This window comes from Magnolia sinica, chromosome 5, assembly GCF_029962835.1.
Source record: "Magnolia sinica isolate HGM2019 chromosome 5, MsV1, whole genome shotgun sequence".
In the NCBI taxonomy this organism is placed as follows: Eukaryota; Viridiplantae; Streptophyta; class Magnoliopsida; order Magnoliales; family Magnoliaceae; genus Magnolia; species Magnolia sinica.
This window is the reverse complement of record NC_080577.1, coordinates 42,515,593-42,659,771: the sequence shown is the minus strand read 5'-3', so window position 1 is coordinate 42,659,771 and position 144,179 is coordinate 42,515,593. Positions and strand designations below refer to the sequence as shown.

Below are 144,179 nucleotides of genomic sequence, written 5' to 3'. Positions count from 1 at the left end.
TCATTCTTTTTATCATACATGACTTTTTTGTCAATCTCACTATTTTTTAATTGACTCTTTTCATCTTTTAAGGTGGATAAAATTCTCATGACTCAATCCTCAATGTCTATCAATGATTTACATACTAACCATCAGAAATTCTAGCATTATTCACAGAAAGTAGCTTGAATGTGTCTTGTGATTTAGATCATCATGATATTCAAACTTCCTCTTAATCAATTAAATGCAAGCACTATAAGTGATAAACTACTTAGTTGATCAAACTCCAACAATTTAAAATTCAATCTCTACCTTATTATCATACTCAAAGCATTCTTAAGTGCATAAACTATCATCTTCCAAATAAGTATTTACTTGAAAAATTAAAAAATTTCAATAATTTTTGCTCAGAAACTAAGAAAATACTGATTAGTTTACCTAATCCACACCTCCAACCTAAAATCTACATTGCCTCAATGTAAAAGATATAAGCACGTATTGCAAATGAGATAACGAAAATAAAGGAGAAGTGATGGAAAGGTAGTACCTGAAGAAGGCGAATTGCAGTTCTTTCAAAGTTCTCAATGCAAAGATGGGATAGCACAACGACTAAGCAATTAAAAAAAAAACTATCCTAGTCCTAAATCGTATCCAAGTAATAAACCTAACTATACCTCCATCAGACTAGGAGGTCAATCCTGGTAGGCAGGATCCATCAGAGGTATAGACATGTCATCTGAGTCAAATTTCTCAACAAATGGCTTTAAACGATGTCCATTCACTTTGAAAACATTGTCATTCATTGGATTCTGAATCTCGATGGCCCCATGAGGATAAACATTTATAACAGTGAAAGGGTCAGTCCAACAAGATTGGAATTTACCCAAAAAAAGATGTAAACAAGAATTATACAAAATGACTTTTTACCAGTCAGGAATGATTTCTGAAGAATGTTCCTATAATGGAACACCTTCATCATGTCCTTGTAAATTCTCGAGTTCTCATATGCGTCATTCCGAATTTCCTTGAGTTCATTCAGCTGAAGTTTGCGCAGTGATCTAGCGTTGTCTAAGTTAAAGTTTAGGTTTTTGATGACCCAGTAGGCTCTATGTTCCAACTCTATAGGTAAGTGGCAAGCCTTCCCATAAATGAGTCTAAAGGGAGACAATACAATGGCAGTCTTGAAAGCTGTATAGTATGCCCATAAAGTATCAGTCAAACGGATTGACCAATCCTTGTGATCCAATTTAACTATTTTCTCCAGAATATGTTTAATCTCCCTGTCAAAAAAATCAGCTTTCCCACTTGTCTGCGAGTGGTATGGAGTGCTCACTTTATAAGAGATGTCATATTTCTTCATTAAGTTCTCAAATGGCCTATTATTCATCACTAATGATGGTCAGAGGCGTTCCGAACTGGGAAAGGATGTTTTCTTTTAAGAATCTAATGACCGTTCGATGGTCATTGTTCCGGCATGGAATCGCTTCGACCCATTTAGTGACATAATCTACTGCTAGCAAAATGTATAAATTTTCAAAGGATTGGGGGAATGGTCCCATGAAATCGATGCCCCAACAGTCAAATGCTTCGATGATCAGAATGGGATTTAGAGACATCATATTTCGATGGGACAATGCTCCCAATTTTTGACAATGCTCACAAGCTTTTCAGAACTCATGAGTGTCCTTGAACATAGTGGGCTAGTAAAAGCCACATTATAAAATTTTGGCCATAGTCTTTTTAGCAAAAAAGTAACCACCACAGGCCTGAGAGTGACAAAAAGAAATGACACTTTGGTGTTCATTGTCTGGCACACATCACCTTAGAATTTGGTCTAGGCAATACTTGAATAATTCAGGTCATCCCAGAAGAATTTGCATACCTTGGCGAAGAATTTTTTTTCTTATCTTACACAATCCAATGTGTCGGTGTGAAACCTGTAGAATAATTTGCAATATCAACAAACCAAGGTAGGTGGGAGAGTTTAAACAGTTTTTCATCAGGGAACATATCATTTATAGGTATCATCTCAAGGGAATCAGGGAGGTTAAGTCTCAAGAGATGGTTAACCACTACGTTCTCTACTCCCTTTTTGTCTCGTATTTCTAGGTCGAATTCCTAGAGTAGGAGGATCCATCTCATCAAGTGGGGCTTAACATTATTCTTAAAAAGAATGTACTTGTGCACCACATCATCAATGTAAATATTGATTTTAGATCCGATTAAGTAGGACCTAAATTTGTCTAAAGCGAATACTACAGCCAAGAGTTCCTTCTCGGTAGTAGAGTAATTCACTTGGGCAGGATTTAAAGTTCTACTTTCATAGTGAATAACATAGGGCTTCTTTTCTTTTCTCTGGCATAACACCGCCCCAATAAGATAGTCGGATGTGTCACACATGATCTTAAAAGGTATGTTCCAATCAGGTGGTTGCATGATAGGTGTGGTAGTTAACATGCCCTTGAGCTTAGTAAAAGCTTCCTGGCATAGCTTAGTCCACTCGTATAGTACATCCTTTTGAAGTAGATTGCATAAAGGATGAGAGAGGTGACTAAATTCCTTTATGAATTGTCTGTAAAATTTGGCGTGTCCTAAGAAGGATCGGACGTCTCGTATGCTCTTGGGTGGAGGTAGGTTAGAGATAAGATCAATTTTAGCCTTATCTACCTTAATTCCCTTGGACGAGATGATATGTCATTCCCTTATGAACCATGAAGTGGCACTTTTCCTAATTTAGTACCAAATTCTTTTCCTCACATCACTTTAACACATTTTTCAGATTTTTCAAACATTTGTTGAAGGATGGACCAAAGACAGAGAAGTCGTTCATGAAAACCTCTAAATATTGCCTTACTATATCAGAAAAAATACTTAACATGCATTACAGAAAAGTGGCAGGGGTATTATACAGTCCGAATGGCATCCTTCTGCAAGCAAAGGTACCATAGGGACATGTGAACGTTGTCTTTTCCTAATCTTTAAGGGCTATCTCTATCTGATTGTAGCCCGAATACCCATCAAGGAAGCAATAATAAGAGTGACCAGCTAGCCTTTCCAATATTTGATCAATGAAGGGCAAAGAAAAGTGGTCCTTCCTCGTGATGGTATTTAACTTCCTATAGTTAATGCAAACTCTCCAACTAGCTGTAACTCTAGTTGGAACGAGTTCAATGTTGGCATTGGCTATGATGGTGATTCCGGACTTCTTAGGAATAACTTGAGTTGGACTCACCCATTGGCTATCGAATGTGGGGTATATGATACCCACATCTAATAATTTAAGTACCTCAGCCTTAACTATTTTCTTCATGTTTGAATTTAATCTACGTTATGGTTGCCGGGAGGTTTTCGCATTATCCTCAAGATGAATGCGGTAAGTACCAATCAAATGGTTGATTCCCTTGAGGTCCACAATCAACCATCCAAGAGCTCCTTTTGCTCAATGAAAGTAGAGATAAGCATACTCTCTTGTTCTTACTCAAGTTGGGAAGAAATCACCACCGGGTAGTCTCATCTTGACCTAAATAGACATATTTAAGATCAGAGGGCAAAGGTTTTTAAGTCAAGCTTTGGTGCTTTGAGGCTAGACGGTAGAGGCACTACATTAGTTTGGGGCAATTTTTCAAATTGTGGCCTCCATCAGTTAACTTCAAGTACTAGTGCAGTATCAAGCATGGCATCCATCTCCCTAATCGTGTCATGACCCAAATTGGAGGAGTGTGCCAAGCATGTCTCTAAAGGGTCAAAGGATAAGGTCATTAGAACTCTATCTTCCACGAAAGAGTCTATCATATTAATGTAGTGGGCCTCATCATCATCCTCTACCTGTCTGCTCATGTTGAAAAAAATATTGAGCTCCAATGTCATATTTTCAAAAGATAAATTCATGACCCCATTCCTACAATTGATGATAACATTAGATGTAGCAAGGAACAAGCGACCAAGTATGACAAGAATTTGAGTGCTCATATCTGTGATGGGTTGAGTATCTAAGATGATAAAATCTACTGGACAGTAGAATTTATCAACTTGGATCAACACATCCTCAATCATCCCCCTTGATACATGAACTGAGCGATCAACAAGTTGTAATGTGGTCCGGCTGGGTTTTAATTCACTTAGACCTAGTTGTTCATAGACCAAGTAAGGGATTAGATTTTCACTCGTCCCCAAGTCAAGAAGTGCATTCTCAATTTGGTGATTCCCAATTATACAAGTGATAGTTGGTCTACCAAGATCTTTATATTTTTGTGGAACACTTTGCTTGAGGATGGCACTCACTTTCTCTCTCAGGAAAATTTTCTTTTTGATACTTTGCCACCTCTTGGTTGTGCATAAGTCTTTCAGAAATTTAGCATATGAAGGAATTTATTTTACTGCATCTAGGAGAGGGATGTTAACATTTACTTGTTTCAACACCTCTAGAATATCATGTGAGTTGGCTAGAGGTTTTGATGCAATCAACTGCTGGGGAAACGGAGCAATCGGCTTGCTCAAAGGTTCTGGTTCTAATCCATATGGAGTAATGTTAGGTCTATCATCTGTTTCTTCTTTTGGGTCCTTAGACCTTTCAGCCCTTATCGAAATAGATTTATTAATTATTTTTCTACTCCTAAGAGTGGTAATAGACTTAGCTTGCTCCATTGAATTTGAAGAGCTTGGTTCACTACCTCTGTATTATGGTTTAGGATTGAGGATAGGTTGAGCTGGAAGGATCCCTTTCTCCATAACTGTAATACGAGAGTCTATTTTTTGTATAGCCTTAGTAAGTTCTTGTAAGGCTTGGAGAGTACTTTGTTGGATAAGCTCTTGCGTTTATGTGAGATTTTGAACCAATTTTTCTTGAGGTTTCCCTTTATTCAAAAATTGGTTAGGGATTCCTGGAGGAGTAGCAGTTTGTCCATTCCTCCAACTAAAGTTTAAATGATTTCTCCAACTTGAATTGTATGTGTTTGAGGTGAGTCTTTTGAAAGGCCTTTGGTAGTTATTCACGGCATTCGATTGCTCATTCAGTATTTTTTGAAAAGCATGTATTGTTGGATAATTTTCAGTTGTGTGAACGAGCACAAATACCACAAACAACTTCCTTAGCCTTATCCTTCTTATGTTCTATGTCCTCAAGTTTCCTTGTGAGACTGGCCACTTTAGCATTTAAATCATCTTCCTCTTTCAAAAGATATATCCCACCCTTCTCCTTTGATTGAGTAGGTTTATAAGTGGTGTTAGGTCTTGGGGAGATGTCCCATGATTGTGCGGTTTCAGCGAGTTTATCATAGTAATCCCACACATCATTGACATCTTTATTCATGAATTCCCCATTGCACATTGTCTCGACGAATTGGTGCATGGAAGATGTCAGTCCTTCATGGAAGAAACTTGTTATACATCACATTTCAAAACAGTGTTGTGGGCATGAACTAACAAGATCCTTGAACCGCTTCCAACATTGAAAGAATGTTTCATCTTCTTTTTGGGCAAAGTTCATGATCGACTTTTTGATGGTGTTTGTTTTATGGAATGGGAAGAATTTCTTTACAAACTCCCTTGTCATGTTGTTCCATCTGCCAATAGATCGTGGACATAGTGAATGCAACCATGTCTTAGCCTTTTCTTTTAAGGAGAAAGGAAAGAGTTTCAGCATGATCGTGTCCTCAGACACATTTGGAAAATACAAAGTGGCTATAATCTCGTCAAACTCTTTCATGTGTAGATATGGACTTTCAGATTCAAGTCCATAGAACTTTGAAAGAAGTTGGATCACTCCTAGCTTGATATCTATATTTCCTATATTTTATGGAAAAATCATACATGAAGGTATACTCACCCCTGCCGGTTGTAAGTAGTCTCGTAAAGTACAAGGCGGTGTGCATGATGCACCTCATTCTCATTCTGGGCTTCTTCAATTGGAGGTTGAGGTTGATTAGCAGTCATCACTTCTATTGACTCTAAGTATCTCTGGTGGTGTCTAATCCTATGATGGATAGGCAACCCTTCAACCAATCCTCCTTCGCTTAAGAGACGTTGAGTGTTGTCACGGATCCACTTGGGCATGAAACACTCTAGGCCTTCAAGTTCAGAATCTAACCTAAAATCTAATAATTGAAAAGTACATCAATTAAGAAGTAAGAGAGAGAGAGAGAGAGTTAGAACAAAGTTACCAGATAGGAGATGTTAGGTTAGGTTCCTACAAAACAGAGAATAAAGTTAGTTTCAAAAAATAAATTCAGAAAAAATTCTAACATAGAAACACAATAGAAAGTTAATCCTAATCTTAACCTAATTCTAAAACTAATTAAATTAAAAAAAAAAAACACAACCATAGTCCCTGCAACGGTGCCAAAAACTTATTCACAACTCCAAGTGTAGGGTCGCGATGTAGTAATAATCTCGGTGAGACCGAGGTCCAATCCACAGAGACTAATCTTATCTGTTTCTGAAAGTAACTGGAACTAGAATTAAAGAAAGATATAAATTATCTGAAATAAGGAAGGAATTATGAATATTGTGATTAAACTATCAATTTAAAGGTGGGAACTGGGGTGCCAAGGATCCACTTGTACAAATTTAGATGCCACCTTGCTTGATTCAAGAGATCCAACTGGAGTCAGAGTCCTATCATATCCAGTTTGAGAAAGACATGATCAAATCTTTGAACTTCTCATTGATCCAGTCTCAAAAGAAGAGAATTGTGAGGATTTGGAAGGGATTCCATCACCCAATCCCATAATCTCAATTAAGAAAAGAAGATATCTAAAGCTATCGTAGATCTATTATAATTTGAGTCATAACAAACCATTGAAAACTGAAAATATTCGTTAAAATTAATTAGAAATCAATAAAGTTCAACATAAACATGAATCAAAACAAAGTAAACATCCCAATCACACTGCAAGCTTCACCTCTTAGCCCTAGCTAAGAGGTTTAGCCTATCATAGACATGACTGAACTAAGAACTCTTAAGAAAAGTATAAAAAACAACTAAGGAAGAAAAGAAAGACTCTTGGCGGCAGCTCTCCACCCTTTTTCTCCACTCCTTAAGCCCTAGAAGATGCCTAGGAATGTCATTTGTGAAGCTCCACCTTACGCACCGTCTTGGAATTTTCACGATCCGTTGTGAAACCGCCTCAATTTACGTAGTCCGCAGCTTTTCCACGTTACGCTTCAGTCAAACCGAAATCACTTTCAATCGAACCGAAGTTGAATCTAAAGTCGAGTCTGGATTTAAAAAGGATTCTGTTTCAGCAGTTGCCCGATTTCGATTCGACTGAGCTATGTTCGGTCGAATCGAGCTTAAGCCGTCGGTCAGACCGAATTAATTCCTTTTAACACTGGAGCTTTTTGTGCACTTTTGGTCACACCGAATCCTCCCTTCGGTCAAACCGAATTAACTATCGGCCATACCGAATTAGCTCTGAATTTCATCTAGACTGTTTTGTGCAAGTTCGGTTAGACCGAACCTATCTATTTTCTGCTTGAGGCTTTACATTCTTTCAAGTCCTTTCTTCAGCTTTTGTACTTGGTTTCCTTGGATCTTTGGCACATGAACTCTTCATTCTTGGTCTCCTAAGATCTCTTCTTTGCCTTGGTGACTCTTGAGCATTAAATCCATACTTTTAACATTCTTTTCAATTCAAGCTCTTAGATTCACCTTGCAACAAAAATATGTATAAAATATACCATTAAGTATTATCATGTTCATAAAACCAAGATATAAATAGGGGAGAATATGCAATATTTGACTCTCAACATACCGCCATAGGGAAGATCCCTACAAATGAGGTAACTCTTCTAAGTGAGATGCATTTGAGATGCTTCCTAATTATCTTCATTCTCGTATCGGCCGGTAAACCAAGCGGGACCGAACTCTTTATCATGAAAAGGGGTGAACGACTGACTCCATCTACTTTTATTTAGGGAAAAGAATAAGGAGTCCACATACACATAAAATGTATGGATCTCCTAGGGAGAATGGATGACTCGCTAACCATATGAAAAATAAATAATATCGAAATGAATGGGGGTATGTACAAGGGAAGGACGAAAATATTCATAGATCCCCATCTGAAGAAGCCACCACGGTCCTCCTCTAAGATACAGACCTTTAGTGGTGATTTCAAAAATACCACTGTACAGGTGGCCAAGTACAAAAGGTATCGATCGGGCCTTCACATTTGCAGTACACTTGCATGAAGTGTGAATAGGCCTTGCTGGCCTTATTTGCAAAATGTCTTTTTTTGCTTCTAAGTGAAGCTTAGGAAGACTGCCTCGTTGAAAGGAAGAAGTTGGATCAGAGTTACAATGTCCAAAATTATTGGACTCATAGGGGTGCATCCGAAGAAGAAGGTGTTGGTAGATGGGTTCCAAAATATCGACACCGTTGTAAGAAGGGCAGGGTCCGATGGATAATTGTATATAGAGAGTTTGATGCACTCGTAAATGCTAGAGTTTCTCTATATTGTTTCATGTTGAGAACAGTTTTACCCAGGATCAAGGATTCTTTAGAGTGTTGGTTAGTTCTGGGATGGATTCAGATTGAATCAGTAAAGTTTCGCCTAGGTAGATAGGAAACAGAGGGTCCATCACACTAACTTCATCAACATCAATCCTAAGGAAGAATGCATATTCCATACAATAATAGTTCCAATCGATGATTTGAAGACTATTTCATTCGGGTATTTCTCAGAAAGAGATTCCATTATAGTGATTAAATCATCCTAATGAAAAGATGGGGAAGAGGATGATGAGGCAGCCATTATTAATGTTTATAAGAGAAGTAAGGAATTAGAATTTTAGAGAAGAATGATGAAGAAAGAATCATGGAGTGAAAATAATATTGAAACGATGCTTATATCGGCCGAGGAGATGGAGCATTTATTAAGGCATCATTAAAATTTTACTTGGCACGATACAAGTACATGCGTCACAATAGGGTTAGCTCTTATTTCAAAAAAGGATTGTTAGAGCTGACGTGTAAGGCTATATCAATTAGACATGGTTACTATGATGTTGCCACATGTACTGAAGGATTGTTGCATTAATGATGGGTCACACGTCGTTTTCACATTTTTTCCAACGGTGAAGTGATGTGGGGCCGAGGCAATGTTCATCCCCATTGTCGCCAATTCCTGTGAAAGCCAATCAGAGTGAGTTACGTGTGATCTGGATGGATTTCTGCGGTGTATTTGGAGATATGTGGGGATATATGAAGAGGATTATACAATAGTATAGGTGGAGTGCATCGAATAATGACACATCATCCACTAAGTGGTCGATTGAAGAATGATCATGTAAAAGTGGTTATTAAGACATGTGTCAAGTTTGAAAGGAAGTCTTCAGAAGGCCATGTAGTGCTAAATAGTTACAGCAACCATTAGAACGTGGGAAGCATCTAAATGGCTGAATTGAGGGTATAAATAGCAAAGGAATTTAGCAAGAAGATTTGTCTCATAACAAGCCAATCAAACCCAAACATATCTTTCAATTACCCGTCACTTACATTCCTTAGTGTAATCACTCTACATTTTTGCAAGTCAATTACATTTCTTAGTGTAATCCTTTACTTTTTCCTACTATTCACATTCCATATTATAACTTGTAGAATTAATCAAGTAGTTGGTAATCTTAGTTGTAATTTGAGTCCACGCTCATACGTTGGATTCAGTTGTCTATACAGGAAGGTGTTTTCCAGCTTCTCTCTACGACTGACTATAAGAATTCCTTTCTCGACCTTTTATCTGTATTGAAAGTCCTTTTGTACAGAAGATAATGGTATAACTCATCATTAGAGGATGAACCCTGCCTTCTGAATATCACCTAATCCTATTTACAGACTAAGTGAGTGGCTAAATAGGCAGTTGATTACATTCAATCTCGGTCATATACTACATATTTGCCTATCTCGACGCTTGGAGTCATAGTTGTTCAATTTTAATTGAGCCACAAATTCAATTCTAGCATGCCTGCACTTATTACATGAACAAATTTGAATTTAAACCACAACAGTCATTGTCACTTTATCTTATAAAGAAAAATGACAATTCTATTATGATATGTACATGAACCAGAGGCCAATGGAATACAAACAATTCTACATTATACTTGTGGTATAAATTGATATGTAGAGTCCACTGTGATATTTTAAATGATATCCAAATGTGCTCCACACATTGAACTCTTCAACGCATGTATCGGAAAGAAACTTTAGCCTTAACCTATTTAGAAATGCTATCATCAATATAGGTGATAACCAACAACTCACCAGTGTAAGGCATAACATTCAAGTGATAATTAGATGAAAGCCAAGATACAAAATCTCCCTACACTCCTTTGATACTTATCAACTGAAATAGGGCATACCTCACCTATTATATGTGTCACTCTGATCCGTACTAAGGAAAAGAGTCAAGATTGGGCCCACATGTCGACTATTTAAAGCCCTAGATTGGGTCCACATGCTAGATTTTTTTTGTTTAGGTTTGGGGTCCACGTGTTTACACATTTTAGGTTTGATTAAGGTCCACACGCTACCTTGTTCAAAGAAAAGATGAGGTCCACACTTGGCAAATTTTGAAGCAGATGTGGGGTCCAAACGCTAGCCTCTTTCATGAGAAAAGGTACACACATTAATATTAGAGACAAGAAATGGTCTTGGCATGGTCAGAAAAATAAGAAAAAAAAAATCAATAATGAGTGGACCAATCAATGACCTAAAATGGTCAAATTTGAACCTCAAACAATTGTGTGAAATTTGGTGGATTTAAACACCTACTTTATTGGTCAATTAAATAACATTAACCATAAAATAAAGAGTTAGATTTTAGTGAGTTCGGATGTCTAAAACAGCTAGTGAAAATTTGAACCTTAATTGGTAATTGATTTTGATCGTCCATCCTTTTAAAATCTCTTGACAATAAAAAATTTAAAATCATAATCATTAACTAAGAATGAAATAAGATAAATAATAATAATAATAATAATAACTTAGAAGAAAAACTTGCATGCAATGTGTATCCTTATCCTCTCTCTCTCTCTCTCTCTCTCTCTCTCTCTCTCTCTCTCTCTCTCTCTCTCTCTCTCTCTCTCTCTCTCTCTCTCTCTCTCTCTCTCTCTCTCCCTCCCTCCCTCTCCCTCTCTCACTCTCTTCCTCTCTTTCTAAACATGAGAAAGGGTGCCATGGGAGGGGCCTTAGGCCCATTTATATAGAGTTAAAGAGAGAAGGGGTTATTGTTAACATTAAGAGAGAGAGAGAGAGGAGGTTATGGGTAGTGGAGTTATGGAGAAAGCTTCCTTTAAGCTAAGTGCACATGCGTGGGTTGAGCACACATGTAGTGGGTGCGTGTGTTCGAGGTGTATATAACTTTATATATGTATGTGAAACAAAAATGAATATAATGTGCACATAATGTAGGTATATCATGTGTAGCACAAATGTGTGGCGATACACACATCTCTTGTTGAGAAGGTATATGTGGTCACAATTAAAAATGAACAGTTAGTCATGATTGAAACCACTTATTCATGTTCATATACGGTCAAATTTTGCAATTACCAATCAGATTGGGAGACAAATGGTAAATATGTAATCTAATGATTGAATGGTCCTTTTTAACCGATGAAAGAAAGTATAAGAAGATAATTGAATAGATAGATTCTTAAATGTATGGTTGGATAAGCTGCTGAATGATTAGATTGGTAAAGGAACGATTGGATCATCTGATACTTTAGTAATTAATTAAATGAAATCTAGATGTATGACACAATTAGTCAATCTAACGGTCAAATTTCAGGTTTAATGGTCGGATCAATGTAAAAATGTATGTTTTCCTAATTTAACGAATGGATGCTTGGATAAAAAGAGGAATGGTTCATATTTTTAGGAAAACAAAAATCTACCCTCAAAATTCACTAGGGTCATCACAGATTTCTTCCTCCCTTGACTCGCATCTCCGTCAAGCTTTGAGTTGAGCCTAGTGAATTAGGATTGTTCGTCTTTTATGGCTATGATGATTAATTTTGTGTGTTGTGAACATGTGAATTGGAACTTTGGCTGAGCAAGTTTTAAAAAAAATGAGTTTTAGGCCACGAATAAGACTTATGTAAATGGTTAATAAGCTATATGTCATGGGATACGTACAACAAGTTCCTTCGTAGAACATTCTCTAGCAAAGCACGAGTCTTACACTATAGTAACTCTCTAGTAAAGTAAGAGTCCAACAACGACAACTCTCCAGTAAGGTTTCCTCTACACACTGTCACATAAGGCCACCGCCTCACCCAAGCATATAAAAACAGTAAAAAATAAAAGAGTTCCTGACCGTCTAATCCAAATCAAATAACTCTATTAAGCTCAATGTTGCTTATCAATCTTTCATCCCTCATAGTCATTTATCATAGCTTCGCCTACCTTAGCCTCTCCACTTTTGTCCAGCACAATGTTGTAGCAAGTCTGGATTGACTAACATAACTTAGTTTAGTTTTCACATCTATCAAGCATATCATTGCAGCAAGTTAGTTTAATTCAGTAAAATATCCACGACCTCGTTGTCAAATCTCCTCCAAATCCCTAAGTCATTAGTGTTTTCTCAATCACATCTTGCTTACCAAAACCACTGTCTCATGACTATCTAGGTTTTTCACGACCATATCACAACCATCCAAGTCTAGAAGATCGTCCAGTCCACTACCATCTCGCCTACTCAAATCACTATCAATAGCTTTTCTACTTTTCTTTTTTTCTTTTTCTTTTTTTTGCTTTTATATACCAACTGTACTATATCTACATTAAAATTGGAAAAATTAGCATTCAACCTTTGAATTCCTATTTTACTTTCTTATGTTATTTTTATGGACAAATGCGATTAAGTTACCACCATTGTGATAAAAAGTCCTTATCTTCAAGGTAAAAATAATCTTGATTTTTAAGACCTATATGATAACCAAACTAACCAAATAAATTAATTAATTTTGTGATCATTAATAAAAACCAAGCACTTAGACTAGTTGGTAGTGGTAACCTTAGTGGAGGGATAGGTCAGAGGATTGACTCTTAACATTGCAGGATTTTTTTTACCAAAACCTATAAAACTCTAGTGGAATCTTCTAAACCTAGGGATCTCTCCCTATTTAAAGTGAAGAACTGTAGGAAATTCCTACATAAAGCCCTAAACTCATAAGAGCAACTGTAAGAGGGAGAGAAGGTCTATGAAGGAGAAATTCACCGGTAAGTTCATCACAATCCTTAATTTTTCATGTTTTCCTAGCTAAAACAATCCCTGATCAAAACAATGAGCGAACAAGATTAATCCTATGATAATTTTTTTGATATGTAGGAAAGTTTTGACAAAAGAAAGTAGTTTTTACAAAAGTTCCTACATCACAAAGGATTGGCTATGACATATCTTGTCATTTCAGTATGGGAAATCAAATTAATGGATCTTAAGGCCTTAAATCCTAGAGTAATCCGACTGATGGATTTCCCACAGCGATCCACGAGTTTTATGGATAATAATAGATTTTTGCTTAATGATAGTTTTTATTGATAATGGTAGATTACGGGTATTACAAATCCAAGTGAACCGCTGGTTAATCTACATTTGATGACGAGAGAAACCATTGGATTGGTTGGGCCTAAATCCAAGGATCTATGAGAATCATAAAACTAAGAAAAATGTGAGAAACCTAAAGTTGTTTTCAAAAAATTAGATCGTGTAACAGGCAGAACCCATTCAACTTTAATTGATCGATCGAAGGGTTCAATTGATTAGAGAGGTTGATTTTTGTTTAAAGACCAAAAACCATAATTCGTATTTCATTTTGATTGATTGAAATTGAGGTTCGATCAATCAAAGAGAACCCGAGCAGTCTCGATCAATTAAACATGTTGATAGAAGTTGCCTGTTTTTGTCCAGCGAGCAAATTGATTTAATTCAACCAAGCTCGATCGATCGACGAGCATGGTTCGATTGATCAAGGTGTCCAAAAGTTTTTAGAGACCTAAAGAACTAAATTCAAATTTTATTTATCCATAGTCAATCGATCAAAGGCTCTCGAGCTAACTCGATCAATCGACTACATTGATTGACAGTCATTGTTGTTTTTCAAGTTTAAATGAAAGAGTTAATATTGGTGTTAGAGCACAAAAATAAAGCAATTGCGAGAAGATATCACTATTACGCGGTCATGCAACATAGGTGAGTTGTGAGGTTGCACAATGAATGAAGATTAATGTTGAGGATGGTTGGCATTGGGTAGTTTGCCCACACTACATAGAAGCTTGTTGCGCGTTCGCACAACAAGGGTACATTGTGCAACTGCGTAATGAAGACTTGTTGTGAATATTTGATGGTTCACACATGGGGAAGCCTATAAATACCCCATCTCTCTCTCATTTGGATCATCAGAGATGTTAAAGAAGTGTTCAAGAACCTTTAAGAGTCAAGAGTCACAGAATTCAAGTATTTTATAAGAGGCAACAAAGGAGAAAAGAATGAAGGAGGTACAAGCATTGCATGATGCTGGCCTGTTGCGCAACCGCGCAATATGGCCAGTTTGCACAACTGGGCAAAAGGGCCCCCGATGGCCCATACGTTATGCAATTTTACAGATTTGTCAGGGATTCATTCTCCTATGCACATATTATATGCATATCGGCATAAAGCAAGGGTTTTAGACCCGCACAACTCCTCTGTCATTACGGTGGACGTCACACAAGTTGAGATGTTGCCGAAATTATCATTAAACTATTATTGATTACACCGATTAAATATATTTTATTTTAGAATCAAGGGCAATGTGAGGGATATAATAAGAATTCATATTAATGGAATAATATAATGGTATTTATTCTTTGATTTTTTTTCATTTTGTTATTATTGAATGTGGATATTCCAATCTTTGACCATTGTTTCTGGTCAAAACAAAATGGTGACTTTGTTGGGGATTAAACCCAAAATCTCTTATTGGAATATCTATGTTTAATACTAGTAGAAGGACAATTAAAGGACACCCATCATCAAATGGTGCCATAACGGCACCAAAATGGCGACTCTTAATGGGAACGTCCCCTCCTTCATTCTAAAATAAAGTACAATTTGACTTAACTGGAGTAACTAATAATCTATTTTGGCATTCGGGTACTTCATCCTTACGTAATCTCAATGCCCTCCCTTCCGATCAACGTGATTGTCTATTTCATGCCTAATGGATTTTCCATGGATTATATTGGTAATGTGCAATCACCATCTAAAAAGGTACCAGGGAAAGTTGAGTCAGCTGTGACCATAAATAGATGACAACAGGTGATGTCTCGGGTGATATATGCCTCACCGACAGTGCAAAAGGATAATGAAGAATGGATAGTGGTAACGTCCGAAAGGTGGAAGGCTTGATCCCCTTTGTGAAAATCATAGTCTCACCAAGTGTGATAAGAGGACCAATAGCCCGAAATACCGCAAGGTGCAATCCCACCTTAGCTCCACATTTATTATATTCGAGAAGGACTGAAAAGCCCTTCACCTCACAAGGTTTCCCAACACTGCCGATTATGACAGTGAAGACACCCATTGTAGATTCATTAAGAGTCTACAAAAATAAAAGGAAGGCTATTGTGACAAGAGAACCTTCGCCCGTAATACTCCTTATAATGGATTCAGTGCAAGCTCCTTCATCGGGAACATCAGTTTTTTAGTCAACTAGTTCCTCGAGATGGCAATGCGTTGGTTTCGGGTCGAGCAATGATTCGTTTTCTTCAATGTCATCAATGGCAATGTATTTATCTCCCCCTCCAGTATCAGACCAACTGATGAGTAAAGAAACAAATGTCTTTATGGTGGGCACTAGTTAGGCTGATCCACTTCCGCCAAATGAGCACTTAGCAAAGATGTCACACACGCGAACCCTCTTGATAGAAGAATGTAGGAACCTTCGAGAGACATTAACGGCATTAACTCACAACATGACTCAGGTCCCTGCTTCTCCAATAATAGCTACCATGAACAATAATGAACAACGAGTAGAAGGGTCATAACCGTGAAGGGTCGGATCTCACTGGTTAGCACATGTTATTGCTCAAATTGTAACATGAGAAGAAATCCTACAAGTGGTCATCGAAGTCGTACACCTGGAAAGGGAACGTGATCAAAGGAGAAGGTCCCAATATCAGACATTGTATACTTACAAAATAGAGGAGATGTCATTTCCCGCTAATTTTAAATACCCATATTTTCAAAAAATTTAATGCAGACAGCTCACCAGAAGAGCATCTGATGCACTTCATGACAATTTAGGTCATCCTTAACAGAAAACGCCTTTAGGTGGTATTCGGCTGGCCGGAGTTTCAAGATTATGTTTAAACAGGTAGTAGATTTCTTAGAATCTAATTTAAATCAATCTTATGCTGGCCTGAGACAGAATTCGGTGACCCTGAGATACCTTCGGCTAACTGGAGACAGGGTTTGGTTGGCCTAAGATTCATGAAAGGTAAAATCACGCATTGTTGGAAACTTGACCTAGGTCACTGTTGGGCTAACCTCACATGGTTTGGCTGGCCGAAGATAGGGTTAGGCTAGCCGAACCGAAAGTACCCAAGTTTATCAAATTACGTGAGTATTGTGAGACCCGTATCCAAGCCCATACTATTTTGCAGGCTCCACGATCCTCCCGGTCGAATTCTGGCGACCCATAATGCGTAGACTTCATTTGTGCGCAACCTTGAGTCGTGTTTCGTATTCCAGAGTTGACTCGACCCGAGACTTGTACCTTAGTGACTGCACCATCTCTGTGGTTCCGATGCCACGTCTCGCGTGCCAAGGTGATACCTAGGCCAGGAGATGTGGGCCCACGTTCAATTAGAGGAAAATGTCATGCATTTACAATTTTAAGAGAATCTCTACCCAATGTCACATCAATCAATCAATCAATCCCATCAAGGGTCAAGTACATGTCAAGTATACATCACCTCACACCCCATCCATAAGCAACCTCAAAAGTCAACAATCCCTTACACAACCCATCCCCTATCAAGTACACCCATCGCTCACTTCACACATCACTCCATCACCCATCCCTCTCTCTCCTTACAATCCTCTCTCTCTCATTTCTCAAACTCATTTTCCAAGCAACCAAAAATCCCACGTCCAAGCTCTTCAAACCTCTATGAGAGAAGCTTTGTGTGGCCCACCTTCCTACCTCCTGAAAAGGTCAAGCTAAGAGTCCTAGAGGGGGGGTGAATAGGACTATGCCAAATTAAAAAATTAAATGTGAAATTTAAACAAATATATATAAAAATAGCGATTAAACAATCCCACAATGCAGAAATGTAAAACAACCTCAAGTGTACAAGTATTGAGAGGTTGATACAGATGTTGTTCTAAGGATGACCTTACACCAAAAACCAATGGCTTATGGTGGGACAACCTGATTCCTAGAACGGTCTATGCATCAAAATCTCAAACTGATACAGAGGAATAAAGAAATAAATAGTAAAGAAAGAAACTAAGGTATTACAACATTCCTACACTTACATAAAAAGACTACAAACTTTTTCACAAATGCATGAAGGGAAATTACAACATCCACAAAATGAAATAATCAATCAATCACCACAAGACCAGAAATTATAGTGGTTAACTTGTGTGTACACCAACTGTTTAGAAAAATAGCCACACAACTACTCCACTTCTAATATCCTCACACAGTGGATATTAGCGTTCACTATGAAATAGATTTTTCAAGGTTCACCTAAAATCCTCACAATTGTGTCTTTCAAGTGGGCTTACACAATTCAAAAAAAAAAAAAAAAACCCACACTCTAAGTTTTCTGGATCACCTCAGACAAACCAAAACAAAGAGATTTTTCTGACACAATCTCGATGAAACCAAAAGAATGAATTTAAAAAAACTGTAAAATACTTATCTGGATATTCTCCTTTTGATGCAGCCCGGAAGAACCAATTCGGAGTAGAAGTTCAACGTAGATGTTCAATGTTCACACTCACTTATGAAAAGGTTCTAAATTCTAAATTGATTTTAGATTTAAATCACCTTGGGGTATCTTGATTTGATTTTAATTCCAAGAAATGTAAAAACTTTAATCCCTCTTTCAAATAAAATTGGAATGTAGAATACAAAATCAAATACAAAAATCTAATTAAAGAGAATATAAAATGAGCACTAAATAGCTTTAAAATATCACTAACTTATCTCTCAGACTATTGTCTTGAATTTACTTGAATTGGATATTAAACTCTGAAAATTGTGCTCTATTTATAAGTGCAAAAATTACACCTTCAACTGGTCCAGAGGTTGGCTCGATTGGTCGAAGGACCAACAAACATTTGAAATTTTGGGCGCGATAAGATAAGGTCGTTCCATGACTGGTCGAAGGACCTGCTCGACCGGTCGAGTCCAGTACACGACTGGTCGTGTGGGACTCATTTTAGTTGTTGGACTTTGAGTCGAGCCTGCAGGACTGGTCGAGCACTGTTCACTCGGCCGGTCGAGCAGTCTCCAGGACTGGTCGAGGCAATAATAAAAAATTCTGAAAATAAGTAACAAACTTAGGACTAGTTGAGGATTTCTTGGACTGGTCGAGCCCGTGCTAGGAGTAGTCGAACTTAGTCTAAGACTAGTCGAGAAACAGACTATGCATTTATAAAGTGACCCAATTAAATTATGTATTCAAAATAACCTAACCTATGGTCAATCTAGGGTCATTCAAACCTTATAAACGATATATAAATATTGAATCTTCTTTTTTGCTTCAGTTGATAGTTGTTCTTTGAAGTTCACGAAGCTTGAGATCTTGACATGTGATGAAGCTTGAACTTGAGACATTTTGAAGCTTGAGTTTAAAATTCATTGAAGCTTGAGCTTGAGGTAATTGAGATGTACTTCACCTTAAGCTTTAAGTACCAAAGTAAAGACTATTGTCTTGCCTTAAATAAAGCTTTAAACTTTGAAGCTTGAAGGAGTGAACTATCACATGGTGTTATACTTGAACTTATATATCTCTTGATCTGGCATTTGAAGTTCTTGAGGTAAAGACCTTTGATCTTGTACATAAGATGCACAGTCTTGAAAATATAGATGAGCTACACAAGATACAAATTTCAAGAGGTTCTGGCACTACAAAATTTGGCAATCATAGGAGCTAGAAAACATAGCACTTACAATCTCCCCCTTTGTCAAATTAGTGATAAAACACACATCGATAAAAATAAGCATAATATGCACAATAAAGAATCATGCACCAGTTATCAATATAAACCAGATACAACCTGGTTAAAGAATCATGCACTAGTTATAAACAGGTCCAAACAATTCGCGTCTACTCCCCCTTACTTACTCCCCCTTAAACAATCCACATATCACAATCCACAATCCACATATACCTATCCACAATCCACATATCACAAGCATGAGAAAATTCTTCCCCTTTTTGTCACAATATGACAAAGGAAAGAACAGTTTGTATGATAAAGGAAGTAGATAAATAAGGAAGAATAAGAAGAGTAATGAGGAAGAAGAAAATATATGAACTAGATAACCAAGTTAACCAAATACATAAGCAAGCATGTTCAAGTATGTTCAACCCCATAAAACAAAAGAAATTCAAGTAGTTTAAAAGTTATTATAAACCAAATGATCAAAAACTAATCTGAACCCGATGAAGGAGCAGGTATGGTAAGATCAATCTGATAAAGTCCCTTGTTAATACGCTTCAGATACTTTCGCATATATTTAAATTACAAGTCCTGGTATACATTCATGTTTTCAACCTCTCCTCAAGTGAGCGAAAGCGCGCATCAAAGTCAGAAGGCTGATAATTAGGATCATCTGCTGAATCGGATTCGATTTCATCAAAAATGTCATCCATATTGATGTCATCAGGAGGTAAATCACCTTCCTCATCATTTACGGCATTAACTCCACCAACACCCACATTGACTTGGCCTGGGGCTAGCTTCAAATTCATCTTATTAATATTGGAGTTGTGAAATGGTAGGTGGTGAATAGGAGCTTCTCCAACAAGCATAGCCACTAAACTATGGGTGGCCAACATAGTCATAAGATAAGTGAAAGGAATGTCACTGTGTCCTGGATGGAAATGGAACTGAATGATGCAATGACAAATCAAGGAAGGAAGACATACAAAGGTACCAGAGACGATGGAATGAAGAATGCGAACCATGAACGTAACGAGTTCAGTTTTGTTACCAGAACGAGGATAGACATTCGAAATGAATATCTTATGAAGGACTTTGTATCTGGGTAACAAAAACTTTGAGGCAAGCACATTTCCAGCAGTATTCCATTTCACATCTATATTGCACAAATCTCTAGTGAGCATTCGCTTCTCAGTTTCAGATGATTTTGCCACTAGAGTGCTAATGGGAATACCTTTATCATTGACAGGTAAATCCATTAATCCAGAGATAAGATGATGGTCCACATCAATTGGACCTTCTTTGGTTGAGATAGTGAATGTCAGATTTTTAGTAGAAAAATCAGTAATGAAAGCACACATAGCTTGCGTAATGGAGTGGTATGCTGGCCCACCCCAATGTAGTATGTTATCCCATCCTACAGACTGAAGGAGAGGCAGGATATCAAATGGAGCCAAATGATCAACATTAACGGGCCATTCTACTATAACATTACGTAACCAAATATCCCGCACATAAGTAGGATTATCTTCGGGCGACCGAAGGTGGCGCACTGTTTTAGGAGTCGACCTAGAAGTAAAGGGACCACGAGCTCCTTTCTTTTTAGTTCTACCTTCCATTTGCAATAAAGAAAGTAAGGAACAAAGATATTGCAAAAGAGGTAGAGTGGGTTTCCAATAGATTAGATTTTTGAGAAGAAAACCCCAAAAAACTATTATAAATCAAGAAATAAACCACACTAATGATGAAAAGGGAGTGCAAAGTACTTGAACCTACAAGAAAAATGAAAACAATGCACTAACCTTAAAGAAATAGAAGATGGGTTTGACCAGTCGATGTTGGAGTTGTTGGAGAAGACAACACAAATGAGAAAAAAATGATTTTTCCCTCAAATAAATCACTAAACCCATGGTTCATGGCTGGTCGAGTACATGCTCGACCGGTCGTGCCACGACTGGTCGAGTATGTGCTCGATTGGTCATGCACTGCCCAAAATGTGCAATTTTTCATAAAAAAATGAATTTTGTTAAATTTAAAAATAATAAAAATATACATTATGATACAGAAAGACATGAATTATCAATTCACATTACACATACCAAGATCAAATTTTAATTTTGTAAACCTACTTTTGTAGAGCGGTTTTGTGAATATGTCAACTAGTTGATTCTCGGTCGGAATATAATCCAAGGAAATTGTCTTGTCTTCCACTAATTCATGAATGTAGTGATATCTAATGTTAATATGCTTGGTTCGTGAATGCTGGATTAGATTTTTGGAGATATTAATTGTGTTAGAATTATCACAATATAAAACCATAGTATCTTACGCAATTCCATAATCGCTTATCATTCTTTTCATCCATACAAGCTGAGTGCATGCATTACCTACAGCAATGTATTCAGCCTCAGCTATTGAGAGCGATACAGAACTTTGTTTCTTACTTAACCAAGAAACTAAATAGTTCCTTACATAGAAACAACCACCACTGGTTGATTTTCGATCATCAATGTTACCAACCCAATCAACATCTGTGTAACTAGCTAATTGCACATTAGTATCATACGGATACTAGAGACCAAGTTTGCTGAACTAGCGACATATCGCAAAATGTGCTTAACAGCAATTAGATGTGACTCTCTAGGGTCAGATTGATATCTAGCGCAAATTTCAACATTAAATGCAATATCAGGTCTACTTACAGTTAAATAAAGAAAACTACCTATCATACTGCGATACAATTTAGGATCTACATTCTTACCTGTAGAGTCCTTTGAGAGTCTTAAAGTAGTACTCATAGGAGTATTAAAAAATTTTCCACTGTCAAATCTGAACTTTTTAACTAAGCTTAGAGCATATTTGGTTTGAAAGATAAAGAAACCATCAGGTAGCTATTTTACTTGCAACCCTAGGAAAAAATTCAATTCTCCAACCATGCTCATTTCGAACTTAGACTTCATAAGATCTGCAAACTCAATAGTCATGTTAGCACAGGTAGATCCATAAATAATATCATCAACATAAATTTACACTATTAAAATGTGATCATTATGTTTCTTTACAAACAATGTCTCATCAACACTTCCTATTATAAAGTTATGACTTAGTAGAAACTTAGTCAACTTTTCGTACCATGCCTTAGGAGCTTGTTTCAAACCATAGAGTGCCTTTTTCAGGCGGTAGACATGATTAGCAGTCTTAGGGTCTTCAAAATCCATTAGTTGTTTAACATACACTTCTTCATACAAATCGCCATTTAAAAATGCACTCTTACATCCATTTGGTATATTTTAAACTTTTTAAAGCACGCAATGGATATAAATAGTCTAATTGATTCAAGACGAGCTACTAGGGTAAAGGTCTTATCATAATCGATGCCTTCAATTTGAGTATACCCTTGTACAACGATCCTAGCCTTGTTTCTAATAATATTACCAAGTTCATCAGACTTATTTTTAAAAATCCATTTTGTTCCGATAATGTGTTTATCTTTCGGTCTTGGAACTAAGTACCAAACATCATTTCTAACAAATTGATTGAGCTCTTCTTGCATTGCTATAATCCAGTGTTCGACAATAAGAGTTTCTTTTACGTTAGCCGATTCTATCTGAGATATAAAGCACACATAATTACACATATCTTCTAGTTGTTTACGAGTGCGCACACCAGTGAGAGGGTTTCCAAGAATCTGATTAGTTGGATAGTCTTTAATAGTCATTAGTTTAGAGTTATTTTGATTTGATGAAGTATCTGGTTTATCAATTAGAAGAACTTTATCATTTTCTAAACTTGAGACAGGTGTATTCAAGTGATCGTCAATAACCACATTAATGGACTCTTGAATTACACCGGTCCTCTTATTAAGAACTCGATACGCTTGACTATTCAAAGCATACCCTAAAAATATCCCTTCATCACTTTTGGTATCAAACTTACCCAGATTTTCTCGGTCACATAAAATGTAGCACTTGCTGTTAAAAAACATAAAAATATTTGACAGTAGGCTTCTTATCAAACCACATTTCATAAACCGTTTTACCATTTGTTTTTCTAGTGTAAACACGGTTAATTATGTAACAAGCAGTATTTATGGCTTCGGCCCAAAGATTTTTAGGGAGCTTCATACTATTTAGCATTACATTTGCCATTTCTTGATGTACTCTATTTTTTCTTTCTATTATACCATTTTGTTGTGGTGTTTTGGGCGCAGAGAATTCATGTGATATTCTCTGATCACTGCAAAACTTCTCAAAACTACCATTTTCAAATTCTGAAACATGATCACTGCGGATCTTAGAGACTTGTGATTCTTTTTCTATTTGGATACGTTTCAGTACCCTTTTTACTTCATCAAGAGTTTTTTATTTGTCTCTTAAGAAGGCTACTCATGTAAATCTAGTAAAGTCATCAATAATTACTAGAATGTACTTCTTGCCACCTCGACTCTCTGTTCTGGTTGGTCCAATAAGATCCATGTGGAGAAGTTCGAGCAGTTTAGATGTGGCATTGGAGTTCACCTTTTTGTGAGTACTCCGGGTTTGTTTGCCAATTTGGCATTCGCCACATATTTTGTCTACTTTCTATATTTTGGGTAAACCTCTTACTAACTTTCTTTTGCTTAATCTATATAAGTTGCGGTAATGTACATGTCCGAGGCGCTTATGCCATAATTCAATCACATTAGTATGGACCATGTAGCACGATAGATTAGATGAGCTTGAATCACATACAATATAGCAGTTTTCAGAAGTTCTACGACTAGTTAATATTATAGAACTATTTTTATTTAGAATTTCACATCCTTGGTTAGTAAATTTTACACTGTGATTATTATCGTATATTTGAGAGATGCTTAATAAGTTGTGTTTTAACCCTTCTACATATAAAATATTCTCAAATAAAGGGAGGTTAAAGAGTTGAACCGTACCTTGACCAACAATTCTGCAGTTGCTACCATCACCGAAAGTGACTGAACCATCAGTTATGTCTTTACGATTGGTGAACAGACCCTTGTCGCCTGTCATATGTCTGGAGCAACCACTTTGAATGGCTCAAAGCTTTGAAAGCAGTATGGGCAACCAAGCAAGTAACCTTAAGAACCCATTTCATTATAGTCTTGGGTTTAGGAGTATAGTTGGTCTTCATATGTTTGTAGTTGTTATAAGACCGACCCACTGACTTAGATTTTAAGAGCTCCTTAAGTAAGTCAACAATTTTCTCAGCTAAAGGATTACAATTCTGATTTTTATGATTGATATGGTTGCTTTTAGGTCTTAAGGTTTGAAAATTTTTAGAATAGTTTTGATTCAGACTTTTCCCTTTTGAGTTTGAAAACTCCCTTTTACAAATTTAAGTAGAGTATTCTTATGTTTGGGAGGAATACTTTTATCGTAGCCCAATCCAGATGGATCGCCACATTTTCTAGATTCGGATAAGAGTTTTTCTAACATAGGATCACCTTGAGCATACCTCCAAGTGTCTTTTAAACTCAAAAGTGAAGAGACTTCTAGTTTTAGCTTTTCATTTTTAGATTTTAAGTTTTCAACTTTGGAGGTTTTGAAATCTAAGTCGCACTTAGTTTTTTCAAAACAATCTGAAATATGAGATTTTTCTAAAATAAGATTTTCAAATTTTTCTTTAAGTTTTAAAAGCTTTTCTTTCTGAAGTTTTAGTTTTATAACAATTTTACAACTTTCCTTATACAGGGCATTATAAGCATCTTGAAGATCTACTTCATTTTCATGATCACTATTCAGATTTTCTTCACTAGTTGAATTATCATTATCTGAAAAAGTGAACTTGACTAGAGTCATAAGGGCTTTAACTTCATTACCCGACTCGGTTTCAGAATCTTCTGACTCAGAAGAAGCTTTAGAGCAGGAAGATTGATCCCATGTAGTCAACATACATTTCTTTTAGGTTTTTCCTTTTTAGGACATTTGTTTGCTAAATGCCCATATTCATGGCAATTGTAACATTGACTGTCTTTTAAAGATTTTCAAGTTTTAGATCTAAATCTTTTCTTTTCATTAGGTTTTTACAAATCAACCCTCTTTTTACTTTTGAAAATCTTCTAAAACTTTTTAGCTAAAAGGGCCATATCATCTTCAGAATTTTCTAAATCAGAATTGTTATTTTCTTAAGAAATAAGTTTAGAAGATTTAAGGGCAATGGATTTACCTTTAGGATCTTTAAAGTTTAACTCATAGGTCCTTAATGAGCCAACTAATTCTTCTACCCTCATATTATTCGAATCACAAAGTTCCTGGATCGCAATCACATTTGAATTAAACCATTCAGGCTGTAAGCGTAGTATCTTCGCACAGACTTCACTTTCTGGGATTCTATCACCGAAACTCCACATAGAGTTGACAATCTCATTTAATCTTATATAGAAGTCCATGAAAGTTTCACTTTCTTCCATAAGTATTTCCTCAAATTTAGTTGTGAGGATTTGGACTTTAGATTTCTTGATAATTGTTGTTCCCTCGTGCATCATTTCTAAAATATCCCAGGCTTACTTTGCAGTATCACAGGATATAATTCTCTTGAATTCATCTGGTGATCGTGCGTAAGTAATTGCATTTAGAGCCTTTACATTGGCACTACTCTCACTTTTCTAAAGAGTGGTCCAAGAAAAATAAGGTATGACTTTCATAGTTTTGGATCCATCGGTACGAGTTACTTCAGTAGTAGGAGGGATCTAATTAGTCACTGTGGCTTGCCACATGCTCTCATCCATGGATTTTAAGAAAATTCTTATCCTAGCTTTCCAATAGGCATAATTGGAGCCATCAAATGGTGAATGCCTAGTGACTGAAAGGCTATCAAAATTTGACATCTTATAAAGTTCAGATCGATTAGCTGAGGAAATTAATCCAAAAATAATAATAATAAAGTGAGCTATTAGACTTTGATACCACTTGAAGGCCGAGCTAAGAGTTCTAGAGGGGGGTGAATAGGACTATGCTAAATTAAAAAAATTAAATGCAGAATTTAAACAAATATAAATAAAGATAGCAATTAAACAATCCCACAATGCAGAAATGTAAAACAACCTCAAGTGTACAAGTATTGAGAGGTTGATACAGATGTTATTCTAAGGACAACCTTACACCAAAAACCAATGGCATATGGTAAGATAACCTGATTCCTAGAACGGTTTGTGTATCAAAATCTCAAACCGATACAGAGGACTAAAGAAAGAAATAGCAAAGAAAGAAACTAATCTATTACAACATTCCCACACTTGCATAAAAAGATTACAATATTCTCCACAAATGCATAAAGGAAAATTACAACATCTACAAAATAAAATAATCAATTAATCACCACAAGACCAGAAATTATAGTGGTTCGCTTGTGTGTACACCAACTGTTTAGAAAAGCAGCCACACAACTACTCCACTCATAATATCCTCACACAGTGGATATTAGCGTTCACTATGAAATAGGTTTTTCAAGGTTCACCTAAAACACTCACAATTGTGTCTTTCAAGTGGGCTTACACAATTCAAAAAAAAAACCCCACACTCGAAGTTTTCTGGATCACCTCTGACAAACCAAAACAAAGAGATTTTTCTGACACAATCTCAATAAAACCAAAAGAATGAATTTAAAAAAACTGTAAAATACTTATCTGGATATTCTCCTTTTGATGCAGCCCGGAAGAACCAATTCGGAGTAGAAATTCAATGTAGATGTTCAATGTTCACACTCACTTATGAAAATGTTCTAAGTTCTAAATTGATTTTAGATTTAAATCACCTTGGGATAGCTTGATTTGATTTTGATTCCAAGAAATGAAAAAACTTCAATCCCTCTTTCAAATAAAATTGGAAGATAGAATACAAAATCAAATACAAAAAGCTAATTAAAGAGAATATAAAATGAGCACTTAATAGCTTAAAAATATGACTAACTTATCTCTCAAAGTGTTGTCTTGAATTTACTTAAATTGGATATCAAACTCTAAAAATCGTGCTCTATTTATAACTGCAGAAATCACACCTTCGACTGGTCCAAAGGTTGGCTCAACTAGTCGAAGGACTAACAAACATTTGAAATTTTGGACGCGATAAGATAAGGCCATTCCACGACTGGTTGAAGGACCTGCTTGACCGGTCAAGTGGCCTCCACGACCGGTCGAGTCCTGTCCACGACTGGTCGTGTGGGACTCATTTTAGTTGTTGGACTTTGAGTCGAGCCTGCAGGACTGGTCGAGCACTGTTCACTCGACCAATCGAGCAGTCTCCAGGACCGGTCGAGGCAATAACAACAAATCCCAAAAATAAGTAATAAACTTAGGACTGGTCGAGGATTTCTTGGACTGGTTGAGCCAGTGCTAGGACTAGTCGAACTTAGTCTAAGACTAGTCAAGAAACAGACTATGCACTTATAAAGTGACCCAATTAAATTATGTATTCAAAATGACCTAACCTATGGTCAATCTAGGGTCCTTCATACCTTATAAGCGATATATGAACATTGAATCTTCTTTTTGCTTCAGTTGATAGTTGTTCTTTGAAGTTCACGAAGCTTGAGATCTTGACATATGATGAAGCTTGAACTTGAGTCATTTTGAAGCTTAAATTTGAAATTCATTGAAGCTTGAGCTTGAGGTACTTGAGATGTACTTCACCTTGAGCTTTGAGTACCAAAGTAAAGACTATTGTCTTGCCTTAGATAAATCTTTGAACTTCGAAGCTTGAATGAGTGAACTATCACATGGTGTTATACTTGAACTTGTATATCTCTTGATCTTGCATATGAAGTTCTTGAGGTAAAGACCTTTGATCTTGTACATGAGATGCACAATCTTGAAAATGTAGATGAGCTACACAAGATACAGATTCCAAGAGGTTTTGGCACTACAAAATTTGACAATCATAAGAGCTAGAAAACATAGCACTTACACCTCCCATCTCCACCATCCTAAGATCATCTCAATCATTGAAAATGCACCCGTGGAGCTCTAGATCGCATCGGTGGAAGGAAGAGTCCAAGATCTAATGGTGGGTGTTCATTTCATTTAATTTTAATGTATGCATCATATAGGGAGGGCCCATAGTGGCAGGGTCCCTCCCTCTATCTCACCTCTCTCTCTCTCTCTCTCTCTCTCTCTCTCTCTCTCTCTCTCTCTCTCTCTCTCCCTCTCTTTTTCCTTGTGTCATGGTCCACCCGATGAGTGTGTTGCATCGACACCGTCCAGGCAGTTTGATGGTGCTGGACCCACCTTGACTTTATGTGTTTCATCCAGACTGTCTAGACGACCCACCTGACTGTCCGTTTGGACAGGTCTGGCACGTGCTGGATGCACCATGGGACCCACATGCTGTAAGCCATCCGTTTTGCTGTCCGTATGGGAAACCACCTTGATGTATTTATTTTAGATCCACACCGTCCAGCAGGCCTAGACGGTGGGAAAACCCCCAATAGTAGGTTGATCCAAATCGTTGTGGCCCATCCACGTGGCACACGATGTATGGGTTTTATCCCACGCTGTCCATCGGCCCATGTGGAACCCACTCCACACGTGCTACACGTGTGGAGGTGGGGCCATTAGATGTATGCATTGTATGCCGTCCATCCAAATGTCCAGCATCTGAATGCTGGACTGGATCCAATATATTAATAATAAATATATATAAAATAATATTATATTATATATACGTGGTGGGTCCCATGTGGGACCCACGTTGATGTAATTATTATATAATATATATATATATTATATATACATGGTGGGCCCCATGTGGGACCCACGCTGATGCATTTATAATAAGTATATATATTATATTGGTGGGCCCCATGTGAGACCCACGTTGATGTATTTACATCTGCACCATCCCTCTGGACGGTGCTTGTGAAATCCACCTGATGTATGGGCATATCCCAACCATCCAAACCATGGATCGTGGGTGCAGACTGGTTAGAGTACCTCACGCAGTCCCGCATGATATATGTGCTTTATCTATATCGTCCATCCTGTACAGGGACGAGGGTCCCACATGATGTATGTGTGTCTCATCTGCACCGTCCAAGCAGGGACGGTGGGACACACCAATGATGTATGTGTTTTATCTACACTGTCTATAGGACGGTGGGCCCTACCGAGGTGTATGTATTTTATCGGCACGATTCAGTTGGGACAAGACCGACCTGAGGTATGTTTTGTATGCACGTCGTTCATGGGCTGTGGTCCACCATGATATATATGTTTTATCCTTACCATCCATCAGTTTTCGAGCCCACGGGATGTCGCCCAATGCGACATATATGAGGCCCATTGGTGCGGCCCATGTGATGTAGCCCACTTGATGTGTATGAGGCCCAATGTGATATATATGTGGCCCATGAGTGAGGCCCAATGTGATGCATATGTGGCCCACCGTGATGCGGCCCATTGTGACATGATGAGGCCCAATGTGTTGTATAAGGCCCATTTGGTGCGGCCCACTTAATGTATGAGATTCATGTATTGCAGCCCATTGTGATGTACATGAGGCCCTTGTATGAGGCCCTATATGATGCATTTGCAGCCTATGAGTGAGGCCCATAGTGATATATATTACGTCCTTGTGTGAGGCCATGGGCCCACGATACGTTTGGCTCTATGAAGACCAATCCTTGAGAGCAATGTTGGTTAAATGTCCACATTGATGAGCGATGGTGGTTAAATGTCCACATTATGACCTTCCCTTGGGCCCTTTGTTAGGCCAATTTGATTATCGAGGCCGATTTTGATTATCAAGGCCAATTGTCAAAACTGATTCCGATTGTCGAGGCCAATTTCGATTGACGAGGCCCATTGTCGAGGCCGATTCCGATTTCGATTGTCGAGGCCAATTCCGATTGTTGAAACCGATTGTATAGGTCAATTATCGAGGCCAATTATCGATACCGATTATGAGTATGTGACAGCATAGCATCATGATACATGCCTATACGCATCATTTGTATGTTTGTTATGAGGTGTGGTTGACCGTTACATATGTCATACCGCAAGTTATTTATGGGACTCCCTGATAGGTGGAGTTATCCCACATGAGTGCAAGGTACGAACAAGTTTGATGCATGACTGGATGGTATGACTCATGCATCTTGCATTTTGTGATATGACCACCGTATGCCCTAGCGACATCAGGGTCGTAGCCTACATAGGCATATCGTGGATGGCCAGATGGGACACCGAAAATCTATTCTACATGGGGTGCTATAAATATCCCTGTGTGAAAGTCTCAAAACTCTCTTGGTCCCAGAGGTTGATCCAACGTCAAGACCGAGTGGATGCAAGAGCGCATGAGGGCCGTATACTGTTAGGTCGCATCTCCCACTGTGTTGTGGTCGGTTGGAAGGGGGTGCAGCCTTACCTGCCTGAGAGGAAGGGGCAAAGCTAGGCTGAGTTTTACCAGCTCGAGGAATGGGTCCGCTATCGATGAGCTGAACCCGATATTGGCAGGCGGATAGTGAGGTCTCTTCCACTCACCTTATTGCGCGCGATGGGGCTACAATCTAGTTTGGAGTGTAATAGACCCCGGTGATCTCTCTAAAGAGGAACCGTACTGATATGTGGACTTATTGAGCAGGAGTTGCATACTCATTCATTCATCCATTCACTATCCACTCGGGCTAATGGTGCACAACTATTTATTACATGTACCTTTGCAATGACCAGGATTTCGGTTGGGGCGCGCGACTAACTTGGGATCAGGAGTTTACCACATTGAGTCTGACTATTTAAATTTAGGTATGGGACTGGTTTGGATAGAAGTCCTTTGTGGTGGACCCCGTAGCCTGCGATACTACGTACTATCATAAAGACCTCATACTCCAGCTTTGTCATTTCATTCGCATCACATATTGTATTACATCCGCGGCATATGGCATTTTCAGTTGCTATGTTTCTACACTTATATGGCCTAGACGGACTTAACAAGATTTGTATATTGCATTGCATCCATCGGTATATGATACTCGGTTTACTGTCTCCGCATTGCATAGTCGATCCGCATTGCATATTTTGAAATTGAATGATTTATAGACTTGCAGTATTTCCACTTACTCTGATATCGTGTGATTCATGATCTTGATAGTATTTTCGACATTGTATAATTATAGCATGATATTGAATACTTGGCACTTATCTTGTGCACACACTTTCACCACCCTCTAAGCTTTCTATAAGCTTATGTACGATAGATGCGTGTAGGTGGTGTTAGGTTGCAGCAGTGTTGAGTTGGAGCATGCAGAGGACTCCTGAAGCTTTGATTTTAACATATGTATTTCCCTTTTAGCATTGTATTCAAATGTTTATATTAGTGGATATGCGATGATGATGTTGCCTTTGTGATTTGGGTAAACTTGTGGCTATGCTTATCACGAGTTAAATGTACATCGAAAAATCCTCCTTGTATGATCCCAGGATTGGAATTTGGTGTATGGACATTGGGAGCCGAGAATAGGGTACTTCAGAGTCTGTCGGCATCGGATTCGGCGATCAAAAATTTTGTGAGCCCAATTTCTGAGTTTAGGGCGTGACAAGTGTTGAGTCAGTCCTCAAGTGAGCCCCAAGATGAAGATTACAATATCAAGACCTCAACCAGAAAGAAGCTCGAGTGCTCCAAACAAGTAAATGAAGCCTCACTTCCCTAACCAAACCCTTAAGGTAGTCTTACCCCCAATACATTTTAAATCATCTTTAGTAAGCTTAAGTTTTGAACACTTAGAATATTAGAGGAGTAAAAACATGAACTATATAAGAAAAATCGATTGCATCGATTTGTAATCAAAGATATTTTCAATTCTATCGAACATGGTTCGATTGCATCGAGAAATAGGCCCATTCCGTCTAGCAACAAAATAACCATCTGCTGAGAAATGTCGATTATATAGAATAGAGTTTGATGATATCAAAATTCAAATTTTGATAACATCGAACCCGCTTCAATAGCATCGACTTAGGGCATTCCCTCTACACAGAAAATATTCTCTAAGTGTTCATCGATATAATTGAGTCACCTTCGATCACATCGAGAGTAAGTTCTCAAAAGAATCGAAGGTTGTTCGATTACATCGAAAATCAAGGACATTTTATCCAGCAAGCCATAAAGGTTTATTCATCTTTTCGATTACATCAAAGAAGATTCGATGTCATCGAACTTCAAAATTCAATAGCATCAAATGATGATCAATAGTATTGAAAATTCGAACAAAATCTTCTAGCAACCAAAGGTAATTCTCTAAAGAGAATCTAATAGGATTGAACCACCTCTTGATTACATCGAAGTGTGCATCGATAGAATCGAAGGATGCTCGATAAAATCAAGTAGAATCTGTTCTACACAAAAATGAATATATATATATATGTGTGTGTGTGTGTGTGTGTGTGTGTGTAGAAAGTCAATACAATCGAATAAGGCTCGATAACATTAAAGTTCAAATTTTGATGGAATTGAAGACTATTCAATAGCATCGACAATGACAGATTTATACCCATTTTTTTACCGTTGGGATTCTTCTTTATATATACTAAGGGTTGCTTCTTAGCAATATGGGCAAGAATTGAAGGAATCTTGAGATAGTTATTATAACCGATCATACCCTCATCCTCGAGCCTTCTTTTCCCAAAAGAGTTCATCATTCAATCCATAGCATGGGTATTTACTGTCATCTTCTTTACTTGGATTGAATTATGAACTCTGTGTAATGCCCCGGATTTCAAGGGTCGAGCAAAGCTTAACTCTCGAGATCGAACGCATCACTTATGCAACATAGATAATGATGTTTAAATGTTGTCCATATTAGTGCATTAAACATTAGAGGGATTACAATAAATCAGCATATCATACTCCAGAGTTAATGTAATTAAGCAAGTGGAAGACTGAGATAGATATATAAGGTATATGTACGTGTTTCACAACCTCCAGAGTATGAGTATATTACCGGGCCGAATATATACATGTTTTAACTCAAAATATACAAAATGACAAAATGTAAGTATCCGACTAATCCATGTATCCCTGAAATCCCATCAAAGCAGCACAAGGTCTACATAGACTTGTCAGAGAGCTGAACATAGGAGAACTCTTCCTCCTCATCTACAAAGTCCAACTCCACTACATATACATCCTCATCACCTGCATCTATAACAGAGTCTGGTTGGTATTGTAAAACACCGTCCTAGAATGGGAGTGAGTGATTAACTCAGTGGTACTATAAGGAAAAGGTTAATATGTTATCAATTCAATCAAGCAGTAATGATAAAGAAATACAACGATCATTCCCTAACTACTCTTATTAATGCAGGGATGGTATATAGTAATGATGCATACCCTCGTACGACACTCCCTCAAGCGACTACATCAACCATTCGCGCATGGTAAACTCCCTAAAGTGCACTTCCTCACCAAAGCACAAGTAATGCGGTGCATGATCATGTTAGCCGAGTACTTAATTAGGCTTATTCATACAGCAGATTCGGGAAGCTAAGATACCTCCCTTTATATCATTTACCCAACCGAAAGATCCATCTAGGGTCATCAATCCTAGTTAATCACATACGATAAGCAAGTTATAGGGCATCACTCCTAATGAAAAGCAGTGGATAGGTAAGTTCAAGAGTTTATACTTAAAGTCACTACGGGGAGGCTCGTCACCTCAGCGCAGGCCGACAGCTCGAATATAGTGTCCCATACCACCGTATTCAGCTCACGAGTTTGGGTTGCTCACTGGTCACTACGGGGAGGCTCATCACCCCAGCGTAAACCGACAGCTCAACCATAGTGTCCCATACTACCATGCACAGCTCATGAGTCTTAGCAAATCGTAGTACTATAGTTGAAACGGGTCTTTACATTGGTAAGTGGTACTTTAGATTCAAGCAGTGAAATCCATACATGGTAAACACACAATAGGCCAGTCAGTTTATTAAACAAGTTTGATTGGTATGAGCGCATGCCGAATTAATCGACATAGACTACGTAAGCACTCCCTGTGGCCTAACCACTGTCAACAATCATCGTACGACTCGGATTCACCCAACGTATCAATGTGGCGAGACTAGTTCAGCCACTCAAATGAGAATTGTTACCGACTGCCTGGACATCGTGTAGTCCCAATCTTACTCAGATATAGCATATGGATACATGTGATAATCATATAAGCATTTAACGAACAATCCAAATACAATGCTTATTTGAGCATTTTCTCAAACACATGGAACATGTCGCCAAACACTTGCATTAAATCCATAAGTCGTGTAGCGACGATATGATTTCATGAAAGAAGCCATACATATGGTTAAGGAAATTAAGAATCCTATCTTATTACACTTAATAAATACCAACCTTTAACATTTTTTTCATTCAGACATTCTATCAAACACGTAAACTACACCTTACTAAATACATAGACTAAATTAGCTACGACGTTCACTATAACAATTCATTTCACAACATCAATTATAAAGCATATAACACACATGGATCTTAGATTAGTAATCATGACAAGCACAAATCAGGATTTCACATTCATTCAAACATTTCAACAAACACATGGTATGCATTTTCATACAACATAGTCCATACATGTGCAATATATCGTAGTCGATGTCTCTAAGACGATATGGCAACAGTCAGGTCAAACATAAATCATTAGCTGATATTAAAAGCCTTGAAAATCATAACTTAAATATTTCTAGTCTGCACCTTTCATCGAAAAGCTTGATTCAAACCTGGTTCAGACTGTACATTTCTGAAAACGAGATGACAAACACCTACATGACATAGTAGGTTAGCTAGGTCGACAAACTACCAACCTGGATTTCTACAATGATATTAGGGTTAGAATTTCTTACCCAAATCGTAGTTAAAATGATGCTGTAGTAAAACGGGAGAGGTGATTCAGCCCGTGGAGTAGTGGGAGTGAATCCCAGCAATGATCTCCCTATCTCTCCCTCTTCTCCTCACTCTTTTCTCCTCTTTTCTCCTCTTTTCTCTCCTAGGGTTAGAAAAATTCGTATGAAATGGGAATGGGGTGGTTTAAGGGCATTATATAGGCCCAGAACTGGTGTAAATGGCTCCAGGGCTATGGTATACTTAGGTTATAGCCAAAGGGTGCCTGTTTCGGGCAAACGGGACTCATTTGGAGGTCCATTACTCACCTACGACATGGAGCAAGTTCTCTGACCATAGATCTAAGCCAGGTTATGATTTTAGTATCATCGGATTAACAGATCGACTGTGGAGGACTCGTGTCAGATCAACGGTCGTTGTTGCTCGATCAAGGCCACAAGTATACAGATATGTGCAGGGAAATTTTCCTGATCCATGGGTGAAGTTCAGTCAGCAACTGATGGTCTGAAATCTTTAATTTTGCCCGCAAGCGAATGGCCCAATTCACTTAAGTTTCAATACCTTTTCTAAGGATATTCGTGTTTCTCACACACTTCGCTCAGGGCTCAAGTTGTGCGTTTCTGGATACTAGTTAGGCTCGATTCCCGCGTTGGTTGTCAAGCCCAGTAAGGCGGACATAACCCTATAGTTTCGTGGTCATCAAACTTTCAACGTGCAGTCCAAGTCTGATTCCGAGTTTCAATGTGCTCCCGAGAGCAACTGGCTTTTGGGATTTCTCTTAGGTTATTAAGTAGTGTTGAGTCATTGCTTTTGATAGTTTTAGGTATTGCCATTTGTATAGATAGTGGTTCAAGCTAAACCCACCACCTATTTAGTTTAGTATTTAACTAAATTTCTACAGGATACGATCCTTAGGGATTTCTGCCTGAGGTGGTACTTGGGCCTTTGTACGAATTTTTCCAAGACGTTACACTTTGGCATTCATTGAGTTTCCAATAGCACTTTTTGTAGGAAAATCATTGTGATGGAACTCTTGAATGCTTGCTCATGGGAATCTTTTCTAAGTATTCAACTCATATCATTTAATAGAGAAGATAGCTGAAATACCCTAACCCTCACAACCTCAGAGCATATATCCAAGCATTAGAAGTAGTTGCGGTTCAAGGGAGCAGAAGACTTTTTATCAACATAGAAGATCTTCAGATTGTGCGAGAAAGGGGCTCACTCACTTATTTGTAAGTATAAATAGTTTGTTGAGTCTAAAGTCATTTCCTTATGTAGGATCGAGATACAAAGTTTGAGTGACAAACTGAGCAAGACCTTTTCATAAGGCCTCCGACGGGAGAATACGTTGCCCTTGTATAGGATGTGTTGAACTTGTGTAGGACGTGTTTACCTTGTGTAGGCATTGCCTTGTGAAGGCATAGGCTGCCTTGTGTAGGCTCCTAAGTGTGTCCTTATGTAGGACTCGTCACCTTGTGTAGGCACCTAAGGTAACCCTATGTAGGTCCCTTAGTAAACCTTGTGTAGGTTGTGAATGTTCACGATTAACTTGATTTAAAACCATTGGATAGTGAAATGCGGTATACTCTAGGAGAGAGCGCGTCCGCCGAGAGTGGAGTAAGCAAGTGACCGAACCACTATATATGATTGTGTTTGGGATTATTTTTATTATTATTTTGCATTGATCTAATTATGCTTATATCTATCAAATGATTATTATGATGCATGATTTAGTAAATGTATAAGTATTGATAAGAATCACATCCCACACACTATCGCATACACTATCTTTATAGGCTTTGTTCTTTATATGTAAATCTTATGTAAGCCTATGCGTTTTGGACTCTCTATTGTCCTGGATACCATAGAGTTAGTTTGCCTTACTCATCTTGATTAAAGTTAGGCATTGTTTGTTGTTATAGGAAAATAATATTTAAAAAATCCTATTCACTCCCCTTTAGGACACTTAGATATACTTATATACTTCAGTAATAGCAGTTCTACCACAATTTCATGAACAACCGTGAATTTTAATGTAAAAATGTAATAAGTTACAGCTTAAAAAATTACTAAGATGTACTTTAATCTAGGGTCTTTCCTAAGGTCTTCTTTACCTGTAGGTTGGCATACAATTGATTCTTCTCTTGAAATTCTTTCGAGCCTTCTAATCTTGAGATGTTGAGCTGCGCTCTAGTCTTTAAATGTTGAAGTGAGCTAAAGTTCCATATACTATGTATTTTGTCTATGAAATTTGATAATCTACTTGTGTGCTTAAAACATTAGCACTTATAGTATGATTACCCATGCATACCTAGGTGGATGTCTGACAAGTATATATTACCTATGCCTACCTACGGTGGATGTTTGTTAGGTATAACTTTTGGGTTGACAACTATCCAACCTAAGCAAGTGGGCGATCATCCCACTTGACATGCATCTTATGACATCTCTGCATCTATGCTCATACTGCATATACACTATTTCAATTTGATTGTGCCATCTTATATTGTGATATGTATGAACCATGCCAGGTTTACTCGCTAGCCTGACCAGCTAACATTGTGGATTGACAACCGTACAAAGGTAAATGAGATAAGCAATTCAAGTCAAGTACCAGTAAATAAGGCTAGACTAGTAAATGATGGTCAAGAACAATGGCCGTATATGGTGGAGGGCGAGCTCGTTGCATTAAACAACCAATTCGTTAATGCTACAAATTTATTATGATATTTAGTTTTTTATTTTCTTTATTTATTGTTATTTGGACTAAATTTGAGATTTATTTATAATATGACTTTGTCGAGCCAAGATTGATTATTTTAGTTAATAAAGTCGCAAATGGGTGAACATAGACTGATTTTGACAATTTATTATATGATTGTAAATGTTATGGATTGAAATTCAACAAAAGATGCAAAACCAAATGAGTGTATAGATGTTAATGTGGTGACAACATTGAATGTATTTAATTGTGTCTTGAAGCAACTATTTGATGATGGGAATGACGTACACTTAGTGTATGAGTCATGGACCGTAACACGGGTTTGAGGGTGCACACTCTATATTCAAAGTGTTAGGCGTGACAAACCCTCCCCTTCATAAATTGCCTGATCTCTTTATCAATCGTGGCTGAGTAGTCGGGTTAATCTTTACAAATCTAGTCATAATTTGATTATTTCAATGCTTAAGGTCATAAGGTGTTCAGTTTGATTTAAATCGAATACGACTCTGGCATATGTCTGGGACATACATACTCGTACAAGCACAAATGAAATTGGGTCATTCATTACACGTGTGATTGTGTGTTCAAATTGAATAACAATAACTTCATCTGTTTTTCTAGATGAGCATGGTAAAAAATGAGGTAGATCCAAACCTCAGTTGGACCACATAATAAGGAACTCAAGATTGAATTCCTACCATTAAAAACTTCTCAGGGCCTATAAAATTTTCAGATCAAGTTGTTATTTGTGTTTCCCCCACTACAAGAATATGGGCTTTTACCGATGGTCAAAACTGCCGGTAAAAGCCCAAAAAGGGCCGAAAATACTTTTCCCGGCACTAGACAAGTGCCGGTAAAAGGGGCGTGTCGGTAAATATTTTACCGACGGTAACCAACTTTTACTAGCGCTTGTCTAAGCGCCGGTAATTGTATACACTTTTCCGATGCCCATTCTGACTTCACCAATGCTTTTAGTGGCTGCTGGTATTACAAAAGCGCCGACAAAAGTTAAAAAGTGTCGGCAAAAGTCTCCAAGCGCCGGTAAAGTGTTCCAAAGCACAGTTTCTTAACACTTTTCACCGCGGAAAAGCAGTGGTAAAAATCTATACGCCGATAAAAGTCTTCCATAGGGTTGTATAGATTTGAGAGGCTCGATTGCAATGCAGGCCAATAAATCTTTTATTTATTTATTTATATATATATATTTTAAATTGAAACCTGTATTATTTTTTTCATATTTGAAACATAAAAAATGTTGCAATATAATTAAAAATGAATATTAAACAAAAATTATATTACTTCACAATATAAAAAAAAAATTTATAATATTTACAAAAATAAGCTGAAAATGGTCTTCAATAAATTTAAAAAATAATAATATAACAAAAAAAAAAATCCTCCATATGGTCCACTCCTAAGCACGAGTGACATCAAAAGGCTGAAGAAGTGCTTGTAGGCCTAAATTTAGGTGCGATTGATCAAAATCCTGCACACAGAAGGGAAAAAAAAAAAAAGAAGTAAAAACATAGCATTCCACGAAGATAGAATAAATGAATTAAAAAATAAACCATTAATTGCAACGTTGAAACAATATAACATAGCTATCCATGGCTAGATGGGTTATTCAATTTGATTAAGCAACCATCACAAATAAGTGAATGATAGTCAAAGTTTTTAGACAAAAGGATATGTTGCTTATATGCCAACATAAGGAGTGCTAATTTTAGACGTCACATCTTCGAGAAAAAGGCACAAACAAACCACATATAGCAGCATGGAACATGTGGGCTATTGCCCATACATGTGGCAGGCCACCAGATGAAAAGGCCTAATCAATCACCATGCATTTCAGAAATGTATATCATATGTTCATAACAGAATTTCTCAATGAAACTTAATGCAAATAGATGCAAAGAGGAGTAAAAAAAGGATACGGTCTTTAAATTAGCTAGTTTTGTCCTGTAGACAATTGCCACATGTAGACCAGCCCGCCGCACGTGCAAATAATCCCATGACCAGCTGATGCAATTGTAGCTGAAGCCCTTCACAACATATAGGTACTTACATAAGTGGATGTGTGCTGATGGGGGAAAAACAAAAAACAAATAAAAAAATTAGTCAATCAATAAGAAATGTGACACCACATGATTTAATTGGTCATGTCCAACCAAAACCTCAGTTTTGTATTTAATGCTAACTTTCCAAGCTTGTAAGTGGACAAGTGACAATCATGCGATAAGAAGAGAGAGAGAGGGAGAGAGAGAAAGAGGATAAGATGTGTGGGTTGTTGGAGGGATAGGTATAGAAAGAGAGCGTGGGAGGCAAGGAAGAGAGTTGCGAGATGTTGGGAGAGGGAAAGAGCATATATAAAGGGAGAGAGAATCCAAATGCCCTAATTGGTTTTTATTTACATCTAAAACGGTGTAAAATCGTTTCAAATTTGAAACAGTCTAACCCTGTTCCTGAACCAAAAAGATGTATCCGTTCTATATTTACAATTTTGGTGTAGTGAATATTTGTTTTTTTCTCTTTCATCTAGGTCCATGTGACCTTATCAACAAGTTGGATAGTTAATAAATATTATGGTAGACTACTATTTCCTATGGTGATCCACTTGAAATTTGTACCTGCTTCATTTTTTAAACCGTGTCTTAAAATAAACTGAAAAGAATAAATGGACAACATAAATACATAGTGCATACATCAAAGGTGAGCCTTATTAAAGTCTCACTCACATTGTTGGTTCCAAGTTACAACCAAGTCATGCTTTTAATAGGCTGGGCTAAGCCCTACTTAGACCAGGCTATTGAAAAGTCATACATGGTCCAAACCTAGGTTGATTGAGAAACAATCCTGAATTTAAAGTCCAAGTCCAACCTGAGGCCGGCTAGGCTCCAACCCCAAAGACCTTTTCCTCAGAACATATACCTCATCTAATATTTTGAACTCAAAATCTCAGAAGGCAATAACCAGTAAATAGTTCCATATTGATGAATGCTAAAAAAAAAATGTATATATACATTGTTTGTGTTTTGAATTTATTTGACACCAGATAATTTGATAATATATACTAACAATCACTTTTTCCAGGACTCTAAATAAGAGCATAATAAGTTTCACGTGCTACAATTTCAAACAAAGTAGCAAGTTTGAATCTATAAAAGGATTACAGATGCATGCACTTTTTCAAATGCAAAAAGGTACTTTTTAAAAGCTTGCTGATGGATAAACAATGGGCCGAAGTCACTCAGTTGGTCAAGCTTGGACTACCAACTACAAATTCAATTTGTTGTACAAGCAGTGAGATTTCTATAACTTGTTGTGATGCAACTAAGAAATTCAAAGTCTCAATTTTTATTTTAACATTGAAGATAACCATAAAGTTTACTACAAGTTAACCACAAGGGAGACATTTACATTTATCTTTCTAAGGTATTTTGCCATTGCGAAAGAGAAATTTGGTTCTTCCATAAAAATGGTATGAATAGCCTTTTCCAAATGTACGCTAGATTCAAAGATTTGGTGTCAGTTTCTAAATATTTACAAGCTTATTCTAGTTCTGCGTTCATCTTCAAGATCATCAAATCTCCAGGCTAGGGTGTTACTCACAGTAGCATCCCACCAACAAATAGATATAAAGCTCCGAAGCCTGGAAGATTAAAGCTTGCTACCATGAGTTGGAAGCCCATTGTTACTGCCCGAATCAGTTAAAAAACATAATAGCAAAGGTCAAATTTCAGAAGTATATGATGTTGTTCCAGATGGCGACAGCTAATTACCAAAAATTTGAGAATTTTTTCTCCAACAAACAATTTTTGGAAACATTTTACCTTTGAAAACCTTAAATTTGTTGTGCCAAACTGCTCCAACCGAGAACCTGTCTCCTATATAATCTTTTCCTGGAGGCCAGCTAAGCCCCCCTAGTAAACAGCGTCAGCTTCAGGTGGAAATCCTTATTGAGGCATAATGTATCTGCGATGAAATACCACTTTGTGATTAGTTCAACCTGTAACCTGTACCAGACTGAATACCAATCTAAGAATCCAAAATTTTGTATCTGATTACTCTTTATGGAAAAGATCTGTTTCATCTAGAAATTTTGTTTCATGCTAATTGCAGACACCTCGACATTCACTAATTACACAAGCACGTGAGAATCTTACCTGAATTTCAATTGTAATGCTAAAACCTTCACAAAAATCTGTTTCTAAGATTCCCAACCCATTTATCACAAAGGAACAACATGATCTTTGGCCTGAGTATATGTGCAGTGTGTTAAGGAGCATGCCAACAACGCAGTGAACCGAAATCCAATCTCCGGTCTCACCCACAAATGAAAAACATAAAGAAATATAATCTAGAAGTAGAATCAAAGCATACCAAACAAACCACAAGACAAGATATATGTGAAAAAACCCCAAACGAGGGTAAAAAACCACAGGTGCAAACTTCCACTATGAAGAAAACGAGATTACAAGCAATATACTAACCTTTTCCCTTGAATGTATAGAGAAAACCCTCTGCCCACACTTTAGAATAACTTCCATGACCCTAAAAAAGCCCTAGGGACCCCTATTTATAGTTTAGGCAACTTCCCTTTTACACCCTTGTGAAAACCCACTCAAAAATTCAGTCTGTGCAAAATCCAGAAACGAATCTGCGTAACCTCAACTAGTCGAGCAGGCTGCTCGACTGGTCGAGCGGACCCTCGACTAGCCGAGCATGGGCCTCGACCGGTCGAGCACCTTTGAACAAAAAAACTGATGCTCACTAGACTTTGAGTCAAGCTAGTCATCAACCGGTCGAGTAGGGCACTCGACTGGTCAACCGGCCTTGTCCAGATGTGGCAACACATCTCAACAATCTCCCACTTGGAGACACATCATCATAAACCTTCATCTTCTACATTCGAAGTGCACCACCTCCCCGTCTTCAAGCCTAAAGACTAATCAAAGATGAACAAAGCTTCAGCTTCTCCCTTGTAACCTCCTTGGTCAGCATATCCGCAGGATTCTCACTTGTATGAATCTTCTCCAGAGCAATCGATTCATCTTCCAGTAACGAACGTATGAAGTGATATTTGATGTCAATATGCTTGGTCCTTGAATGAAATGTTGAATTCTTAGCCAAGTGTATTGCACTCTGACTGTCACTATACAATTTGCAATCTGCTTGCTCTTACCCAACTCTTCCATGAAACCTTGCATCCACACCATCTCCTTGCACGCTTCTGTAGCTGTAACATATTCTGTTTCCATCGTACTGATAAATACTATCTTTTGTAACTGAGAGACCCAACTGACTGCAGTACTATCTAGAGTAAAGACATAACCTGTAGTGCTTCTTCTGCCATCGATATCTCCTGCCAAATCTGAATCTATGTAACCTTATAGCTTGATTTCTGATTTACCATAACATAGCCCTATATCCATAGTACCTACTAGGTACCTGAGGATCCACTTCACAACTTCCCAATGTTCCTTCCCGGGTTTGTTCATGAACCTGCTAACAACTTCCATTACTTGAGCAATGTCTGACATCATGCTCACCATAGCATACATAAGACTCCCAATAGCTGACGCGTATGAGACTTTAGCCATGTAGTCTCGTTCCTCCTGTATCTTTACACCTTGCTCCGTAGAAAGCTTGAAGTGGTTAGGTAATGGAGTACTAACCGGCTTAGCACCTCCCATATTGAATCGATCAAGTACCTTAGTTACGTACTCTGCTTGTGACAAAACCAGTTTCTTGTTTTCCCTGTCACGCTTTATCCTCATGCCTAGGATTTGTTTTGCAGCTCTTAAATCCTTCATGGTAAATTCTCTAGACAATTGTCTTTTGAGATCTAAGATGTCCTTCATGCTTGATCCGGCCACAAGCATATCATCAACGTACAAAAGAAGGATAATGTATGATGTATCAAACTTCTTCAAATAGCAACAGTGGTCTGCATGACATCTCCTGTAACCGTTTCCTGACATGAAACTGCCGAACTTCTTGTACCACTACCTCGGGGCTTGCTTCAGGCCATATAGACTCTTCTTCAATCTACACACCTTGTTCTCCTTTCCTGATGTCACGTATCCTGTCGACTGATGCATATATATCTTCTTCAAGGTCCCCATGAAGAAAGGTTGTCTTAACATCTAGCTGCTCTAGATGTAAGTCCTCTATAGCCACTATACTCAAGACCATACGAATCATAGACATTTTCACTACTGGTGAAAATATTTTGATGAAGTCGATACCTGCCTTTTGTTGGAACCCTTTCATAACCAATCTAGCCTTGTACCGTTTCGAACCATCATGCTCCTCCTTCAGTCTGTAAACCCACTTATTATGAAGAGTTTTCTTACCCTTAGGTAGAGTGACTAACTCCCATGTACGATTAGACTCAAGAGAGTCCATCTCATCATACATGGCCTGCTCCCACTTAACCCGTGTATCTGACTGTAATGTCTCTTCAAAACACTCTGGTTCACTATTATCTGTCAGCAGTAGATAATGTAAGGAGGGTGAGTATCGGATCGTGAGTCTCCTCTCCCAAGTAGACATCCTCACAACTGGTGTCTGTGGCTCTGCTTCATAATACTCCTGTGCATGATCATCCTATGGTGCTGTAACACGCATATTCAGTAACTCTTCTAACTCTACAAATTCTTTCTCCTGAGCCTTATTTTCCTGCACACTGTCCTTATGTATCACTTTTTCATTGAAGACTACATCTTTGCTTCTGATGATTTTTCTGTTTTCTGTATCCCAAAACCTGCAGCTAAAATCATGTTGCCTGTAGCCTATAAACATGCACCTCCTGGACTTCGCGTCCAGCTTGTTTCTGTGCTCTGTATCAATGTGAACATATGAAGTACAACAAACACTCTAAGATGTGCAAGGTTCACTTCTTTTCCAGTCCACATTTCTTCTAGTAGCCCACCATCCAATGGTGCTAAGGGACTTCTATTGATGAGATATGTGGCAGTATTCATAGCATCTGCCCAAAACATCTTGGGCAACCCTGCATGAAACCTCATACTTCTGGCGAGTTCAAGGATGGTCCTGTTAATACACTCAGCCACACCGTTCTACTGCGGTGTCCCTGGAATCATTTTTTGATGTTTGATTCCATTTGTTGCACAACACTCCTCAAATTTCTTATCACAGTACTCTCCCCCATTATCATATCTGAGACATTTTACTGTTTTACATGTCTCGTTTTCTACCATTACTTTTCACTTCTTAAACACATCAAATACATCAAATTTGTGCTTTAAGAAATAAACCCACTGTTTTTTACTAGCATCATCAATAAAAGAAACAAAATAACGTGAGCCACCATGAGATGATACCTGTATCAGTCCCCACACATCGGTGTGTATAAGCTCCAATAGATGTGTCTTTGGAGCGTGTCCTGTTTTCTTGAAACTTACCCTCTTCTGCTTACCATACATACGGTCTTCACAGAATTCCAAGTCAATAGACTTTAGCCCTGGTAGCTTCCCTTTTGACAATAACACTTTCATCCCTTTCTCACTCACATGTCTCAACCTCTGATGCCATAACTACCCATTCACTCCAGTTGATGCGACTATGAGTGAACTATACGATCTGAAGTCACGTACAAAGTACCTTACTTCTTGCCTCGAGATATCACCAAAGCACCTTTTGTAATCTTCCAGGAATCACTAGTGAATGTCGTTACATATATGGTATCAGCGAACTGCCCCACTAAGATCAAATTTCATTTCAAACTCAGTACATGTCTGACATCCTTCAATTTCAAAGTCGTTCTGTCTTTCTGATTTATATAAACGTCTCCCTTTACAATAATAATGCATGGCTCATCATCACCCAGGTAGACTCTCCCGAAGTCACCTGATACATAATTACGCAGAACTTCCTTACACGAAGTGGCATGAAACGAAGCACCCGAGTCTATGACCTAAGACTCATTCCTCGCATCAAGAGACAAGATCAACGCATCTATGTCACTCTCCTCAGATAGATTCACTAAATCCTTTCCGCCTTAAGAGCTTCCTTCTTGTTTCTTAAGCGCCCTACAATCATATTTTATGTGCCCCTTCTTGCCTCAATACCAACACCTGTCTTTATCTTTCGGTCCCTTGGACTTCTTCCTCGACTTAGAACGTTCGTGTTTATTGCATCCTTTGTTCAACGATCTTCCTCTTCCTTCAACGTTTAGAGCATTCCATAAATCCCCTGAAACTCCTGATGCCTTCTTTCTAGATTCTTCGCTAAGAATTAGACTGGCCATATCATCAAATTTCAGCTTTATCAACTCTGAAGAATTGCTCAAAGCAATCACCAAACCATCCCAACTGTCTGGCAAACTGGACAAGATCAATAATGCCCCTGACCTCGTCCTCAAAAACAATGCCAACGGATTCAACTGGCTCGTGACTGTATTGAACTCGTTTAGATGTTCAGCCATGTTCCCACCATCTGACATCTTCATGTTGATAGCTATTTCATAAGATGAACCTTGTTGAACGTGAGGGTTTTTCATACATCGTAGCTAGGGCTTCCATTAATTCTTTTGTGGTTTTCACCTTGGATATATTGAAGGCGACGCTCTTAGACAAAGCGAGTTGGATCGTTCCTAAAACCTTCCGATCCAATAAAAACCATTCATCATCTGTCATCTTTTCTGGTTTCTTCTTTTTTCCTCCTAAAGGAATATAGAGGTCCTTCTGATACAGATAATCCTCCATCTGCATCTTCTAGAAGGCAAAGTTTGAACCATCAAACTTCTCAATTCTAATCTTCCCTTCTTCCATCATCACTCCCAATAGAACTAAACCAATAGCTCTGATACCAATTGTTGTGCAGCACGCCAACAACGCAGTGAACCGAGATCCAATCTCCGGTCTCACCCACAAACGATAAACAGAAAGAAATACAATCTAGAAGTAGAATCAAAGCATACCAAACAAACTATAAGATAAGATATAGTTTAAGCAAACCCCAAACAAAGGTAAAAAACCATAGGTGCAAACTTCCACTATGAAGAAAACGAGATTACAAGCAATATACTAACCTTTTCTCTTGAATGTATAGAGAAAACCCTTTGCCCACACTTTAGAATAACTCCCATAACCCTAGAAAAGCCCTAAGGACCCCTATTTATAGTTTAGGCAACTTCCCTTTCACACCCTTGCAAAAATCGACTCAAAAATCCGTAGTCCGTACAAAATTCGAAAACGAATCTGTGTAACCTCAACTGGTCGAGCAGGCTGCTCGACTGGTCGAGCGGACCCTCGACTGGTCGAACAGGGGCCTCGACTGGTCAAGCACCTCGAAACCCAAAACCTAATACTCCCTAGACTTTGAGTCGAGCAGTTCTCGATTGGTCGAGTGGGCCACTTGACCGGTCAAGCGGGGCACTCGACTGGTCGAGCGGCCCCCAGATGTGGCTCCACATCTCAACATAGTGTACTAGGATTTTTCTTATAGAAACATAATTTTCATTGATTAACAGACCAACATTAGTTTTTAGCCCAGGGCATGTGCAAAGTGTACACTACCTAATGAATGAGCTAGATTTTTGACATGTAAACCATCCAATGGACAGAACAGTGGTTCACTCATGTGTGGATGGATCCATTTCTGGACACATTTTGGTCCCCAGAGAGCAATCAACATACATAGATTAACCTCGATCATATAAATCATGGAGTGATCCGTGATTTTATTGTTCTTTTGTATACTTTGAATTATTTCCTGAATGCAATGCACATGCATTTTACTAATAGCATCTAGTTATGAATATTAACTAGAGGAAGGCGTAATACTTGCCTTACGAAGCTCAAGTTTTCCACCATCTTCTGTTGTAGAACATTTGCATGAAAGAGTCACTCCATGTTTGTCAAGCACCTACATTAAATAACAAAAAAAAAAAAAAAAAACTACAAAAAAACTTTGAGCATTACAACTTCATCTATTCAATGGAAACTAGTAACAAAGTAGCCACAAAGGTTAAAATAATACCTTCACATGGTAATGCTCTTTCTCTGATGCATTACCAAATTCAGTCCTTGGGACAACCAGATCTTCAACAGCTTGTATATATTCATCAGGAACATTTGTATAAAATGTCTTCCTCACTTTAGCTTGAGCTAGAGAACAGTCACATTCCCCAATGTCAACGGCAACCCCAAATCAACCTACATTGACGATGTTATCAAAAAGAAGGAAATAAGAAATGAGAGTATCCATGTCTATTTCCTAACTGATTTAAGCTGATTTAGGCTGCTTTTGGATGCACAAGTGAATTGAATTCCAAACAAAGATTTTCTAGTTTCCACAATGAGTATGTATACCATTTGAAATGGATGTTAAAGGGCCTATAATATTTATTGATGGAGAATTAATTTTGTTTAGTTGATACAAAAAACTTAGGAAATGTCTTAATTTATGTTTAAATTCTTTAGGCCAAAAAAATGTAAACTAAACATGACTTTTTAAAAATCAGGTAATGTCTAAACTAAGAAATATAAATAGCAGCGGCCAAACATGTCAAAGAAATTCATAATTTGAAATGTAAAAACCAACAAAAAAAATGTGAACCAAACATAAATTTTGTAGAAATCAGAGAATTTTTAAGCTGAAAAATATAAAAACCAACAACCAAACACCACTTAAGAAATTCACAATTCAGTTATTTAGAAATTATTATACTAACAATTGAATTCAATCCAAACTTCAGCGTGGCCATGTTATATTGAAAGCAGATATGAAAATTAAACTTAAGTTATTTTCTAACTTCTGAATTGCATATACCTTCCCAAGTATTGATAACTAGGCTCCAAATTGCAATTGCAGTGACTTTAAAATAATAAAATGTAATTACAATTTGGTCATGAAAGAACATACTCAATAGTTATTACAATTCAATTCAATTACACATCCAAATGCACCCTTGGTGATTTTAATCATTACCTCATTCATGAAAATATAACCATAGTTAGAGGCCATGAGCCAATAGTCATGCGCCAATGCAAAAATGTAGCCCGTGCCAACTGCATGTCCTCTGTTTGGACAGTCACCTTGTATTAGAAACTAATTCCAAGATTATGAAATAAATGCAATCATTTGAACTTGGAAACATGTTAGAATTGGAGTCAGCTAGAAATAACATTTGTAATTTATCTCCTATGTAGAAATTCACTGAATTACTGCAATGGATGGGACACATAAAGTCAAGATCTTACTTACAAGCCTCTAAAACATTAGTAAGTATTCCCGCCCAATACAGAGGAAAAACAGAATCAGTGTCCATATCCAACTATTTATGGGTTCCTGAACATCATTCATTGGTTTCATGGCTCAAACCATTCAACCAAGATAGATCATCATCCATTGCTTTTTTCGCATTTCAAGAAGTTAGAGAGAGAGAGAGAGTAGAGCCAAACTAAAAGCATACAATTCTCCACAAAATCACATTTCTTTGAGGTTTTAACAAACAACTCCTATGCATTTTTTTCCAATTCTAAGAGTGAGTTAAGACAAAAATAATAATAATAATAATAATTAATAAATAAATAATAAAAAGGCTAGTAAATGAATAAAGAGAGTGTCAATCTTGATATGAAGGCTTCCATTTTACCAATTTATAATCTATTCCTTGTATCTATGTCATAGAAAACAACACAAGCTCTCTCTATCATGAAACATTTTCAAAGAAATGTGCTAATTTAGGAACTCTACACCATTGCCAATGGATTTTAACAGAGTAGGCTGAGGAAAAGAGAATCAGTGAAGGGCGAAAAGTTCAGCTCGAGCACAAAGTTATTAATGGAGTTGTGCATAAAAGAAAGCAACTTTATTAGAAAACCAAAAAAATGCCTACAAAAATTAACGAAAATCAAGAAAGAAAGAAAATATAGAAATAATAGAAACAGAAGCAATGAGAATTCTTCTTGCCTCATTATCATGATGCAAATCCCTACATGGGGCCCAAGGGCTCACCAATGATCACAGGCCATTCAAGTCCTAAAAAATGCTCATTATTTCCATTTTACAGTCCCGTATTCAAATGGACATAATCATCCAGTAAGGGTACATCTTGGGCCATTTATGATCGACGGTGGAGCCATCCGATCCAACAGTCATTGTGACCACTTAGGCCCCACATAGGAAATCCACTAGCTGATCTGATAAATGTATCAGAGGCTATAATGCAACAGGGGATTTATTGGTTAACTTGGCACAAGAATCGATGGCTAACCTGACCAAGGAACGAAACCTCGTAGAGCATGTAGCAGGAAGCAATATAAGAGTTGTACAAACAATGAGAACTGGATAAGTGTGGAAGATGCTAGGATCCCAATTAGCCATGGAGGTCCTGTTCTAGTTCCTGGCTTGACCCCTACTCCTGCTCCAAAGTCATCAACTGAGGAAGCATTTTTTAAAGAAGTCACAAATGGCATGGTCACCGACCCTCTATGGCAGCTGATGAAGCTACCAACTGTGAAATACGAATACCCGAGGTAACCATCTGAAGAGGCAATGTAATGCCCCGATTTCTAAAACCCGAGTACGAGACTCGTTTTCCGAAATTCGGGAGTTTATAAATCAGAGATCCAGCGGAATGTAAACTTAAAGCGCGATAGTAAAAAGAAGCATATATAATCATGTGAACCCAAATGTTTGACCCGCCCAGCTAGGGGTCTTAGTTACAAAAATTCCGATAAGTTTTCAAAATACTAAACTACTGAAATTAAAGTATCAAACTACTGATTAATGGGCAACTACCCTTGTTGGCTAATCGTATTCCATCCTTGATGATTTCCTTCACAACCATACCCTATGAAGTGGCAATTCATACACAGTCCAGAAACCCCCAAGAGAAGTGATGGCCAAATGAGGTAGTACACCTGACGAGGAACAAAAAATGGATAGTACACGAGTTACAAGGGTAACCAATAAGCATTTAGAATTCCAAACAAAGAAACAATGGTTTACTACTGCATAAATATATTTTTCGGCTCGAGAAGGCAACCATTACGAACTTTCTAGCCAACAACTTTTCAAAGCATTACCGCTTTGAACTGAGATAGGTAGTGGTTGAGCAGTGCATGATCCCCAATGTTCTTTGCAGCCACGGCACTAAGGGTGCACACACCAGCCCGACCACAGATGAATGTCACATGTCTGCATATACAAAGATACACACAGTAAGCAGCAAGATGATAATGGTGCAATACCCGTCAAGGTCCACCTTAAAACAAAATGCTCCTTCTAGAGGCTCCTTTCACGCACAATCCACAACATATCCCAAGATCGTTTGTTATTACACCATATAGTCACCCAGGCAATGCATATTTTATATTTTATTTTGAAAGATCAATGCAGAGTTTTTCAATGATTTCTCATACCAAACATTCTTCAGAATCATTTTAGAGATAGCTTGGATATTGTACCTATGCAAAGATTCACATCAATCGAGTAAGATAGGTGAAAGATATACGAAATTAACTAAGAAAAAGATTCACACAAGTACCCTGATTCTCGTGAAGCAGTATCACAAGCCCTCACAATTTCAATGCAGAGATTGAGATCATTCTTGTTCTTGGTGACTTCGTATGCTTTGAAAAGTAAGAATGTTGTCCCAAGGGAGCCAATGTAGAGAGTGAAATCCCTAACACACCATCCAGCCCGTACCCAAGTCTCCTTCACAATCTGAAAATTAAATAGGTAATGGGAATGATGTAAAGGTAGAAGTCACCAAGCCTTGAAAGTGAAATCCATTTTTCAGCACGAACCAATCTCAAGCTTTTTATGTCTGCATTCAATGAAAATGTGACCATCTAAATAAGAGGGTCACTAAGCTTGCAGGCATGTACAAGGCAGCTCATCTACATGCAATCATGGCATATTGGCACAAGATTCCCACTGTAACAATGCCTTGGCCAAAATATCCAGCCGATTCACTTATTATGCAAGCAATAGGCCACAATTTATGAGACAAATTGATGGCTACAAAAACTAGGCAAGGTTCTGCTCGGCCATCTGCCTATTTCTAACATTGTGGCCTAACCAACTCGTTTGTTGAACCAGATCATCAAAAAGGCCAGACCCATCTAATCGATGGCTTGGATCTTGTTCCCTTATGCTGAACTGAGACATGTAGCGGCTTGTGGATGGGAACCTTGTACATGCACGTGGGCTAAGCAAACCTCTCTAAAAAGGTATCCTAAATTATACAATCCCAGTAGCTAATCATAGAACTCCAAAATGAAGACCATGACAAACATTTTAAGGTTATTTTTTAATAATTTCAACTTAACATGAATTTAGGTCCAATGCAACATTTTGTAAATATGGGCATCAATATGGGCATTTTAATGTGCCATCCTAATTTGTCCTATATATGCCTAAAAGTTGGAAATATGGAGGGATGTTTCAGAATCTAAAGGTTCAAAAATGATGGGATAAAAATAGAGTTTGTGGAATGCAATTTTGGCAATTTTAGTAATGATATGAGTGCAAAGTGAAATTAATTAAGATTGATTGCCGCAAGGTAACCCAAAATGACCATTTCTGACATCTTGGGTCAATAATTCATGACGAAAGAGAGATTGAGAAGAATGTTGCTCATTGAATTAGAGAAGGTAGATGAAAGAGAGATGAGCTTCAGAAGTTTATGCGATCCTTGCATACCAATCAAAATGAAGGGGAGATTTTATAGGACAGCTGTCAGATTAGCCATGCTTTTATAGAACAGAATGTTAGACAGCAAAATGTTTATATAATGAGTGTAGCTAAACAAGGATTTTGAGATAGATGAATGGCAAGACGAGGAAGGATGGAATTAGAAGTGAATACTATGACCGAAGAATGCAATTATTGCAATTTAGAGTCGTAGACCCACTGTAATTTTTTATTACATGGATGACCCAACAGATTGAATTATCGCAATTATGTTCAACTGAACACCCATATATCAAATGCTTTCCACACACACACACAAGAAATGAATGTAAATATTCAGCTCAATCAAGAGACGAGATTTTTTTAATAACATCATATTCTTGCAATCAACTATGTGCATCCAAACAAATCATCCATGACAAGAATAAAAGCAGCTTGCTTTTCAAGTACAAACCAAAATGGTTTAATAAAGAGAGTTGAACCTTGCAAATTTTGTGTCTGTGGCTGAAGGAAATGAATTAGAAATAAATGTTCCTTTGCCTCTGCTGGACAGGACAGCGGAGCCTCATTCTTGAACAATAACACTCTATTGGAATAACCTCCTCCTTGAACAAAATAAATTGCTGGCATACCAATTAAGCCACATTCTGTTGGTAAGTTTTTTCTTTCTAAAACTGCAATGTAAGCAAATCTGAACATTCTCATGCCATCAAAATGATCCATAAGCCTGTATTTAAATTGAGAGCTTTTTTTTAGTCCATAAGCCTGTATTTAAATCTGAACAAAATAAATTATTCTTCTAATGGGCTAAGCCAAACACAGTTCAATTGAATTGTGCATTCAAATGATCTCCATGTTGAAACCACCTTACACTCAGTTGGAGTCAAAAGAAACATAACTGCATCTTGAGGGCTCCGTCCTCATTATAATAGTAGGACACATTTTCATCATTTAAAATTGAGTGAAAAGCTGCACTTGTGGCTATACTAATTTGTGATTTTGGAATTTCTACTCTTAGTAGATTTCCAAAAATCACAAAATGGGGATGTTTTGTGTTGTATTAGGAAAAAACAAAAGAGTTCTTTCAAATCCACATGAATATCATTTAACTGTTTTTGGATTTTCTAGTAATAGTGTAAGAGTAGAAATCCAAAATCACATATTAATGTTCTCAGAGGCTGAGCCAAACACAAGCTAAACTGATTAATGGTTCCTTTTTTCTTTTCTTTTTTGAAATGTGAGAACACATGCACTCTTACACCCCCATGCACACTTTCAAGAGTACCCCATGGAAAAGTTTCGAAATGAAATACCCAGATCAGAAATTATCCATATCCGATTTTTCTGGCCATCAACATGAGAATTCAAACAAGGGTTTCTCATGAAACAACTGCTGGAGAAAGATAAAACCTAGAACACTTGACGTAGTTTACTAGTTACCTTTCTTTTCTTTTCTTCTCTTTTCTTTCTTTTTTGTTTCTTTTTTTTGTATCAAAGTCACCATTTCTAAATGTGGTAAATGTGTATGAAATCCGAAACAATCATCCAGTGGCGTTGCTTAAATGGACCATATATACCCATAAAAAACAACAACAGACCCATAAAAACAACAGAAAATGAAAAATACCCAGATTGTAATTAATCCAGTAACATTATCTCAACACATTCCAAATACAAAACCCATAAAATCAGCAAAAAAAAAAAAAAGGAAAAAACGAAAAATACTCTAAAACGTAATTCACCCATATCAAGCAACCAACACAAAAATCCAAACATGATGTGCTCGAAAAAGCACAAAAAGAAAAAGAAATCTCGAAAACTACTGTTCTTCGATCCAAACGATAATAAGAAGCAGAAATCGCAACATAAATGAGAAAAAAAAAACCTAAAAATTTCTCCTATCATTTCAAATTCGAAAACAAACCCAACAAAGGAAATGAGAATCAAAGCAGTATCTGGTGATTTTAGCTTACCTGAGAGAGAGAGAGAGAGAGAGAGAGAGAGATTGAGATATTTGCCATTAAAAACCCAACGTAGGGGCCGTGGACACCATTAAAAACTTCCAATGTAAGGTTTATTTGCCATCCAACCCTAAATCCCTAAATCCCCAAATCCCTAAATCAGTATTGAGATTGAGAGAGATTAAGAGAGAGAGAGAGATACCTCACGGTTAACCGAGCTTCAGAGAGAGAGAGAGAGGGCGTGCGTGGGTAGGGCGTTCGGCAACGGTCAGCGAGAGAGAGATCAGAGAGAGGAAGAGAGATACAGAGAGAGAGAGAGGTGGTAGAGGATGCGAGAGAGACATAGAGGGGACAGAGTCGAGAGATCAGAGAGAGAGGAAGAGAGTCAGCGAGAGAGAGGAGGGAGAGGATGCATGAGCGCTGGGAGAGGAGGGGCAAGAGAGAGAGAGAGAGAGTCAGAACTGACGTCACCAAGTTCTGTCGGCCCCACTGATGTATTTGTTATATCCACACCGTCCATCCATTTTGAGATATCATTTTAAGTCATGAGCCAGAGAATGAGGCAGATATAAATCTGTAGTGGACCCCACCACAAAAAATAGCGGGGAGAGTGATTACGACTGTTGAACCTATCTTAAGGCCCATCGTAATGATTATTTGAAATGCAACTTGTTCAAAAGTTAAAAAATACATTAAATAAGGGAAAAATAAATATCACCTTGATATAAAAACCAAAAAAAAAAAATTGTAGCCTTTAGAAGTTTTTAATGGTAGGCATCACTGTCCCACTGTTTTCTGTGTTGGGGGTCATTGGAGCTTTGGATTTAACTCGTGCTTTGGAATTTGCCCTAAAATGATCTCTCCAAGTGGATGGAAGGTGTGGATATAAAACATACATCATGGTAAAATTAGAGGTATATAAATCTCAAGTGGACCACACCACATGAAAACAATAGTTATTAGTTATCAATCATTAAAATCGTCGTAAGGCCAACTGTACTGTTTATTTGACATCCAGTCTATTTATTAGGTCATACAGGCCTAGATGAAAGGGAAAAACAAAAATCATCTCAATCCAAAACTTTCATGGGCCCCCAAAATTTTTAAAATGGTTGATGCTCATTTAACACTGTTTCCTGTAGTGTGGTTCTTTTCATATTGGGATATGCTTCATTTTTTGTCTCATGCCGTAAGATGATCTTTAAAAATAGATGGACAGCAAGGATTAAACACATACATCATGGGGCCCGCAGAGCACCAACCACCAGTCATTGGATGATGTAAGGAGGAGTAGTCAATCTGCTCCCCTTATTTGTGGTGTGGTCCATTTAATCTTTGTATATGATTCAGTTTTTGAAAAATTCTTTAAAATGATCTCGAAAAATGGATGAACGACATGGGTTGATCTCGAATTTTTGGTAAATTCAAAAGTCAAGTGGACTATGCCACTTAAAACAGCATGGAATAATGATTTCAACTGTTGATACCTTCCATGGGTCCATAGCAATTTTAGTTGACATCCAACATGTTCATTATCTGTTAACATAGATTTATGGAGTGCATAAAATAAATAAAAAACAATGGGCCCCACAGAGTTTACTCTATTAAGGGTAATGATGAGTAACTCACCTAAGGGCCTGTTTGATTTCTCATTGCAAGTGTAAATACCGAGTGAATGGGTAATTATGACCCTTTCACCCGTTTGGAAATTTTTGGAAATTCTTGCCTTGGAAACAGTTCAAAAGTGCTAGTTAAAATTTTTGGACCTTACTGTGACATATATGACACATCTGTTCCGTCCATCTGTTTTATCACTACATTTTGAAACATGAGCTGAAAAATTATGTAGATCCAACACTCAAGTGGCCCACACCAAAAGAAACAATGGCCCTAAGAAGTTTTTAACGACAAGTATTTGATTCACTTTTTTTTGTGGCGTGGTCTACTAGAGCTTTGGATATGCCTCATTTTTTGGCTCATGCCATAAATTCATTTGGCACAATGGATGAACGGTGTGGATAAGCGACATGCATCATGGTGGGGCCCACAACCATTTTGTAGCCTTTTCGATTTTTGTGTATAAAAAGTAAGTGGTCAAATCAAATATAGGGAAGAGTGCTGCAAATACACAAGGAAATGATGATTATGCAGTTACGCTGCATTTACCTCTGAATTGGAAAATCAAACAAGCCCTAAATGTAGTGGAGAGAAAGGTTTCCTTAAAACATTCATAATCATATATTGGGCCTGCCTAATTGGATTCAGATATCCAACCCACTCATTATGTGTGTCCCACTTAGATGAGGGGTCAGACCAAGTTTCAGCCGCATCCAAAACTCACGTGGGCCCCATCAAGTTCTTTTACATTATTGATAAACAATTTCTATTCACAATACCGAACATAAATCATGGACGTTCTTGATCATCAAATCATCTTGGCATATGGGCCCTAGTGGGGCAATGCATGGACAACTAATGTTGTTAATGCAAACAGCCAATGTACAGTTCAAGTACAGGCATTTCTTTCATGGACCAAGTCTAAGTCCTCCTACACTTAGACTCGACCCATTAAAACTATTTGCAGACATCCTAAAAAATATAAAAGCACTTGGTGGGGCCCACATGAGTTTTGAATGTGTTGAAACTCATTACCCTTAGCATACTAAAAAAGATATTGGGTATACCAAGATTGATCAACAATTTCAGTGAATTTTGATTTAAATATCTGAAGTTATTTACTCTTCAATTTGAATTGATTAGATTGTCCAAAAACGAATAAAGGTTGTTCATAATATCAAAAATACATGAATGAATAGAAAACACAAACATCAACTTGATCCAAAACTTTTATGGCCTCCAAGAAATTTTAAATGGTAGAGGTTCAATCACACTATTTCTTGTGGTGTGGTCCACTTGAGCTTTGGATATGCTTCCTTTTTGTTCTTTGGACCGAAAATTTGGGATCAACCCACACCGTTCATCCATTTTTCGAGATCATTTTATAGAATTATTCAAAAAATGAATCATATCCAAAGATTAAATGGACCACACCACAAACAAGGGGAACAGATTGACCACTCCCCCTACACCATCCAATGGCTGGTGGTTGGTGTTGTGTGGGCCCCGCCATGATTTTTAATCCTTGGGCCCACCATGGAATAGTGCATCTAACTGATGGGGTAGATGTTTGCTTTTTTTTTAAAATCTACTATAATCTAAAATTATATTTAAAAAACAAAAATGGATGGACAATGTGGATACAATTCATACATCTCTCCGAATTGATGGATGGTGTGGATACAAAACACACATCATGGTAGAACCCATATAACTAGTGATGTCACTTCAGTAGGACTCTTGCGTAAACAGATTGGCTATTCCCCTTGCCACCAACCAATGGCTGGTGGTCGGTGCTCCGTGGGCCCCACCATGATGTATGTATTTCATCCACGAGGTCCATATATTTTTCTATATCATTTTATGATATGAGATGAAAAAATGAGGTATAACCACATTAAAGGAAACGGTGTTAATTGAACGTTGACCATTAAATTTTTTTTAGGGGCCATAAAAGTTTTGAATCAAGCAGATTTTTGTTTTTTTTCCCTTCATTTGGGTCTTATGACCTAATCAACAGATTGGATGTCAAATGAACAGTATAATGTGCCTTAGGAGGATTTTAACGGTGGATATCCAATCACTATTCTTTTCCTATGGTGTGGTCCACCTGATATTTATATCTCTCTAATTTTTAGGATCAAGCCCTAAAATGATATATAAAAAGGAACGGATGAAAAACATACATCATTGTGGGGCCCACAGAGCACTGACCACCAGCCACCGGGCTGGTGGTAGGGAGAGTAGCCAATCCGTTTCGCATTTTCACTTATCCTGAGAGAGGGAAACCAAAAACCCCTCCCGCCTAAAACGCCCTAACCCTACTCCCCCCCCCCCCCCCCTCTCTCTCTCTCTCTCTCTCTCTCTCTATCTATCTATCTTCTTGCAATGAAAAGAGGGAGAAAATGGCATGGAAGATCCATTCCATTCCCTTCATTCTCTCGCTCTGTCCTTCTCTCTCATTCCCACAGATGCCTTCATACACAACTCCTCGGGCCTGAGATTCATGAGCAGGGCAACACTTTCGTCGTCCATGGAGGCAGTGAATGCCTCTATGCCACCTCCATTTCTACCCACAACAGAAGTTTCACAGCGAGCAAAAATGATTCTTATATATGATAATTCCATTTATAACCCTCGATCCTCTTCGGATTATTCCAGGCTATGCCGCAAATGCTGCCTTGGCACACGTGTGAGTGATCTAGGATGCCGATTGAGTGGTCCTATGGTGTGTATATTGGGATGGACCGTTCATCATGTGATTGACGTGTGCATGTTGAGTGTAGGTCGTTGGTTGTGATTTTCTTTTAGGGACGTGCAAGTGTGCCAGTAGATTTTCAGGCTGAGGGGCATTTCTCATGTGGCTGTTGCGTGAACGCTTCTGATCTGACACGGTTTTGAAAATGGAGCATTTAGGATTACTATTCCTCAGTTTTACATTGTCTTGATGTGATTTTCTAACTAGGGTTTGGTTGGGGAATGTTTTGAAAGCTTGGAGACAGTGAGTTGTCGGGATCTACGATGGTTCTTAGTTTGAATTGATGAATCATGGCAATGCTCAATAGTTTGTAATCTGAAATTTCAGGTGGGGTCCACTGAATTGGCCATGGTAGGAAAATCTCATGAACAAATAATCTTAAACATTCGTCGGTTATTGGCCGCGGTCAATTGATTGGGAAAATGTTCACTGATGGGACAATTGGTTGGATGTAGACCATGCATGGTGGGACCTGTCCAATGGTTGGTACACATCACCACCAAACTGTTATGACATTTTCCTGGTAGTACATTTTGATGCTTCCTACTGTGGGGATTACTTGGACAATCTGTGATGTATATGCTGAGATATGTTCAACCCACATGGATTGTGCAACTTGCTCATTTATACAGAAGCTAATGTGGCAATATAACATTACTGCAAATAGGCTTGGACAACTTCATCAGACCCATCATTGACAGTTTTGCACATCGATTGAGTATGAATGTTTAAGTCTTGAAAGATTTGACTATCTTGTTTTAAAATGTTAAATCCAAGTATGTAGTTGGATCTAAATCAATTTTTAGTAGTATATTAGGACTAAAGACTGTAGAGGTTTCATATGCAGATGCACCATGCTCCCATTGCAGTAATCTGGCATTTTGATCACCTGAGATCTTCTTCCTTTTCCATTGATAAATGACATCATTACTAAGTTTGCAGCATGTGGGACATGGGCAGTCTATAGCTATTGCCAATGTGGTATGTTCTTTTAGTCTACAGTCCAATTTTGTCAATTTACTTGTCAATTTACTATCCTTTAATTGGTTAGGTCCAACTGAGCTGACAGTTCTATGTTTTGATATTTCACAGGTTTTGGGGGTCCAAGCATGGATCTGTTCAAACAAGTCCAAGTATGAATTATAAGTATCAATACTTTCTAACTTGGATTGCAACCTGTAGGTATTGCCCTTGGCTCTATGGAAGGTCGGGTTGCTAGGAAGTTCTTTGATTTATTTGAGGCCTTCCACCCCATGTAAATTTTGCATGCTTTTGTTATGATAGATGGGAAGGCTACTTACAGGCACATTTGCCCACATGGCATGTGTAAGTGTGTGGTCTAGGTTACATCCTGTGTATGTTGAGGATGGGCAAGTTTGCGTTGGTTGAAAAAAAAAAAGGGGGCCAATTTGGTCATTATTGCATTTGTATTTTGAGGATGGACCTTTTGTCATTTCTTTTTCAACAGCCCTTCTCTTATTATAGAAGGGTGGGTCACATATAGGCAGAACAACCATTTTTAGGCAATGACATGACAAAGACCACCTGATGACTAGCTCAAATCTTGCACATTTTGTCATATGGCACATATGCAATAGTCATAATAACAATGGTTGCTTTTTCTCGCTGACTCACTCCCTTGCAGCTACAGTACATTTTCCACTAGAGGATGCGACAGGTATGTAAACGTGAATTTCACATGGGAATAAATATACATGGTCATAACGGAGGGGCCTACTTTCTTACCGCTAAAAGTGAATTTCTATAGCTAGGAAACAACCACAGAAACCATAAAACTAGAGCCTTCTTACTAGATGTTGTATCCATGCCAAGAGTTTCTGACTTGCATGAAAAGAACAAAACTATCGAGTGTCTTTTTGGATGAACAATGAAGCTAAAGATGACCCGAGCAAGGAATGTTGGCATTTTAAACAGCTCAATCCACTGTGGGAAAATGGAAGTGCGCATAAAAAAATCTGTGTATGTAATCAACCTCTACCTTTTATTCAGCTTCTGGCTTGCTTGGATTGATCTCTATAGTGTTTGTTCGAAGCACTTAATTATGGTTTTGTCTTCATATTAGGTAGTGAATATTATATGATGGGACCTCATTGTTTTACGTTGGGTTTCATTGTAGACTCGATTGATCGCAAATGAAAACAATGTGGTTCAAGTAAACAATAGATAAGAACATTTTCTTCTCTTATTTTCTTTTCTTTTTCAGATTTTTGAATTATGACATTTTTAAATTTCCAGGGTATGGATTTTACGTCAATTTTGTTTCTACAAATATCTCTCGATTGTTTCAACAAATAGCTTTAGATTGGAATATAAATTAATGTTTTATTTGTTGTATTTGATTTTTTGAAGTTTAGATTTGATTTTATCTTCCCTCTCCGCTCTCTACAGACTTTTTACATTGAAATTTCTTCACAAAATTGCTTATTGGACTCTGGTCATTATATTCTTCTGCAGACCGCTTTAAAGAAAGAGCATTTCTTGTGGCAACTTTTAAACATTGAAAAGGATATGAAGAAGATGAATGATGACCTTGAAGGAGAAAACGAGAACTTATCAAGAGGTTTTGAAGGTACAGGAGGAATGTGAACTTGAAGCAATTGCTAAGAAGAAAGAACAAGCTGGTTATTTGAAAGAGGTGATGCAGTGCGAAAAGAAGATTGCAAAGAAAAAAGTTGAACTTGATAAAAGGTTAGTTCAACACCATTCATCCATTTCTACAACCCATTTTATCAAGTTTCCTTCAACTCATGGCAAAGTTTCCTTCAACTCATGGCAAGGACAATTCACCATGTCATAGGGATGCAATATGAACAAATAATGACATGCTTTAAGGCATCTATCCCAACAGTGAAATGATATCAAGTTTTATCATTTAAGTAACAACTCAAAATCAACCTCGTACATAGAAGCAATATAGATACACTAGTAATGCAACCCTCGTCACATATAATGCAATATCAACATCTTAGTCATAATCAACTCAAAATCAACATAGTACATATAAGGAATATAGATACACTAGTAATTTTCCTTAATAAGGAATATAGATACACTAGTAATTTTCCTCAATATCTTCATATGGATGTTTCTTACTTTACTTACCTTTTATGTTGTCTTTAAATGTATTAGCTGGAAATTGATGGAGCAGACCCGAACTTAAAAACCCAAACCTAAACCCGAACCCGAATTCGAATTCCTAAACCTAAACCTTAACCTATTCTCAATTATCTAAACCTTAACCTATAACCTAACCTAAACCTAAACCTATAACCTACACTTATAACCTATAACCTAAACCTATAACCTAACCTAAACCTAAACCTATAACCTACACTTATAACCTAAACTTAAACCTAAACCTAAAACCTAAACCTAAACCTAAACCTAAAACCTAAATGTGTTCTCAAATCCTTAAACCTAAACCTACATCTAAAACCTAAACCTAAACCTAAACCTAAACCTAAAACCTAAATGTATTCTCAAATCTTTAAAACTAAACCTACACCTAATCCTAATCTCAACTCCTTAACCTAAACCCAAAACTAAACCCGAACCCGAACCCAATTTCCTAAACCTAAACCTTAACCTATTCTCAATTCCCTAAACCTTAACCTATAACCTAACCTAAACCTAAACCTATAACCTACACTTATAACCTAAACCTGTAACCTATAACCTAAACCTAAACCTATAACCTACACTTATAACCTAAACCTAAATCTATAACCTTAACCTAAACCTAAATGTATTCCCAAATCCTTAAACCTAAACCTACACTAAAACCTAAACCTAAACCTAAAACCTAAATGCATTCTCAAATCCTTAAACATAAACCTACACATAATCTTAATCTCAACTCCTTAACCTAAACTTAAACTTGAAAACCCAAACCTAAACCTGAACCCGAACCCGAACCCGATTTCCTAAACCTAAACCTTAACCTATTCTCAATTCCCTAAACCTTAACCTATAACCTAACTTAAACCTAAACATATAACCTACACTTATAACCTAAACCTAAACCTATAACCTAAATCTAAAACCTAAATGTATTCTCAAATCCCTAAACCAAAACCAACACCTAATCCTAATCTCAACTCCCTAACCTAAACCTAAACCTAAATTTGAAAACTTAAACTTAAACCCGATACCGAACTCGAACCCGATTTCCTAAACTTAAACCTTAACCTATTCTCAATTCCTTAAAGCTATAACTTATAACCTAAACCCAAACCTTAACTTAAACCTAAACCTATAACCTTAACCTAAACCAAAACTTATGACATAAACCTTAACCTATAACCTATAACCCATAACCTAAACTTATAACCTATAACCTAACCTTAACCTTAACCTAAACCTAAAACCTAAACCTTAAGCTATATCCTAAAACCTAAACCTAAACCTAAAACCTAAATGTATTCTCAAATCCCTAAACCTAAACTTACACCTAATCCTAATCTCAACTACCTAACCTAAACCTAAACCTAAACTTGAAAACCCAAACCTAAACCCGATCCCGAACCCAAACCCGATTTCCTAAACCTAAACCTTAACTTATTCTCAATTCCCTAAAGCTATAACCTATAACCTAAACCTAAACTAAACCTATAACCTTAACCTAAATCTAAAACCTAAACCTAAACCAAAACCTATAACCTATAACCTTAACCTAAACCAAAACCTATAACCTAAACCTTAACCTATAACCTAAACTTATAACCTATAACCTACCCTTAACCGTAAACCTATAACCTAAACCTAAACCTATAACCTAACCTTAACCGTAAACTTAAAACCTAAACCTAAACCTATAACCTAAACCTAAACCTATAACCCAAATGTATTCTCAACTCCCTAAACCTAAACCTACATCCTAATCTCAACTCCTTTTTTATTTTTTTGGTGCATTTGGATATACCACCAAATCACAGTTGGAAGTTTTTCCAAACCACTAGCTTTGGTGGTACCCTATCAAATATCTTTGGTAAATGGGAAAATCCAAATGTGGCCTACTCATGTGTTTGAATGCACAAGTCAACTGAATTGCAAGTGTTCCATCTAATCAAGAGGAGATAATGATTCAAACCCCAGATCCTCAATATGAATGTTAAGGAAACTAAAATACGATGTTTTTCACTTTATTAGATGCACGATTGCAATTCGATTTGATAGCACATCCAAACACACCCTAAATGTGCCGATTCCATTCATTTGGTTCAATTTTTTTCAACTGGATATATTTTTATTTCCTTAAATTTTTCTTCTGATTATTAAAATAGATACATTCAAATCCAATGAGCAATCAAAATAGATGTAACTTCAACTGCTAATGGTATAAGTGTTTCTAAGCCCATGTATTGGATTGAAGTGAATGTATGAATGCAACCTATATTTTTATGTGCATTTGCAGAGTTTTTAAGAATGGGTCCCAGACCAAACACTTTCAGTTACATAAAACTGAAGACCGCCACCGAAGACTTCAATCCTGCAAATATGTTGGGTCAGGGTGGATTCAGCCCCGTTTTTAAGGTCAATTTGTTTTTATTCTATGTAAACTACAATGATCATTAGATTTAAATGGTTCGGAGCCTCAGTATGGTGATTGCATGCATGTGGGCCCAGCCGTAGATGAGGGAAGTGAAAAGGCCAAGCTATATGTCCTAGAGAGGGGGGGGGGGGGGGGGGGGGGTGAATAGGACTATGTCAAATTAAACTTTTAACAACGAAAACTAAAGAATATGATAGCCAACAAAATAAATGAAACAAATCATAATACAGAAATGTAAGGCAACCTCAAATTCAAGTCTTGAGAGGCTAATACAAATGTTGTTCTAAGGACAACCTTGCACCATAAAAATCAAGGGTTTATGGCAAGACAACCTTACTAGAACGATAAGTATCAATATCTCAAACTGAAGAGGAAGAATAAAGGGAAATAACAGAAAATAAAGTCTAAACTATTACAACATTCCCACAATGCTTGAAATGTAAATATTACAACATTCACATCCACACATACATTCCACAATTCTGAATGGTAAAATATAGGAAATATTAAACAAACATTCAAACCACAAGACAAAGAATTATAGTGGTTCACCTGTATGTACACCAATTGTTAAACAACAACCACACAACTACTCTACTTCTAATATCCTCACACAGGGGATATCAGCGTTCATTATCAAAATAGATTTCACAGGTTCAACTAAAACCTTCACAATTGTGTCTTTTATATGGGCTTACACAATTCAAAAATCCCACTTTCTGAGTTTTCTGGCTCTCCTCAAATAACTAACACAATGAGATTTTTCTGGCTTAACCTCAAACAAAACCAAAATAATTAAATTTACAATAAATGTAAAATACATGGATTTCTCCTTTTTTTCATAGCCCAGAAGAACCAATCGGAGTAGAAGTTCGAATATGAAGTTCAATATCCAATACTCACTTTGATATGGTTCTAAGTTCTAATTAATTTTAAATTAAACCAGTTGGGCTAGCTATATTTGATTTTGATTCCAAGAAGAAGGAATACAACAATCTCTCTTTTCAATTTAGATTGGAATATAGAAACAAAATCAAATTAAATAAGCTAACAAAAGAGAATATTGAATAAGCACAATGTAGCTTAAAAATAAACGCAAACTTATCTCAGAGTGATGCCTTGATTTTACTTGAATTGAGTTATCAATCTCTGAAATTCGTCGTCTATTTATAGATGTAAAATTCACGCCTACGACTGGTCCTGAGTACTCCATAACTGGTCGTAGATGAAACAAATTTTTGAATTTTCAAGCAGGATTAAAATAGACAGTTACATGACTAGTCGTAGGGTGTCTATGACTGGTCGTAGAAAACCCACGACTGGTCGTAGGACTCAAGGATTCGTTGCTGTAGTTTGAGTCAAAAAGCTAGGACTGGTCAAATGACTAGTCGACACTGTTCACTCGACCGGTCAAACAGAGTCCAGGATTGGTCGTAGATGAATAGAAAATTCCAAACAATTGCAACAAACTTAGGACTAGTCCTAGATTTTCTAGGGTGGTCGAACCAATGCTAGGACTAGTCGAACAAGGGCCAGGACTAGTCTTAGAAAAGACCAAATACTTATAAAGTTATTCAATATGAATTATGTATTCCAAATGACCTACCCTAAGGTCAATCTAAGGTCTATCATACCTGAGACATGAAGTATGAACATTGAAACTTCATTCAATCAGATGAAGGTTGACCTTTGAACCTTATGAAGCTTGAGATCTCTACTTGATGTAGCTTGATCTTGAGATCTTCTACAGCGTGGATTTGTCTTCTTAGAATGTACTTCATTTTTTAACATCATCTTTAGACTTGAACAAGCGCTCTTCTGATTGACGTAGTTCTGAACATTGAAAGCTTACAGAAGAGGATCAATTACATGACGTTGCATTTCTTGAAGTAGATCACCGAACTTGACTTGAAGCATTGATGCAGTGTCTTGAACATATATATAACAACAAACTACATAAGACACATATAGAGGTTTTAGCACCACAAAATTTGACAACCAAAGAAGCATGAGACCATAACACTTACAATCTCCCCCTTTGTCAAATTTGTGACAAAACAGACTCCTAAGAAGAAAAGCACAACTCATATATAAAAGAACTAGTTACGGCCTGATTAAAGAATCATGCACTAGTTGTTAACTTAACGAATCATGCACCAGTTGTTAATAAGCACAAATATTATAGCTTGGTTAACGAATCATGCACCAGTTGTTAACAAGCACACCAGTTGTTAACAAGCACAAATATTACTCCCCCTGAGTAGCACATATAAATCCAAAAGAAATGCTTATGCTACTACTTCCACAAATATCAATCTATATACCCAATAAATTCTCCCCCTTTTTGTCACAATATGACAAAGGAAGAAATAAAAGGATAATTAGCAGGAGAGTAAGTAATGGATGAACTAGTCAAGATATAAGCAAGTTAAAAAGTCCACACACCATAAGCTAGTTCAAACAAAAAAACAGTTACTTAAGGTTCATACACCACCAAAAGTAAAAAGTAATAAAGTTAATACAGACCAATATAATCACTTAATCAGATCCTGAAGAAGGAGCAGGAATAGAAGGATCAAGTTGATGAAGGCCCTTGTTTATACGCCTGAGATACTTGTGCATATATTTAAACCTTAAATCGTGGGCAACATTCATATTTTCTACCTTCTCTTCCAAAGCACGTAAACGCGCATCAAACTCAGATGGCTCATAATCAGGATCATTTCCAGAGTCAGATTCTATCTCATCAAAAATGTCATCCATGTTAATATCATCAGGAGGAAGATCACTAGCATCTTCTTCATTCCCAGCTTCAGCTCCACTTCCACCAACATCCACTTGGCCAGGAGCCAATCCCAATTTCATCTTGTTTATATTAGAATTGTTGAAAATGAGATGATGGATAGGAGCCTCTCCAACAGGCATAGCCACTAGCATATGATTAGCTAAAACAGTCATAAGATATGCAAACGGAATATCACTATGACCTGGATGGAGACGAAACTGAATAATTGAATGACATATCAAGGAAGGCAGACAAACTTTAGTACCAGAAATGACAGAATGCAAGACCCGAACCATAAAAGAAGTTAGTTCAGTTTTGTTACCTGAACGAGGATATAGATTTGAAATAAAAATTCTATGGAGCACCCTGTATCTGAGTAACAAATACTTTGCAGAGAGCGCATTCCCTTTATGCGTCCATTACACATTCATATTACATAGATCTCTAGTTAGCATATGTTTCTCTGATTCAGAGAATTTTTTCAGTTAAAGTATGAATAGGAATACCCTCATCATTAACAGGAATATCCATAAGGCCAGATATCAAATGACGATTCTACATCAAATGGCCCTTCTCTAACATCAATCTTAAATGATAAATTTTCAGTAGAAAAGTCAGAAAGACATGCAAACATGGCATGTGCAATAGATTGGAATGCTGGCCCACCCCAATGTAAGATGTTATCCCATCCTACAGCTTTGAGTAGAGGTAGGTTACCAAACTGAGCAATATGATTAAGATCAACTGGACGTTCGACAATGACATTGCTCATACACAAATTCTGCACATATGAGGGATCATCTTCGGGAGACCAAAGATGTCGTCGAGTTTTCTTTTTCCCTCTGGAGTCCATTTGCAACAAGAAACTCAAGGAAACAAGAAGATACAAAGGATGTAAAGTGTGGTTTTGCTCAATCAGATTTTTCAAAATAAAATCCTAAAATTGCAATGAAAGATCAAATAGATTACTACAAGAGTGAAAATGAAGTAATATAGACTAGAGTCTATAAGAAAAACGCAAATAACGCACTAACCTTGAAGATCTAGGTCGGTGGCTTCGACTGGTCGGGCGTCGGCTCGTTGGAGAGGGAATAGGAAATGAGGAAGATGAGATTTCTTTCCAAATTATAAAAGACCCAACGCGCTCCACGACTGGTCTTGAGCTATCCTCGACCGGTCGTACCATAACCGGTCGAGTACAACCACGACTGGTCATGTATAGGAAAAAACATGTACTTTTTCATAAAATTTTATAATTTAACCACATAAAGTATCAAATATATATATATATATATATATACTATGATAAATACATGCATGAATAATCAATTTTGAATGCACATACCAAGATCAAATTTTAATTGATTAAACTTGCTTTTGTCAAGCGATTTAATGAAAATGTCAGCAAGTTGAGTCTCAGTCGGAATGTATTCTAAAGATATTATTTTTTTCTTCTACTAATTCATGAATATAATGATACCTAATGTCAATGTGCTTGGTACGTGAATGTTGGATTGGATTTTTTAAAATATTTATCGCACTGGAATTATCACAATATAATATCATTGATTCCTGTGCAATTCCATAATCGCTTAACATACATTTCATCCAAACAAGCTGAGTACATGCATTTCTTGCTGCGATGTATTCAGCCTCAACAGTTGAGAGCGAAATAGAACTTTGTTTCTTACTAAACCAAGAAACTAAACAATTTTCAATATAAAAACAACCACCACTGGTTGATTTCCTATCATCGATATTACCAGCCCAATCAACATCAAAGTACCCAGCCAATTGAACACTAGTATCATATGGATACCAGAGACCCAATTTAGCAGTACTTGCAACATATCTCATAATCCGCTTGACTGCAGTTAGATGTGACTCTTTAGGGTTAGACTGATATCTAGCGCAAATACCAACACTTAAAGCAATATCAGGTCTACTAGCAGTTAAATAAAGTAGACTACCAATCATACTTTTATACAGTCTAGGATCCACATCTTTACCTGTAGAGTCCTTTGAGAGTCTTAAAGATGTACTCATAGGAGTATCAAAGTTCTTACCATTTTCAAATCCGAACCTTTTAATCAAGTTCAAGGCATACTTAGTTTGAGAAATAAAAATACCATCAGGTTGTTGTTTTACTTGCAACCCTAGGAAATAGTTTAATTTCTCAACCATGCTCATTTCAAACTTAGATTTCATTAAATCTGCAAACTCAACAGTCATGTTAGTACATGTTGATCTATAAATAATATCATCAATATAAATTTAAACTATTAAGATATCATCATTATGTTTCTTAACAAAGAGCGTCTTATCGACACTACCCATTTTAAAATTACGACCTAGTAAAAACTTAGTCAATTTTTCGTACCATGCCTTGGGAGCTTGTTTTAAACCGTAGAGAGTCTTTTTAAGTTGATACACATGATCAGTGTTCTTAGGGTCTTCAAAACCCATTGGTTGTTCCACATACACTTCTTTAGGTTGATCACCATTTAAGAAGGCACTCTTTACATCCATTTGATAAATTTTAAACTTTCTAAAGTATGCAATAGATATAAAAAGTTTGATTGACTCAAGACAAGCTATTGGGGTAAAGGTTTCATCATAATCAATGCCTTCTATTTGAGTGTACCCTTGTACAACCAGTCTAGCCTTGTTTCGAATAATATTACCAAGTTCATCAGACTTATTTTTGAAAATCCACTTAGTTCCTATAATGTGTTTATCTTTAGGTCTAGGAACTAGATACCAAACATCATTTCTCACAAATTGGTTAAGCTCTTCTTACATCGCAACTATCCAGTTTTCGTCAGAAAGAGCTTCTTTTACGTTAGCCGGTTCTATCTAGGATGTGAAGCACACATAATTACATATGTCTTCTAGTTGTCTACGAGTGTGCACACTAGTGAGAGGGTTTCCAACAATCTGAGTAGTTGGATAATCTTTAACAGACCTCTGTTCAGTATTAGTTTGATTTAATGAAGTATCTGGTTTGTCAATTAAAAGAACTTCATCATTATCTGAACTTGGGGCAGGTGTATTCAAATGATCGTATATGACCACATTTATAGATTCTTGAATCACACCAGTCCTTTTGTTCAGTACGCGATATGCACGACTGTTTAAAGAATATCCTAAAAAGATTCCTTCATCTTTTTTTGTGTCAAATTTTTCTAGATTTTCACGGTCACACAAAATATAGCACTTGCTGCCAAAAACTCGAAACAGTAGGCTTCTTATCAAACCAAAGTTCATAAGCAGTTTTATTATTAGATTTACATGTATAAACTTGGTTAATAATATAGTATGCAGTATTTACGGCTTCAGCCCAAAGATTTCTAGGGAGCTTCATACTATTCAACATTACATTTCCCATTTCTTGAAACACTCTATTTTTTCTCTCCACAATTCTATTTTGTTGTAGTGTTTTGGGAGCAAAGAATTCATGTGATATTCCTTGATCGTTACAGAATTTCTCAAAACTGCTATTCTCAAATTCAGATCCATGATCACTACGGATTTTACTGACTTGAGAACCTTTTTCAGTTTGAATCCGCTTGAGCACTCTTTTTACTTCATCAAGGGTTTCTGATTTATCCCTTAAGAAGGCTACCCATGTGAATCTGGTATAATCATCCACGATCACCAGAATGTATTTTTTGCCACCTCGACTCTCCGACCTGGTTGGTCTTATAAGATCCATATGAAGAAGTTCGAGTGGTCTTGATGTGGCATTGGAGTTCACTTTCTTGTGAGGGCTCCTTATTTGTTTGCCAATCTGGCATTCGCCACATATTTTGTCTACTTTCTGTATTTTAGGTAGACCTCTTATTAGTTCTCTTTTGCTCAATCTATATAGATTACGGTAGTGTACATGTCCAAGGCGTTTATGCCATAATTCCGTTTCATCGGTATGGACCATGTAACACAATTGATTAGATGAGCTACCATCGCATACAATATAGCAGTTTTCAGAAGTCCTGCGACCAGTTAATATTACAGAACCCTTTTTGTTTAAGATTTCACAACCTTGATTTGAAAATTTCACACTATGATTGTTATCGCATATTTGAGATATGCTTAACAGGTTGTGTTTTAGTCCCTCAACATATAAAACATTCTTAAATAAGGGAAGATTATAGAGTTGAACTATGCCTTAGCCAATAATCTTGCAGTTGCTACCATCACCAAATGTGACTGACCCATCAGTCGTATCTTTAAGATCGGTAAATAAAGCCTTGTCGCCTGTCATATGCCTGGAGCATCCACTATCTAGGTACCACTTTGAATGACTTGTAGCTTTGAAAGCAGTGTGGGCAACCAAGCAAGTAACCTTAGGAACCCATTTCATAACAGTTTTGGGTTTAGGAGAATAGTTGGTCTTCTTCTGTCTGTTGTTGTAAGAATGACCTACTGAGTTAGATTTTAAAAGCTCCTTAAGCAAATCAACTATTTTTTCGGCTAAAGGGTTTCGGTTCTGATTTTTATAGTTGATAAAGTTGCTTTTAGGTTTTTGAAAAGTTTTAGCATTTTTAGAAAAACCTTGAATAGTACTTTTTCCTTTTGAGCTAGAGGTTTCTCCTTTCACAAACTTAGGTGGAGTATTCTTTTGTTTAGAAGGTATATTCTTATCGTAGCCCAACCCGGATCTGTCACCACATTTTCTAGATCCGGATGAGAGTTTTTCAAACTTTGAATCTCCTTGGGCATACCTCCATGTATCCTTTAAACTCAAAAGTGAAGAGGTTTTAAGATTAAGTTTGTCATTTTCAGATTTAAGATTTTCAATCAGAAAGGTTTTGAATTCTAAATCGCATTTACTCTTTTTAAAAAAATCTAAAATATGGGATTTTTCTAAAACAAGAGACTCATAATTTTCTTTAAGCTTTGAAAATTTTTCTTTTTGAAGTTTAAGTTTGACAACAATTTTATAACTTTCCTTGTACAGGGCATTGTAAGCATCTTGAAGATCATCTTCATTTTCACAATCACTATTTAGATTTTCTTCATTGTTAAATCACCATTATCTGAAAATGTGAATTTGGCTGGAGTCACAAGATCTTTAACTTCACTGCCTGACTCGGTTTCAGAATCTTCTGATTCAGAAGAGGCTTCAAAAGCAAAGGATTCATCCCAAGTAGCTAACATACCCTTCTTTTTAGGTTTGTCCTTTTTAGGACACTTGTTTGCCAAATGCCCATATTCTTAGCAGTTGTAACACTGACTATCTTTTAATGATTTCCAAGATTTAGATTTAGGTTTAGACCTTTTCTTATCATTTGTTTTTTGAAAATCAACCTTCTTTTTACTTTCGAAAATTTTGTAAAACTTTTTCGCCAAAAGGGTCATATCATCTTTAGAGTTTTCTAAATCAGAATTTTCTTAAAAACTATTTTTAGAAGATTTAAGAGCAATCGATTTTCCTTTTGGAGCTTTAAAAGTTAACTCATAAGTCTGTAAAGAACCAACTAATTCCTCTACCCTCATATTATTCGTATCACGAAGTTCCTGGATCACGGTTACCTTAGAATTGAACCGTTCAAGAAGTGAGCGCAGCATCTTTGCACACACTTTACTTTCTGAGATTTTATCACCAAGACCCCACATAGAGTTCACAATGTCATTTAATCTAGTGTAGAAGTCCATAAAAATTTCATTTTCCGCCATATGAATTTTTTCAAATTTGGTTGTGAGGATTTGGACTTCAGATTTCTTGACGATTGATGTACCCTCGTGTGTCATTTCTAATATATCCCAAGCTTGCTTTGCAAAATCACAAGATATAATTCTTTTGAACTCATCTGGTGATAGTGCGCAAGTGATTACATTTAGTGCTTTTGCATTTGCACTACTCTCACTTTTCTGAAGTGTGGTTCAAGAAAAATAAGTTGTTATTCTCATTGTTTTTGAACCATCAATACCAGTCACTTCAGTGGTAAGAGGGGTCCATTCATTCACTGTGGCTAGCCACACACTTGCATCCATGGATTTAAGAAAAATCCCCATCCTGGCTTTCCAATAGGTATAATTGGTGCCATCAAATGGTGGAGGCCTAGTGACTGAAAGGCTATCAAAATTTGACATTTTATATATAGCTTAGATCGTTAGCTCAGGAAATGAATCCAAGATTAAAGAATTAAAAATGAGCTATTAGGCTCTGATACCACTTGAAAAGGCCAACCTATATGTCCTAGAGGGGTGGGGGTGACTAGGACTATGCCAAATTAAACTTTTAACAACGGAAACTAAAGAATATGATAGCCAACAAAAGAAATGAAATAAATCACAATACAGAAACGTAAAGCAACATCAAATTCAAGTCTTGAGAGGCTGATACAAATGTTGTTCTAAGGACAACCTTGCACCATAAAAACCAAGGGTTTATGGCAAGACAACCTTACTAGAACGATAACTATCAATATCCCAAACTGAAGAGGAATAATAAAGGGAAATAGTAGAAAATAAAGTCTAAACTATTACAACATTCTCACAATGCTTGAAATGTAAATATTACAACATCACATTCACACATACATCTCACAATTCTAAATGATAAAAGATATGAAATATTAAACGAACATTCAAACCACAAGACACAAAGAATTATAGTGATTCGTCTATGTGTACACCAACTGTTAAACAACAGTCACACAGCTACCCACTCCTAATATCCTCACATAAGGGATATCAGCGTTCACTATCAAAATAAGTTTCACAGGTTCAACTAAAACCTTTACAATTCTGTCTTTTATATGGGCTTACACAATTCAAAAACCCCACTTCTGAGTTTTCTGGCTCTCCTCAGATAACCAACACAATGAGATTTTTCTGGCTTAACCTCAAACAAAACCAAAATAATTGAATTTACAATAAATGTAAAATAACTGAATTTCTCCTTTTGTTGTAGCCCGGAAGAACCAATCGGAGTAGAAGTTCGAATGTGAAGTTCGATGTCCAATACTCACTTTGATATGGTTCTAAGTTGTAATTAATTTTAAATTAAACCAGTTGGGCTAGCTATATTTGATTTTGATTCCAAGAAGAAGGAATACAACAATTCCTCTTTTCAATTTAGATTGGAATGTAGAAACAAAATCAAATTAAATAAGCTAACAAAAGAGAATATTGAATAAGCACAATGTAGTTTTAAAATAAACACATAACTTATCTCAGAGTGATGCCTTGATTTTACTTGAATTGAGTTATCAATCTCTGAAATTCATCGTCTATTTATAGATGCAAAAATCACACCTACGACTGGTCCTGAGTACTCCACGACTGGTCATAGATGAAACGGATTTTTGAATTTTCAAGCGGGATTGAAATAGACGGTTACATGACCGGTCGTAGGGTGTCTATGACTGGTCGTAGGACCTCTACGACTAGTCGTAGAAAACCCACGACTGGTCGTAGGACTCAAGGATTCGTTGTTGTAGTTTGAATCGAAAAACTAAGACTGGTCGAATGACTAGTCGATACTGTTCACTCAACCGGTCGAACAGAGTCCAGGAGTGGTTGTAGATGAACAGAAAATTCCAAACAATTGCAACAAACTTAGGACTAGTCCTGGATTTTTTAGGACTGGTCGAACCAATGCTAGGACTAGTCGAACAAGGTCCAGGACTAGTATTAGAACAGACCAAATACTTATAAAGTGATTCAATATGAATTATGTATTTAAAATGACCTACCCTAAGGTCAATATAAGGTCTATCATACCTGAGACATGAAGTATGAACATTGAAACTCCATTCAATCAGATGAAGGTTGACCTTTGAACCTTATGAAGCTTGACATCTCTACTTGATGTAGCTTGATCTTGAGATCTTCTACAGCTTGGATTTGTCTTCTTAGAATGTACTTCATTTTTTAACATCATCTTTAGACTTGAACAAGCGCTCTTCTGATTGATGTAGTTCTGAACATTGAAGCTTATAGAAGAGGATCAAGTACATGACCTTGCATTTCTTGAAGTAGGTCATCGTACTTGACTTGAAGCATTGATGCAGTGTCTTGAACATCCATACAACAACAAACTACATAAGACACATATAGACGTTTTAGCACCACAAAATTTGACAACCAAAGGAGCATGAGACTATAGCACTTACAGGAAGCCCACTCCCTGATGGAACAATTGCAAACCTTTGATAGGTAATCTACGGAAAAAAAAATTGTAACCTATGAAAAGATTGTAAAGGAAAATAAAAAAAACTCCAGCAATTGATCACATTCAATGGAACAAAAGACAATGATCAAATGGTTGGGATCTTCGAATTTGAGAGATATTTAGGTCATCAACCTTCTTTAATACTGCACTTCAGGTCCATGGTTTGTATCACATCCAAATCATTCAATTCCTTAGGTTGAGTATGTGTATGGAAATTGTCATACACTTTTATACTACCACAATTCCCAAATGAAAAATGCTTAAGGAAAACCAATTGATCTGATTTGCACCACATGGCACATTACTAGATGGGCGGATAGTGGCTGTGAAACAACTCTCAGTAACATCTCACCAAGGAAAGAGTCATTTTGTAGCGGAGATTGCTGCTATATCTACTGTCCAACAATGAAACCTTGTGAAGTTGCACGGATGCTGCATCGAGGGAGCACATCGGCTACTTGTTTATGAGTATTTGGAAAACTAGAGCCTCGATCAAGCTCTCTTTGGTACATTACTATCCTCTCCTTTCTTAATGAAGTTATATACTGGATTATGCAATCAGTGATGTTTTTGCATTGTAACCCCATCAATTTTTTCCAAACTTAAATGGACAATTCAGATTGACTGATTAGACCATCCAAGTAAATAGATGCAACTAAGAGCACTATAACTTGAAAGTGCTTTGAGAGCACTAAAGCATTTCTCTGTATGAATTATGGGTTTTCAAGATATTTTTTTAATCCTTACCACTGAAGGAATGGCCTGGACCTCGCACCCATATGCTAGCAGTGGCGCATGAGACAGAGTACAATCTAAAATCCTACTGTAACAGGTAGATGTAGGAGAGCTTGATTGTACTATATTTCAATGCTAATGGCTGTCATTTCCTTGCAGGAGAGAGTAAATTGCATCTGGAATGGCATACCCGCTTTGAGATATGTTTAGGGACAGCAAGAGGTCTCGCTTACCTTCACGAGGAATCCAGGCCTCGCATTGTTCATAGGGATGTCAAAGCTAGTAATATTCTGTTTGACGCAGATCTCAATCCCTCGCATTGTTCATAAGGATGTCAAAGCTAGTAATATCAGATTTTGGTTTAGCTAAGCTCTATGATGACAAGATGACCCACATCAGTACAGGCGTCGCAGGGACAATGTAAGCATTGACGACACTTCCCATTAGCCTTCCTCTCTTAAGGGCACGTTTGGATGCTTGATTGAACTAAATTCAGAAGTCGTTCCATTTCATATTTTTGATGTTGGGGTTGGTTTGTCATTATGAATGCAGTGGACTTTTACATTTTGGTAATTTCCACTTTGATTTGAATTATTGCAATGCAAGTCAATTGAGCATCCAAACACAACCTTTCTTATTACATGACGTTCGTTACGTGATGTAGTTTATGTTTGGATGGATTTATGTACTTTGGGTTTAAATGGATGTGAATGTGAATATGATGAAATATATTACATAACAGGTGTATATTAGGAAGAAAATGATGAAATATATTGTAACAGGTGTATAACAGGAAGCATATGATGAAATATAAATATTAGGAATTTTGTGCTGGAATATTGAAAAAAAAAAAAGGACACTTTTACTTATGAAAATTTTAGTAGGTAAAAGTCTCAAACACGTTTTTTACCTACGAATACTTTCGTAGGTAAAAGTCTCATCCATGTTTTTACCTATGAAGATATTCGTAGGTAAATGTTCTGTAAATATTTTTAGCTATAGAAATATTCGTAGGTACATGTTTTGTAAATATTTTTACCTACGAAAATATTCGTAGGTAGATGTTCTGTAAATATTTTTACCTACGAAACAATTCGTAGGTAAAAGTTTTGTAAATAGTTTTAGCTACGAAAATATTTGCAAGTAAATGTTTTGTAAATATTTTTACCTACGAAAGTATTCGTAGGTAAAAGTGTTGTAAATTGTTGTAGTACCTTTTTAGCTACGAAAATATTCGTAGGTAAAAGTTTTGTAAATATTTTTATCTACAGAAATATTCGTAGGTAAAAGTTTTTGTAAGTATTTCTAGCTACGAAAATATTCGTAGGTAAAAGTTTTGTAAATATTTAGTTTTGTAAGTATTTTTAGCTATAAAATATTCGTACGTAAAAGTCTTATAAATACTTTTAGTTACGACAAATTTTGTAGGTAAAAGTTTTGTAAATAGTTTTAGCTACGAAAATATTCATAGGTATAAGTATTGTAAATACTTTTACCTACGAAAATATTCGTAGGTAAAAAGTGTTCTAAATACTTTTCCCTATAAAAAAAGTCATAGGTAAAAGGTTTTACCAACGAAAAAATTTGTAGGTGTCTTACTTTTACCGATGAAATTTTTTTTCGTTGGTAAAAGATTTTCCCCTCGGTCTTTTAGCGACGAATTTACCAACGAAAATTTTCATTAGTAAAAGTCTTTGCCTACGAAAAAAAGGCTTTTAATGACGAAAATTTTCGTCGGTAAAAGTGGCTTTTCTTGTAGTGCCCTTTAGGCTTGTGTTATGCCTATCTTATTCACCCAAGTAGGGTAGCCCAACTGGGCTCACCACTATAGGCCGAAATGGGCCCAATTTGGCCCTAGGTGTTGGGCCTAAATTTGACCCAAGTGGGACTGGCCTATGCATCATGTCGGGTGGATGGTATACATATTCTATAGGCCAATGGGCTCACCATGACATCTATTGCATTTTGTCTTTAGAGGCTATCTGTGAAAAGGCCTAGCTATATGTCCTAGAGGGGGGGTGAATAGGACTATGCCAAATCTAAAATAATAACAGTGGAATAAAACAATAAGATAGCCAAGAAAAGTAAAGACAATAATTCACAATGCAAAATGTAAAGCAATCACAAAATCTAGTTGTTCTAAGAACAACCTTTCACCATAAAAACCAAGGGTTTATGGTAGGACAACCTTATTAGAACAATTAGAGAAATAAAAGCTAAAACTGTAAAGGAACAGAAACGAAATAGCAAGAATTAAAATCTAAACTATTACAACATTCCCCACAGTGCTTGAAATGTAAATATTACAGCATTCACATCCACACATACATCCCACAATTTTGAATGATAAATGATATAGAAATTAAGCAAACATTTAAACCACAATACACAAAGAATTATATTGGTTCGCCTGTATATTCACCAACTGTTAAACAACAGCCACACAGATTGCTACTCCACTCCTAATATCCTCACACAGGGGATATCAGCGTTCATTATGAAAATAAGTTTCTAAGGTTCACCTAAAACCTTTACAATTGTGTCTTTCAATGGGCTTACACAATTTAAAAACCCCACTTTTGAGTTTTCCTGGCTTTTCTCAGATAACCAATAGATTGAGATTTTTCTGGCTTAATTTCAAACAAAAACCAAAATGAAGAAAATTTACAATATAGTAAAATACCTGGATTTCTCCTTTTGTAGCAGCCCGGAAGAACTAATCAGAGTAGAAATTTAAATGTAGAAGTTCAATGTCCAATACTCACTTTGAAATGGTTCTAGGTTCTAATTAATTTTAAATTAAACCAGTTGGGCTAGCTATATTTGATTTTGATTCCAATAAGAAGGAATATAACAATTCCTCTTTTCAATTCAGATTGGAATATAGAAACAAAATTAAATTAATAAAGCTAACAAAAGAGAATATTAGATATGCACAATGTAGCTTAAAAATGAACATAAACTTATCTCAGAGTGATGCCTTAATTTTACTTGAAATTTGATATGAAATTCTGAAATTCGTGTTCTATTTATAGTTGTAGAAATCATATCTATGACTAGTCCTGAGAACACTACGACTGGTCGTAGACCGAACAGATTTTTGAAATTTTAAGCGCGATCGGATAAAACCGTTTCACGATTGGTCATAGGGTCTCCACAACCGGTCGTGAGCCCTCCACGACTGGTCATGAGCATCTTGCGACTGGTTGTGAGACACCAGATTTAATCGCTGGACTTTGAGTCGAATGTGCACAACTGGTCCTAGAACAAGTCGTCATTGTTCCTACGACCGGTCAAGTAGTCTCCAGGACTGGTCATAGCTCAACCAAAAAATTTCAAAAAATTTCAAAAAATTGCAACAACCTAGGACTGGTCGAGCCAAAGCTAGGACCAGTCGAACAGAGTTCAGGACTAGTCTTAGAATAGTCCAAATACATATAAAGTAATTCAATTTGAATTATGTATACAAAATGACCTACCCTAAGGTCAATCAAAGGTCAATCATGCCTTGAAAGTGAGGTATGAACATTGAGACTTTATTTCTTCATATGATAATTGACCTTTGAGGATTGTGAAGCTTGAGATTTCTCTACTTGATATAACATTGAGCTTGAGATCTTCTAGAGCTTGAATTACACTTCATCTTGCGTTGTACACTAACTTAAGTCTTTGAACAAGATCACTTCTTTCGTTATAGCTTGTACTTGCATTTCTTAAAATGGTTTAAAGTAGTTCTTCGTTCTTGACTTGAAGCAAAGTGCTTAGAGAGGTGATGCAATGTCTTGATCAAATATACCAATGAGCTACACAAGACATAGATTGATGTTTTGGCACCACAAAATTTGACAACCAAAGGAGCATAAAACCATAGCACTTACAATCTCCCCCTTTGTCAAATTTGTGACAAAACACACTCCAAAAAAATAAGAGAAGCACAACATGCTCAATAAAGAATCATGCACCAGTCAATCATGCACCAGACATATATAAGAGAACCAGTTACAGCCTGGTTAAAGAATCATGCACCAGTTGTCATTAACTAGCACAAATTCTTCCTTACTTATTTACTCCCCCTGAGTAGCACACACATATATATCGTAAACATTAATGTTACTACCCTTCAATCCATATCCATTATCCATTCCAATCAATCCAAACTACTTGAAATCTTCTCCCCCTTTTTGTCACAATATGACAAAGGAAGCAAAAAAGAAATGGAAAAGGATAATAAACAGGAGTAAGAAAAGGATTAACTAGTCAAGATTTAAGCAAATTAAAGTCCACAAACCATTAACCAATTCAAATTCCACAAATATAGGTCAATCAACCAAACTGAAGTAAAAAAACAAAGTTCACACACCAACAAAGGTGAAATAGTATTAGAGTTAATACAGACAAAAGGATAAAATAGTTAATCAGATCCAGATGAAGGAGCAGGTATGGTAGGATTAAGTTGATGAAGGCCCTTGTTTAAGCGCCTAAGATACTTGTGCATATATTTAAACCAAAGATCATGGGCCACATTCATATTCTCAACCTTCTCCTCAAGAGCACGAAAACGAGCATCAAAATCAGATGACTCATGGTCAGGATCATTAGTAGAATCAGATTCAAGTTCATCAAAGATATCATCCATATTAATATCATCAGGAAGATCACCAACTTCATCTTCATTCCCTGCTTCAGCTCCTCCAACATCAACATCCACTTGGCCAGGAGCCAATTCCAACTTCATCTTGTTAATATTCGAATTGTTAAAAATAAGATGATGGATAGGAGCCTCTCCAACCGGCATAACAACTAACATGTGATTAACTAACACAGTCATAAGATAGGCAAATGGAATATCACTATGACCCGGATGAAGATGAAACTGAATGACGGAATGACATATCAATGAAGGAAGACAAACTTTAGTACTAGAGATAACAGAATGCAAAACTCGAACCATAAACGAAGTTAGTTCAGTTTTGTTACCTGACCGAGGATACAGATTTGAAATAAAGATTCTATAGAGAACTCTATATCTGGGTAACAAATACTTTAAAGGGAGCGCATTCCCTTTATGAATCCATTGCACATTCATATTACATAGATCTCTAGTGAGCATGCATTTTTCTGATTCTGAGGGTTTTTCAGCTAAAGTATGAATAGGAATACCCTCATCATTGACAGGTATGCCCATAAGACTCGAAATCAGATGGCGATCTACAACAAATGGACCTTCTCTAGCATCCATTTTAAATGTTAAATTCTTAGATGAAAATTCAGAGATACATGCAAACATAGCCTGTGCAATAGATTGGTATGCAGGCCCACCCCAATGTAAGATGTTAGCCCATCCTACAGCTTGGAGAAGAGGAAGAATACCAAAAGGAGCAATGTGGTCAAGATCAATAGGTCGTTCAATAATGACATTGCGCAATCGTAAATCCCGCACATATGAGGGATCATCTTCGGGTGACCGAAGATGGCGCTGAGTAATAAGAGTTGATCGAGAAGAAGATGGACCACAGGATGTTTTCTTTTTCCCTCTAGCATCCATTTACTCAAAGCAACAAGAAATCACAAAGGAAGTAGATATAGGTTTTTTTAGATCAGCAAATGGAGAAGAAAAACTCCAAAATCTCAACAAAGTTTGAAATCAAGTACTCCAATGACAAAAATGAAGAGAATAAAACATGAATCTACAAGATTGACTGAAAAAATGCACTAACCTTAACGAATCAAATAGTGGGGTTCGACTAGTCGTGCCACGACTTGTTGGAGAGAAAAGAAGAAATGAGGAAGATAATGGTTTTCCCCAAATTAAAGAGATCAGCGCGCTCCACGACCGATCTTTGACCGTCCTCGACCGGTCGTATCACGACTAGTCGAGCACATCCTCGATTGGTCGTGTATCAACATAAACATGCAATTTTCTTAAAATTTTGAAATTTAAATTAATAAATTATCAAATATATATACATTATAATACAAATAAGCATGAATATTCAATTTAGATTGCACATACCAAGATCAAATTTTAATTTATTAAACCTACTTTTGTCGAGCGGTTTAGTGAAAATGTTAGCAAGTTGAGTCTTAGTAGGAATGTATTCCAAAGATTTCAGCTTTTCTTCCACTAACTCACGAATCTAATGATACCTAATGTCAATATGCTTAGTGCGTGAATGCTGGATTGAGTTTTTTTGAAATATTTGTAGCATTGGAATTATCACAATATAATATCATTGATTCTTGTGCAATTCCATAATTGCTTAACCTATGATTCATCCAAATAAGTTGAGTACATGCATTTCCTGCCGCGATGTATTCAGCCTTAGCAATTAAGAGCAATATAGAACTTTGTTTCTTGCTAAACCAAGAAACCAAACAATTTTCAATATAGAAACAATCATCACTGATTGATTTCCTGTCATCAATATTACCAGCCCAATCAGTATCTGAGTACCCAACCAATTAAACACTAGTATCATATAGATACCAGAGACCCAATTTAGTAGTACTTGCGACATATCGCATTATCCGCTTAATAGCAGTTAGATGTCTCTTTAGGGTTAGATTGATATCTAGCGTAAATACCAACACTTAAAGCAATATTAGGTCTACTTGCAGTTAAATAAAGTAAACTATCAATCATACTATAATATCATTTAGGATCCACATTTTTACCTGTAGAGTCCTTTGAAAGTCTTAAAGTTGTACTCATAGGAGTATCGAAATTCTTACCGTTCTCAAATCTGAACTTTTTGATTAAGTTCAGAGCATATTTGGTTTGAGAAATAAAAATGCCAACAGATTGTTGTTTCACTTGCAATCCTAGGAAATAATTCAATTCCCCAACTATTCTCCTTTTAAACTTAGATTTCATTGAATCTGAAAACTCAATAGTCATGTTAGAACAGGTAGATCCATAAATAATATCATCAATGTAGATCTGCACTATTAAGATGTGATCATTAAGTTTCTTAACAAAGAGAGTCTTATCTACACTTCCCATTTGAAAATCATGACTTAGTAAAAACTTAGTCAATTTCTCGTACCATGCTCTGGGAGCTTGTTTTAAGCCGTAGAGGGCCTTTTTAAGGCGATAGATATGATCAGTGTTCTTAGGGTCATCAAAACCCATTGGTTGTTCAACATATATTTCTTTATGCAGATCACCATTTAAGAAGGCACTCTTCACATCCATTTGATAAATTTTGAATTTTCTAAAGCAAGCAATGGATATAAATAGTCTGATTGACTCAAGACGAGCTACTGGGGCAAAGGTTTCATCATAATCAATACCCTCAATTTGAGTGTACCCTTGTACAACCAGTCTAGCCTTGTTGCGAATTATATTACCAAGTTCATCAGACTTATTTTTAAAAATTCATAATATGTTTATCTTTAGGTATAGGAATAAGATATTAAACATCATTTCTCACAAATTGGTTAAGCTCTTCTTGCATCGCAACAATCCAGTTTTCGTCAGTAAGAGCTTCTTTTACGTTTGCCGGTTCAATCTGGGATGTAAAACATACGTAATTATATATATCTTCTAGTTGTCTATGAGTGCGTACACCAGTGAGAGGGTTTTCAAGAATCTGAGTGGTTGGATGATCTTTAACAGTCCTCAGTTCAGAGTCAGTTTGATTTGATGAAGTATCTAGTTTGTTGATTAAAAGAACTTCATCATTATCTAAACTTGGGGTAGGTGTATTCAAGTGATTGTCTATGACTACATTAATAGATTCTTGAATAACATCGGTCCTTTTGTTCAGTACTCGATATATGCGACTGTTTAAAGAATATCCTAAAAAGATTCCTTCATCACTTTTAGTGTCAAACTTTCTCAGATTTTCACGGTCACATAAAATATAGTACTTGCTGCCAAAAACTCGAAAGTATTTGACAGTGGGCTTCTTATCGAACCACATTTCATACGCCATTTTATTATTAGATTTACCAATATAAACCCAATTGATTATATAGCAGGCAGTATTTATGGCTTCAGCCCAAAGATTTTTAGATAACTTCATACTATTCAACATTACATTAGTCATTTCTTGAAGCACTCTATTTTTTCTTTCTACAATTCCATTTTGTTGTACAGTTTTAGATGCAGATAATTCATGTAATATCCCCTGATCGCTACAGAACTTCTTAAAACTGCTATTTTCGAATTCTGACCCATGATCACTGCGGATCTTATTAGCATGAGAACCTTTTTCAGTTTGGATCCATTTGAGAATCCTTTTTACTTCATCAAGGGTTTCTGATTTATCCCTTAAGAAAGCTACCCAAGTGAGTCTGGTATAATCATCAACGATCACCAGTATGTATTTTTTGCCACCTCAACTCTCCATCCTGGTTGGTCCTATTAGATCCATATGGAGAAGCTCGAGTGGTTTTGATGTGACATTGGAGTTCACCTTTTTGTGAGCACTCCTAGTTTTTTTGCCAATCTGGCATTAGCCACATTTTTTCTACTTTCTATATTTTAGGTAGATCTCTTATTAGTTCTCTTTTGCTCAATCTATATAGATTACAGTAGTGTACATGTCCAAGGCGTTTATGCCATAATTCAGTCTCATCGGTATGGACTATGTAACACAATTGATTAAATGAGCTAGAATCACTTACGATGAGCAGTTTTCAAACATTCTATGCCCAGTTTATATTACTGAACCATTTTTGTTTAAAATTTCATACCCTGGGTTAGAAAATTTAGCACTATGATTTTTATCACATATTTGAGAAATGCTTAACAAGTTATGTTTTTAACCCTTCAACGTACAAAATATTCTCAAATAAGGGGAGGTTAGAAAGTTGAACCATACCTTGGCCAATAATCATGCAATTGTTGCCATCACCGAATGTGACTGAACCAATAGCTATGTTTTTGAGATCGGTGAATAGACCTTTATCACTAGTCATATACCTTGAACATCAACTGTCTAAGTACCACTTTGAATAGCTTGAAGCTTTGAAAGCCGTGTGAGCAACCAAGCAAGTAACCTTAAGAACTCATTTCATAACTGCTTTGAGTTTAGGAGTATAGTTGGTCTTCTTGTATTTGTAATTATTGTAGGAATGACCCACTGAGTTAGATTTTAAGAGCTCCTTAAGTAAATCAACTATCTTTTCAGCTAAAGGGTTTTGATTCTGATTTTTATAGTTGATATAATTACTTTTAGGTTTGAAAGATTGAAAAGTTTTAAAATTTTTAGAAAACTTTTGATTTGAACTATTTCATTTTGAGTTTGAAGATTCTCCTTTCACAAACTTAGGAAAAGTATTCTTCTATTTAGGAGGAACACTTTTATCGTATCTCAAACTAAATCGGCTGCCACATTTTCTTGATCCAGACAAAAGTTTTTCTAACTTTGGATCACCTTGGGCATATCTCCATGTATCCTTTAAACTCAAAAGTGAAGAGACTTCAAGTTTAAGTTTTTCATTTTCAGATTTTAGGTTTTCAATCAGGGAAGTTTTGAACTCTAAATCACATTTTGATTTTTTAAAACAATTTGAAATGTAGGATTTTTCTAAAACAAGTGATTCAAAATTTTCTTTAAGTTTTAAAAACTTTTCTTTTTGAAGTTTTAGTTTTACGGCAATTTTACAACTTTCCTTGTATAGGGCATTGTAATCATCTTGACGATCTTCTTCATTTTCATAATCACTGTTCAGATTTTCTTCACTTGTTGAATCATCGTTATCTGAAAAAAGTGAATTTGGCTAGAGTCATAAGGGCTTTAACTTCATTGTCCGACTCAGTTTCAGAATCTTCTAATTCAGAAGAGGCTTTAGAATCAGAAGGTTCATCCTAAGTAGCCAACATACTTTTCTTTTTGGGTTTGTCCTTTTTAGGACACTTGTTTCCTAAATGCCCATATTCTTGACAGTTGTAACATTGACTGTCTTTTAATGATTTCCAAGTTTTGGTTTTAGATCTTTTCTTATCATTTGATTTTTGAAAGTCAATCCTCTTTTTACTTTTAAAAATCTTATAAAACTTTTTTGCTAAAAGAGTCAAATCGTCTTCAGAATTTTCTAAATCAGAATTTTCTTGAGAAATATACATTTAGAAGATTTAAGAGCGATAAATTTACCTTTAGGAGCTTTAAAGTTTAACTCATAGGTTTGTAAAGAACCAACTAGTTCTTCTACCCTCATATTGTCCGTATCACGAAGTTCCTAGATCGCGGTTACCTTAGAATTGAATCTTCAGGAAGTGAGTGTAGTATTTTTACACATACTTTACTTTCTGGGATTTTATCGCGAAGACCCCACATAGAGTTTACAATGTCATTTAATCTTGTATAAAAGTCCATAAACATTTCATTTTCTTCCATATGAATTTTCTCAAATTTGGTTGTGAGGAGTTGGACTTTAGATTTCTTGACAATTGAAGTACCCTCGTATGTCATTTCTAAAATATCCCAAGCTTGCTTTACAGTATCACAGGATATAATTCTTTTAAATTCATCTGGTGATAGTGCGCAAGTGATTGCATTTAGTACTTTTGCATTGACCCTACTCTCACTTTTCTGAACTGTGGTCCAAGTGAAATATGGTGAAACTTTTATTGATTTTAAACCATCGATACCAGTTACTTCAATGGTAGGGGGTTCCATTCAATCATTGTGACTTGCCACACGCTCTTATCCATGGATTTAAAGAAAATCTTCATCCTAGATTTTCAATAGGCATAATTAGAGCCATCAAATGGTGGAGGCCTAGTGACTGACAGGCTATCAAAATTTGACATCTTATCAATAGCTTAGATTGATTAACTCAGGAAATAAATCCAAATATAAAGAATTAGAATGAGCTATTAGGCTCTGATACCACTTGAAAAGGCCTGACTATATGTCCTAAAGGGGGGTGAATAGGACTATGCCAAATTTAAAATAATAACAGTGTAATAAAACAATAAGATAGCCAAGAAAAGGAAAGATAATAATTCACAATACAGAATGTAAAGCAATCACAAAATTTAGTTGTTCTAAGGACAACCTTTCACTATAAAAACCAAGGGTTTATGGTAGGACAACCTTACTAGAACAATTAGAGAAATAAAAGTTAAAACTGTAAAGGAACAGAAACGAAATAGCAAGAATTGAAATCTAAACTATTACAACATTCCTCATAGTGCTTGAAATGTAAATATTACAACATTCACATCCACACATACATCCCATAATTTTGAATAATAAATGATATAGATATCAAGCAAACATTCAAACCATAATACACAAAGAATTATAGTGGTTCGCCTGTGTGTTCACCAACTGTTAAACAACAACCACACAGATTGTTACTCCACTCCTAATATCCTCACACAGGGGATATCAGCGTTCACTATGAAAATAGGTTTCACAGGTTCACCTAAAACATTTACAATTGTATCTTTCAATGGGCTTACATAATTCAAAAACCCCACTTCTGAGTTTTTCTAGCTCTCCTCAGATAACAAATAGATTGAGATTTTTCTGGCTTAATTTCAAACAAAAACCAAATGAAGGAAATTTATAATACAGTAAAATACCTGGATTTCTCCTTTTGTAGCAGCCCGGAAGAACCAATCGGAGTAGAAGTTCGAATGTGGAAGTTTAATGTCTAATACTCACTTAGAAATAGTTCTAGGTCCTAATTGATTTTAAATTAAACCAATTGGGCTAGCTATATTTGATTTTGATTCCAAGAAGAAGGAATATAACAATTCCTCTTTTCAATTCAGATTGGAATATAGAAACAAAATTAAATTAATAAAGCTAACAAAAGAGAATATTAGATATGCACAATGTAGCTTAAAAATAAACACAAACTTATCTCAGAGTGATACCTTAATTTTACTTGAAATTTGATATGAAATTCTGAAATTCGTGTTCCATTTATAGTTGTAGAAATTGCATCTATGACTAGTCCTGAGGACACTACGACTGGTCGTAGACCGAACAGATTTTTAAAATTTTAAGCGCGATCGAATAAAACCATTTCACGACTGGTCGTAGGGTGTCCACGACTGGTCGTGAGCATCCTACGACTGGTCGTGAGGCACCAGATTTAGTCACTAGAGTTTAAGTCGAAGGTGCACAACTGGTCCTGGAACGAGTCGTTACTGTTCCTACGACCAGTCGAGCAGTCTCTAGGACTGGTCGTATCTCAACCAAAAAATTCTGAAAAATTGTAACAACCTGGGATTGGTCTAGGAATTTCTTGGACTGGTCGAGCCAGAGCTAGGACTAGTCGAACAGAGTTCAGGACTAGTCTTAGAACAATCCAAATACATGTAAAGTAATTTAATTTGAATTATGTATACAAAATGACCTACCATAAGGTCAATCTAAGATCAATCATACCTTGAAAGTGAGGTATGAACATTGAGACTTCATTTACTCAGATGATAGTTGACCTTTGAAGATTGTGAAGCTTGAGATCTCTCTACTTGAAGTAACATTGAGCTTGAGATCTTTTAGAGCTTGAATTACACTTCATCTTGCGTTGTACACTAACTTGAGTCTTTGAATAAGATCACTTCTTTCGTTGTAGCTTGTACTTGCATTTCTTGAAATGGTTTAAAGTAATTCTTCATTCTTGACTTGAAGCAAAGTGTTTAGAGAGGTGATGCAATGTCTTGATCATATATACCAATGAGCTATACAAAACATAGGTTGATGTTTTGGCACCACAAAATTTGACAACCAAAGGAGCATAAAACCATAGCACTTACAATCTGGAGCACTCTTCAAGGGGACAGATCAAGTTGAAGGACCACCTAGACAGTGTTACAAATAACGATGGCAAAATGATCTCTACTGTTGAACCCCACAGGGCCCATCATGATGTTTTATTTTCCATCTAAGCCGCTCATAAGGTCACAAGGATCTGGACCAGGGAAAATAGTTAATTATCATATTGATCCCAAAACTTCCGTGACCTGAATATACACACACACGTATTAAAAACGTCCAGGGACTGGACGTCCCCTGATGGAAAGTCTGCATGAAGTCCATCCATACCACGTGCGTGGGAGGGATGCATGAATTCAGAGGTGCTTTATGTTACATAATACATTATATTATTATTTTATTTTTTGTTAGTACATACAGCAACCGTCCAGAGCTAGCCGTCCATTGGACGGCTTAGATGTGATGTTCGCTGATGGACGGTCTAGGATGCAATACAAATACGCCATGCCGTATTGACGCAGTGCATTTACCAGAGGTGGCTCCACACGTGTGGGACCCACCAGTTAGATTCACACATAGATATATTGTGATATTATTTAAAAACTTCCCATGCATGTACTTTATATACATACACATGTATATAGTTTTCTCCCTTTCCCTTTTTTTTTGAAAACGTCCAGGCCTGATGTCTTTTGATGGACGGCCTGGATGATCCACGTCACCAAGGTGGGGCCACATACATGGCCCACCAATCGTGGTAGGGTGAGGTCCACCTGTTGACACAGGGTGCGGCCCACCTGTACTTGTGCAGGGCCCAAAATTAAGGTAGCTCACTAGTTTTGGGTGAGGCCCACTTGCATTTGTGCAGGGCCCACCTGCATTTTGGTGAAGCCCATATGCAGCCCACCTGCATATTGTAACGTGCTGGCTGACGTGAAACAACATCTGTTGCAGATGTTTTGAAGGTCACTTTCCGGCCCCCATTTTTGGCTCAAATGGGGCACTCTTCCGAGCAGTTTTTTGACCCGCATTGGCGCCTAGTGGTAGCATAGCGACAAGCGTTACCCTCAGCCCAAGGATGATCTGAGCAGGGACGTTTTCGCCCTGACTCTCGAGCCGTTTTCAGCCCGATTTTGAGGCGTGCAGCAGCTCGACAGGGCCTGATTTGTAGGCTGTCCTGGAACCCAGTTTCAACAACTATCTGGGGCCATTTACACGTTATTGCTTGGCCCCAGAACAGGGCCATACTCAGGCCGGTTTGGCCTTGAAACAGTGCTCCGATGCAGGTCACCTTCCTTTCCAAAATAGAGCCTGTTTTTGGCTCCATGTACGGCCCCTGCCGATGGGTGTTCTTCAGTCATGAACATGTGTGGGTGAGGTGTGATGGGGCCTTAGTTCGGGTTTATTTTAGAGTCCTAAAAGTGGAGAGAAAGTTCTACCTGTTTCAGTCGGGTCTGACCCGAGCTCGGGCTGTCACGCGCACACCCACCTTCTTCTTCTTCTTCCTCTCTTTTCTTTCTCTCTCTCACTCAGGCGGTGCCGCTATGGTCCCGCACTGACTTGGCTCAGTCCGATTTTCTCAGACTGAGTTGGGGCAGTGCGCTCCAAGCTCACCAAAAACGCCACACCCTCCCTCTGTTTTCTCTCTCTTTTCTCTCATTGCTTCCTTCCTTTCTCTCCTCTCTTCTGTGTGGAGTCTGGGAGGGCTGAACCTCCTCATTTATAGGCAAGGAGAGGAGGGGTCCAGCGGCTGGGATAGACTCTGCAAAACCCTAGGCAGTGGCCGTCGGTGGCGGCCTCTGTTTTTCTCAAAACGGATAAATGTGGCTTTTAATTCCTCCCGGTTTGGCTATTTTTAGCTTGAGAGAGAGCGCTCTCCCAGGCTGGCGTCTGCATGTCGGGAACCCTGTAGGTAAACTGACGCTGCTCGCCCTATTACGCAAATGGTCCGATCGGATCCCGTTTATCCATGATAAAACAAACGGTCAGTTACTAATTTCCTTCATTTGTTTTCGGAGGGCCACCACCTTATACGGTTTTGTTGGGGTGGGCCCCACCGAAAAAATGGACGGTCCGGATTGCCCAGAAAATGGCTGGGGTGGCTCACTTAGGGACTTGAAATCCATCAGTTTCAGATCCTAAAAATGGCAAGAGGTAATTTTTTTCATATTTGCAAATGGGTCGGTCAACAATCAATTGACCGCTCACCCATGGTCCAGTGCACTTCGTGCATTATTGTTTGGGTGTACGTGCACCCAGTCTTGGGGACCCACCGTGACTCTGGTGTTTGATCTGCCCCGCTCGATCGTTTTGGGGACTAGACATAAGGGTTCCAGCCCGACTTGGGACGAGGCCAAGGCCCAGGTGGGCTGTATCATGCCTTTCAGGGCTGAATTTGGCCTGAATGACGTGATCTGATAGTCAACAAAGTTTTATACTTGTTTTCAATGGTTAAATACGCGTCTACAACTCAAAGATACCCTGTTAGTTATCTGCTGACCTTCGTGGATTGAGTTCTTGGAATATTCCAACACAAGTGGTCTTAAAAATTAATCTGGCTTAATTTAGTCGATCGTGTTTACCTCTTTGATTGGTGTGGAGTGTAAGCTAAGTCTTTAGAGTCGTGGCGGATGGTCTCAATGCTGCTTGGGAAATCCTGCCCTGGGTGTGTTAAGTTAAGTCATTATGTCGACTAGTCTCAAGTTTTTAATAATTGTGGGTTTAAAAGGTAACACCCGAGTATCAGAGGTATGGGGTGTTACAGGCAAAGTTTTTCAATTTTGAGTTCGTTTCCTTAACGAGTGATTGACTTCCCATGGTGCTCCCTTTAGCACAATTGAGCTAGATATGGCAGAGCTTTGTGTTTGTGTGTGTTTTTGTTTCTTTCAATCTTTCCTATCATTGATAAAACAGATACATCTCTGGTCATTGTCGGAACTATAGTTTTCATCAATATCTACAATGTGCAGATGATAATGGCCAGGGTGTTTCATGTTGTAATGCAACATGTGAATACAATAGTGGTCTTGGATCCTGCATCTTTGTTGAAATGAAATGTCTGGTTATCATAGATTGTCCAAGTACATTTTTTAACAGACTATAAAGCTTAGCTATCTTTTTTTCTCAACAAGATTGAAATTGATGTGGGCATTATAAAGTGGAGAATTGACACCATTTCATAACATATATAACTGTACAACCTATATAGTCCATACGGTTGTATAAAATTGCCTACAATACTATTATTTTAGTAATTTTTAAGGCTACTGCAAACTACCTAAATGGTTTAAGTTGTGCCAATTTTAACCCAACCTATTGTTGGAAGGCTACTACCACCAAGCTGGTTATGGGCTTGGTGTGCTAATGTCAGCCTTAGAAAAAAATACTATATTAATAATCTGAAAGGACTAACAAGCTAAATTTGGAATGGCCATCCTAAGTACAGTAGTGCAGTTGAAAGAAAAAAAAAAAAAAAACAACGTGGCTAATATTGGTAACCTAACATTGTTGATGGGGCCTATATTTGGTGGGGTGTCCAGCCTTATTTTTAGGACGCCACACATATAAAGGCCTTGCATTGCCAACCAGATCTCGCATTAAGTGCCACAACTGGACATATTTTGAAATCTAATTCTATTTGCTAAATCTTAGCAGCTTAGAACACCAACAATTTTCTTTCTTTGATTACAGCCCCAGCCCATGCCATCTACATTCATCAAGTTATCATAGGCATGTCTCTGTCCTACTGCCTGCAATGTACTTGAAACTAGTCACACACACACACATGGCCAGCCACTTGGCAGCTATAATGTACATAAAATGCAATCAAACATGGCTCTTGCTTGGTTAGTGAACAAGGATTAACAACAACAGTCTCTCGACCAATGGCATACTTACTACCAACTAAATATGTCTAAAAAAATATAGAAGAAGAGAATCATGAATTGAAGAGAATCACAACTAGCCATTCCACAAGATTAAAATCTTCACAGGCATTCTATTAAACACCCGTCGAGCAAGATCGATGGTCCCCCTGATTAGATCCCATTAGATCTAGGACCTAATGGGATATCCAATCAAACATAATCACCCAAATAACATCACCACATTAACACTAGAACAGCCTGCAAGTCCCAAGCATGCACATGCTAGGCCTCACCTGATGGAAGTCCACGATCTATTATATAGTGTTGATTGGCACCTGTGGGAGCATCCACGCCATTTCATGAATGTGAAACCTTAACACTCTTGCATATAGAGAGAGAGAGAGAGAGAGAGAGAGAGAGAGAGAGAGAGAGAGAGCGACATCTAGGTAGGCGAGAGAGAGAGGTAGCGGTGTCTGCACAGACGATAGGAGAGGCAGGGTCATGGACACGAAGGAGATTGATGGTGAACTCGATGGCAATCCACGCTACCAAACAAGGAAGATGGAGAGCGAGAGGGGGGAAACAAAGAGGAAATTGGGGGCAGAGAAAGAGAGAGTCGGGGCGGTACCAGTGCTTTGTTTTAGTTAGCGCTGGTAAAGGATCCCCTCTAGCGTCGGCTTTGCACTGTTTTCTTGTAGTGCCTTTCACCTAGGTCTACGTGACCTTATCACCAAGTTGGATGGCAAATAAACATTATGGTGGGAATTAGAAAGTTTTTAATGGTGTGTATTCAACCACCATTATTTTCTTATAGTGTGGTCCACTAGAGAGTTGAATCTACCTCATTAATCTGCGTCCATTTCATTTAGACATACGTGGGTGTGAATTAGGTGAGTCTTAATAATGGCTTAGCGGGTGAGTCCCTCAGCGAGGGAGCCCCTTCCATATATCTATGGTATATCCACACTGGTCATTATTTTGCCTCCTCATTTTGGAGCATGGTTAAAAAAAGTGAGGCAGATACAAATCTCAAGTGGATCACACGACAAGAAACAATGGTCATTGAACACCTACCATTAAAAACTTCCCAAAGTGAGGCAGATGCAAATCTCACATGACAAGAAACAATGGTCATTGAACCCCTACCATTAAAAACTTCCCAAAGTTCATCGTAATGTTTATCTGCCATCCAACCCGTTGATAAGGTCACATAGATCTAGATGAAGGGAATAGCTATTGATAGGGTCACATAAATCTGGATGAAGGGAATAGATCTGCATGAAGGCCGTTGATAAGGTCACATAAATATGGATGAAGGGAGTAGATCTGCATGAAGGGAAAACACAAATATTAAGTTATTCCAAAATTTTTGTTGCCCACAAATGATTTTTAGTGGTCAATGACCACTTTTCCTTGTGGTGTGGCCTATTTGAGATTTGGATCTACTTCGTTTTTTAAAACATATCCTAAAATGAGCTGGTAAAACAGAGGGATGGTGTGGATATAGAACACATACATCGAGCTAGGCTCCACAATTAAGGACTCATCCGCTAAGCTGTTACCTTGGACTCACCTAATCTATGCCGCACACACAGGTATCATACTATTTATAACTGATATGACACCGCCAGGTCAAATGGCCAGGAAGCTGATACGTCAACAATATTAAATGGAAGATCATGACAGAATCCTTGCAACCAATACGATATGTAGAAGGAAGATCATGGAAAGCAAAGGTGATTGTTTCCACAAGACATACCACTCGTAAATAAGAGCAAACAACTGACATACAAAATGTAGCAAAGAATGAAAGGCTATAGTTCATGTAATGGCCAAGAGTAGTGTGCATAATCGTATGGTTAGTTTTTATTACATATGGCAAGATACAACTAGCTACATTGTTAGTTGATTCTGTGAAGATCGTGGAAAGCAATTCTGGTCAGGAATGTAATTGGCTATGTTTGCTAATTGGCTAATAAATGAAAGCGAGAATAAAGAAACGATTCATAAAATTATTGTATGCCATGACCCTCATAGGCATATAAATAAGGCTAAGAGTGAAGAGCTTCATGCTTATGCTAATCCAACACAACTCTTCCATACAGTGCAACGCGGTCTATCCCTCGTCCCTCATGGATGCCTTTAATTTAAATTTGGTCAAACTTCTCTACCGCTGTTATCCTGCATTGACCAATTAGCTTATTTATACTTCCACTCTACCTTTATGAATACAAGGTTGGATCATTAAGAGGATTGCTCGGTGTTGAACAAAAGATTATTAAGCTATCTGGTTACATGCTAAGTAAGCCTGTATGCCATTTTGCAATGAAGCCTAGATCTCTCAATTAAAGCAATGAACTAATAGTCAAATCATGACCATTCATCACAAACCCGGCCTTCTCTAAGATTTCAAATAGAGAGTCACCCCACCATCTTTCTCGTCACGTGTTTGGTCTCTCAATCAACATGTTGTGCAACATTTATTTGGCTCTCTACATAGAGCTTGATGCTCGTCCAGCGATGAACAGACAAACACCCCATGCTAGACACGACCGTGTCGCTTTGCCCGACTTCTTGTTAGGTGACGATTAGAAGCCCCATTTCATACAAGTAACGAAAGACTGCCGTATTTTCTTTTAAAGCTAATTGTTAGTATTCCTGTATTAAAACATTAATAAAGTATTTTCACTAATCTTTTATGATGGTGGCTGACTAGTCAGTCATGAACTTTGGTCCGCGGCGCTTTGGGTCACAAACATTTGGCATCGAACCGCATTTGGCAACAACACGGATGACCGAATTCGAGCGAAACAGGCCTGATGTTCCAGGCAGGAAATCTCTACGTGGATATCCTGATTGGCGGATTTGATGTCTAGCACGTGCTCGTAGTTTTCGCCAGGGTTTATCTATTTTCAGCGTACATACATGAAGACGGAAGGAGAAGCTCACAAACCGCTCCAAAGCCCTCAGCTATGGCACTCTCAGATGAAAACCCTCTCTCTCCAACCGAAAACCCGACCCTTACAGAGAAAGAAATCCAACCGTCAAATCTCCAATCATCGGACGGTATCGTTCCAGTCGACGCACTGAAAGGAAAACGAGACCCGGAAGCAGAAGAAGGCGAAGAAGATGTTAAAAAAGAGCCAGCTACTGCGGATGAAGAGATCCAACCGTCGGATCCCCAACCAACGGACGGTGGAGATTCAATCGGCACCAACAAAAGGAAAACCCCAGGAGGTGGAGAAGAGAAGAAGAGCTCTTTGCATCCTCTTTGGAAGACGAGTCTCTGCTCGTATTTCAGACGCCAGTCTGGAGTTTGCAGCCACGGCGACGCCTGTAGGTTCGCCCACAGCGAGGCAGAGCTGCGCCCTCGGGCCGACAACTCGTGGGACCCAACTTCCGAACGGGCAAAGAAGCTTCTGAAATCCAACGGCAGCGAGAGGGTTGAAGCCGTTCCAGAAGCGAGGGAAGATGTTCTTCCTGTGTCGTCAGACGGGGCAGAGCGATCGGATGCGGCTCTTAGCAGGTGCCTTGTCCATCTTCCGCTAAAATGGACTTCAGAGAATTTGAAGAGCTTCCTTGATACTCAGGTGAGTGGGTTTGGCCTTCTTCTTGAGTTGAATTTTTTTAGTGATTTTTTCTTTTATGATCTGCAGCATTGCTTGGTTGGGACTCTCTCTCTCTCTCTCTCTCTCTCTCTCTCTCTCTCTCTCCTTCCTACGAAATGTTTTTTTTTTTTTTTTTTGGTCTGTATCTGGGGTTGAATGACGTTGGCTTTGGTGATTGCTTGGATAATGGAAATCTTCATATTTACTGGAAAATGATTCTTTTAATGATTTCTTTTAATTTTGGTTGAATGGTATTTTCCAGCTGGATAGCTTCAGGCCTGATTATTTAAATTCCTGTGCTCTATTATAATGTAGTTCTGGTATTGTATTTTTATGAAATTGAGGTTGAGGCCTTTATGATGCAACTAAACCAAAAAAGAAACTCAAGGTACCATATTGCATGTTCCAATCACACACAAGAAGTAGAAAAGAAGCAATGCTGTGACCTAGCTCAACCGCCCTCTAGTCTTGCAAAAGCTAGTTTTGCTCAAAGGAAAAAACACTATCTATCTGGATTGTTAGGAATGGTTGGAGCCTTATTTATAAGGAGTGGCATATGAGGTCTCTTTCTTTGAAAGATCTCCAGCATCACCTAGAGGATCTAAACTAAGAAATCCTTGCTATCAAATATCTCTAGCATTGTCTACACTTCTAAAGTAAAGAGTCCTATAAAATAGGAAATTGTAAATTTCCTAACATAAAAAAGAAATTAGAATCAATTAGAAAAAATGAAACTGCTGCCACATATGATCTAGTGGCTCCACATCCAAGTCTTTTCTTGTGAACATGTGTGTGGGATGGGGTGCGATTGGATCAATTGAGCTATGTAACATTGGTTTGATTGCTTAATTGAGGAGTCTTAGAACTAAAAACTCAAGCATAACTAGCGTAGGTATGGGGGGCATGGTAAGTTTCGCTAACCATGTGCCACGCGGGGATGACTTGTGTCACATTCCAATATAAGTTTTGCACCATTTAGAAAATGGTTGCTACTCTTCAAATTTATGCAAAACAATCTAGACCATCTATCGTAGTGCTGGTTAATGGATCACTAAAAGGCTTTTTCAATCCTCTTGGGGCCTAAGGCAAGGGGACCCTTTATCTCCGTTCTTGTTTATTGTGCTTGCGAAAGCTTTAAACGCCGTGCTAGCTAAAGGTGAAGAGGCAGGGCTTATATCTGGTTTTCATGGCTCAAGAGTAGGGGCCAAAATTGGCCCTTCCACTTGGCATCGTCGGATCACTAAGGCCGACTTTCGTTCCTACTCGATGAATGAGTCTTGCAGTCAAGCTCCATTTTGCCTTTGCATTTGAGGGCCAATCTCCGTCTAGCCTAAGGAAACCTTTGCACGCCTCTGTTGGGAGTGGGAAGGAAAGTCCAAAGGTCTGATGGGCCTTTGCACATGGAAACTCCCTAATTACCTTCCCGCTTGCAACGAGGTGCACCGGTCAATATACAAGCACTAAGGGGAAAGCTCGTTGCAATACTATGATGGTGGCTCCATACAACCACTTTTCTCCCTACAGGGGATGCCACCATGACAAGCCTTTCAGGCTAAAGATGGTTGATTGATGTTTTCATTCTATAAATCAACTCCCATATCATTTTGGCTTAACTTCAGTAGTGATCGAAGAAGCCTAGGGATCAAGGTATTCAAAATCGGTTACGTAACGACTGTTACGTAACAGTAACGGTCATAACCGTTACGCGCTACGGGTTCGAAATGACCGTTATAGAAAAAACAGGCCGTAACGGCCTTATAACGGTCCTGTAGTAGTTTTTTTAAAAAATAAAAAACGGCTATAACGGCCGATACGAGGGCTGTAACGGTCGTAACGACCCGTATCATAACGGTAACCGTGGTGGCCATTATGGCCATCGTTACCGTTTTGGAACACCTTGCTAGGGAGTCAGCTGTCGGTTCCCCCATAGGCACAAAGAACTATGGAGGAGTTTATATAAGACAACATCCGAATTCTCTGATTCAATATAGTCAGCGCTTCAGCGGGACTCGGGTGACCAGAGTGATTAGTAGCTTGATTAGCTTAAGGGGCAGTTTTGTAGGTTTGTGAAGACATTCTTGTTGGTCAATTTTCAGAGCTGAGCCAACTGATCCAATCGTATCCCTCTCCCTCTACTTCGACGACTGGTATTTACCTTTATTTAAGAAAAAAAGTAGACCTCTGCAGGAGGCTGGTGAGATTTTTAGATGGAATATAGAACCATTCTGACTCAAGTGAGACAAATCCTTCGGGACGAGCACGCTAACATCCATTTTGAGGATGTCGAGTTGGAAAATTGAATCTATCGAGGAAAGGGATGGGGAAATGAAGTCTCTACTCATACCCCTTATATGAACCGTATGAGCACGCCCTTTGTCACCCCCACCGTGCTTACGGCTCTGTACCCCAACCCCATCTGATTTGGCCTCGGGGGGTGGGAATTATAGAAAGCATCTCTCTTTTGTCCCTCCTGACCCTAAGCGATGTTTTTATGTCGATAATAGGTTCTACCTGCACCACTAAAAGATGAGCTCGAGAGGTTTGTTGGAGCCATTACCGTTACCAGAAGGGCATTGGGCAAGCATATCCATGGACTCCATCTCGGCATTGCCTAAGGCGGGAGAGCATCAAGTCTATCATGGTTCCCATCTTCAGTTTGCAGATAACATATTATCGTTTTGTGATGCAAAGGTAGACATGATAGATAATCTAAGGAAAATTTCAGGCTGAAGAGGTTTTGGGTCTAAAGATTAATGTGGGGAAGAGTGACATGCTGGGGATTGGATTATCTAAGGAATAAGTTGCTAGGTTGTGTGGAGGTAGACATGATAGACAATCTAAGGAAAATTTTAGGTTGCTGCGAAGAGATTTCGGGTCTAAAGATTAACGTGGGGAAGAGTGAGATGCTTGGTATTGGATTATCTAAGGAGGAAGTTGCTAGGTTCGCAAATGTGTTTGGATGCGGAGTTGGCTTCTTTCTTTCCACTTATTTGGGGCTACTGTTGTGTCTAGGGAAACCTTCGAAGCATTTATGTAGCAAAGTAATAGAAAGATTTCAATGGAAGTTGTCCAATTGAAAGGGGAGGCATCTATCTTTGGCGAGACATTTCACTCTCATTAAGGTGGCTCTTTCCAACCTTCCCATATACTTCATGTCCCTTTACAAGTGCCTAACATCGGTCTTGGATAGATTGGATAAGATGCGTAGGGATTTTTTTATGGCAGGGCACTGAAGATAAACACAAGTCCTACCTATTAAAGTGGGACGAGCTATGTAAGCCTCTACATGAAGGAAGCGTGGGCATAAGAAATCTGGAATCCATGAACGTCGCTTTGCTTGGCAAATGGCAAAGGAGATTTGGGACCGAAGAGGGTAAGCTTTGGAGGGAAGTCATCGCCTCAAAGTTTGGCTAGAAGAAGGGGGTTGGGAGGTCAAGAAATCCTTTCATTACCACACTTCAGGAATTTGGAAGACCATCATGTTGGTGGCTTTGCTGGTTCTATCTAGCTTGGCTTTTTCCCTAGGCATTGGATCCCATATTTGGTTTTCGAAGGATTCCTAGTGTGGAGACAGGTTGTTGGAGGTGGATTCCCCTTCTCTAGCAAGATTATCCCCTATGAAAGATATTTTGGTGGCTTCATGCTTTTCATCCGACGGGGTAGAGGGGAGCTTGGCGCTCTCTGTGTCGGAGGGACTTAACAGATGAAGAAGTTGAGGATTTTATCATATTGTTGGAGAGGCTCCAAAATATTATGCCTCCTCTGTCTTCAAGGGACTCCTTGGTTTGGAGCGCATCCCCTTCTGGCAAATACACTAAAATCTAGGCTTCGATGCTTTCTGGTTCCATGGGGCTCCCCTCTAAGGTAAAATCTTTCACCTGTTTGCGAGAAAGCGAATTTTTTCCATCAACAACCTCCAAAAGAGGGCAATGATTCTTCCCAATACTTGTCTCCTTTGTATTAACGATGCAGAATTGATAGATCACTTATTTTTGCATTGTCCATTCACATGCCAAATATGGTACTGCATATTCGGGATGTTTGAAGTTACCTGGGTGATGCCTCACTCGGTTGACCAAATGCTCATGTTGTGGCATGGGATCCAATTGGATAGAGAGAGGGTTTGTATGCATGTAGTTTTTTGGAATATTTGGAGGGAACACAACAATCGGTGCTTTTAAAACAAGACGAGGCCTTGGGAAGAAGTTTTTTGGAAGTCTAGGTGTGATTTATTTGAGTGGGCTTCTGTTAATCCTCATGTGGATGTTATTTTGGCTAAAATGATGTTGGGGCTGTAAAGTTGCTGGTTTCCGTTGTATTCTTTGTTGCTGTGGCTTTTTGCCTTGCAACTTTTCAATAAAATAAGTTTGTTACTCTATGGAGAATGATGTTAAATTCTTATGGATGTGCATTAGTAGGATGAGTGTAATAGCTTGCATGAATTTCGGGCAAATCTAGGGTCAACCTAAATCCATTAGGTTCATGAAATCATCATACAGCTCGAGATAACATGGTTTTAAAAAAAAAAGAATACATATTTGGAATCTTCTAAATATTTGAGATTTTCCCCATATTTTCTGATATTTTTTAAGGAAAAAAATGGACCATTATGGGGGACATTATTGGCCGTAACGGCCGATACGCATGGTGGTTTCGGTGGGCACCGATATGCCCATCGAAACCAATATGGCACACCTTGCTCTGAATTGAAATCGTTCCCTTCAATTTATGTTTTGGGTTCAAATGCCTTTGAATTAGATCTTTGGTTGGATAGATATATATGAATTTGGCTTTAATGCCTTTTTTATTTGCAATGTTGGTTGGGAAACCTAAAATAACCAATTATTGGAGCCATGGGGTTCACTGTTTTCTGTATTTAGGTGTAGCTTTGATGATCTGGTCAAGCTCCCCGTTGGGAAACCTAAAATAACCAATTGCTGAAGCCCCGTGAATTTTGAGGAAATGGGCTTTTCTGTTTTCTATATTTAGGTTTACTGGATCTAGCTTTGATCATCTGGTTAAGGGCCCATTTGGACACAGTCCAAAATGGTGTTTGAGGCCTAAATGCTGTTTTGATCCAAACAGCAGTTGCTGTTGTGCATTTGGATGCACTTTAGGGACCCCAGTCTTTTCGCCCGCTTGCCAAAATGGGTGTGAATGTCACTTGAATCGATTGAAACACAAGCCGTTGTGCATTTGGACATACTTTAGGAACCCCCGTCTTTTCTCCCGCTCGACAAAATAGGTGTGAAAAGTGAAAACACCCACTTGACTGAAAACACAAGCTTGCAAGTTGCAACCCCCTTTTCGGAAACCCCTTTTTGGGAAGTACATCCAGATGAGCCTTAAACCCCTTATATTGAAGTTCCTATTCAAAACGATGCCATTGTTGTTAATGAATATGGTTGCCTGCTTTTATCTTTGCTCCATTTGTTGGACTGCTTTAGCATCAATTATCAACATCCCTGTTATTCTTAGAAAAAGTTGTATTTTATTTTCCTCTGTCATTGGTTGGATAGCTTTAAGTATTGAATTTATTGTGACAGAAAAAGAATGTTGTCTTATTACTTTGTTTGGGTCAAAATGTTCATATCTTCGAGCATTGATTCAATTGCTAATTTGGGTCAATTGGTTTCAGTTCAATGGCATTGTTTGGATTGCTTAACATCCCAGTCACAAAAGTTCTCATGATTAATATTTTTGATTCCACTCGTTCTCATTTTTGACACTCTTGCTTTGTGATTCCTATTAACTTCTTCAGTCATTAAGAAGAGGTGGGTTATTCATAAATGTGGTTTGACTAGTATCATTTCATTTGGCAGGGGATTATCTACAAAACGGCTAAAAAGAAGAAGGGAATGGCAGTAGGTTTTGTTGGCTTTGAAGATGAAGAACGGATTAAAGATGCCACCGAGGTACCGTCTATACTCTTTGCAACATAATAAACGCTTTGGGAACTTGCATGTGCTTTCACATCTTATTTTCTTTCAATGATAGGTTCTGGATGGGAAATCAATCGGCAACAAACGTGTAAAGCTTGCAAATGTCATTCATAGATCATATGAGAAGAAATCCAACTTGGCAACTGCTCTTGATAAAAGAGTTGCACAACCTACGGAGAATCCTTCTGGCAGTGAGGATCCTTCTGTGACTCCTAGTATGATTGAGAATGAAGATACTGTGGAAAAAGATAGTGATGCTGTTGATGGTTCAACAACAAAAACGAGAAGTGCTCGTGATGTAGTCACTCCCCTCGCCCATATGCCCTACAATGATCAGCTGGAGCACAAGAAGAACTCGCTTGTTCAAACTCTTAAAAGGCTTGTAAGATCTATGCTTTCCATGTTTTCATATTTGGATACTCTTAGGTAGTTGAAGATCTGTTTGATGCCGTTATTTAATGCTTCGAAAATGTGTCTTTTCTAGATTTCAGTTTGTAAAAGGGTTGGAATTGGGTATATGGAATAGAAAAGGGGTGGAAAGAAGGTAATTCAAGAAGAAAACACAATACAAAGAGTTATCACTTATTACACAAACATTGTCATCATCATCTAAGCCTTATCCCATTTAATTGGGGTTGGCTACATGAACCCTATTCCTAGTGTTTGGATTCATGATGAAAGTTTTGGCACAAGATTGACATTGACTGCCAACCTGATGCAATCCTCCTCGTCTATCTGGGTTGGGGACTGGAAATGAGATCACAAAATAGCCACATGTGCAATGTAATAGACTATTATTACATAGGTTTATTACAATCAATCACTATCTAATAGTCTATTACATAACGAGTTTGCATTAGTACACAAACCATTGTCATAGTTGTATTGATGGAAATTCAAAAAAAAAAAAAGTGTACATGGAATAGGTATTGTGTAGAAAGCAATGTTTTAAATAGCGTGGCGTTTGGACCTCTATAGCGCGTATCGTAAGCTACACAATCCTTAATATTTTTTAATTAAAATAATAAAAAATGCATAATTTCTATGAGTTCTTGACTACGAACCTGGACCATCAACCACTTATTTCCATGCAAAATCTCTCTCTCTCTCTCTCTCTCTCTCTCTCTCTCTCTGCCTTTAGACTTCTCTAAGTGTGACTTCTTCTTTTATTTATTTATTGAAACATCACAAATTCATGATATTGAATAGACCACAATTTGGATGGTTCAGATTAATTTAAGTGATCTATTCATGATATGGACCACAATTCGGATGGTCTGGATTAGTTTAATGTAGTGCCATGTGTCATAGGTATAAGTCATCACCATTTTAAAGTAGGCATTAAACTAACATAGAAAAAACACTTAAAAAAATGAGATTTCAGATAGATTACGCTATCTATGCTACACACTACGCTACAGTGCATGTAGCGCATTGTAGCTTACACTACATACCCTGTAGCTTACGCTACCTGGGAGTTGCACTACTTGCATACATAGCGTAGCGTACGCTACATGCTACGCTACAACGCTACTGAAAACACTACTAGAAAGAAGATAAACCAAGATGCGAAAACAAATCTAAAGTAAAGAGTGATAACTTGCCCGAAGGCAAAGGAAAGATAAAAAAGTCTCTCTCTCTCTCTCTCTGAGAGAGATAATGAGTATTTTATTAAGAACAAAGCAAAACAAGCAGCAACAAAACAGCAAAAAGAAAACAAAGAAAAAGTAACAGGGGCATCGAGGGGGCAACCTTATTACATTACATCCTGAGAAAAAGATGATTACATCCCTTAAGCTTTGGCACACAAGAAGCCCATTTGTTCACTAGCAATCTAACCCTTTGGAAAATTCCCTCAATCGTCTTCTGTTCATTTCTGAAACACCTCACATTTCTTTCCTCCCAAACAGCCCACCAAGCTGTAAGCAAGGCTGTTCTGTACAGCATTTTTCTCGCCTTTCCAATGCTACCGCCATTCCAAGCAATTAGAAGTTCACCCACCGATTGCGGGAAGGACCAAAAGACTTGGAAGCGACCCAAAATGTCTGCCAAATCTTCCTTACAAAGGGGCAATGAACAAAGTGATGGTCAAAGCTGGAGAAACTCAGGCATGGTTTTTTATGGCAAAACCTTCATATGACCAAAGAAGGGTACATGGGATGCCTTTTACAAGCCCAACTATCTAGTTTATATAGGAAGGACCAAGTTGTAAAAGCCCAACTATCTAGTTTATATAGGAAGGGCCAAGTTCTCATAAGAAATCTCCACCATCAATTTCAATCCTAGCCCTTGATTTGTCATATATATACTATTCTCTTTGTTTTGAACTTCTGCAATTAACTCCTAACCTATCACCCTTTTACGCATATTTTAAGGAACAAGTGTAAGCCCCCTCCATTTTATTCTCCTAACACCCATTTTGATGTTAAATTGTGCTAACTATTTAAACCCAAGATCCATCTGTTTCAAATGGGATGTCTAGCTCTTAGTGGGCTGTCTTTCCTCCCTTGTGTCATTTTGGGACTTGCTAACTTATTTGCACCAGTAAATTACTCAGATTCAATTTAACTATTGGGGCTCTTCCTTGTAGACTCGAAATGCACGTAAGGCTTGTCCAGATGCTGTTCCGCTTCCAGAGTGGATTCATAAGTCAAGGGAGATTGGTAATTTTCTTGTTTCCTATTAATCCTCTAGACTTCTCGTTTTCGTAGAGACTTATGTTGTTTAAATGATGACACACTTTGAGATTGGGATATAGCTTGAAGAATCTTGCAGCACTTTTGTCCTCAAGTAGCTTATTTTCTTCCTTCAAATGCTGCTCTATGAACCCTCTCTCCTTTTTTTGCTTCTTACAACCTATGTAACAATGGGGCCATTCTTTAAGAAAATGTGGTCTAGTGCCAGAGCTAGACGCACCAAACTTTTTTTGACACACTTAATTGGGAAAGATTTGTGTATGTTGCGTTCTTGTAATTTAGCAGTATTTGCATACAATGTATCTTCAGTTATTTAAATATATTTGCTTTGGCATATAAACTAAGATTATTGATTCAATAATACATTTTTCCAACCAGTTGGGTTCAGCTTTACGAACCTAATTTTGCCAAAAAATACCAAGGTTGTCTCCGGTTAAGTGAGAAAGCCTTCACATTCATTCTCACCACCTCCATTTAAGTCCTATGTTTCACCCTCAGGTCCTTCAACTCCAATCAAAATTCCCTTCCTTACAGGGCCGTCTCCGGGTTTCATATGAATATCTTCTATACAGAAAGAGGGTTTGTTCAACTCCATCTAACCAATAAAATCTCCCACAGCAAGGAACATCTCCTTAATGGAATTTAACACATTGAGATTGAGATGTGGATGGTAACTGCGCAAGCATTCTACTTAGGTTCCACTCCCACTTCACATAGCGCTTCAGAGTCTACACATGATACTTTTTGGACCATCACTCATGTTTCTTCCTATACCTGATGTCCGTTTTACAAAGCAATTGATATGGAGCTTCCTTGATACATAGCTCAAAGCATGATGCAATAATACCCCTCTAGTAAAAAGAAGAAGAAGCTGCAATAACTATTTTTTGTTTAAACTTGCAGGTGGTCTTCCATGCAAACTAGAGGGCATTCTAGAATCCCCTCTGGTAGATGGTTATCGAAACAAGTGTGAATTTTCAGTAGGCTATTCTCTACAGGGTAAACGAACTGTCGGGTATATGCTGGGAAATTTCAGGTCAGTTTGTCTGCCAATATGTATTCCTAATTGCAAACAAACATGCAAATTTCAGAAGAAAATTTCTTTTAACTTGGTATTTCAGGGAGGGCATAACAGCAGTTGAGGAACCTGTTGACTGCCTGAATGTTTCTAAAATTTGCTGCAAATATGCTCTGATCTTTCAAGAGTTTCTACAGTCTTCAACTCTGCCAATATGGAATAGAATTGATAATACTGGCTTTTGGCGTCAATTAACGGTAAGCTGCCTGGGCCCCTGGTGTCAATTCTGTATTGTACTGTGGCTTGTATGGGAGAGTGCTAACTTCCATCATTTTATTTATTACATCACAACACGATGGAGGTAATGTTGATGAAGTTTTTAATATCAGGTGAGAGAAGGAAGGAGTCCGTGTGAGGGTGATCAGGTTGAAAATGTTGAAGCCTGTATTGCAGAGGTCATGCTTATCGTTCAGGTCCATCTCTATTAGACTTACTCCTAAGAGTTTCTTGCAATTTATATCTTAGCTGGAATTAAATTACTCTTCTTCGAACCGGTTCTCAAACCACATTTAACAACTACACATTCATTAAAAGAAAACATTTAACTACTGGATTGAGTATTCAGAAAACTCCTTGGGTTTGACTCCACTCTGTTTCTGTCTAGAATATGCCAACTGAATTGGGTAGCTCTGTTTGTTTTGGGTCTAGAAGTACAAGATCAAGTATTCAAAATTAGGGGTGGAACTTGGGCGGGTTGGTGGTCAACCTGAGCCTGACCTGACCTCAACTGGACCCAACCTGCAATCCAACTCAACCTAACCCAAACTCTAACCCGAGGTGCCCAACCTGATTTCCTCTATACTCGACTCAACCTGACCTGATCCAACTACATGTGATTATTCCCAACCCATCTGAATTTGCTTCATCCAAACCCAGCCCGAAGTCAAATTGGATTGGCCTTTTCCGACCTAAGGCCAATCCGAGGACCTTGGCAACCCAACCAAAACTCAGATTAGGGTTTACCCGATGCCGAGTTTCAGCCCTACTCAAATATGGGACTCCACCCCCACCCCCACCCCCACCAAAAAAAAAAAAAAAAAAAAAAAAACACTTTGTTCCTCATTGAGTCTGGTTGAGTTTCACATTCTGTCACAAATAGGTCTGATATTCAAGTTTATTGCGAGTCCTACCTTTTCTTCCCTTCTCCATGTTGCAGGTTTGCTCATCCAGGGTCGACAACGAACTAGTAACAGTCGAGTTCCAGAGAATGGCTCAAGCTTTTGCACATGGAGCGTCAACGTCCTCCTCTCCATTGCCTCTAACTGTGTTGGTAGTTCAGGTAGACTTTTTAAACCTACGCCCATGTTTATACTGTAAATAGGTTTCTGCTAATTCCCTTGCTGATACCTATGTAACTAGGCACTCCACTTTCTGGAATCTTATTGTTATTATCTTTTAGTGCCTTGGATTTTCTTACTTATAAATAGCTACAATTGAGAGTTGCCAAGTGTATGCGTGTATACTACCCCCCCCCCCCCCAGGAGTGAGATAGCTCACCAAACTACAAGCCAAAACAAAAGCAAAAAACAACCTAAGAAAGCAAAGAACAATCTTTCAACCCATCTATACAAGAGGGCCATTGAACAATAAACAAAAAATCCCTGCCAAGAACCATTTCCCTTGCACAGTTCTCATTTTGGAAGCATCTTCCATTTCTCCCTGCCCAAATATCCCACAAGCCTGCCAATACGCAAGCCTACAAAGGCCTCTAATCTGCCTCTGAAAAAAAATAAAAAATCATGAAAGAAGATCACCCACCAACCTTGGCATGACCCATTGTTTGAAGTATCCCTGATATTATTGAAATATCCCCGATATTATCTTTATCTCTAGTTCGGTGATACTGATAACATTAGTAGTATCAGAAATTCCAGGTATCGATGATTTATAGCTAAGTATGACCAATGTATCGATATCGCGAATGTATCGTCAATATTTTCGATTCTGTAAATTCTAGTTGTACGGATATTGCCAAATATTTTTACTGTGTAAATTCCAGGTGTCGCTTGTATCACCGGTGTATCGGTGTTATTTCGATGATATCACCAATGTATAGATATCGCCAAAAATCTGCTTATTAAAATTTGTTCCCATTTCAATTTTTTTATGGGTGCATGGTTGCATGTAGTGTTCAATATATCGACGATAATATTGATAATATTATGATGTTATCGTTATCGCAACATGATATCTAGACCACAATCTTTTGTTTCCTTTCCAGTTGTTGATGATTTCTCAATGAAATATTGTGTTGTCGATATTATGAAATATTGATGGATGTTTGGATGGAAGGTTAGATGGTTGGGTCGATAAATGAGATTGTTGGATGGATAGATGGGATGGTTGTATTGATATTATTTTCATATCCTCGGTCAGCAAAACTAGCAGCGATACCGATACTTGGCATGACCCAATCTATATTAAAGCTTTTAAGGATTCCGTTCCACACGCTGAAAGTGAAAGGGCAATGAATAAAAAGACGATTCATCTACTCCACCTTTGTCATGTGCATGATACAAACATTCGGGATCACCATAGATGGCTTCTAAAGATTGTCTATCATTAGGACTTTTTCCTTGGTCACCAACCAACCAAACGCCACGACTGGGCGGGGCGGGCCCATAATACCATATGTACCTAGTCTTCCCCATCTCTTTCCCCTTTAAGGATTCATAAAATAGGATGACGAAACTGATGATAAACCCAATCCAATTTATCCTTACCCCATATTAGTCACCCCCCCCCCACCCCCCAAAAAAAAAAAGAAAAAAAAAAGAAAAAGAAAAAGGTAGCAAAATTGAATATGATTTAGCAATGCTACACACTCTTCTATCTCATTGTTAAGGAGGAGACCAAATGACATGACCCCTAATATGAGAAAGGCATCACGCCACCTTGACAGATAAACCGACCATCTGTGGTAACTCCACCTTCAAGGGGCAATCTCCTAACCAAACATATTTCCGAAATCAAATTTTCTCATCATTACCAAGAGAGAAACTGATGTTTTCCACAAACTTTGCTTGAACAAAAAGGCACTTTTCCAAATAGACGAAGCGTTATACATGGAGGATTTTCTAGCACACCATCCTCCATCTTAGCATTCATACATGTTCATCATGAGTCATGACCTTCCTCCATAACGCTTCCTCCTCTACTTTGAATCTTCGTAGCCATCCCTAAGAGGGCTATGTTCATCGATTTTAGATCTCTAATGCTAGCACCCCCTTCGATAGGTCTACACACCTCTCCTCAATAACGAGATGGAACTTTTCTTCTTCACCAACCCTTGCCACAAGAAGTGCCCTTGTTTTTTCTAACCGATCCAACACAATCATCAGACACTTTAATAGTGACATGAAGTAATTTGGAAGATTTGAGAGAGCTGCTTTGATGAGAGCGAGTCTACTGCCAAGAGATAGGTATTGGCCCTTCCACCTAGCCAATTTTCTGTCAAATATTTTCACCACTCTATCCCATAAATGGATAGCCAACTTTTCGATATAGTGAGGCGAATTGCTTAGTCTCAATTTTGGTTAACCGAATGCCTACCATCTTGCTTTTTACAATATTAATTTTTAGACCTGATACCGCCTCAAAGCATCCGATAACCGTCTTTAGCTTGTCCACCTTACTAGGTTTAGCATCATAAAACAAAATCGTGTCATCAGCAAATTGAAGATGTGAGGTTGGAGAAGTTCCTGACATTGAAACCCCTATAAAGACCAAGTTCCTGATTGTGATCCAACATCCTACTCACAGCTTCCCCAATTATTAGAGAGAGAGAGAGAGAGAGAGAGAGAGAGAGAGAGGTCTCCTTGCCTAATGCCTCTTGAGTTATGAAAGAATCCTTTGGGGAACCATTAACTAGCATCGAAAACCTGACCGAACTTGCAAGCTCCCTTATACATCCCCTCCACTTGCTTCCGCAACTCACCTAGGTAAGAATGAAAGAAGAGGGCGTTCCAAGGAATGGAGTACCAGTTCAATAAGTTGTCGAGGCTTTGGGGGAGGAGCCGTGAGAGGGGAAAACTCAGTGCGTGTAAATGATGACGATGTCGAATCTCAAATCTCGAGGAAAGCAAAGGGAAAATGGGTGGTCGAGAGTGGCTCCAATGATATCGGAAGGAGGGGAATGTATAGGGGGGGGGGGGAGTAGTAATCTTCGAAGGGGGGATTCAATATACTTACAGGAATTTCGTACATTGGGTAATCTCCGAAGGGGGGATTCAATATACTTACAAGAATATTCTACATTGTTCGTGATGGGCTTTTCGGCGGGATGGCTTCCAGTGAATTTCTCCAGAGCTTTTAGGAAGGTAGGGGAGGTTACAGAGGTGGTCATTCCTCGATCCAGAAATTTTGGGGTCCCTCGTGGATTCACGTTCATTCGGATGAAGCACGATGAGTTGGCTAGTGCGATTGAAATGCTCGATGGTGTGAGCTTTGGAGGGAACAAGTTGTGGGTACAAAAGGCTAGATTCGGTCCTGATAAGGTGAGCAGGGAGGCGAAAGTTAAGGGTGAAAAGGAAGGCTACTATACCTATGGGGATGATTTCTGGTAAGGTAGTCCATGGGGAAGGAGAGGGGAAAGCATCAAGAGGAGAGGCTTGGGATGTTGAGGTGGCGGGAGGGGAGTATGACTAGTCATTGAAGGACGCCCTCATAGGGAAAGTTGATGGCCATTCCAAACTGGAAGGAAGCAGGGTAGTAGAGGAGGTATTGCAAGGGGCTGTACATGGCAAGAGGTTTTGGAGGAACCCAACAAAGTTGGGAGGGGAGGTATGTGTTGATCCGGGGATGGTGGAAGAATCGCGAGCTATGTTTCCATGGTCCGTCCTAGCAGTCACAAGACAAGGGGCCCTTCTCTCTCAAATTCGGATTTGGTTGAAAGCTTGTTGCATGCTAATGGATTGCGACTACAAGATCAAGCCTCTTTCGGCAACGAAGTTATGGATATCTACTAAACCCAGTTCGAATATTGACCAGATGATTATGGCAAGGGTAATGTTCAACGGTGGCCTGATTCTTTCAATCGGGAGATGGGAGGAAGGTTCTATCCTTGACAGCGAATCGGCGTGGTACCTTATTTGGGGTATCTCGCTTGAGCTTTGGAATAAGGAGGTGTTCCTGGCTATTGGGGAAAGTATTGGGAAGGTTCTTGCAATCGATGAAGCGTCGGAGATTGGGGAGGACATTAGTGATGCCCGTACCTGCATCAAATAAAGAAGAGCGCTCCTGTCGCCAACGTTGTTTTACTTCGAGTGGGGGAAATTCTCTTTCAGCTAAGTGTTGTGAAGGAATTGTCGTGGGGGATCTCGAGCAGATGGGGAGAAGCATGTAGGAGCTGGGAAATAGGGCCACAGCTTGGCATCGACGGAGGTAGGAGGGGCGATGAAGTTCTACAACTTATGTGGGCTGGTGGAGCACTGAAAGCTAGGGGATCATGTTGTCTTCATCCGGAGAAGGTGCAAGGGGTAGGTGGCCACGTGGCCTTCACAGATCAACCTTAGAGGTGTGCTAGTCTCGCGGGAGCACGGGGGAGGTCGGGTGCTCCCTCTCGGGATGACATGGAGCAATGAGAGGAGGCGCATGCTTCGGACGTTGTCGGCATGTTTAACTGAAGGTTGGAGGTTCGGATCGAGGCTACTGATGAGCCTCTGGTTCGATCACAGGTGGTAGGTTCGGAGCTCCCGTTGATCTAGGCTCCTTCCTGTTCCTTCGGAGGAACCTCTCCCGCCATGATACGTGCGCCTTTAGGGTTTCGTGATGATTCTTTGGGGTCAAGGATGTTAACCCCAATTGCTTGGTTGAAAGGCCCCTCGGTTGATTGGTCCCCCCCCTTTGCTGCATGTGAGGACGAAGTTGTTCCTTCCTCGGCACGTGAGCGGGGAGGTCTCTCTCACCTTAAGTCTCGCATGTGAGAATGCTCCTGAGGCTCCTTATTCCTTTTCTTCGAGAAAATTACTCTAGCCGTATAACCAAGGAGGGCCGAGAGCTATCCTGATGCGCTGACCCTCAATTCCTCTCGGGGGTACTTTGCATGGCTTGCCTGGTGCTTCCCGCCTTCAGGATCAGGATGGTGGGGTGGCACTAGGTGATTCATCCGACGATAGTACTATCATGTTGGTTCAATAGGATTTGGGGAAATCGATTCGGGTTCGATGGGGATGATAGGCTTCTCATGTTCGCCAATGTTGTTGATGATAATGCCTTGGTTAGTGTGGACATCGTGGAGACGTTGGGTGTTACTTTGCTTCAGGCCATACGTACGAGAATCAAAGATTGTGTGCGGCACAAATCTTAGATCCTTGTCGAGGCTATTCTAGCGGCAGTCTCATCGGACAAAAATTCCTTGACAAAAGAGGATTTGGATTGGACGAAAGATGCGATCGATAGAGTAGGGAGGAAACTCAACATTGCTTTTCAGGCTCGCGATGAGGATGCTATGGCCCTAGTTCAATTTATCGAAGAATGGCATAGGGGGTTTTCAATAAGCAATTGAAGCGCACCCGCAAGGGGCAAAAGGAGTTGTTAAGCCTCAAAAGCTCAGTCAATTATGATATGGGGAGCAAGCTAGTTGGGCCAGTTCGAGGGTGACTAGCAAATTCTGTATCCCAATAAATATCTTAAATTGGAATGTTATGGGGACTAGAAAGATCGGGATAAGCGCTGTTAGATCAAAGTTGTTTGCATGAAGTCAAAGGCGCAGGTTATATCTCTCCAAGAAACCAAGATATCCTCCTTTAGTAGGCAAGATATGGACTCACTGTGGGGGTTAAAATATGTGGATTTTGTTTCTCTAGATGTAGTGGGTTCGGTGGGGGCTATTCTGGTGGGCTGGAATTCGAGCATTTGGAAGAAAGAGGACAACTGGTGTGACAAGTTTTTAGTTTCAGTCATCTTGGTCGACGTGTCGTCAGGTTTCGGATGGCTCCTCTAGTGTGTATGGTCTGTGTAAAGCGATAAGGAGAGCTGATTTCTGGGAGGAGCTGAATGCTATTGTGGTGAGGTCTGTCCCATGGTGCATTGGGGGTGATTTTAATGCCATTCGCTTTATTTTCGAGAAATCCCAAGGTTCGAAGGTCTCTAGGAGTATGAAAGATTTTTCATCTTGGATCCAGCATTTTAATTTGATCGACATCCCTATGTTAGGGGCCAAGTTTACTTGGACTAATGGGCGCTGCCCTCGTATTCTTTCTTGTTTGGATAGATTCTTGGCTTCGTCATGATGGGTGGATAGACTCCCACAGGTGGTGATAGGTCTTCCCAGGCTGACTTCAAATCATAGGCCTATTTTGCTGCAGTTCGAAGTGGACAGCTAGGGTCCTAAACCCTTTCGTTTTGAGCTAATGTGGCTTGAATTTCAAGGCTTCTCCGAGCTGGTTTATGACAGGTGGGAATCCTTCAATTCGGAGGGATCAACTGGTTTTAAACTTCACAAGAAGCCGGAACTTCTCAAAGGTAATTTGAAGGTTTTGAAGAAGGAGGTTTTCAGGGCAAGGGGGGCTAGTATGCTAGAATTGTATGAAGAAATCCATTCGATTTATCTTAAGGGGGAGGTAGGCTCGTTATCTGTTGAGGATATCCAAAGGCAGTAAATCCTAAGGTCGGATCTTTTTAAGGTTTTAAAAGAAGAGGAAGTCAAATGGAGATCACGGTCGAGGGCTTTGTGTCTAAAGTAGGGTGACAAAAACACCCATTTCTTCCATTTCATTGCTTCAGCAAAGGCAAGGTGTAATCGCATATCGACACTTATGGTGGACGGATCAAGGGTTGATAAGTAGGATGATGTGTGCGAGGCTATTGTGGGGTATTACCAATGGCTTCTCTCCAAATTTTTGTGGGCTCGACCGAGGATAGATTTGCTTTAGTTTGATAGTCTTTCCGAAGATGTTGTGAGAGATTTAGAGAAGTCTTGCTCGGAAGTGGTGGTCAAGGCTGCTTTAGATAGCTTGGGCAGGGATAAGGCTCCAGGTGCTGACGGTTTTCCCATCTCATTTTCCAAGTGTTTTGGAATGTCGGGAAAAAGGATGTGATGGAGTTTATCCTTGAATTTCTTGGAGGTAGCACATTATCGCCAGAGTTGGGCGCTACTTTCATTGTTCTCATTCCTAAGTTTGAAGGTGCGGATACTTTAAAGGACTTCATGTCTATTAGTTTGATTGGGAGCCCGTATAAAATTTTAGATAAGGTGTTATCTTCAAGATTTAGGGAGTTATTAGGTAGAGTTATATCTCCTAACCAGGGGGCCTTCATTAAGGAAAGACAAATTCTAGATTTTGTGTTGATCATGCATGAGTGTATCAAGTCTCGATTCAAGCAAAACACTTCAGGGGTGATAGTTAAACTTGATGTGAAGAAGGCTTATGACCACATTGAGTGGGATTTCTTGGCCTATATGTTGGATAGATTGGGGTGTGGAGCCAAATGGATGAGGTGGATCCAAAGGTGTGTGGGATTGTCTTTCTTCTCAGTTCTAGTTAACGGATCCCCGAAGGGTTTCTTTAAATCCTCATCTTTTATTGGTTGTTGCGGAAGCCCTCTCAAGGATGACTAGTTAAAGGTCAAGAAGTTGGGTTGTTCCATGGATTTAATGTCATAGGGTTGGGAGAGAAGATCTCACATCTTCAGTTTGTCGATGATACGATTATTTTTTGCAATGCGAATACAGTCATGGTGGACAATTTGATGAAAGTGGTAGTGTGTTTCAAGGCTGTTTCCGGTTTGAAGATCAATGTGGGGAAAAGCGAGATGTTGGGTGTTCATCTTCCTAGCTACGAGGTTTCCGTCCTGGCCTCATTATTTGGGTGTAAGGTTGGCTCATTTCCTTATTATTTGGGGCTCCCCCTTTGCACTAGGAAACCTCCTATTCATTTGTGGGATAAGGTGATAGAGAGGATTAGGAGAAGGTTAGGTAAGATGGAGAAGCCGATACCTCTCCCTTGGTGGCTGGTTGACTTTGATTAAGGTTGCCTTCTCAAATATGCCAAATTGCCAATCTACTTCATGTCCTTGTTGAAATGACCCCCGGTCGTGCTTGATAGGTTGGAGAGGTTGAGGAGGGACTTCCTTTGGAAAGGGGCAGAAGAAGGCTCTAAATTAGTGGAGTAAGGAGGGGCTGGGATTTGAGTTTTGAAATCCATGAACAATGCCCTATTGGGCAAATGGTTGTGGCGGTTTGGCTTGGAAGAGGGGATCTTCTGGTGGCAAATTGTGGTAGATAAGTATGGTACTCAGGCTGGCAGTCGGGAAACCAAAAGGTCATCCCTTTATAGGGCCTCTTATATTTGGAAATTGGTGTCAGGTCTTAGAGAATGGTTTTGGAAAGGTGTTGCCTTTTCTATGGGAGACTACTCTAGAATTAGATTTTGGGAGGACATTTGGTGTGGCGATTCTCCGTTAAAGCTAGCGTTTCCTTCCTTGGCCTCTCTAGCCCCCTTGTATGGCGTAACAGTGAAAGAATGTTATTCCATTTGTGGCTCTTCGGTGATTTGGGCGCTACCATTTAGGAGGAATCTGACAGATAGTGAGGTCATCGATTATATTGCCCTCTTGGATAGACTGCAACACCTCAATGTGAATGGAGGTCCTGATTCTCTTCTTTGGTGTTGGAGTAATTTCAGTTGTTTCTCAGTCAAGTCTTTATACAAATGGATTCTCCTTGCTAACATCGAACCTTGGGAGTGTCATGCTTATCATTTTTGGTTTTATGGATCGCCGGTAAAAGTTGCAGCCTTTGTGTGGTTGGTGGGTCGTAAGAGGGTTCTTACCATTGATAATCTCCAGAAAAGGTCTCTTATTATTCCAAATATATGCTACAAGTGCGAGAGAGACTCCGAAACAATTGATCATCTCTTCATCTTCTGCCCTTTTGTTCAAAAGGTGTGGGACCATTTTTTACAAGCTACGGGTGTCTCTTGGGCTCTGCTAGCGTTGGTTCGAGATCTTTTCTTGGCTTGGCATGGAGGTGGAGGAGGGAAGCAAACTCGATCAAGTTGCTTGCTAAATCTTCCTACGGTTTGGTGGGCCATTTAGGGGGGAAGAAACCGAAGGCAATTTCAAAATCTTTCTTGGCCGGTTAAGTCAGTTATGGCTACGGTCTGCCTCTTTTTGTCTGAATGGTTTGTAGGGCAAGGCAATGGGCCTCCTCTTTTCCTTGGGCACTGTGCTCCCTCTTTTCGTATTCTTTTCTTGTTCTAGTAGGTTGCTAGCGGGCTTCTAATAAAAAGTTTCATCACTATTCAAAAAAAAAAAGGGAAAAAAAGAAGAAGAAGAAAAACAGAAAAAAGAAGCATGTAATAATAAAAAAAAAACCCCGTTCAACATGATTGTACGCCTTCTCGATATCCAACTTGCAAACAACACCCTTCACCCCACTCATGCTCAAAGTCAACATACTAATGAGCTATCAAAGCACTATCCAATATCTATTGCCCCATCATAGAAGCTCCTTTGTTCTTAGATATGATTCTTGCCAACACTTGCCTAAATCTACAAGCTAGAACTTTGGTGAGGATTTTATAGGGCCCATTGGTAAGACTGATAGGTCTGAAATCTCGTAAGCTTTCCACACTTGTCACTTTAGCGTTGATTGCTATAAAAAAGTGCGCCAATGTCTGATGAGAGCCCCCTCCCCCCCACTTCATAAAATTCTTCAATGAAATTCATTACATCCTCTTCCAAAAAAGAAAAAACTAAAAAATGCGATCAAGTAACCATCTAGCCTAGGGGCTTTATACCTATCCATCGAGAACGCATCCACCTTGACTTCTTCTTCGAAAAAAGAAGATCTGAGTGACGCATCCTCTTTAGATGACAAGATTTTGGAGGGAAGATTATTTAACTTAGGCCTCCAATTTTCAACCAATAAAACCTCCTTATGGAAACGAGCCACTTCTTCACAAATCCTGTGTTTTTCATTTGCCTTTGACTCATTCACAACTACCTTGCTAATTTTGTTATATTTGGCCCTCACACATGCAATGTTGTGAAAGAACCTTGTGTTTTTGTTTCCCTCTTTAAGCCAAGTAGCTCTTGATCGTTGTTTCCATTTTATCTCCTTTTAATCGGTCGAGCAGTCTTGCACCAATTTCTTCTGAGTAGCCATCTCCACCTCAGATTTGACTCTTCCACTTTCAAACCAAGAGCTTGAATACTATTTGAAATGTTTTCATTTTCAATTTCCCCGTTCCCCAAGGCTTCTCCCTTTTCCATATTTTTTTTCTTCCAAGAGTTTCGACTTTCTGCTCAACTGGAATCCCTCATAGCCCTTCAAACTAAAGGAGCTCCACCATTCTTCTCCTAAACTCGAAAATTCCTCTACCTCCAACCACAGTAATTCGAAAATAAAAGGTTTTGGCCCCCCAATCCTTCTTATCTACTTCTAGAAAAATTAGGCAGTGATCCGATATAGGTTTTGACAATCAGCAAAGATGGACTAACGAGTACTGATCTACCCAATCAATTGACAATAAAAATTTGTCAATTTTGGGCATTATTGCCAGGTCTTGACCATTTGACCACCAATTGCACTTCCCCCCTTCCACAGGGAGATCAATCAACTCGTTGGCTTCCACCTAATCAAAAAACCCTCGCATACTGCTATTGATTTTACCATTCAATGATTTCTGAAATGAGAATCTGGCGATACTAAAGTCACCCCCCATGCACTAGGGATAATCCGCTCTAACATGGGCTTCATTTAGTTCAGTCCAGAACTCTCCTCTCAGTGCTGCTACATTTGGCCTGCATACGACTGTAAATAACCACTTTTCACCCCTTGGAATTCCCTTTAGCAACATCGTGATAGAAAAATTTTCTCCCCACCAACTTTCCTTCTGGCAAAAACTAATATACCAAGCCACGAATATGCCCTTAGCAGTCCCAACAACATTAATAGAAACCCAATCTTTAGATGTCACATCCTACACGTGCTCCAACGAAATCTTATTGATTCCCATTGACTTAGTTTCTTGAAAAGAAACAACCTTTTCCTTGGAATTTTTACATACCTTTTTAATCTGCCTCCTCTTATCCTTACACCTCAAGCCCCTCACATTCCAGCTTAATATCTTCACTTGGGAACTGGCCTGTCCCATCTTTCTTTCTTCGCTTCCCCTGATGTTTCATCCAAGTCGTATTTGATTTTCGTTGCAAGGTTAGCTAGCTCTCTGCTGCCTTTTGGTGACCTTGGCATTTTCCTCGGGTAACTAACATGCTGATTTTGCCGACCCAGAGTCTTCATGAGTTGGAATAGGGCAAAATAATCTTATGCTGTATCCCCAAACGTGGCCCTAATTTATCTCCTCACATGATTCAAAGCCTCTTTAATCCATCTCCTGCCCCTAACTATTTCAACATGAGCATCAAGTCTAACTTCAACCATTGTCTCCTCATTCCATGCCTTTTTTCTACAGAGCTTCAATAGCTTCCCTAACAACATCATCAACTCCAGCTGCTTGCAACGGAGTAACCTCCAAAACTTCCTTCTGCCTTCCTTCATTGCCCTCCCTGTGAGCTTCTGGCTCTTCAAGCAAATTCTCCAGTTCCATCGTCTTAGTTATAGGAGGCAATGCCTTTGCCACCTTGATGGAAGTTGCTACTCCTACTATCATCTTCCTCTTCCATCTCCATCTCACAAGAAGATTTCAGCAGAGAAGTAAGATCATTATCAAGGTCTTCTGTGGAAAACACCAATACCCTTTAGCTTGAGAGTTCGGGGAATGAAATATAATCTATCTCGTTGCCTTTATAAGCTTGATTCCACATTTGATTGAAATAAGTGGAAGGCACAGGTGTAAGAGAAGGAGATATCAACATGTGTGGGAGCATGCAACATGTCTCCCTCAACACGTGTCTCAATCTGCCCAGTTACTACCTCCTCCAACGCCTCCTCACGACATGCACCCATTTCTTTAATGCTAAGCTACCAGATGCCCTCTGCCTCTTGGTTTGGACGAAACAGCCTTGGATCGAAGCCGATACGAGACAACCAAGCCTCTTGTTTGACCTCCCGAACCTCTATCTCGAGCTCCTCCCATTCAAGTGAACTTCGAGTGGTGCCATGTGCTTATCCTAATATCTCCCTTGTCAAACAAGTAATTGAGTTCTCTTCGAGTGCCATGTGCCCTGAAGCTGTCACACTTGACAATTGATAGGCCACGACGATCTGCGAGGGGCCATAAGCCGAATCCCAAATATCTGGGATTAGCCTGTACGTGAAAGATCGTTGCATGCATGCTGCATGCAACGTAGCAGGAAGTAGACGGAACCGTTAGAGCTCATGCAGCAACGTGGGAGGGACTGGGTCATTCCAGTTGAGAGTTTTACGTGAAAATGGGTCTTCAGTTGTGAACGGGTCTTCAGTAGTGGCGTTATTTACGTCACTTTTATCTCATGCAGTTATGTTTTGTTTTACGTGCATTTGCATGTGTGGCTTTACATGTGTCTGCGTCCAGTTGTTAGTTTCTCATTTCCTTTTGTTTCGGTTTGCTTTGTATGCGGCTTTGCTTATTTAAGCAGCCAACAGTTGTCAGTGAATTATCAAGTAATCAATTGTTATCCAAACCTTGCGGTACTTTCTCACCCGAAGAGAAAAACATCACTTTATTGTTTGAATATTTGTTGGGACCTATCATTGGTATCAGAGCCAGGTTTTATATGGGAACCAATAAAGAGCGTATTGAGCAGCTGGAAGATGGGCTACACAGGATGGAGCTCGGCATGGCCGATAGGCTTTGTCATGTGGAAGAAACTCTCAACCGCCTCTCCGATGTCTTGCTTGCAAACCAGGAGAACCCCAACCACGGCAACCATCACCGAGAAGGCAACGACGGGGGACGGCTGGTGGTATCTTCCAAAACAGCAAAGCTTGAATTTCCTTGATTTTCAGGAGATGATCCGACGGAGTGGTTCAATCGTGTGAACCAATTTTTTGAGTTTCAAAATACTCCCGAAGCCCAAAAAGTCTCCTTGGCCTCCTATCACTTGGAAGGAGAGGCCAACCAATGGTGGCAGTGGATTCGCAGGACGTTCCAAGAAGAAGGACGAGCTCTCTCGTGGGCAAATTTTGAAGACGAACTCTGGGCTCGTTTTGGGCCTTCGGAGTGCGAAGATTTTGATGAAGCCCTTTCGCGGATAAGGCAGGTTGGTTCTTTGCGTGATTACCAACGGGAATTCGAGCGCTTGGGCAATCGAGTACAGGGATGGACGCAAAGAGCTCTTGTAGGAACTTTTATGGGCGGCTTAAGAACAGACATCTCGGATGGTATACGGATGTTTAAGCCCCAGACATTAAAAGAAGCTATCAGTTTAGCAAGAATGAAGGATGATCAACTTGCTAGACAGAGGAGGTTTGTAAGGCCTGCACCACCAACGCGAGCTCCCCTAGCTCTTCCCCCTACTCATCGAGCAGCACCACCAGCCCTTGCCGTTCCTGTGCGGCGACTTTCTTGGGACGAAATGCAGCGGAGACGAGCCCAAAACTTATGTTTCAATTGTAATGACCGTTTTACTGCAGGACACAAATGTCAGGGACCACGGATACTCATGTTGGAGGGATACGAGGATAATGGCGACCTATTATGCGACGAGGTCACCGAAGAACAGCCATCTGGAGAAAATCACGAAGGACTTCCTGAACCCGAAATTACGTTGCATGCACTAACGGGATGGACCGCGCAAAAAACCATGCGGATCACTGCCAGAATCTGTGCACACGACGTCATTGTGTTAATTGATAGCGAATCGACTCACAACTTCATTAGCGAGTGTATGGCCAATCTGCTGCGTCTACCGGTGGTGCCTACGAAAAGCTTCACGGTCCGAGTTGCTAATGGAGAAAATCTCAGATGCCAAGGGAGGTTTGAGAAGGTACAAATCGATTTGCAGGGCACTTTTTTTTTTCCTTAACCCTTTATTCATTACCTCTCACAGGGTTGGACATAGTTTTGGGAATTCAATGGCTTGAGCTCCTTGGTTCCGTGGTGTGTGATTGGAGGGAGTTAACCATGGAATTCATGTGGGAAAACCAGACCAAGAGATTGGTAGGCATCGATGGGCAAAATATCCAAGCGGCATCAATCGAAGAGCTAACTAAAAAAATTCATCCTAGCCATGCTCTGTTTGCTTTATGCCTACAGGTTGCCCTTACGGAACCACAAGAGAATATTCATTCAAGCATGCGGGAGATATTGCAGGAATTCTCAGATTTGTTCATAGAGCCCTCGAGCTTACCACCAACACGGGAGGTAGACCACGGCATTGCCCTTAAGGAAGGAACCGAACCGATTAATGTTCGGCCTTACAGGTATGCGCATTATCAAAAGAATGAGATCGAGAAGCAGGTCCAAGATATGCTGCAATCCGGGCTTGTGCGACCTAGCACTAGCCCCTTCTCGTCACCTGTATTGCTGGTAAAAAAGAAAGATGGGAATTGGCGCTTTTGCACAGATTATCGCGCGCTCAACGCCGCAACCATTAAAGACCGATTTCCGATCCCCACCGTGGATGATATGTTGGATGAGCTCTACGGTGCTTCTTATTTTACCAAGCTTGATCTGCGGGCGGGATACCATCAGGTACGAGTTAAACCAAGTGATATCCATAAAACTGCTTTCCGAACACATAATGGACATTACGAATACTTGGTTATGCCATTCGGCTTATGTAATGCACCTTCCACATTCCAAGCTATCATGAACTCCATCTTTCGACATCATCTTCGAAAATTCATATTAGTTTTCTTTGATGATATTTTAGTCTATAGTCTGGATTGGGATCAACATTTAGTGCATGTAAGGCAGACTTTCGAAATATTGAGGCAGCACAGATTCTTTGTTAAAGCTAGCAAATGTGCATTTGGGCAGCAAGAATTGGAGTACTTGGGGCATATCATCACTAGTCAGGGCGTGAAGGTGGATGAAAATAAAATTGCTGCTATGGTAGCCTGGCCTCGACCTACTAACATTTCGGAACTACGTGGGTTTTTAGGTTTGACAGGGTATTACCGGAAGTTCGTCAAAGATTACGGCATTATAGCTCGGCCTCTCACCAATCTTCTCAAAAAAGGCCAATTCGGATGGCATGGAGAAGCTGAAACCGCCTTTCTTGCTCTCAAACAGGCCATGACGACCACTCCTATATTAGCCATGCCAAACTTCAACGATGCTTTCACTATTGAAACGGACGCATCCGGGGACGGAATTGGAGCGGTCCTGTCTCAACAAGGCAAACCAGTGGCATACATGAGTCGAGCCCTCGGAGTGACCAAGAAATCCTGGTCGACGTACGCCAAAGAAATGTTGGCTATCGTCGAAGCCATGCGCACCTGGCGGCCTTACCTTCTAGGCCAAAAATTCTATATTCAGACCGATCAACGTAATCTCAAATATTTTCTAGAGCAACGAATAGCAACTCCGGAACAACAAAAATGGGTTGCTAAGCTTTTGGGCTACGATTACGAAATCAAATACAGACCGGGCCATGAGAACTCTGCAGCTGATGCTCTCTCTCGAAAACAGGGCAGTCCCATTCTTCACCATATTTTCTTTCCGCAGGTTAGCTTATGGGAGGAAATAAAAAAAGCTGCAGAAGAAGACCAGTACATTCAGTCGAAGGTCCGTATGACCACAGAACAACCCGGAGGATCATATACATGGCGTCAAGGGATATTACTATACAAAGGAAGGGTCATTGTTCCGAACAATGCCGCCTTAAGGGCCAAACTGTTACACGAAATGCATGACACCAAGGTGGGGGGTCATTCGGGCGTCTTATGTACGTTCAAAAAGCTGGGACAACAGTTTTACTGGCCTGGGATGCATAGAGCAGTGCAAAACTATGTCAAGGGGTGTGAGGTTTGCCAGAAAATAAAGGCCGAGACATTGGCTCCAGCTGGGCTTCTTCAGCCACTGCCAATTCCATCCCAAGTGTGGGACGACATCACCTTAGATTTTATTGAAGGATTACCGGTCTCACAAGGAAGGGATACCATCATGGTGGTTGTCGACAGACTTAGTAAGTCTGCACATTTTCTTACTCTAAGCCATCCTTTTACTGCAAAAAATGTGGCAGAAAAATTTGTGGAAGGCATTTTCAAGCTCCACGGGATGCCCAAGTCCATTGTTAGTGATTGGGACCCGATCTTCATCAGCAACTTCTGGCAAGAATTCTTCAAGATGTCTAGCACTAAACTGCAGCTTAGTTCCGCATACCACCCGCAGACGGACGGCCAGACGGAAGTCATCAATCGCTGCGTCGAGCAGTATCTACGGTGTTTCGTTCATCAGTGGCCACGGAAATGGTGTTCCTATTTACCTTGGGCTGAGTACTGGTATAATACAACATACCATATTTCGACTGGGATGACCCCTTTCCAGGTGTTGTATGGAAGGTTGCCACCCTCCATTCCGACGTACAATGAAGGGCTTTCACTAGTACACGAAGTCGACCAACAACTCATGAGCCGAGATGAACTGTTACGACAATTGAAGGCCAACTTAGAAAGATCGGTGAATCGAATGAAGCAGCTGGCAGATCAAAAGAGAAGGGACATCACGTTCAACATCGGTGACTGGGTGCTTTTGAAGCTGCATCCATATCGTCAGCAAACGGTCTTCAAACGGGTCCATCAGAAACTAGCTAGCCATTTTTATGGACCCTACCGGATTCTAGAGAAGATCGGACCTGTCGCATACAAATTACAGCTACCAAAAGAGGCACGCGTTCACCCGGTGTTTCACGTATCATTGCTTAAACGATACCAGGTCAACGGAGGGATTGATGAGACTAAACAAGTCGAGTTACCACCTTTCACTGACGAAGGGGTAGTCATATTAGAGCCGCAAACTATTTTAGACTACCGCTGGATCAAACAAGGAACCCAGCTTGTCGAAGAAAGCTTAGTGCAATGGAAGCATCTTCCAGACGAGGAGGCAACATGGGAGCTAACAGCCAAGCTACGGGAGATGTTTCCGAATCTGGCCCTTGAGGACAAGGTTCCACTGGGTGGGGGAGGTATTGATAGGCCACGACGATCTGCGAGGGGCCATAAGCCGAATCCCAAATATCTGGGATGAGCCTGTACGTGAAAGATCGTTGCATGCATGCTGCATGCAACGTAGCAGGAAGTAGACGGAACCGTTAGAGCTCATGCAGCAACGTGGGAGGGACTGGGTCATTCCAGTTGAGAGTTTTACGTGAAAATGGGTCTTCAGTTGTGAACGGGTCTTCAGTAGTGGCGTTATTTACGTCACTTTTATCTCATGCAGTTATGTTTTGTTTTACGTGCATTTGCATGTGTGGCTTTACATGTGTCTGCGTCCAGTTGTTAGTTTCTCATTTCCTTTTGTTTCGGTTTGCTTTGTATGCGGCTTTGCTTATTTAAGCAGCCAACAGTTGTCAGTGAATTATCAAGTAATCAATTGTTATCCAAACCTTGCGGTACTTTCTCACCCGAAGAGAAAAACATCACTTTATTGTTTGAATATTTGTTGGGACCTATCAACAATCGAGATGCTGCCCGTTGCAACTTTCTCATTAAAGTCATTGTGTCGTCATGAAAGCACTTTCTCTGCACCTAATGATCCATTTGCTCCTCCCACGTCTCTCCTCTTGCTTTCGGTCCTCTATTGGAGTACAAAACTTGCACTCTATCACCACCCCTCTCAATCGCATTGCCTTTGAGCGGTTGTTCGCCATTACTGATATGCTTCTTAGCCTCCTTTGACCACTCTCTCTCCACTCTTACCTCCACTAAGATTTCCCCAACTCCAACGAGAACTTTCTTCGGCACAGATCCCGATCTTCTTGCTTAGGCACAATCTTGCCCCATCTGGCCTCCAAGCCAATCTGTTGCCTGGTCGATTGTTGTCACCTCCTTGGCACACGACCTCACCATATGCAATGCCTCGATGAACTAGAGTTTGATTGGAAGCCCCCCATAAATTGTACCATCCCTCCTCATACTCGAACTTTGACATTTCCTCCCATCTGCCCAATTTGATGATCTGACCATCCTTGAGGAGTGTCCCCGCGATGAGCAACTTTCAATCTCGACCTCCGGGCGAAGGGAGATCCATACCTCTGTATCAGATAGAGGTCTGAGCTTGAATTGGTTTTCCCTTGGCTCCACACTCTCCAACACCCATTTCCACACCCTCACCATGGTAGAGCCCACCACAAACTTCACCCCTATGCTCCATTACAACGATTGACAGGTGTTTTCTCACTATTGCAGGATGGGCTCTTGCTACAGCCCCATCTGGCTCCTCCTTCCGCAACCACTTCTCATCGGCCATCTCCCGATGACCTTCCCCTTCCTTTTCCCCTTCTCCAATATTAACTCCCTTTTCCTCATTCCTTTCCCCGGAAACTACTATGTCTCTATAAGAGAGACTGTGTGCTGTAAAGGCCGTTGCAAGGCCGTAAAAGTCGTTACGTAAAGGTAACAGTGGCATCCGTTACATGTAACGGGGTCATAACAATTGTTATGGAAAAAATTACTTGTAACCGCTGTTAACAGCCTGGTATGCCCCCTGTAAAGGTTGTAATAGTCCCGTAAGGGTTTGTTGCAGGGCAAATACATGTTTTTTGGATTATTTTTTTTCCTTCAACGTTACGGGGCTAATATAGTTTGTTTTTTTTTTTTTTTTTTGAATTTTTTCTTTCAATAAAAAAAGAGACTGTAATGGCCGTTAACAGCTGTTACGACCCGTATTGTAAAGGTAACAGTGGTGGCCATTATGGCCACTGTTACCATTACATAATTCGTTGATAAGAGACCCCTTTCCTTGCCTCGCTCTCCACCCCACCTTGTCTGTCTCCACCGTCTGCCTCACTCAGTATCCTTGCACTGTCCTTTTTCTTCCCCACCACCCCATTCTCCCTATTCTTCTCCCTCTTTCTAGCTATCTGGTGGTTTACCGAAGCTTGCCCACAGCTTGCCTTCTGAACAGAGAGCTTCATGCCTTCATAGATTCTTCCATTAATGGCCCTCGACATTGTGGAAGCCTCCTCTCCCTACTCCAAACACACGAAAGCAAACCCTCTAATCTCTCCTGTCTCTTTCCATTTCAGCATCACCACCTCCCTAATCAGAGCTACACTGCCAAACACCCTCCTGAAATTTGTCTTCGTCCACCCATTAGGGATTAGGAAAGATTCCACGAAGAGGGTTGGGAGTTCAAGGAGGAGCCCCAACAGCACAGTCTCCTTCCTTTCTTATCCGCTTGCACCTATTCCTCGTCTTCAATGGCTTACCCCACTGGTCGTCCCCCTGTATACTCCTGGTCACCTCTTATCCCGTCTTCTATCATGCAGCATTACAGTATATCTACAGAAACGTGTGGCATTGAGTCTAAGCTTTTGCATCAGACAGACATTGGTTTGTCTCTGTCGAAGTAACTGAACATTGGATCACTAATCAGAGTCTATGAATTGAGGGAAGGATGAGGATCATATGAACTTTTAGCCTGTTGCCTGAATTTGTTTTGCCCAATTTGTTCATGTGCAATGATTCGCTGATTCTCATGCAGGACCACAAAGGCATATCAAATGCAGCACCATCTGATTCCCCGTTGCTCCCACTAACAATACCGAAAGCGGAAGGCGTTGCTAACTCGGAGGACCCAAATGCTGTTGAAACAAGAATTCATGACTACATAAGCAATCTCCGTTTCAGCATATCACCAACAGCTTTTTTTCAAGTTAGAAAATCTACTCTTATGTCTTGTTGCAGATTTCTTCAAGTAAAACATCAGCTTCATGACTCACGAGATTGCAGGTTAACACCCTTGCTGCAGAGAAGCTGTACTCCCTTGCTGGCGATTGGGCTGGTCTGGGTCCAGATACCTTGCTTTTTGATATATGTTGTGGGACTGGAACAATTGGCCTAACTTTAGCACACCGCGTTGGTATGGTAATATTCAGATACTGAATCCCGCATAGTAATTCTTGAATAGTGTTGACGTGTTGTGCTTCGAAATCTTTCCATACACAAGGCCTATGCAACTACCACACTCCCCTATTCATAAAAGAAAGGAACTCCGTATAAAAGAATTTCCATGTCCAGCCCAAGTTTCAGACAGGCATGCCTAACATATGCCAATAGGGTTATTAATGGAAAAGAAAACCATTGATTTCTTGGTTCATAGCATTCTTTTTATCAATAACAGCGACTCCGTTGATAAAGGAATAGAAGTACAATAAGGAAAAGAGATTAGGAGAGAGACAAATAGGATCCAATACAAATTGACTCCGTCGCCACTCCTTGGCAATATTTTCAGCGTTCTCATTTGCCTCTCTCATTACTCTCTCACCACTTCTTCCTATATTTTTTCATGTTTTATTATCCTTCATGACCAAATTTCAATAAAATGCAGTACTGCATCAGGTGTCAGAGGGACATATTCTATACGATTGCAGTGTTTGATATTGACACGCATGTTTCTCTAAGTTGCATGGCTAAAGGCCTGTGCTGCTTGGTTAAAAAAAATGGCGAATGTTGAATGAAAATGAACAGATTGGATGGCTAAAGGCCTGTGCTGCTTGGTTAAAAAAAATGGCGAATGTTGAATGAAAATGAACAGATTGTTAAAGAAACATGCCATCATTCATTTGTTTCTTTTGTTTCTATAATTACTTCAATTATATTTCAGGGTCTTCAGTTGTGTGATGTCTCCATGATTAATGCAATTTTGAATATTATAAGGTCACCATGTTGATTCTGAGGTTCAAGTTCTCAATCATTTACTAAAAGAATTTCATCGAATTGGCTCCACTCAATTGAGACTCAGGTCAAGGGGCTAATACATTTTGTAACCTGAGAAAATCAAGTACTTAAGGAATTCAACCAAATGCTTGAACTTGGAGCCTTTTTATTTTTTTATTTTTATTTTTTAGTCTGATCAAGTAGATGAGACCGAGCACTTGCAAAACTCTAAAACATTCCAACATCTGCTTTTAAATTCTCAAAAAGTACTTGTTCAAGTACTCAACTGTATGGATCTGATTTGGACCAGTGATTTTTTCTGCCTACTTTAACCTACTGTGATGGATACTTGTTCTGACTTTCCAAATTTCCACCAGGTTGTTGGCATTGAAATGAATGCCTCTGCAGTTTCAGATGCTCACAGGAATGCAGAGATCAATGGTATTAAGAACTGCAGATTTGTCTGTGCGAAGGTGAGATTTACGATCTTGTTGTGGGAAAGGGACATGTCTGCTTACTTAATTTCAGATGGCTTAAGAGTTTTGAATTGTGGGGTGGTGAATGATAACCCCCACATATTTACTTAGATGCTATTACTCCTGCTAATTGAAGCATCATAAGTAGGTGCTTTATTGGATCAGTGAGTCAGATCTGTTATTATAGCAACTACTCATTTCATGTTGTCCTTGTGCTAAATGATAAATGTGCTTATTTTTGGGACTGAGGTCAGGTCCTGTCCAAACTGGTTGACTCAGCTGAGTTTTGAGTCGGGGTATTGATTTTCATAACATTATCCAGACCAACACTAGTTTCTTTACTCCCTAGAGAATTCACATGTTATTTCTTTGGTGTTATTCTTGAATCCTTATTTTCATTTCTGCAATGTTCTATAATTACTTCATAGAGAACAAGAAAAATCTGATGCTGGAAATGCATACAAGAGTAGCCAGTTTGTTCTTTCATGCTTATTGGTTTGTTCTGACCGTGTGGCTGTCTTTGCATCTGATGTTGGATGTGGCAGGCGGAGGATGTAATGGGTTCTCTACTTCGAGAGTACCTAAGCTTGGCACAACAGCAGGACGAAACCCTGCATGTCTCCGAAAGTAACAACAGTGAGGATACTGGGGGCAAAGAGGATGGTGCCCATGTTGACAAAATACAAAACCAAGATGCTTGTGCATCCAATGCTGATTCTCTCATGAATGATGAAGGTGCCGAGAAGATGTCAGATTGTTCAGCTGACAGAAGCAATGAAAGCTTGGAAGCTGCACAGGTACCAAAGGGAGGGGTGGAAGTGGTGGATTCCACGAAAGAAGATACGGTTGATGCTTCCATACCCAATGAAAACTTGGATAACGAAATGGCTGATGTCAAAAGCATGTCAGGTAGCGAGCAAAGTAACCTTGAGGAGTTCAAAGATCCGAGTAAGAAGAATTGCATTTCAGAAGAGAATGTAAACAGTGATGTGCCTGTGCGGCAATTTAAACATGTTGTAGCAATCGTCGATCCTCCACGTGTCGGTCTTCATCCCATTGTAAGTAATAACTACATTTTTGTTGTTTATATGATTCATTGTTTATGACAATGCTTGAAAATGTGCTGCCTGCCTTGGACCTCAGTCAATTCAACTCAATTTGTCTGGGTCCTGGTCCCATCTAAACTCATTTTATCGAAGGTCATATTGATTTTATAAAATTGGTTTATATTTCTATTGACCCAGTTGGTCAACTTAGAAAACTAAGGGCCAATTTCTAATTTGAACTTGAGTTTTTGAATGCTGGGACACTTTTTGCACTTGCCAGTGGGCGGTTGGAGTAGGAGACATGTTCTGTGCCCTTTTTGATGTAATTAGTTACATTTATTCAAATATATGGCACAAATATTTGTATATTTTGGCATTGTCAATAGGCTCAGAAGCATATCTGTTGATTTACATGTTTGACTTGGCTGATTAAATGACAACTTCCTAGTTTTATAGAAGAACAGCTGAGTTGAATCATTGAAACTCGGAAGCAGCATAAGCCAACTACCAAAGAATTGTAGTTCTTGCTTCTTCTTCTTCTTCTTCTTCTTTTTTTCCAGGGGAGAAATTGATGTTCATGCAGCCCAAGAATTCTTTATATAGCAATTGGTTTTTTGTTAGCTCATCATTTTCTAAAATTTACTTGAAATCTGCATCAGCTTAGCCTTCTCCTAGCAATTTAGGGTTTGAGTTTTAAAAGGTATATCAGCATGTTTTTAAACAATTGGCTGCCTACAATAGATCAATGTTCCTCTTTTACCCGATCTCTTGGAAACTGTCTGTGGCAGAGGCTCACATTAACATTACTCGCATGTCAACAAGGTCCGTCCATTACTAACCCCAGCTGACTATTGCATACAGACCCTTAAGGGCAAGCAAACAAAGTAGGGTCATTGGGGGGGGGCATATAGTGCTGAACACAACTACATGAGTGACATGGAAACATGGTGGTCATGCTCGAGATCCACTGGTTGGCTGCATTAAAATATCAAGGTGCACATGCTCCATCTTGCCCGAACACATCTTAATGGCAACATGGTCAAAGCCCCATTTGTTTATTGCAAACATGTGTTTTGATTTATTATGTAGCAATGCTAGACACTTGAGGACACTTAAATGCGTAGCATCTTTACCACTAGCTTGTGTCCATGGAACTCCTTATTTTCAGAAGAATTTAGTCAGCAAAGGGCCTGTTTGGATTGGTGCAAATAAAAGGTAACTGACAGAAGGAAAAAGATTTCCTCATATGTGATAGTTTTCCTTGTTTGTGAAAGATGAGGAATGAGGAAACCGATTTCCTTAGAAAAGGGCCATTTTCTCTCTCTAAAAGCTAATAAATGAAGATTTCCACCCTTTTTTGAGAGACAACTCTCCACTTTTTTACCATTGACCATTTCACATTTCCATTTGAGATTATGTATGCTAAAACAACAGGTTAACGATTATTTTCGACAGATATCCATTTCCATATTTTTGTCAAATGTGATTTTTTTCTTTCCTCATCTACTTTTTTTTTTTGGGTCCCAATAGGTAATTAGGTGGGGGGAAGTAGACTTAGATGGTTTGGTCATGTGCAATGGAGACCAAGAACCACGCTAGTTAGGAGTGAGTTGTTACAAGTGGAAAGTTCTAAAAGGGCAATGGGAAGGTCCAAAAGGATGTTGATGGAGGTAGTAAGAAAAGACTTGATGACCTATGCTCTATCTAAAGGTCTTGCCCTTGATAGAGTTGAATGGTTAGAACGAGATTCATGTAGCCAAACCCAATTGATTGGGATAAGGCTTAGATGATGATGATGATGATTGTTGTAGTGCAGATGCCTTGCATTCTGTAGGGTACGGTCGACCGTGAGAATCCACGGTTGACCATGACTCGTTGTGTAGTTCACGGTCGATCATGAGAATCCACAGTTGACCGTGACTCGTTGTGTAGTTCACGGTTGATCATTAGTCGACTGTGGTGCGACCATCGGGTTTGTGCGGTTGTGCAAAACAAGGTATTTAAGTCCGTCTTTAGAATATAGCTTATGCAATACGAGTGTTTTCTTTAAAGGGGCTAGGGTTTTGCTAAGAGAGAGGGTTTCTACACTTGTAAAGGGCTTGGGAAATGATTTTCTCAAGGGATCTAGGGTTTCCTAGAGGTGTGCATTGCAATGGGAGATCGGGCGATCCTATAATTGAAGAAGGTGAGTGGTGTACTCTTAAGGTTTTGATTATAGTTGATAACTCTGTCATTTCGTGCCGTGGTTTTTTCCTGCAAGGGTTTTTCCACGTAAAATATCGTCGTGTTTGTGGTTGTTTGCTTTTGGTTTGATTATCTACTTTATTATATTGTTCTATCTTCGTTTATCGTGCTTTTGCAAAGCGCGTGGATTGGGATTGGTGTTAGATCAGAATTCTAATACCTTAGGGTTTGATCCAGGTTTGTCGGGCTCGAGTTTGCATCGTTGTGGTGTGATATAGAGCCAGTTTACTCACAACAAAGTGGTATCAGAGCGTTAGGTTGGATGTTCGAGATTCAATGAAGATGTCAAGATTAAAATTCGATATACAAAAATTTGATGGGAAGAACAATTTTAGTTGGTGATAGCGGAAGGTCAAGGATATTATTGTTTCACAAGGGTTGAGCAAGGCGTTGTTGGAAACAAAACCTGAGAAGACAAAGTGGTGCTACTTCTAGCATCGCTTCCCGCGTCATATGACCATCTCGTCACTACTCTATTGTATGGGTAGAATATAATGAAGCTTGGAGAAATCATTGCGATGCTCGTTTCCAACGAGATGAGGAAGAAGTCGAGTGATGAGGACTCTCAAGCCGAAGGGCTAGTCGTGAAAGGGGGTTAGGGATGTGGGCGATCTAGGGAATGATCTCGGTCTGACAAGAAGAAAAAGTCTAGATCGAAATCGAAGGCAAATGACGGATGCTTCTATTGCGACATTAAGGGGCACTTCAAGAGAGACTACCAGAAACAGAAAGATGACCTGGAAAGTAAAGGAAAAGGGAACACATGTGAATCAATGTGTAGCAGAAGAGAACTCAGAACGAGGCCTCCTCTCGGTCTCTTCTGGTATGAGTCGTCTTTCAAACACTTGTATTTTAGACTTAGGATGTTCGTATCACATGTGCCCAGATAGGACTTAGTTCAATTCCTACAAGTCCTATGATAGTGGAAGTGTTCTGATGGGGAACGATGCAACATGCAGTGCTATCAGAATATGGACCATCAATGTAAGGATGTTTGACACAGTCATACGGACTCCATGTTGTCAGGTATATCCCAGAGCTAAATAAAAACTTAATATCCTTTGGGGTTTTAGATACGAATAGGAGCGTTCATCACATCCAGTGGTGTATTAAAGGTTACTAGAAGTGCAATGGTGTTGATGAAGGGACATAAGGTTGGAAATCTGTACAAGTTGGTCAAGAGCACAATTATGGGTGAGGCCACTACCACCTCACATGCAGAATCCAGCACAGATGATACAAAATTGTGGCATATGCGGTTAGGGCATATGAGCTAGAGGGGCATGATGGAACTTCATAAATGGAAACTGTTAAATGGAGTTAAGATGTGCACGGTGGATTTCTGTGAGCATTGCATCCTAGGCAAGTTGTGCAGGGTAGTGCAGGGTAAAGTTTAAGCCTGCTACACACACTAGAAACGGGGTGCTCAACTATATTCGTTCCGATGTCTGAGGGCCGGTGACAGTATTGTCTAAGGTAGGAGCACGATACTTTGTGACCTTCATAGACGATTACTCGAGGAAATGTCTACTTCTTGAAACACAAGTCTGAGGTGTTTACCAAGTTCAAGCAATGGAAGGCGGAAGTAGAAAAGCAAACTAGAAGACTGTCTTAGGTCAGACAATGGCATGCAGTACAGAGAGGCGGAATTCATAGAATTCTGCAAAGATCAAGGCATCACAAGGCACTTCTCAACTCCAGGGACCCCACGGTAGAGCAGGGTGGCAGAGAGGATGAACAAAACTCTGTTGGAGATGGCGATAAGTATGCAGTTACATGCGGGGCTACCTAAAAGCTTTTGGGCTGAAGCGGTGAATATGATATGCTACATAGTAAATTAGTCACCATCTATAGTGTTAGAATCCAAGGTTGCAGATGAAGTTTGGACAGACAAGGACGTCGATTACTCAGGATTGAGAATCTTCGAGTGTCTAGCATATGTTCACGTGTAGAGTGGACAGAGGTCGAAGTTGGATCTAAACTCTAGGAAGTTCATCATTGTCGGGTATGAAAAAAGGTGTCAAGGGCTACAAGCTTTGGGATCCAGTTGCTTAGAAGGTGATTATTAGCAAAGATGTCGTCTTCGATGAGGCATCTATGCTAAAGACCAATAAGGACACTGCAACAAAGAAGTCAGAAACACATGGTGAGACTAAGAATTTGTCAGTGCAAGTGGAGCCAGTTGAGCAGGTGACTGAAGGTGAAATTCTGCAAGGGCAAGAAACTGAGCAAAATGATCAACATAATACCCAAGAAAGTATAGTCGGGAACATGGAGAAAAGAACCATTAGAGCCCTGGTTTGGTACGGGTTCAAGGACATGGTGCCTTTTGCATTGTTCACAGGGAGTGGAGATCCCTCCACCTTTCAAGAGGCGAAATCTGGAAAGGATGGTGACAAGTAGATGTTGACCATGACGGAAGAGATGAAATCTCTACACAGGAATCAGACATGGGAGTTGGTGGAACTTCTTAAAGGTCATCGAGATACAGGGTGCAAATGGGTCTACAAGAAGAAAGAAGCATTAAAAGAAAGGGAGGGTGAAAAGTATAAGGCACAACCTGTAGCGAATGAGTACTCGTAGAGGGAAGGAGAATTATAATGAAGTTTTCTGTCCGGTCGTTGAACATACATCAATCAAGGTGCTACTGGCGATGGTAGCGGAATTAGAGTAGCTTGATGTGAAGATAACATTCCTTCATGGGAACTTGGAGGAAGTCATTTACATGAGGCAACCTTTAGGTTTTGAATAGCTTGGTAAGAAAGGCCACCACGTGTGTATGCTGAAGTCACTGTATGGGCTTAAACAATCTCCAAGGCAGTGGTATAAGCGGTTTGATTCATACATGATGGAGATTGGGTTTAATAAGTGTGAGTATGATTGCTGCGTATACTACAGGGTACTTGAGGACAGGTCTTACTTTTTACTGATGCTTTATGTAGATGATATGTTGATGGCTGTAAAGGACAAGACAGAGATACATTTGCTTTAAGTCTCTATTAAGCAATGAGTTTGACATGAAGGATATGGGTGCTGCAAAGAAGATCTTAGGCATGGAGATAAGCAGAGATAGAGTCTGGGAAACTATGGCTTTCTCAGAGGGGTTATGTGCAGAAAGTGCTAGAAAGGTTCCATATGGAAGGTGTTAAGCTAGTTAACACACTTTTAGTAGGTCACTTCAAGTTGTCGACCAGGTCGTCTCTAAGTATAAAGGAAGAGATTTCAGAAATGTCACGGGTGTCGTATGCGAGTGCAGCGGGGAGTATGATGTATGCAATGATTTGCACGAGGCCGAACATCTCACAGACAGTCAATGTGATTAGCAAATATATAGAGAATCCAGGGAAGGACCCTGAGAATGCTATTTAGTGGATTCTAAGGTATTTCAGGGGCACAATTGATACTTGAATCATGTTCAAGGGATGCGTAGCTTCGGGTGGAGTTGTAGGCTATGTGGTTTGAATTATACATGTGATTTGGACAACAAGAGGTCAACTACGGGATATGTTTTCACATTAGCAGGTGGTCTAGTATGTTGGAGATATACGCTACAATGTATATGATAACGTTGTTTACAACTGAAGCGGAATACATGGCTGTGACAGAGGCTTCAAAGGAGGCATTGTAGTTAAAAAGGTCTAATAGGAGAACTCAGGTTGAAGCATGAGGCGATTCAATTGCATTGTGATAGTTAAGAGTGCTATCCATTTGGTGATGAATCAGGTGTATCATGCGCGAACTAAGCACATCGAGATGAGGTTCCATAAGATACGGGAGCTCATTGCTTCAAGAGAGATTCTATTTTAGAAGATTCATACGGACGAGAATGTCGTAGATATGTTGACAAAACAGGTGACCACAGAAAAGTTCAAGCACTACTTGGGCTTGATCAATCTCACTAGTTATTGATGAGATTGGGCATCCATGCACAGGGGCGCGGATGGAGCTATGTTCTAAGTGGAGGGATGCAGGGAGCAATTTACGCTCAAGGTGGCGGTTGCACAGTAGGTCTTCATGGTGACTTGGTAGAATACAAGTCAAGGTGGAGATTGTTGTACAGATGCCATGTATTATGCAGGGTACGGTCGACCGTGACTCGCTATGTAGTTCACGGTCGACTGGTTCATCGGGTTTGAGCAATTTTGAAAAGAGGGTATTTAAGCCCGTTTTTAAAATAGGGCTTATACCATGTGAGTGTTTTCTCTCTTATAATTGAAGAAGGCGAGTGTACTCTATATTTTGATTATAGTTGAGATCTCCGTCGCTTTGTGCCATGTTTTTTTCTCGCAAGGGTTTTTCCACGTAAAATATTGTTGTGTTTGTGGTTGTTTGCTTTTGGTTTGGTTATCTACTTTATTATATTGTTCTATCTTCGTTTATCGTGCTTTTGCAAAGTGCACGGATTGAGATTGGTATTAGATCTGAATTCTAATACCTAGGGTTTGATCTAGGTTTGTTGTGGCTCGGGTCTGCATCATTGCGGTGTGATATGCAGCCGGTTTACTCACAACAATGATGATGATGATGGTGGTTGTGGTGGTGGTCTACTTGTTGGTTTCCACCAATCGAAACAGGCCCTAAGAAATCAATCCTCAGATTTTCAAGTTTAACTCACCCAAGTTAATGAAAAAGAAAAGCTCACGTTTCACACAAAAATTGTCTGAGCAGTTTATCTTGTATCATTTTATCGTACTTTGGATATGGCCTTAAACCCAGCTAAATTGAGTTGATTTGGACTAGTCAGCCTTGCCTCAGTAAGCAAATATATGCAAATGCCATAATGATTGTGCATGCACAACATCATTGTCAGGAAGTGCATGAATCGTCTATGACCTTTCATTTTTTAAACAGTAAAAGATATGATCTACTTTATTGATCCACCACACTTTGTTCTTTCCATTATTATCCACATTTATTGGTCCTGATATTCATACCATAAAAACTGTCTTTAGAATTTTGATTATTTTTATTTTTATGCTAGTTTGATTGAAACTATGTTGACATTTAATGTGTTGCAGGTAATTAAAGCTCTAAGGACTCACCCAAGTCTACGGCGGCTTGTGTACGTCTTGGATTTGAATCTCTACATGCCTTTTTGTCTTTTTTCTTTTTTGCAAGCCTACACCCAGATTATTTGTTTTCCTACATCTGATGGGCATTCCTCTCTTCTCATGGTCTCTTTTTTTTTTTTTTGGCCCCCTTTTCAGGTACATCTCATGTAATCCTGAAACCTTAGTAGCTAATGCGATTGAGTTGTGCACGCCATCCCCAGACAAACCCGAGAAAGGGAAGAACAACCGAGGATGGAGGAAAATGAGTAGTGCTGGTCTGGCACGGCACAGGGCCAAATCTATGCCCAACTCAGAGCCTTTCCAACCTGTGAAAGCTATGGCTGTTGATTTGTTCCCGCATACCCCACACTGTGAAATGGTGATGCTTCTAGAGAGGTAAATGCATTATATTCCTCTAAAACTGTTTTTTTTTTTTTTAAAAAAAAAAATTAATTAATTTTTTTAATTTTTAATTTTAATTTTAATTTTAAATTTTTTATAATACACCGAGATACTGGTTTATTTAGATTCAGAGCTGCAAGCCTACAACTTGATTTTTCTTTCTACAAGAAAACTATAGCAGCATATCCACATCTTCCACACTACAAAACAAATGGGTTGGTTTCATTCAAGCCTTTTTTGCTACAGGCGATAGAGTTTGAAAATTTTGATGTTGTGAGCTTCAAATTGCCTTTTCTTTTCTATAAGAAATTATATGTTGCCTTGCATGTGTGCTTTTTTGCAATTTCTTTGGATCAAGCTTTCTGCCTAAGAAATGAGATGCCAAGAAATCTCTCCAAAAAAAAAAAAAAAAAAGGAAAGAAAGATGTCAAGAACATGGATTCGGCCTTGAGATGATAAAAATGAAGCAATTTATTTGGTCCCACAAATAGTGCATGTGGGCCGCACCTTTTGGTGATCTGAATACAGATCATATGGTAGGCCTCTTCTACATGGACAAAAATTATGGATCATTGTCTGATCAGGCCCACATTAGAGTGGACCATTGGCTGCCATTTTATATTTGGAGGCCCACAATTGGATGGCTAGGATCATCCAATAAGGGGAATATGTTGGGCCATTGCACTAGATAATTGGCTTGGGTTTCTGAAAACTTGGTTGCACTAGATGATTGGTCGGGATTATTGAAAGAAGAAGAGGGTAATTGGTTTCCCATGACAGAAAAAAGAGAAAAAAGAATATGGGCTTTATAGAAAGATAACCAATCTATCATTCCCTTTCCAAAATACTGCCCATTGAGCTGTTTGTATTCTGCAACATAGTTCTAAAGCTTGCTGGCTCCACTCAAAACTCGGTCAAGTAGTTACCAAACTCAAAAAAAAATCTGCAATAGCTTGTTGTTCATTTACTTATTTTATAATAGTTATAACAGATGTAATTACTTCAAATATCTTTTCAACTCCTGAAATTTCTAACTTAGATTTACTAACTATTGAGTTGAATGTTGATTAGAATCCTGACAATTCGAAGATTCCCGAGACACAACGAGAGTTGGGGAAAGATCGGTGAAAGATAGGGGATGCAAGGGGGAAGTAGATGTTGGGTGGTAACGGTAAAGGTGCGATCACAGTAGGGGAGAAGCCCAACTGCAATGCGAAAGTTGTAACAAGAAAAAGGAAGCCTGAGTCTCAGCAAAAAGAGAATGAAAAGGTGACAGGGGTAGAAGGAGCCTTGGTGTTGGAAAGATGGGAATGGAAGAATCCCTTGGCAGAAGGGGAGGAGATCCGAGTCGCTTCGGCCATGGTGGAAAAGGTGAGATTGTGGCTTCTGTGGTCGATGGTGGCTTCAACGAAGCAAGGGGCTCCTCTTGCAGGTGAGGGTCTAGTTGAAAGCGTGTTGCAGATTGGAAAATTGGGATTACAAAATCAAAATCTCTCAGCCATGGAGCTGTGGATTTCGTGAAACCAGTTACTAACCTTGATTAGATGATCATGGCAATTACGATGTTTAATAATGGTCCGATTCTCTCAATTTGAAAATGGGAGGATGAATCCTCTCTCGGGAGCATGATTGGGTGGTTTTTGATTTGGGGGATTCCGATTGAACTGTGGAATAGAGAGTCCCGGATAGTTCTTAGAGAATGTTTGGATGAAGTATTGGCCATCGATGAAGCTACAGAAGCTGGGGAGGACATTAGCACCGCTTGGTTATGTATTAGGAAAAAAAAGGCGATGTCGGTGCTGGATTTCATCCCTCTCAGGTGGGAGAGATCTCTCTCTGGTTGAAGGTGGAGAAGTGTCAAGGGGATCGCCATGCCGGGGGGGGGGGGGGGGGGGGGGGAGGCATGGAGACGATGTGAATATTACCGATGGGAGGACATGGAAGAAGGAGCGTGCCTTCAATGGTTTGGTAGAGAACTGATCAGAGAGGTGATGGGTGTGCATCTCAGATGAATGATCAGAGACAAAAGAGACAGGTGGAGCAATTGCGATCATCGGGTGGGGGTTGAAGTTCTGCAGGATTATTGCCGAACGATATCAAGGTTCCTCACGAATGTGTTATGGACAAAGGAGAAACCTCACACATGCAATATTTGCTTACACATGCTGTGGATTCAAATTGGCTTCGAGACAACGGGGTTGGTTCGGGGGTAGCTTTAGTTCAAGGCTACACCTCTCTTGATGGCTTGAGGGAGCATGTCTGCTTCTCAATCGAGTTTGGATTTGTTTGCTTCTCAACTGAATTTGGATTTGGCTCGAATCTGAACTTGCATTGGTAACGATGAGGTTGTGACGCATAGACAGCTCGAGGCTTCTTTACTCCCTCTTAAGCCAGTAGAAGTCTTTCCTTCTTAGGAGATAGATTCACGTTGGATGGGTGTTGGGCCCGATTAAACCAAGAGTTCGTCGTCTCCAGTCCTGCCATGTGTCAAGACCACACTGAAATCGACGATGGACAGTGTGACATGGTCTTGCACACATGCAGAATCTCTTGCTGTTGTTCTGACTCACGTTAATGTTGTCACACGAGAAGAAGCAAACACACGTGCCTTGCTTTCGGATATCACTCCATTACATCCTGGTAAGAAACTCTCCCTTATAACAAAGGAGGCTCGAGAGTTGTACTCTTCAGACAAGATCTCCTGCCTTGCTCTTCTTCTGTGAGAATATCGGAGAAAGCTGAGCTTCGCGGCCAGAACCCCTCGGATATTGTGGCAGATAGGGCTCTCTGCCGGCATGAGATTGACACTAATTGACAAGGGGGATGAATTTGAAGGAGAATCCTTGGTTTTAGCCCCATCGCAGGAAGAATCTCCGGGGATTAGGGAAGGAGATCTTTTGGGAATGAGGTGATGGAGACACTGGACGTGACCCCTTTGCAAGCCACAATCAATAGAGGGAATGCTAGAGAGTTTGCCGTTAGATCGTATTTTGAAGAGGCTATGCTAGCTGAAGTTGAACCAATTGATAGAGGCTTGTCGGATGAGGAGCTCGATTGGACAAAAGATGTTATTGACAGGGTGGGGAGGAAGCTGAGTATGTCCTTTGAGGCGAATGACGATGACGCGATAGCTGACCCAATTTATTGAACAAAGAGGTGCCTCGATCATCAAACAACCTCAGAGATGCACTCTGAGAAGACATAGGGAACTGATTAGGTTGGTTACGTTGATCAATTACAAGTTTGGAAGCAAGGTCACAGGTCCAGTTAGGGGCAGAAGGGTGAGGCCCATTTCCCAATGATTATCCTCAGTTGGAATGTAAGGGGGTTGGGGTGTAGGGCCAAGCGGTTCTAGATCAAAGGTAATATGTAAGAAATCCAAAGCTCAGATCATCACAATTCAAGAAACCAAGCTTTCTTCATTTGTTATATAAGATATGAACTCAATTTGGGGCCAAAAGTCAAAAGGATTTTTTTTTTTTTTTTCGTTAGATGCGCGAGGACCCGTGGGGGTATTTTAGTGGCTTGGAACTTGGACATTTGGAGAAAGGAGGAGCATTGATGTGGTTAGTATTCTCCTTTAGTAGTGTTGAGCAAAATATCTTCCGGATTTAGAAGTTTTATTTATTTATGGTCCGTGTAAATATGAGCAAAGGGTTGGTTTATGGGAAGAGCTGCGGAAGATTCGGGGCGGGTGTGGATTTTTAATGAAAGACTTTGTTGGGTGGATTCAGAGATTCGATCTCGTGGATATTCTTATGGTAGGGGCTAGTTCACATGGACTAATGACCGAAACCCTGCCACTTTGTCAACATTAGATAGATTTCTCGCATCTTCAAAGTGAATCAACAAATTCCCCAAAGTTCAGTTGTCTAGACTCCCTAGACCTACTTCAAATCATAGACTCATCCTTCTTCAGGTGTAAACTGACAGTTGGGACCCAAACCATTCAGATTCGAGTTAGCATGGCTATAGTTAGAGGGCTTTATTGGTTTGGTTGAGAGTTGGTGGAGATCTTTGCAGGTGACTGGGTCAGCAGGCTCCATATTACATAAATAGGTGAAGCTCCTAAAGGACAACCTAAAGACTTGGAACAAGGATGTTTTTGGTATAAAAAAGGTTGAGATTGTTGCCATCTTTCTTAGATGAGCTTCATGGTCTTGATTTAAAGGAAGAAGAAGGGGGGGTTTGGAGAAATGTTCCTCCCTCTTGGCTGAGTATGAGAAGCATCTAAGAAATGAGAAAATTAAATGGAGATAGGTTGTAGGCTCTTTGGCTGAAGGAGGGAGACAATAATACAAAGTACCTTCACATCATAGCATCTGCTAGGGCTTGATCCAACAAAATTTCATCTTTGGTAGTGGATGGGTCTCATCTCGATAAGGATCAAGTGTGCATGGCTACCTTTAGAATTGGGAGCATCTTTTATTGCTTTAATCCCTAAAGGTGGAAGGAGTGGAGGGGTTGAAAGACTTTAGACCAATAAGTCTTATAGGGAGCCTGTATAAGATTCTAGCAACGGTGCTTCCTTTGAGATTTAGAAAGGTTCTGGGAAGTATATTTCTCCGAATCAAGGAGCCTTTGTGGGAGGGAGGCAAATCCTTAATACAACTCTTATAGCTCACGAGTGTATTGATTCTCGCTTCAAGGAGAAGTTGGGTATATTCTGTAAGTTGGATGATAGCGCACAACTGACCAACGCACCAAAAGCTCCAGAGTTGATGGAGAAGGACCGATTTATCCTTATATGCATGCCCTCCCAAGCAAACCCAAGTGAGACCTACCCATGTCCAACCCCCGCATCGCACGGTTCTCCGAATCACACAGTCCCATAGTGGGCCCCACTCCATGGTCATTCTGCATCCCACAGACCTAACCTCATGGGCCACCTCACCCCAACATGGAGATGCGGTGCATCCTTAGAGTCTGCACCAAAATGCCCCGGCATCATCCACCCAAGTCGGTGAGGAGACGATCGCTGGGCTCTCGCTCTAATACTATTCTAAGAGTGGACAATCAACCAATGCACCCAAAGTTCCAGAGCTGGGGAAGGACCGGTTTATCCCTATATGTAGGTTCTCCCAAGTGAACCTAGGCGAGACCTCCCTATGGGAAACCCTTGCATCATATGGTCCCATAGTGGGCCCCACCCAATGTATATTTTGCATTTCACAGACCCCACCTCGTAGGCCACCTCACCCCAGCATGGAGATATGGTGCATCCTTGGAGTTCGTACCAAAATGCCCCTGCATCACTGGATGTAGATTGGGGTGTAAAGAAATGTGGAGAAAATAGATGCAGGCTTGTGTTTCTTCCCATTCTCGGTGCTCGTGAATAGTTCTCCCAAAGGCTTTTTCAAGTCCTCTAGAGGGGGGATCCTCTCCCTCCATTTTTTTCTCTTCTTATTGGGAAAGCCTTCAGTCATATGCTAGCCAAAGCGCAAGAGGCCGATCTTATTGGAGGATTCATGGTTGCCAATTTCGGAAGTGGGATTTCTCATCTTCAATTTGTAGACAACACGATCATCTTTTGTAAAGAAGATCCTTCAATGATTAATGATTTGCGGTAAGTGGTGATGTGCTTTGAGGTAGTTTCGGGTTTGAAGATCAAAAGGGGAAGAGCAAAATGTTGGGGATTCACCTTTCTAAAGCAAAGGTGTTGAAGCTTGCGACTTTTTTGGGTGTAGGGCGGGATCCTTCCTTTCTACGTATTTGGGCCTCCTGTTATGTATTGGAAAGCCAACCAAATTCCTGTGGAATAAGATGATTGAAAGGATTGAATAGAAACTATCAAAGTGGAAAAGTCGCTATCCTTCCTTAGAGGGCAGATTAACTGACGCAGGACAGCCCTAATTATGATGCATGCTCATGGAGATAATTAAACAGCGGAAATAAAAGGAATAAATGATCTAAAATTCTAACAATAATCATCATAACTGAGAAAATCATAAAGGAAACATGCAATGGAGCGGGCCATCACTACAACCATGGAGTATGGAATTCAATTACTACTTAGGTTGGATCCGGCGAGGGATGAGACCTCCCGATCTTGCATGGTCACACCCAATCGATCAATGAAGATCACTAGTCCGAAGAACCAAGAAGTTTCTCGGATTAGGGATTTGAGAATTTGGGGATTTAGGGTTTAGATCGGTTCTCAAGATTTTGATCGAAGAGGAATTAGCCAAAACAAAAAAATAGAAGAAAGAAAGTTATTACCTTGAGGAAGTTGGAGGGGCACAAGAAGAAATTAGAAGAAGAAGATCAAGGGGAGAGAAGAAGCACCATTAGAGAGAAGAGAGGAAGGAGGCAACCAAAGGGTTTGCTTTTCATTCATCAATAGTTGAAATTCGTGTTTAGGGCTTTACCTCACTTAAATAAGCACATAAAGACATAAAATTACTAAAATACCCCTAGGATAAGCAAATAAAGATATAAGATTACTAAAAGACCGCTAACTAAGTCAAAAAACGTGCAAATAACATAAGTATGGGAAAGTTTGGGCGCTCGGTCCTCTTTCTCCAATCTTTCTTCACATGTGTCTTCCCTAAGTGGGGTCTTCTATATGTCCAATCACATGTGAAAGGTCTTCAACTCCTCAATATTCGTCTATCCACAAGGACGGCACTTGTGGTTGGCGCTTTCTTCGTTGGTACACCTTGAATGCACCTGTGTCCGCATCAATTCCCCTCAGGTGAGAAAAACTCGACCCCGACGAGTTGAAACTTTTGTAGCGCTCAAGTAGATCTGGATCAATACCCTGCAATGCGTCGCCCGACAGCCACGTAGATTCAGACGATGGTTTGTTCTTCCACTTGACAAGATACCTTTGGAAACCCCCATCTCTCGTGGATACTATCTCGTCATCCAAGATTTCCTCAATTGCTTCTTTATGGGTAATGGGTGGAGGAGGGGGTGGAAGGGGTTGGGTAGTAAACTCAGAAAAAGGCCATGAAAGGGATGATGTATCAACAATGGGAGTATGGGCACGGACTAGATCTTCCACATTAAAAGTTGGATTAATGCTCATTTCAGATGGAAGGTCAACCCGATACGCGTTGGACCCAACCTTTTGTAATATCTTGAATGGTCCAGCACTACGCGCTTGTAATTTCTTTGCAGATCCTTGAGAGAATCGCTCTGGCCTTATTCGCACCATTACAGTCTCCTTCTTGAAATTCTTGCACTCTACGATGAGAATCAGCTGAAACTTTATAATCATCATTGCTCTTATTTAACCACTGTCTAATATGTGTATGCAAATCATGAATATGGCGTGCGAATGCATCGGCTGACTCAGAAGACCTTTGGGTAACAGACATAGGTAAGAGATCTATGGGCATTCTAGGTTTATAACCACTTACAATTTCA

The 144,179-nt window shown here is 39.1% G+C and overlaps 1 protein-coding gene and 5 long non-coding RNA genes across 11 annotated transcripts; 3 read left to right on the top strand and 3 right to left on the bottom strand.

Annotated features, from left to right (window-relative positions):
- Window positions 1–39,105: 39,105 nt before the first annotated feature.
- Window positions 39,106–41,727, bottom strand: LOC131245977 (uncharacterized). Its single transcript, XR_009171058.1, has 2 exons — window positions 41,331–41,727; window positions 39,106–39,207 (listed from the first exon to the last, which is right to left on the bottom strand). It is a non-coding gene; the product is annotated as an uncharacterized LOC131245977 (long non-coding RNA).
- Window positions 41,728–47,528: 5,801 nt separating this feature from the next.
- LOC131245975 (uncharacterized) lies at window positions 47,529–92,987 on the bottom strand. Of its 4 annotated transcripts, none has more exons than XR_009171054.1 (3): window positions 92,847–92,987; window positions 47,727–48,768; window positions 47,529–47,612 (listed from the first exon to the last, which is right to left on the bottom strand). It is a non-coding gene; the product is annotated as an uncharacterized LOC131245975 (long non-coding RNA). The 4 variants fall into 4 exon arrangements; XR_009171055.1 differs by lacking the exon at window positions 92,847–92,987 and having other exon boundaries at window positions 47,727–48,563; window positions 48,678–49,234; XR_009171056.1 differs by lacking the exon at window positions 92,847–92,987 and adding an exon at window positions 48,907–49,234.
- LOC131245979 (uncharacterized) lies at window positions 50,030–91,757 on the top strand. The gene is made up of 2 exons (XR_009171060.1): window positions 50,030–50,248; window positions 91,458–91,757. It is a non-coding gene; the product is annotated as an uncharacterized LOC131245979 (long non-coding RNA).
- LOC131245976 (uncharacterized) lies at window positions 50,778–52,960 on the bottom strand. Its single transcript, XR_009171057.1, has 3 exons — window positions 52,874–52,960; window positions 51,241–51,419; window positions 50,778–50,891 (listed from the first exon to the last, which is right to left on the bottom strand). It is a non-coding gene; the product is annotated as an uncharacterized LOC131245976 (long non-coding RNA).
- On the top strand, window positions 63,649–76,300 carry LOC131245978 (uncharacterized). Its single transcript, XR_009171059.1, has 3 exons — window positions 63,649–64,280; window positions 75,575–75,772; window positions 76,161–76,300. It is a non-coding gene; the product is annotated as an uncharacterized LOC131245978 (long non-coding RNA).
- Window positions 92,988–95,339: 2,352 nt separating the features above from the next.
- Window positions 95,340–137,958, top strand: LOC131245974 (zinc finger CCCH domain-containing protein 24). 3 transcript variants are annotated; one of them, XM_058245816.1, is made up of 15 exons: window positions 95,340–96,143; window positions 101,984–102,076; window positions 102,159–102,485; window positions 104,694–104,766; window positions 105,703–105,835; window positions 105,921–106,074; window positions 106,207–106,290; window positions 107,034–107,156; window positions 126,415–126,585; window positions 126,663–126,797; window positions 127,967–128,062; window positions 128,611–129,123; window positions 136,374–136,417; window positions 136,563–136,802; window positions 137,880–137,958. In XM_058245816.1, the coding sequence occupies exons 1-15, from the start codon at window positions 95,526–95,528 to the stop codon at window positions 137,941–137,943; spliced, it is 2,868 nt and encodes a 955-aa protein (XP_058101799.1). In that variant the 5' UTR covers window positions 95,340–95,525; the 3' UTR covers window positions 137,944–137,958. The 3 variants fall into 3 exon arrangements, with proteins under 3 accessions (XP_058101799.1, XP_058101798.1, XP_058101800.1); XM_058245815.1 differs by lacking the exon at window positions 137,880–137,958 and adding an exon at window positions 136,934–137,606; XM_058245817.1 differs by lacking the exons at window positions 126,415–126,585; window positions 126,663–126,797; window positions 137,880–137,958 and adding an exon at window positions 136,934–137,606.
- Window positions 137,959–144,179: the final 6,221 nt, after the last annotated feature.

What these genes read in the sequence shown, in the direction of transcription:
- LOC131245974 (XM_058245815.1), top strand. Translation starts at nt 95,526, where the DNA reads ATGGCACTCTCAGATGAAAACCCTCTCTCTCCAACCGAAAACCCGACC. An exon ending in TAGCACACCGCGTTGGTATG is followed by an intron (nt 126,798 to 127,966) that starts GTAATATTCAGA and finishes AATTTCCACCAG; the next exon opens with GTTGTTGGCATTGAAATGAA. An exon ending in ATGGTGATGCTTCTAGAGAG is followed by an intron (nt 136,803 to 136,933) that starts GTAAATGCATTA and finishes TGGTTTATTTAG; the next exon opens with ATTCAGAGCTGCAAGCCTAC.